Source organism: Prunus avium, chromosome 1 (assembly GCF_965620075.1).
Source record: "Prunus avium chromosome 1, drPruAviu1.hap1.1, whole genome shotgun sequence".
Lineage (NCBI taxonomy): Eukaryota > Viridiplantae > Streptophyta > Magnoliopsida > Rosales > Rosaceae > Prunus > Prunus avium.
The window spans coordinates 41,765,318-41,877,338 of record NC_142284.1 but is presented as its reverse complement, the minus strand read 5'-3'; the positions used below and the strand labels follow the sequence as shown (position 1 = coordinate 41,877,338).

Genomic DNA, 112,021 nt, shown 5'->3' with positions numbered 1-112,021 from the left:
ACTTTACATCCAAATTTTGTATATTTTTGCCCATTGCGCATCATGTTCATGCTTGAAAGAATTATTCATCTTACAAATGATATACACATTGGTCCGAATTGGGAAGAGTTTGATTTGGTCTAAGATTGATAAGGAACTTAACCAAAAGAGTATTATGAAGTTTGATTCATTTGAATGGAAATTTTGAAGACATATATCTTCAATGGTGATAGTGAAGACATATATGGATGTATGATTGAACTCGACCGGACGCCACTTTTAATTATGTACATAAATAGTTTATATTGTACGACTATTACAATGATGCCCATGCTTGTGCTTACCCAATTCCCCTATTCTCAATTTATTTCATGCCTTTTTCTACACCCATGAAACATCATCTTCCACGACTGAACAACACCAATAATTGAAATCATGTTTACACGACTAACATTACAAAAACTCCATAGTCGTATCATCAACTTTTAATTTGTTTTCTTTACCAATTTAACGGGAAATTAGAGTTGCATGTGTGTAAAAGTGCCTTTTTTTTTAAAAACCTCATGATAAATGTTTGTGTGAGACGTTTCTAGAGCTTAAAGTGATTATTGATTGATCTAGAATCACTCCCAAACGAGCCTTTAAAAAAATCAGCTTAAAGTTTTACCATAATTAATATACGAGTATAGCGCTTGCGATTTCCATAAACTATTTTTGAAATAAAGTTAATTCCCTTTTATACACCTTTGTTTGTCTTTCTTCTTCATTACCGATAAAAACAAATATTCATCTCCAATTATTCAATTTCCTTTCGAATATAGAAAGAGTGGAGACCTGCCCCACCCGAATTTTTATGGGTTTCACTAGTTTGGAAGCCATGGGCTACGTTGAAATATCTGGTCCAAAAAAAAAAAAAAACCATGGTCCATATCAAAAACATCTGACGTGGAAGATTTATGTCCTCCCATACCAAACACAATAATCATTCTATTATCTCTTAATAAAGTTATAAATCTTTATTTATGGACCAAATTATTACTCAAATTAAAATACCTTTCCCCATTACTTAATTAATCCAAAGACTGATATCCGAATCTCTTAGTTTATTCACACACAAAATTTTTAAAAAAAAAACTACTTGAGCCACAAGCAAGCACGTCAATTTCAACCCCACTTCCCAAATTACATGTTCATTGTCAAAGAGCTGGGATCGCCTGCTTCACGTTCCAGCGTTGCACCTCTTTTGAAGCATCGACAAGGCCAGGGCCCACATGCGTGTGTGAGATACCGTATGAACGCACGTGTACTCTTAGAAGGAAGAAGGTAGGGACGGGGGCCCCACAGTGTCATCTCACAAGATTTTATGTAGATAATAAATTAGGTAACGTGGGGTAATGGGATCGGTCGATGGTTACAATAACAAACATGAAAGCTTTGAAATCTTTTGAATCGTCCACTTGCGGGATTGTGGAACCCTTAATTGACTGGTTTGGTGGATCCCCAGATATATACAGTAATATTATCCTCTACCCTAAAAATATTAGGGGTCCCTTAACCCTGTGGGACTCACTGCTTTGAACAAATCTTGACCTACGTACATCAACCTAAATTTTCAGACAGATCGGACCATAATAAGTGGATTTCAATTTCAATCCAAAAGGTTTCGATCCATTTTTAGTATTTTCGAAATCTTCACATTCCAATTTCAATTCTTTTTTTTCTTCTTAGAATTTTCAGATTTCAGAACTTTTGGATGTCCTAATTTAGAAATTCTCGGATCGGAAACTTGCACCCTTACTTACAGCTCAAGTCCCATAAGTAAAAATTATTGAATGTACTAAGTTGAATTAGTAATTAGTAATCAGATGTGGAATTTAGCTTGAAAGCAAAGCACCTTAAATTATTTGGAAATTGTGAGAGAATCCGGTGGGAGAAAAACTTCTCTACCCGTTTTATTGTCTCTTTCTTCCTATCTCCTTCTTCATATTACTTATTTAAAAAGGAGAGAGATAAAAGGATGGGACAATACAATGAGAGTGGGGAAGTGGGGAAGTATTTCTTTGAGAGGTCAAACATCCAAAATTTGTAATGTCATCAATCGAGTGGTTGTGGTTTCCTCCTCAGCATACAGTGCAGACCAGTGAGGGGACCCTCACCATTCCCTGTTTTGCCTCCACCGGTTCTATGATTTGATTATTAATTTATTATAATTCTCAGAACAATTATTACCTTGTTAAAAATTATAATCATGCATTATGTATAATTAAAAACAAATTGCAAATATTTGCTTAGTTGGTGGTGTGTCGATAGGCTATAGGCTATAGGCTATAGGTTAGGAAATTAGGATGGGGTCCGAGCTACCATATCCGCGGCACAACTGGTGGAGTTGGGTCGCTCTTTACCCACCTAGTTAGCTTAGCTAGGCATACGATTTTATTTATAAATAGTTAAATATAGATATAAATCCTTCTTGCTAAAACGGACAAGAAATAAAAAGCAAGTTGGACCATTTGAAATTTCAAAATCACTTTCAAGAATGTGATTTCAATCTTAATCTGATTTTAATCTTTTATATTGCTGGATTTTTAGGAGGCTTGATAGTATAATGACGCAAAAATAGCATAAATTGTTTATCATATATCGTTGTCCTTGTGCCATCACCAAAGAAAATTCATCTTTTACGCACTGAATTGAACAATACGTATTAATTGCACTAATGTTATTTTCCACATTTCTTTAAATTGATTTGAACTCTAAATTCTTAATCTTGAATTGATGTTTGTCGGTACATAAACAGAAGGCACGGACTCAGGATTGAAAAATAACTATGGGTAACTTTTAGGCCAATTTTTCCGATCAGAAAGTTTCTATTGAAATTTCAAAAAAGTCTACTTTGTTTTGGGTTATATATATATATAGAGGTATGAGAGAATTTCAGAAAATTTGGATCGGATTTTGGACCTACCTAGACAGACATAATTTTTCTTAAACTTTAAAATTTGATATAGAAAGGAGCTGCAAATATGCCTTAAACCCACGATTATGAGGCATGACACAGAAAATTACTAAGTAGATCGCAGGTGTTCTAGATTTGTTTTTGTTGGATTGTAGTAGCTGTTGTAGATGAATGCGTGTGCACTGTGCCGCATTATCTTGCACCTAAAAGAAAGAAAAGAAACGAAAGTGACTGGCAAAAAGCCTAAAACATGGATCCTAGCTTCAATTGAAACTCCAGAATCACGTCGTTGGATAAAGTAACATCACATTCACAAGTCACCAAACCACCCCCACCACCAGCCATATACATTCATGAAATATAATTGTTTAAAGAAAACGTGAAGGAGCAAAAAAGCATTTGGAAATTATAATCGAGTGAAAGTTGAAAACAAACAAGATACCGCGTTCCTTGGATTAATTTTTTTTTTAATCTCCTCCTTTATCTGGGTCATTGTCATGAGTCATTAATCTGCTGCATGCATGTGATGTCGTATATAAATGATATGATATATGTATTGTACAGTTCCCAGAGTCTAATCTTCTTATTATATAAGGTGCCTATCAAAACGTTATGGATTAATGTATGCTTATCATGAATCTGCGTCCCATCAATCTGCGTCCCATATCCCTACTGCAATAATTAATTATTTTTATTAATGGAGGGTGGGTTAACACCGGAGGGGAGAAAAGAAGTTTGATGATTTGCAAATCATTGGTCTCAGGTTCAAACTCCCGTTACACATTCTTTGACAAAACAAAAAATATATATATATAACGCAAACTATCTAGGCTGCTCAGGCCGTACCAAACACTTGCGGTTCATGTTGGTCATCATTGATCAGCAGCGCCAATGGTGATTTGAGATTAGATATCCTTTTCATCCCACTCGCATTTTATTAATGAACCGAATTAGCTGCTCAAGATTTGGGAGTATTGCGAGGGGACCATTTGTTTTTATCTACTTTTGGTTTACCGTCGCTCTCAAGAAATATATTGACAAGTATTCCTAGTGTAAATTTGATGCTAAATTCTCTTCTAATCAGAAAGAAAAAAAAAAAAAAAGATGTAATCTACAATCGGCCGACACCGAGAAATTAGGGTTACAGCAAGTAAAGATTAGATAGAGTGCTCAATTATATAAGCAAAAGTGGGTCAAGGGAATTATACCAAGATTAACCAGAAGCATTGAACCTTGATGCATATAGCATCATAAGTTTCCGTTGTTAGTAAATTATAATGATTACACTCATAGTGGAGGCACAAATGCCATGATTCTAGCTTCAACAACCATTTTTTGTTCCCTCTGCGAAACCCTAACTGAAAGTGACACACAGACACATTTAGGCCAAAAGATATTCTTCTGCAGAATCTTAACTGCTCACAAAAAAATATGCATGTCGGGGGAGTGAAATTTATACCAAATCATAATATGTATATGCATGAATGAACCCAATGCTAGCTAGCTTTCATGCACAAATAATTGTTGGAGTGTACCTTTTTTTTATTTTAACTTTAGCTTTAGAATCATTTTTAATTAAGTGGGGTTGCTTTAAGATATTATATATATATAATATGCACTGCTCTCTCTCTCTCTCTCTCTCTCTTGCTAGCTATGAAATTCAAGGATGGACCACCTCGCAAAAGTTTAATTCAAAAGGGTTTCACACCTTTCACATATATATAAAGAGCCTAATCACATCATAAGCTTAACATATGATCCGGGAAAGATAAAAAACTTTTGTCATTAACTCTAACTTAATTACATTCTCTAATCAAGATAATAATCTCTATTTCTGCATGAGATCGATGGCTTGAAATATCGTACGTTCCAACAGGTAGCTAGCTAGGGCAAAACAAAGACAAGGATCCCTAGCTATTTCACACTCGTGAACTATCTATATATATAGGTAGGGCAAGTTCCCACTAGAATTCTGATCGTGCTTGGGATATCTTTAAGTCATGTCTATGAGTTTTCCCGTCCTCACCTTTTTATGCTTTAGTTTTTTCTGTGCGTAATTATAGTTGGAATGGGGTGGAGATGGACCAGATTACATCAGTTGCAGTTAACAATCGAATTATTAAAGTAGTGTGTTTAAAAGTGGTGTTGTTGGCCTAGGAACTCTAGGTCATAGGTGAGTTGTATATGCATGTGTCAATAAAGAAATCAAGAGAATGAGTTCCAGAACTACTTTTTTATAATAAAGGAATCATATTCCCTTTCGCATTTTTTCTATATTTATATTAATATTATCTCGCGGCCAATTTCAATCCACTTTTTTTAGTGGTATAAACATTTATCTTTACGAAATCTCATACAACTTCCAAGGGGATCTTTACAACAACTTTCGCAAAAATGGTAAGCTAATTATTAACTCCACCAAATTAAAACACTTGGTCTTGTTTGATAGAGAGGACTAAACTAGCAACGCGTCTACTTTTTATATGCATTCAAGACGTAATATGGATATGTTGTTTAGCTTGGAGGAAGAATTGGGACCATCTATAGGAGGTTGAATAATCATTATTCACTTGAAAATGGTGGGATTAGGAGGGATTATGAATAGTCCCCTTTCATCCTCCACGTTAGACAACAATATTCATATTATGCCTTGATTGCACATGAAATGTAGCCAACTTTGCTAGTCTAATCCTCCCTAACAAACGAGGCCTAAAGTTAAATGTTCGTCCCATAAAGTAGATTTTAATTTATAAACAAAAAGAGCTGCTTTAGAAAGGTAGAGGAGCATGGGAAAGAGAGAATACCTTTTAAATTTAACCACTAAAAAAAGGTATTCTCTTTTTTTCATACTCCTCTGCCTAAGACTAGGATATGTGGAATAATATTTTATATATGTGTGCTTGGGTTCGATTTCAAAAGCGATCGATTTGTTTCAAAGAATAGCACTTGATAGGGCCATTCTTTTTTAAAGTAAGTAGCTAATTAAGATTAACAGGAAAGAGAGCTCACTAAGTATGGGGTTTATTTGGTTAGGCTTACCTATATAGGTGAATGAATGTGTCAAGTTATTAACAACCGAGCTTAGTTAGGCTAATTACAATTGATTACTTTAGGGTAAGACAACAGGTTCAATCCTCCATATGTCTCTTGCGTACTCATGAATGGTACGGTCACTGCTGAACTTGTATGAACCAGCTGTGTTCAAGATCGACATCTTTGTCCATCTCTGCATCATTATATATCTCATATTAATTAATTATGAATGCAACACGAAAATCTTCAACAAGGAAAATGATAATAATAAAGGTGAATGCAACAAAAACACAAATATAAATAGTCACACCTTTTGGTCTCGATATGCTTCATCAACTTTGTCTTGGCACTCTAAATAACTAGGGAAGTCTTTGCCAACAAGAAAATAATCAGCACGGCCATAACCTTCATTTCCTTCCAAAGATCCCATAAGTTCGTCATAGTTGTAGGGACCAAAAACACCACTTCTCACATATGCCTTCACTTCTTCGAACCGAGGGTCAGCCACAAACTGCGCGCACACACACATATTATTCACACGAAAATATATATTTAAACATCAAACAACAAATCAAGAGCTCTAATCTGGTAGTATGTTAATTGAATGATACCTTTCCTTGAGCTCTTTCATTCCTTAGCCCGGCAATTTCATGAGCATGTGCACCAAAGAGGAAAAAGTTGTCCTCTCCAACCTCTTGCCTTATTTCAACATTAGCACCATCTAAAGTTCCAATTTGTATGCACCCGTTCATTGCAAACTTCATATTGCTGGTTCCACTCGCCTCCATTCCTGCAGTACTGAGACAGACAAAGTTTTGATGGCTCAATGATCTGCAAGCAATTGGACTACTGAAGCAATTCTTGAATGAAATGCTTTGAATTAGAAACCTGATATGCTGAGACAGCTCGCTACCAGGAATGAGCACTTCTGCGACGCTGACATTGTAGTCAGGAACAAATACAACCTATACTTGCAAGATCAAAGATAAATAATGCAGCAAAAGAATAATTAGTTCATCACTGAGAACATGATGGTGAAGCTGGTATTGTTTGTGAGCCAAAACGTACCTTCAAAAGGTCACCAATCTCTTGATCGTGGTTCACAGTGGCTCCTACATCTGTGATAAACTTCACGATCCTTTTGGCTTGGACATATGTAGCGAATGCCTTTCCTCCAAATATGCATACCCGTGGAACAAACTTTGCTTTTCTTTCATCAGGACTCATTTCCTTCATTTTTTTGTAGCGATAAACGATTCCTAGGATGTTTAATAGCTGCCGTTTATATTCGTGAATGCGCTTCACCTGAAATTGTGTAGATTTACTTTATCCTCTTCTTTCTAGAGCTTAATTACAACAAGAATATAATAAACTGAGATTTCTGTACAATATCAAAATGAGTTGTATGATGAGCAAAAGCAAGGCCAGGGCAATCCCATTGCTCAAAGAAATTGCTTCATCTTTGCCAACAAAACAGAGCAAATATTTGAGAGACAGAGAATGACCTGTACATCAAACATTGCATCAGGGTTGATTAGATAACCAGTTTTTTCCTTGAGGAAGGATGCAACCTTTATCTTGTTTCTCCTTTTTGCTTCCCTCCATTCAGATTGGAGATCTTCATTATCAGCAAACTGTTGAGAAAGATTCAAAAATAAAAATTCACTACAGAGAGTTTAATATAAGAAAAATCACATGACAAGCAGAAATATTCAAACAATTACAAGTCTGGATATGATGTTTTACCTTTCCAAGGGTCACCAAGATTTCAGTATCTTTTACCCAGTCTTCTGTTCCAGTCCACTTGGTTATAATTTTACTTAGATCTGGATTGCAGAATCGAATCCATCTTCTTGGTGTCACCCCATTTGTCTTGTTTTGAAATTTCTCAGGCCACAACTGCCAGAAGTAATGTATGTGAAAACAAGTGAAGAGAAAAGCATGCAATTAATAATAATAGGCTACCAGTAACACTTCAAGTTGTTGTAGGAATAGGATGGTTATGGTGAAACAAAGAACAAAAAGTAGCCGTTTGATGTTTATACCTTATAAAAATCGTTAAATACTTCATTCTTCACTATTTCACTATGAATCTCAGCGACCCCATTTACTGCGTGTCCACCAGCAACACATAGATTAGCCATTCGAACCATCTTTGGCAGTTTAGGATCTAGTTCAAATGTAACCTCCTTTTTCTTCTCGGTGTCCAGTCCTTCCGATTGAGCTTCTTCATCAGTAGCTTTAGCTTCTTTATCAACTTCCTCAATGTAATCAACCACAGAACTTTCTTCTGATTTACTCAGAATTTCAAGGACAGAGTCAGGTAACTCGATATTATCAAGAATTCTCATTTCTCTCAGTTTTTGTACCAAGTCGTCAAGATCCTCCGTGCCATACTCAGCAATAATGGTATGAATTAGCTGGCCAAGACGTCAGATATGTTACATTATGGTACAAAGTAAAGAATAAATCTTTTGTTCTATACAATAAAATATTGAGACTGATAAATATGCATGTATAGGTGCTTCAGCACATTTGCACTTGTCCAACAGTAAGAATACTTGATGAAGATATAGTTCTGATTAAAATTTGAAGTGTATGGCCTCAAATATTACCTCCTCGTCAATCAGTTTTATGATTTCAACATGTCGAGGAAGCAGTTCTTGTATAAGCTGCAAACTCCATTTCTCCAATGCCTCAGGTAGAACTGTATGGTTTGTGTATGCAACAGTTCTGGCATAATAGTTTTGAATTTAAAAATTATAAGTGAGTGCAATTCGTATAAGTAACAATGAGGATTCAATGCATTGTGCCTGTGTGTATATCAGATCACAAGGAATGCACCAACTTGAAGCTAAAGAGCTGATAAATTAATGCACATCTACTGAGAAAATACCAAGAAAGGAAGTACCTTCGAGTAATATCCCACGCTTCCTTCCAGCTCAAGCCCTTCGCATCCATCAATATTCTTATCAACTCCGGAATGCAGAGTGTTGGATGAGTGTCATTCATCTGCACAGCAACCTTTTCAGGGAACTCTTCCCATTTCACTGGCTCCCTTGATCTCCTTTCAAAACGTGCAATTATATCTTGGAGAGAAGCAGAACACAAAGTATACTGTTGCTTCAATCGAAGTGATTTTCCCTCCACAGATTCATCCCCAGGGTACAATATATAACAGATCTAATCAGGAAAAGGGATTAAATTAACCATTGTTAGTTGGTTATGGCAGTTCCTGAGCATACAAAATTAAAGCAACACAATGTAAAGCAAATTTGGAAGAAGAAGCTTAATGATTCTGATGAGCTCATCCAAACCTTCTCAGCATTCTTTATAGCTGCATACGCCTTGGCATGGTCACCAGTGTTGAAAGCATGTAAGTCAAATTCTTCTGGTGCAACTTTTGTGGACCATAGTCGAAGGTTTACGGTGGTTTTAGTTTTATATCCTGGTATGGGGACATCATAGGCAACGGCCGTGACATTTTCTCCTCCAATCCATTGCTTATTTCCATCTGGGCCCGAAACAACTTCGCCATAGAATTTCACAGGATAGCTAACATCATTTCTTGGAATTTCCCACGGATTTCCCATCTGATAAGAGATACTTTAATCAATTAACAGGTATCATATAAATCAATACCATGTGTGACCCTTTAAAAATCACTGAAGTACCCTTTAAAGAGCATAAGAACAAAGGAAAAGTAAGTTTCTTGCATAACAATGCAAAAGATGATCAAACCTCCAGCCAATTTTCAGCAACTTCCTCCTGCCCATCTTTTGTAATGTGCTGCTTAAACAAGCCATACTTGTACCTCAGCCCATATCCCCATGCAGGGTAATTTTGGGTGGCCAGGGAATCCAAAAAGCATGAAGCAAGTCTCCCCAGTCCCCCATTTCCAAGAGCAGCATCTGGTTCCTGTCAATCAAGATTTAACAACACTGAATTTAGAGATTTCCAAAGTAAAGGATAGTGTTAGATAAGTCTACTCAAAGGAAAGCGAAACGGAAGTTACAATGAACTAATGTAAAAGTGATCCGGTACCATACGATGAAATCATAACTCAATCAAATGGTCAGTGAATCTGACCTGCCTAGCTACATCCTCTAGATTGTGCCCTAGCTTTTTCAAAGCCTCCGCATAAGCCCCAGAAATCTCTAAATTACCAACTGCATTTAGCAATGCTCTACCCTGCAACAATTTAAAAACATAACAGATAATAATACCCTTACTCTTAGCAAGTAATATATACACCACAAGAAATTTTCAGCCTTTGGAAGGACAAAGAGAGAGACTCATGGCAAACCTGTAGGAACTCCATTGAGAGATAATATGCCTGCTTTACGTTCAGCTTCTCATAGTACTCATATGTTTCTTTCCAATTCATGATAAGCAAGTCTCGAACACTCTCTGCTGTGGCATAGAATGCCTTGGGAAGCCCAAAGGACTCAATAGAGAAAGAAGGTGTGAATTCTGCATGGTATTTGATAATCGATGCAATAGATGCCGAATCCAGAGGAAATGTAACCAAACTACCTGCAACACTTAAATGCAAAAATTCATAGAACCATATCAAATAACAGTTTCATGAATTTTATAAGTCCGAATTGGGACAAGACCTTTCACATTCAGAATGGGGGTGTCCAAGATTGAAAACACTATGTCCTCCATTAATTTCACTAGATTATGTTGGTGACTGACAAGACAACAAAATCCAGCAACACACGGGGCAGTGAAATTTTGAAACTGAATGAGACTATGAAGGGCCAGTTTGGCTTAGAATGATAAAAAGCAAAGTGAATTCCCACCTCAGCTGAGATAGGTGGCAAGTACTTCTATAATTGGCTTGGAAAGCATCAATCTTTCCCATTCACAGAATCACAGCTCTTTTCACTTTGTAAAGAAAAAACATTGAAAATTCCACCGAAAAAAGAAAAGAAAAGAAAAAGCACATCGCAAAATACCAAATTATAGCCAAAACTCTGAACAAAAGCAAACAAAACATTAGGGAGGAGGGTTGAGAAAACAAACAAACCTTCTTGGGTTTGGGTGGCAGCATCTTTCTGATCAGTAGCCGCACTCTTCACACAAAGCTGTCTCCTTGCTCGACTGGAACAAGAGGTACTGATAAAGAACCATCTTGAATTTCTTCTTATGGGGTTCGAGTATATGAAGCTTGAGATGAACTTGGAATGAGTAGCTAAATTTGAGTGTGCGGATGTCGCTGAGAATGGTAAAGTCGCCATTGCTGGGAGTTAGAAGCAGAGGAATGAGAAAATGAGTGACACAGAGAGTCTTGTGTTTTGTCTGCTTATCTTGTTTTGTTGGGCACATAGCTCTGCGTCTGCGCTGTTTCATCACAAACGTAAACTCGTTGTACCTCATGTTTCAAACGAGGGAAATATTTTGATTCGTCGCTTTCCCTCACTAATGAAACTTTTTTCCCGGTGGGTTTATCCATTTAATCAAGATTCCTTGAAAAGATTTGATTGATTACTTACTTTACCTCTATTGATTTTTTAATAGAAGATTTAACAAAATTTGACGGAGGTGGTACATAGCTAAATTCCCTTTATTCGGTGGTAAATATGCACACCTCCGGTAGTTCAGGTGGTATTTGTACAAATTCCCTATATATAAAAAATACTTCGTACCAATACCCGATTTAATCTCATCATTCAAATAGCAGCCAAAGAAATGGGAATACATCAAGATGATCATCAGCATGGTTTAATGCATTCTTTAAATTACCCTTTTCTAGAATTTTCTTAATTAATCCTTCCAATTCCAGGGAAGATTCTGGAATAAAAGAGTTTGGGGTTAAAAGAAAAAGATGAAAGGAAAAGGTCTGGGCCAACCACCTCCTCTTCCAACTCAAAATCAGACCCAAAAAAGACCATTTGGTATTGATTAGCCCAATAAGAAGCCTGCCATATCCCCATTCACCAAAGTGCCAGCTCGACATCTGGTCCTCCCACGTGGCATGCATATATGTGTATACAATAATCATCTATTTATCCATAAATATTAAATATATAATAAAAAAGGTGATTTGAAGAGGGTAAATCCCAACGGTCTGAAAGGACTCAAAGTTGGTCTTGGACTTGGAGGATGTTAGAGCCGTCCAGTTCTCTGCTTTTCCGCGGCGCCTTTCTCTGTTTTTTCTCATAGCCACAGACAGAGAAAATAAATACTTCTCAAAAGGAAACCCTTTGTTTCTCTCTATTTTCTAGATTATTCCTCTTCTCGTTTCAAGCACAAACCAAATCCCAAACCAAACAAGCGTTGGTTTGTGTATGAAACTCTGCCAATTTTCGATTTTTATCGGAATTTCTAGGTACATTCTGGGTCTTGATCATAACCCATGTCGTGTTTCTTAGTGGAAATGTTTGCGATATAATTCTTCACCTTTTCTTTTTTGTTCTTTAATTCGGTGGATTTGTAAAAGAAATTTGGAAATCCTAGTTGTGAATTTGTAATCCTGTTTTCTTTCTGGGTCAACTTTCTCAGCCTCCTACACACTCAGTGCCATGTTTGATCTTCCATTTCTAAATTTGTAATCTTTTTTATTTTTATTGAGAAAGAATAAATATGAATGCCCCTATTGATTGATTGGTATAGTTGCATTAAATATTTGTTGATTGCCATGTGGCACTTCTTCTCATTGTTGAACCTTGTCTGTGGTTGCAGGTACCATTTTTTTTAGTCTACACAGGGTTTCTACCAATTCCTTTGATTTAGTGACTTGGGAGTCAAAACTAAACACTTGACAACTTCGGTTTCTTGTCAAAATGTTTGGGTTTAAGAAATCACCTGCAAAGATTGCTAAGCAAAACTCTGTAGACCCGGGATTTGAAGCTCCTGCTGATTCAGAAACTGATAATAACACTCATAAGCCTGCGAGACGAACTTCTTCCGAACCGATGCTTGTAACCCCGGATTTTAGTAAAGAAAAGCCTGGTAAAAGAGGGTCTTCGCCTGCTTCCTACAAGAATGATTTTCGTGACTCAGGGGGGATAGAGAACCAGAGTGTGCAAGAGTTGGAGAAATATGCTGTGTACAAGGCTGAGGAGACTACACAGAGTGTCAACAACTGCCTCAGGATTGCTGAGAACATCAGAGAGGATGCTACAAAGACCCTTGACATGTTGCATGCGCAGGGTGAGCAAATTACAAGGACCCACATGGCGGCCGTCGATATAGATAAGGATTTGAGTCGGGTAAGCTCATTGTTGTGAGGATTTTGATTTATGAACTCTCTGGTTTTGTTCTTTTGCTCCCCTTTACCATTTTACCTAATGATGCATTTTCAAAACAGGGTGAGAAGCTTTTAAATAATCTTGGGGGTATGTTCGCAATGCCTTGGAAGGCAAAGAAGGGGAAGGATATTTCTGGGCCTGATTTTTCAGCAGGTTTGCTTCTGTTATAATAATCTACTTGCTCTGTATACTCAGAGCATCGTGAAACTTTTCATAAATAAATAAAAAAACAAGCATCGTGAAACTTATTGTATAATGTAATTCGGTTTTGATCTGGTGATCATGTTCAGCTTCTGCACCCAAAAAAAGTGACCCCCATCAGAGGGAAAAGTTGGGTTTAGCTCCTATACCCAAAGGAAGGTCGGCTCCTGCGACACCTCCTCCTGATGGATCAGGTGCCTTGCAGCAAGTTGAGGTAAGAGTCTTTGTGATTATGGTGATCAAGAATGTGGCTACATGTTCTCCAGATTTACTTATATGGGATTGGTTGTCAATACCAGTACGAGAAGGCAAAGCAAGATGATGCTCTTTCAGACCTGAGTAATATTTTGGGTGATTTGAAGGGTATGGCTGTGGACATGGGAAGTGAACTTGACAGGTCAATATCATTCTTCTACTCTCTGCACATTCTTCATGATTGCATCTATATCTCTACGTTGTTGTTAAGTAATATGTGGAAAATGCAGGCAAAACAAAACTATCGATCATCTCTCCGACGACGTGGATGAGCTTAACTCTCGAATGAAAGGTGCCAACCAACGTACACGCCGTCTGCTTGAGAAGTGAAGGTCTAGAGGCTTAGAATTCCAGGCTACAGAAAATTTTCCACAGAACTTTAGTTACTGTAACTATACAATTTTGTTTCCCTCTTGAATGTATATATTATTGGTTTTCCCCCATTTGGGATATATGCATGCAATAAAATGAGCCTCTTTGTTCAATTTTAATTTTTTTCCCTTTGCAGTTACCTTGTTGCTCATTGTTTCCCGATTTCACTATCTTCCCTGCAGAAATTTTAAGTATATCATGAAGGCACTATATACATTGGTAAAGACAGAGAGGAACCTATATATTAATTTGCATATAGCTCTAAATCACAAAACAAGTGTGAAGAAATCTGAATATTTACAACAGGCGTGTTAAAGGCATACCAATGCAATCTGGAGCTCACATATCCTCACTCTTCACAGGGGTCCAGTTATTTCCAGTGCCAGCCTTTTTCCTGGCATATGAAACGTAACCCCCAACATAGCCTACAAAAATCCCAAGCACCAACAGACTTGCTCCCTTCACAAACCAAGAGATTGTAGACTCCCCACTGTCCCCAATAACTCCAGGCTCACCAGCACCACCACTACTGCTATCAACAGCTTTGATACCAGCTCCATTAACGCCGAGAACTTGTCCGGACGCCAGAATCTCCAGTGTATCGTGCACTTTTCCGTCATGGTTGCCAACATAAGAAAGTGTAAGCTTCTGCTTTGTAGCAACCAACCTAGTGTACCCAAATTCACCACCGCGGTACAAAGACCGCTCAGGCTGTGGGTAGATCGGGTCAGTTAGGTGATCCGGTCTAGGCTCCCATATGGGCTGCCAGTCTTGTCCTGCCATCCCAATCACAACATGAACAGGCCCCACACTCCCGCAACTATAGTTATTCAACTGACAAAACCTCTCATATCTGTGTACATGTCCCCATAACGCCAGAGTCACATTGTTCTTCACAAACAAAGGTTCCAAGTGCTCCAGCATTTTCTCCCTCAAAGGAGCATCCCCTCTCTCATTGCTGGTTGTGTACATTGGCCTATGTCCCTGCACCACCACAAAAGGTGTCTTCCTCCTATCCACCCCCTCCAAATCACGCTTAATAAATTCAATTTGCTTGCTTCCTTGAACAAAATTGGTCTCGGTAGATATGTACACAAAATGGACAGAGCCAACATCGAACGAATAGTAAAGATTTCGAGTAGCCGGAGCACCAGTTCCGGTTGGTTCCGATGAGTTTCCGGGCATGTTGAACTTAAGACTATACGGCACCCCACATTCACCACCTCCATCTTTCCCATACATAGTTGCCCACTCTGGTTTCCATGGCTGCAAGGGCCAGTCATACTCGTGATTGCCAATGCAAACATGGTAAGGCAATTTGGACGCAAGAGGTTCAATTTGACTGAAAAATTGATCCCACAACCAAGAGTAGCCTCTTGCATAGCTTATGTCTCCAATATGGGACACAAAAGCCGGCTTGTCGCCGAGAGCTTCAATGTCTCGGAGGATCCATTTTACTGTGGATATGCTCTCGTCTTGGGTCCGAGAAAACGTCGCATAAGGCGTTGCAGTGCCCATATCGCCGAACATGAACGCCGTCGTTTCGTCTGAATCCCCGTTTCGTGACACGAAGCTGTGCGTTTTGCTCCAGCCTCCATTGTCACTCCCAACCTGAAAACATTAACATAACATAATCAGAATTTTAAAAAATTCGTTGTCAATTTGTTTAACAATTTAATCTAATTTTTGTACCTTGTAATAATATCTGAGGCCTTTTTTCAACCGGGTCATGACCGCACCGTGAATAAAACCGGGGTCTCTCCACCCGATACTAGCTTTAGCGGGAGAATCGCACATGTGCTCCCTCTCGTACCTCTCCACATGCGCCACTGCCGCGTCATCAAGCGAGTCGTCGCTCGGACCGTATCGAACCGTCCTCTCCCCGGCGTCTGACGTCAAGAACATGACCCGCATCTCGTCGTCTGCGTCGGTGTAGGACAGGTGGATCTGATCCGGGCCCCGATCCGATTCGAAGGTGAGTTCATCGTCCGACGTGGCGAGCAGGTGGGCGGTTCCCGGAAGAGGGTTGTGGTCTTGGTCGAGGTGGTTCGGGTCGACCTCGGCTTCGGTCCAGCGGAAGATCCGGAAGGAGTAGTTGGATCGGAGGTTGACTAAGGGGAGGGAAATGGAGCCCGAGCCGGATTTCCAGGTGGGGCTGGAGGAGAGGAACTTGTAGCCGATGAAGTTGTCGTGGTGGGAGGAAGGGGGTGAGTAGATGCCGAGCCAGTCGAGCTTGGAAGGTGAGTCGACGCCGGACCATTGGATGAGGACTGAGTGGCCGGATTTGGACAGAGTGGTTTTGGATAGAGAGACTGAAACATTTTGATGGGTTGGCGTGAAGAAGGCAAAGAGAAGGAGGAGGAAGATGAAGGGCGTTTGAGAAATGGTCATTGTGGGCGATGAGATGACAGTGATGATGAGCTATGGAATTGGATGGTATTTATGAAAATATATATTTATTCTTAGGCATATTCTTCTTTTATTTATTCCGAGATATTGTGGTTGTATGAGCCGAAGAAAGTGAAATTTCTGTCATCAGGATTTGTGAAGAAAAAGGGCTGGGCCACTTTGTGGGTTTCCAAGCTTGTCAAGGAAATGGGGAGGTTGAAACCCAATCAGAAATCTTTGAACGCCATCTCAGTGACATAAAAGTCCAGTCCAATTGGTCGAATTGTGGCCACTTTTCATTTGTCCATTCTTGGTTTGAATTTTCCTTCTACTTTTTTTGTTTTAAATGACATGATTGGATTGGATTGGATTGGATAGAGGAAGGAGACTACATAATTAAGCGAGTACATATATTTACGTGAGTCATGTGATTGCCGACTCTATTCATATGACGAATATAACCCCTAAAGAGGATTATAGAATAGAAGAAAGAGGAAGCCAAGCCAAGCCAACCGTGAATTAGTGACCACTCCGGTTTCTGGGCAATTTATAGTGTTTCATGTGTCTCTTGCGCCTTTGCATTAAAATTCTTTTATACTCTTCTTCACTCATTCTATCACCATCCATCATCAACCCTCTACCTCTCTTACTTACTCTCCCTTTCTTTCACAATCTCCATAGCATAGAAAGAAAAAACCCAACAAAAATTCAAAATGAAGAGATCTCTCTCTTCTTGTTCAACCTCTACTTTCGGTCTCCGGAGGCTTTCGGTCTTGGCCTTGGTGGTGGTCTTCCTTTCGCTTCTTCTCACATCTGCCGCCACACCCGTGATCTCTAGCCCAACCAATATTGTACCAAGAAACCCTAGCACTGACCAAGAAGACAAGTTGCTACACTACAAGGTCCAGGAGGCAAACCACCATCCTCTTCATCCTCAGCCGTGTGATCATCAGAGCTCAGTTTCGCAATCATCAAGTGCCCAGTTACGTTCTTTGTGCCTTCAACTCCACCAACACAAAATCTTCCACGCCTACCAACCCCAAACACCACCGCCTCCACCCGTCGCTCTAGATCACCACGATGAGATTGACCCAAGATACGGCGTCGAGAAGAGACTTGTCCCCTCCGGCCCCAACCCTCTTCACAATTGAAAAAATAAAGTCTCTATCCACATTATTTATACTTCTTTAGCATTTCTTGGTCTATCTTTCATTTCTTGAACACCCAAGAAGATATCAGAAGATGTCAAGGAGAGGTTGAAGATCGAAGGAGGAGCTAGGCTACTTGTTTAATCAGTATTAATTTTCTTTACTACTTGTTGTGTGTTAGCTACCTATTTCCATGCTTGTTTTTGAACTATCGGGCCATCGCTACCTTTTGCTTAGAGATTAGAGAGGGCAGACAAATTTTTGTGGAAGCGGCAAAAACAAGCATGGAAAATGGTCCAGAGTCCAGGGGTGGAGGAGATTACAGAAGAATTCAAAAGAAGTCCATGACTGCCATAATGTCAATTCAATCGCGGGGGGGGGGGCAACGGGTAACCCATTCTTTTTCGAGGTCAAAATGGACTTTTCAACCCGTGTAATACTAGCCAATATGTGGGCCCGCATTTAATATTTTCGTGTATAGTCAGGTAGAAACAGTTGAAGCGAAGGAAGCCTTGGTTTGGTTATTTTCTATTTCTGGGGATATCATCAGAGTATATGAATGAAATTTTATTTATTTCTAGTTTGGTTTGTTCTTCTTTTGTCCCTTTTAACTCATTCATGCATGACATGAATGTTCCCAAAATATACATCATCTTTCAACTTAATTTGCCAACTGCAGTTGTGAGGTGAACCCCGTGACACAACCTTGGTGGTTGTGGTGGGGAAACTTGAAATCGGGATTTCGAAAGAGATGTACTCTCAGATTAAGAGTCAGTAATTTTTTTTTTTAATTAAGAAAAACTGTTTTACTGTATTGGCAAGACAAGTTTGCTGGTTGGTTTGTGTCGATGACTGTATGTTGGTACGTACAAATATACCGTATCCCCAACCGGCAACATTGTATAACAAGGTATTGTATCGTTTTCAAAATATTATCAATCGTGATTAAGTCATAAATACTGTTTGGGATAAACATTATGGATCACATCTATCATAATGATGCACTTAGGGAATTCAGTGGGAAAGTATGACTTAAGTATACAACATGTAGGTCATGCCATTCATAAATTCAACATTCTCATCAATTTTTTGATTTAGGACAGGGAAGAGAGCACCAACGCAGTAAGAAGTTATCTTCCTCTCGAATCTTATTCTTATCGTATTTACACTTTCTTGATAACGAATAAAGATATTTTTTTACATGGCCAAACACGTGTATTTATTATTGCGAATTCATATCGGAGAATTGAAGTGTTACTTAATAATTTAAAAAATAATTCAACATCTCCATCTATTGTGAATTATTTTGAGTTTAATACTCACACTATGTTAATATAGACGTGCAGCGGCGGACCCAGAAATTTTGCAGCGGAGGTGCAATTTTTAAAAGCTAAGAGCTCAAAAAAAAAAACCAAAAAAAAAAAAAAAAAAAAAGAAACCTAAACATCCTTATCATTTAAACAATACTAATGTTATTCATAATTAATTTAAAAAATAACATTACAATTAACCTACAATTGTTGCCGACGAGGTTTCATATCATGAAAACATCGCATTATATTTGCATTACTAATACAAGAAAAAACATCATTCTCAATGTAAACAACCAAGCTATCACTCAACCATTGATTCCCCATTTTGTTATGCGGATTATTTGAAGGATGATTGGAACTAGGCGGATTATTTGAAGGATGATGTGAGCTAGGCGGATTATTTGAAGGATTATTTGAAGGATGATTGGAACTAGCCGGATTATTTGAAGGGGGGTTAGAGCTACCCGTATTATTTGAAGGAGGATTTGAACTACTCGGATTATTTGAAGGAGGATTTAAACTCTTTCTCTTAAAGTACCGTTCCATAACTGTACAATTAAAACAAAATAAGGGTTTGATGAATTTGGGTGATGTGAAATTGGTCTTTTATAAAGAAAATTCCCAATCACATTCAAATAAGGAATTCCCAAAACTCAATTGAATAAAGAGAACTCCCAATTAAAACCCAATTATTTAAGAAATTATAGTAGCCCAATTAAAACCCAATTATAGAAGGAATTATAGAAGCCTTAGAAAAGCCCACGAAATGGCCCAGCAGCTTCCCTATTTTTTCCTCTTTTTTTTAAAAAAAAACCCTGGTCCAAAACGACGTCGTTTTGGCCAGGTTAAAAAAAAAAAAAAGCTGCGTCATTTAAACAGCCTGATCCAAAACTACGTCGTTTTGGCCAGGCTTCATTAAAAAAAAACAAGGTCGCGCGCGCTGCGCGCAAGAACCAGCAACGCAGATGTTTACTAACTAATTACAGCTGTAAACAAACTAACTAACAGCTGTCACTACAGCTGTAACATGTGAACCACACGTGCCAACACTAACAAACTCTTAGCTAACTATTATTGTTATCATTCCCCCTCAAATCGAGCTCTAGGTTGCCCAGCCTCATGTTTGCACAATGGCTCAAGAAAACAGGACTATGTAGTCCTTTAGTAAAGACATCAGCTAGTTGTTCTTCAGTAGGAATATACTGGACAGTAAGATCATTCCTTTGCACCCTTTCGCGCATGAAATGAAAATCAATGTCGAGGTGCTTGATGCGTGAGTGATATATAGGATTAGAACTAAGAGCCAATGCAGACAAATTATCACATGAAATTGTAGAGTTGGTTTGCGCATTTCGTCGAACAGATTGTGTGCATATCTGGTCTGAAGCAGAGGTGCAACACCAGAGGCTGTAATGGATTTTTCCGGCGACCGGAGGTGCAGGTGCACCTCCTTGCGCCTGCACAGGTCCGCCACTGTAGACGTGTAGTAGAGGAAAAGTGCAAATGAAATTTGAGTTAGAAAATCTTACATTTTTCTAATGAAGATTATCACGAAGTTTTCCTTCTTTTTTTTTATTGGTCACCAAATTCACAAAACGCAGCGTACTGTGAACCGCGGGTAACTAAACGGGAAGCCGAAAAGAGGCCCCCACCAATCAGAACCAAGGAAAATAAAATAAAACAAAAACGAAGAAATAATAATAAAAATCCGGCTACCGACGGACGAAAGAAGAGAGAGTTCCCTTTCCGCGTTTGGCCAAACACTGAAGACTAAAGAAAAGATCGAAGGAGAAAACACCGTTCTTCAACTATTCAGAAATCAAAAATGAGTTTTGAGTGTTGAGTTTGAGATCTATTCAAATAATAAATAAATGTTACCCACTCAATCTAGTTGAAAGTCTGCGTCAAGTGTGTGAGAGATCAGAGAGATCTAGCTAGGATCTTCAATCCTTTTGGAGGTTTTGGCTTCCCAAAAACGAAAATGGCGCTTCGTTTTTCGTTAGCCGCATTTTCTCTGATCCTCCTTCTATCCTATCCTCTGCTTCTCAACGCCAAAACCCTCAAACGTGACAGTAAGTTCTCTCAGCTCCTTCATTCACTTCACTTGTATTTTCACTCTCTCTCTCTCTCTCTCTCTCTCTCTCTCTCTCTCTGCGTTTGGCTTGGAAATATGGAATTTTTGTGGGGATTTTGGGCAGTGAAAGCATTGAACGAGATCAAGGCTTCGCTGGGCTGGAGAGTTGTGTACGCTTGGGTCGGAGACGATCCGTGCGGAGACGGCGACCTTCCGCCGTGGTCCGGCGTCACTTGCTCAACTCAAGGCGATTATCGAGTCGTCACTGAGTTGTAAGCCATTTTCTTTTGCCTTATATCCGATTCGATGCGATTGCCCAGAGTTTTCAATTTTGCAGAAAAAAATGTATTAATGTTGTTTTTGTTTTGCTAATTTGCAGGGAGGTTTATGCAGTCTCAATTGTTGGGCCTTTTCCAACTGCTGTCACCAATCTCTTGGATCTCACTAGGCTGTAAGAACACCTCTTTAAATCTGCTGCTCTTTAATATCTCTTTAATTTGCAATTTGCTCACAATTAATACAAATTTATATTGTTTCAGTGCTCATTTACTCATTGACGTTTATAAACCTCAAATTTATAAGCTACACATTCATAATTAATAACCCCTCAGTTGTTTTTCAGTTTTGTCAAAACTCAAACTTCATATTTGTTTTCAAGAATCTGATGTATCTGTATGTGACTGTGTTCGTTCATGTCACAGGGATCTCCATAACAACAAGCTGACGGGCCCTATTCCCCCCCAAATTGGACGTTTGAAGCGTCTTAAAATGCTGTACAGCCTTTCTACTCCTCTTTTTATTTTAGATTAGTTTGTTTCCTGTTCAACTTATGGGCATAGTATTTGGTTTATGCGATAACATGCTTTTATATGCTAGCAGGTTGACCGTTAGAGATGGATTTGCCATCTTCTTCTTAATTCTAATAGAAGCTTTTGATTTTTTTTTAATTCTCAGTAATTTGAGATGGAATAAGTTACAAGATGTCATTCCTCCCGAAATTGGTGAACTGAAGAGTTTAAACCATTTGTGAGTGAACTTAGATTCTATCTTTCACAATGATTTGCATCTTTCTTTTCTGTGACTATTTCACCATGATTTATTTACTTATTCACTATTTTTATGAACTAATAATTCTGTAGGCATCTAAGCTTTAATAGTTTCAAAGGGGAAATTCCAAAGGAGCTTGCTAATCTTCCAGAGCTTCGCTATCTCTATCTGCAAGAAAATCGTCTTATTGGGCGGATTCCTGCAGAACTAGGAACTTTGCAAAATCTTCGGCACTTGTATGTTTACATAGTTCTTCGCATATTGTTAATGATAACGCATCTGTATCTGGTTACTGATGTGTGCCATTGTGATGCCATTTGTTCATAGGGACGTTGGTAATAATCATTTGGTGGGTACCATTAGGGAACTCATACGCATTGAGGGCTGCTTTCCAGCTTTGCGTAACCTGTAAGTTAATCCAAGCTGATGAATACATAATTACTTACACCTCTAGTATAAATGATATGATAAATTAAGTTGTTCTTTTTGCAACTGGGTTATGTAGTTACCTGAACAACAACTATCTTACGGGAGGAATTCCAGCACAGCTTGCAAACTTGACCAAGTTGGAAATCTTGTATGTCTCTCTCTCTGTTTCTCTATCCCTCTGTGTATGTGTTATAATTACATTTTTACCTGAGATAAAGTTTGTTGGGTTAATTCTTTTGTTGGCTACAGGTACCTATCTTACAACAAGATGTCTGGGATAGTTCCATTAGGACTTTCCCATATTCCGAGATTGACTTACTTGTGAGTTTCTTTTTATGAAATTTCTATTCTTTTTATTTGTGCTTGAATAGTTGGTGTTTAGGGGTACTTTCATTAAGGGTTTTGCCTCCTTTTTAATGGCAGTATTCAACTTGTAATCTAGACTCTTGCAATACCACTGAACTACATATCGTTATTACACTATTGTAAATAAAAAATTATGTAAAAAGCACCATTATAGCAAATCTTGGGCTAACTGAACAACCCTGACAAAGGTTTACCTACTACTGCATTAGATTGAGGAAGTAGATGTGTAAGTTCATTCATTTCTGGTTGTGAATTTTTATTTTTTTTAGACATGCATTATCTTTCGCTCTCAACCAAGAGTTTTCCTTTTTATTAATTCTGCAATCATCTTTTCGAATTGTCTAATATCTACTATACCTTGCATGTGGGCAAATTATCTTGGCACACTAGAAATTCTGACAGCATCCTACATAATTGTAGTTGCTGCCCTCGCTTCTCATGGAAAATTGACTAGGGATTTTCAAGATTTTTGATTCCTTTAGCTACATTGACATGCATTTCTTGTTGGCTTTATTGGCTTCTATTAGAGACTAACACACTTCCCCATTCATTGGTGAAATTGATATATCAGGATTCATATATCAGTTTGTTATCTTGAAACTCTTGTGCATATGAGTGTATTTGTGTGGAAAATTATTTTCACCAACATGCTTATGGTTCATTTTATCAATTTTAGGTATTTGGATCACAATCAATTTTCAGGGAGAATTCCCGATGCCTTCTATAAACACCCATTCTTGAAAGACATGTGAGTTTTTTTGCCTCTGGAACTCAGAAACTTTTAATTCCTGAAACTATGCAGCTAAATGTTTGATATCTCGGTTCTAGGTATATTGAAGGGAATGCATTCAGACCAGGTGTGAAACCGATAGGCATACACAAAGTTCTTGAGCTCACTGACACGGAATTTCTTGTTTAGTCAAGACATCAAGCAATTATTTATTTGTTACCAATTGTGTTTATGTACTGCCCAAACAAGGGCTCACGTAGTCTCTGAATGAAATGAAAAATCTGTGTCGATGAAGTTTTGATGTCATTAATGAGTTCCTATGTTGCTAACTGTCTGAGGAGTTGCTGAAATCGTAAATAGTAGTTTCAGAACTGATGGATGTCTTAGATCATAGTATATACCCAGTTCAACAGGGATACAATATCATGTGTTATCAGAGAAGCAAAATTTAACATTCCCTACCCATTCTTGGCGTTTCATTTTTATTTTCAGCGCTAATTTTGGTTTAGATTAGGTCTCTGTATTATCAGCTGCATGAAATACAAGGTTAGGAATTGGGCGGGCAATTAACCTTATTTAATTGATTCATGTCTTGTCAGCTAGAAACAAATATGGATAACTGCCTAAAAAATCCAACTGTTTGCTTATGGTCCCCAAAACTAATTGTATTTCTTCCATTTGCCGGTGTGTTTTCTACCCCGCAATGAATTCATGAACTGCTCTATTAACCTCAACCGAACTGCAACCTGGTGCTTTCTCTACTCCTCTGTTTCTCATCAAATGCCTCATTCTTCTGGCATCACCATGCTTCCCCCCGGCAGCATATAAATTTGAGAGCAAGACATAGACCCCACTGTGGCGTTCGAGCCGAAAGAGTTTCTCCGCAGCAACCTCAGCTAGTTGAGCTTGTCCCTGATTGCAACAAGCACTAAGAAACGCCCTCCAAGCCACTGCTTCTTCAGATGGTTTACTTGAACTGGGCATTCTTTGAATTATTTCCTTTGCTTCTTCAAAGAGACCGGCACGGCTTAGAAGGTCGACTATACATCCATAATGTTCGCTTTTCGGCTCAATGTTGTATATCCGACACATTTTATCAAACACCTTCATGCCTTCATGTGCCATGCCTGAATAACTACAAGCAGTAAACACAACAATGAAGGTGATATCATCTGGCCTAACCCCAGCAGCCTCCATCTCTCCAAACAGCTGAATTGCACCTTCTCCATCTCCATGCATTGCCATTCCTGCAATCATAGCATTCCAACAAACCGTGTCTCTCTTTGGCATCTGATAAAACAGTCCTCTAGCCAAATCCAATTTCCCACATTTAGCATACATGTCAATAAGACCAGTGCTCAAACGAACACTCAGCGGCAACCGAAGCCGATTCAAATACGAGTGAATCCAAATCCCAGTGTCCAGAGCTCCCAAATGAGCACATGCACATAGAACGCTGACCAAAATTGCCTCATCAGGCTCTATATCTGTAAGCTGCATCAGCCGGAACATATAAAGACCTTCCTTGAAACAATTATTCTGCACGTACCCAGAAATCATGGCACCCCATAGTCCTCTGTCTCTCACAGGAGCTTCATCAAAGAAGAGTCTTGCTGCGTCAAGATCACCCGCCTTTGAATGCCCAGAAATCATGACTGTCCATGAAACAGCACTTAGGCTAGGAATTTCATCAAATATGTGTCTTGCAGCTTTCATATCATCAAATGCACAGTACATGACAATCAGAGAGTTACCCACAAAGATATCAGATACGAAACCCAATTTCAAACTGCACCCATGAACCAATTCTCCAAGACAAGAGCTTTGCAGCCTAGCACAAGCCTTTAACACATAAGGGAGGGTATAATTATCTGGGTACATCCCATTTTGCAACATCTTGGTAAATACATTGATGGTTAGGATGAGATCATTTCTGAGCAATAAAGCTTTTAGCATGGTGTTGTAGATGCAAATGGTGGGTTGTGAGATGTGTCGGAAGAGTTTCCAAGCATGGGAGAGGCTTCCATGATTTGGGTCTGAGCAGAAGGCCAGGACCCTGCTCAAGGCAAAGCTGCTACTGCCAAGCCCACATGTGAATACTTGTGCATGAGCTTGCTGCAAGTGCTTCATGTTCTTGCACTTCTCTAACAGTTGCAGGCATCTACTGCTGCTGCTGCCATATGATGACATTGCCGTCCACCTCCAAAACCATCTGTCCGATTGATGGTAATAAACGTGGGAAAGAATTGTGGGTAGGTGAAGCAGTGCATCTTTTTCTTTGTTGGGATGGTTTCACCGAGTTACATTTAAAATATTTTCGTGGTAAAGGTAATAACAAGATTGCTTTCATAGCTCAGTTGGTTAGAGCACCCGTTTAGTAAGCGGGAGGTCTTGAGTTCGACTCTCAATGAAAGCATATCTGTATATTTTTTAACTTTTTAATTCCTTTCTTTGAACTTGGGCCCTCCATTTTGTATTTTAGGTGAGCCCAAAATAAAGGCCTCAATTCTAAATTACCTTAACATTTTTCCTTTTTTTTTTTTTCTAATCCAAAAATCCTTTTCATTTTGCCAGAATCCAAAAATCCTTTTCAAGATAACCTTTTTTATTCTAACCCAAAAGTCCAATTTAAAGATAAGAAGGGATTGGACGAGGTGGTGTTTAGTAAGCTTGAAACTCGACAAACACACTCACAGTAAAAAACCAACCAATAATATGTTTCTTACAAATACAACATTAGTCAATCAGTATAACCCTTAACCATGATCAATTGAACTTCATATCAATAGATGAGCAACAAAATTATTATTTCAAATTGGATAAATAGATAACACGACAAAAGATTCAAAGATTTGGTTTTTATCAACATTTGGAAACTACTTGATACTCCTCATTCCCTGCGAATTACAGTTTGAAACATAAGCAAAAATAATTCATCGAGAACACAAAAAGAAAAATTTGTGCACACATGTCACACTGCTATGAGTAGGAACTCCTACTTAAATGATAATGATAAGGAGAGAACATTTAAGTTTGACTGAATCAGTGGTATATACATCAACAAATACAAGAATTTGAAAGACGGCCAAATTACAGAGATTTTGTCGTTATCAATATCTGACTTTTATCCCCAAACAAACTCCACTTTTCTATATAAATGTCGTCTTTCTTTCACGGATTTCTGTATGTGGAAAAAGATGGCCAGACTCAGAGCACTTATATGCTGTTTCGTTGTATCTTGGTTTTCATTATCTTTAGCTGAATATGTTGAAGTCAGCGTTGAAGGGGTTACTTCAATAGCCAGCACAGATGATAATTTCATATGTGCAACTCTGGACTGGTGGCCAACTAACAAATGTGACTACAATCAGTGTCCATGGGGAAAGGCTGGCATCTTCAATCTGGTATGTATGTTTTGTTTTGCTTTCTCTGCTTACTCTTTCATCTTCTTTATTAAACAAATTGATGAGGAGCTGAATTTTCTTGGGAATTTGGGCCTATTTTTGCAGGATTTGGATAACAAGATCTTGAACAATGCTATCAAGGGTAAGTTTCTGAATAAAAAGTACTATTCGTTTACGGTCACATCACAGGGGGAGGGGGACTAAATTTGTTGATATAATTTTAGCTTTCAATCCAATGAGAATCAGAGTTGGAGGCTCATTGCAAGATCAGGTGAATTATGGTGTTGGATATGGAGTTAAATCATGTGAAGGTTTCAAAAAACAAGAGTCTGGTTTGTTCGGGTTCAGCGATGCTTGTCTTGACCAGAAAAGATGGGATGAGCTCAATGACTTCTTTAACAATACAAAGTAAGTACATATGCTGATCTTTTGTGTATACGAAGCTATGCAGGAACGAGGAAGCTCCATGGTTATTTGAACATTTGCTAGCAAACTCACACAATATTGATTGTAATAGAGCTAAAATCACATTTGGGTTGAATGCCCTCCATGGGAAGCAAGTGTCTCCCAAAGACAAAAGTCTCCGGATTGGTGACTGGAACCCGCAAAACTCTCGTGATCTCATGGAGTACACTATTGCGAAGGGATACCAGATTGATTCATATGAGCTTGGTAAATAAAATTACTTTTTATTTTGGCTTAGATATGTACTTATATATATAACTTGATTGTGTTACTCATTGAGTGCAAATGCTAACAGGAAATGAGCTAGCCGGGAGTGGGGTTGCTGCAAGGATAGAAAGTGATCAATATGCAAAAGACATCAAAAAGCTCAAAGAAGTTGTGACAGAATTGTACCCAGATGCCTCTAAACGACCAAAGATTATAGGCCCTGCTAGCTTTTATGACAAAAAATGGTATGAAAACTTCCTGCAGGCTACAGGACCCGGTGTCGTAGACGCGGTAACTCATCACCTCTACAATCTTGGTGCAGGTACTTAATCATGCCCACTTCTGGACCAGGATGTGTGTCTGTGATTTGATGTATATTTGATGAAAATATTGTGATTGCAGGTGTTGATCCCACCCTTATCGACAGGGTTCAAGACCCATTTTTCCTTTCAGAGATAGCTCAGACATTTTATGATCTGTCAAATACAATCAAGGAGTTTGGGCCATGGTCAGAAGCTTGGGTTGGGGAAGCAGGTGGAGCTTATAACAGTGGTAGCAAATATGTGTCACATACCTTTGCTAATGGCTTCTGGTCAGGACCTTTTCTCTAGCTTCAATAATTTAGAAAGACACACACAAACAAAACAAATGTGGATCTAACTTTGATTGAAATAGGTACTTGGACCAACTTGGCATGACATCAACCTACAACCATAAGGTTTACTGCAGACAAGCCTTGATTGGAGGGAACTATGCTCTTCTTAATACCACAACATTCATCCCTAATCCGGACTATTATGGGTTAGAATCTCTGCCTTAAATTTTTCTTAACTTAAAATGATCAACTAACTTATCTTGACATGTTCATTGGATTTTGCTAATTTTTTTTCTTCTGCTTTTCCACCAGTGCTCTTTTGTGGCATCGACTAATGGGAAATAGGGTGCTCTCCACCACGCACTTTGGCTCCCCTTATTTGCGTGCATATTCCCATTGCTCAAAGAATCAGGTAACTCAATGTTTCAGACCCCAGATTTCAATTAGCCTCTGCTTTTTTTAATACTTAAAAGGATCTTTAACATATATGACATTCACAACATATTTTGTTTCAGAAGGGTATCACTCTAGTTTTGATCAACATGTCCAACACGACCACCTTCGACGTTGCTGTCCTCCCCGACAACAATTTGTATCTGGGGCCAATACGGGTGAGAAAGCATGGTCGTATAGTTGGACAAGAAAGAGAAGAGTATCATTTGACACCAGAAGGTGGCAATATTCAAAGTGATGTGGTGCTGCTCAATGGAAATCCTTTGAAGCTCACAAATTCATTAGACATTCCTAAAATGGAACCAAAACTTGTGGATCCTACCTCTGCCATCAGTGTTGCAGCTGATTCAATTGTCTTTGTATCTATTAAAGACTTCTATGCCCCTGCTTGCGCTTAGTATAAACTTTTTGTTATATAATTCATTAGCTACCTTTTTTTTTGGTTCTTAGAATAAAATGTCTTTAGCTTTTGGTAGGGTTGTAATCTAAGTACTCTTTCGATATAGAAGATTAGCATTGTTATCTGTGATGTTGTGATCCCATATGCTTTGTTCTTTGGAAGCCAGAAAACTAAGAATCAAAGGAAAGAAGGAATGCTTTTCTTCACCAGAAAGGCCTTTTTTAAGATTCAAACCAGGCATTACGTGCATGCAAAGTATACTCAAGTTTTCTTGCCGCCTTGGCCCTAACTACAGCCTATTAACTAGCTCTCCTTCCCTCTAAGCTTAACCTTCAAATAAACACCAACTTCTTATGGGTGCCAAATCATTACTTGGAAAGAAGAAATTTGGGGGCCAGTTTCATCTGAAAGATGGAGCCTTTGCTTAAGCAAATAAGGTATTCCGACCCGTAACTTTGAAAATTGTTGATTTGTTTTAAACTTGTAATTATGATTATTAGTCATAACCAGAGGAGATCATCCATTTAAATATGACTAATCACTATTGTTAGGGTGAGATTTTCTGGTGTAAGACAAGAGAAGACTGAACATGATCGTAGAATACCGCCACAGAAAGCTCAAGCTTTCAAAGGTAATATTTGAAACCGTTTTCTCGGGAAAATATCACCCATTTTCAAGCCAAAATAATACAGATTTTCTGGTGTAGAAATAATTTTTCAGGATGATCAGATTGTGAACCGTTTAAGCTGTTTCTTGCAGAGAAAAGGAAACCCCAGAATTGGTTCCAGAGACAGCTGTCGGGAAAAATGAGTCAAGACTACGATTCTAACAAGGCAATAGAGCATGCGACCGCAGTGGCAGCAGCTGCATATGCCATTAAGTCAATTGAAGACTCAGCCATCTCTGATCAGAAAAAGACCAGCAATGAGCCGAAAACCTCTTTGGTGAGGATCAAGAGCAAAAAGGAAGAAAAAGCAATTTCGAAGCCGGAACCTGGAAGAGTTTCCAAACTATTCCCAGGTAAGATAATATGGTTAACATTCTTATGACAACTAAAACTGAGTTCCCAGTTTTTATTTGCAAACTGTAAGTTCATAACCAAGAAGATGGCCTGTATTAGGTGCAGGTTCAACTAAAAGTACTCCAGAACGAGAAGATCCAGATGGTACTGCCACAACCGGGAAAGTCCTCGGAAGGGCTCCGTCAATAAAAAAAACTCCAACTTTTGCTGATAAGCAGTTGAACAGCACTGACAGTATAAAACCCGAAACTGCAGCACCACAACCCCTTCATTCCCCGTCAATTAAAAACACTCCAACTGTTGCTGATAAACAGTTGAAGAAAGCTGACAATATAAAACCTGAGACTGCAGGCCCTTCAAATGAAACCCAGAGGCAGAGTGCAACAGAACCTGGAACAAGAAAAACACAAGCAGATATTTGGGAGAAGACTAAGCTTGCTAGGCTTAAAGAAAGGTAGCTACTCAGCATTGGCGAACATTTTACGTGATCTACATTCTTTATTATATTATGTTTAGAAACTCGAGCATACCTAAAATGGTTTCCTCCTAGAAATTCAAGATCATATGCTGTTCTATCTCTTATTATATATTGAATTTGAATGAACTACAGATTCTTGAGAGCTTCCAACTTGGAATTTAAGATCATTTTCTGTTCTTCCTCTAACATTCATGATTGTCAGGTATGAGAAACAAAACGCCACAATACTTTCCTGGGAGAGCAAGAAGAAGAAGAAAACCAGAAGCCTACTCAGTACAAAAGAGGTTTTGTTTCATTTCTTTATCAAATGTAATACTTTGATCATATGGACTAATAACCAACTTAAACTTATTGAACCTGCAGAGTGAAATAGAGAAAAAAAGAGTAAAAGCTCAACGAAAGTTCAACAGAGATATGGAACGTATTAAACAGATTGCAGAGGGAGCAAGGGCACAGGCAGAGGAGCGGTACAGAAATGAAGTCTTGAAGGTAAAAGAAAAGGCAAATGCAATCAGAAAAACAGGGAAAGCTCCTACATCATGTTTCTGCTTCTAAGTCGACCAATTATAGATACTCCGCTACTTTCAAGATTGTAAATATTTCTTTCAGATCCTGTATGAAACTCAGAGTGCAATCACAATAAGATGGCAGTTCCACCATGATTATTCATACCATATTAAAAGCACGTACAAATCAACTAATTAGATGGTACTAAGACCACAAATGAAGTTAAGAGTAAAAGACAGGGCCTTTGTCAAGAAACCAATCAGACATCCCACGCTTGAGCTGTTGAATGTAGAAGGTATCGCAGCATGCATCAAGCTGAAATTAGAAGGCAATAATACTGACTGTTCATTGTATAACGAATAAGGGCGAGCCTCGGAGCCTAGGCCTCCCAAAGGTTTACAGCAGTCAAATGACTTTCCCAAATCTATTCATGTATGTTGCACAGATTTCATGAAACAGATTAGACATGAAAATTAAATAGTTTTTTTCAGTCATTTTTGCCGGCCTTCAAGTAAGCGTGCAAGTAAAAATTCACTAACACAACTTCAAATACTTCCTCAAAAACAGTTGAGCAATAGGAAATCAGCCACTTCCAATAAACAATGGTAGTTACATTAATGACAATCATTCAAACTCAGACGCCAGACCTTACAAATTACCCAAGAAACATGCCTCATATACTCTTGAAACTTCCACTGTCATGCATACCACGTAATCCGAGAGTGCTCTGGATGCCGAAGACTCAAGTTAGCATAATGCGCTCTACTTCGATGAAAAAAAAATTGGATGACAACTGGAAGAGGTTCTAAAAAGGGTGACGAGCCAATAGTGCCTGGTCATGAGGTTATCTCCCTCACCAACCTCTCCAAAATAGGGTATGCAAAGTACAATAGGAAGAAAGAGGGGATTGCAAAAACCACTGTGAGTAACAAGTAGAGAGCCAAAATAATAGCACAGCCAGGTATTGCAAAAAAGACAATCAAAAGAAACACTATGACTAATGGGAACTTGGATGTAATGTGAATGAAACTTTCCAAAGACTTCTGCAGGGAGAAATGATTCCGCTCGACACGACTACCCCTATCATCGTGGTTATACCTCGACAGCGAAGGGCAACTAGAATGGGTCCTCCTCAGGTTACCGTTGCCAGTTTGATTTCCAATAGCTAAACTTGCTCTTGGAGAACCAATTTGTTGATTCTCCCCACTGAGTGCAGAACCGAACTTTACCCTTTCACCATTGAAGCTCTCAATCATCCAGAGAAGGAAGAAATTCTTGCGTGGAAACTTTAGATTCCCCTTATAAACCAGCCGCAAAGACAACAAATGGCACCACGGGCAAGCAATGAAAAATGGGATCTTAAACTTTTGAGAGGAGAATTTAAAGAGAGCCCATTGAAGCCCCAAGACACAATTTCTGCACAGGGTATGACCACACCATAAGACATGGGGTACATTCTCGACAATGTTAAAAGATTCCAGGCATATAGGGCATTCTAACCCCTCCTCTTGGCTTGAATTTGAGCAGACTTCATCGTCCGAGGAGTCCAAACAAACCCGGCTTGGCTCTGAGGAGCTTCTTTTAAGTCCAATGCTTGTGATGGCATTAGAAGCAAAACCCCACATCACACCAGACAAACAAGGGTGATACAAGAGAAGGGGTTAACTGCTAAAACTGTAGAAGGTGCAACACCAAATTGAATCTTCAAGAATTCTTCTAATGTATCCTGTCAACAACAAGCTAGTTCATAGAACGAAGTCTAGCATGAAAAATAAAAACATAAAAGATATTAAAAAAACAGAGTATAAATTGCAACAATTTCTTATATGAAATAATTTGCCATTATCTAATTCTAATATATTAAAACTTTTTTTTTTCTTCACAATGCAGCATTATTAGGCCAAAATTATCCCACCAAAACCAAATAAAACGTCAAATTGAATTCTGATAGAGTAGAGAAACAAACATTTACGCAGATACGACATAATGAGCTAGGAAACCAACTACCCAACAAAGAACTGAGTGAAATATGACTTGGGAGTACAACGGAAATTAAGAATTTTTATGAGGAAAAATTGCCCAACATTTCAATTTGGCATAGATTTTATGAAAGTAAATTCGAAATGATGAAGAAATAAGGGGTGAAACCAAACGTTACCTCAATTGCTTCAATCGAAAATTGAAATTCCACGGGATTTGGAAAGAAGAGAGAAAGAACCACGATGAATGATCAGCTCGCTTCCTCTGTCTCTCCGATTGCCGTAGCGTGTTTGTATCATGTAACTGAATCGCTGACAGGTAAAAAGAAAGAAACCAGAAACGATGTCGTGCGAATACCACGGTGTTAAAAAATTGCCCGGTGCCAGGTGGCGAAGCCCGTGCCACAAGGATTCTAGTTGGGTCTGGTTGGAAAAGAAAAATGTAGAGGTTAGGATTAGAATCATAAGAATAATTTGTATTTTCAGTAATATTTTATCACAGTGAGTTAATATTAATATTTCTTACTAGCCTCTCCGCACATGCTTCTGCGCCTACGAGATAATGGGTAGTTGTGTTCCATAAAAATAGGATCCATTAATTTTAATATTTTTTAAAATGAAAAAGTATGAAATTACCATATTATCCTCATTTAATTAATAATTTCAATTCTTAATGTTTGCATTAACTAAGGGCATTTTCTGGTATTTTGAATATTTTACTATTCTCTGCCTTTTGCTTTATATATATAGATAACTAAACTCTAAAAGATGACTCCAGACATGTGCTTAGCAAAGTTGGCTAAAGCGAATGTGTTCCCTACTTTACACCTAAGTTCGAATCTTCCTCCACTCCACATAATTTAGATTAGTTTAAGATAAAATATTGCTTCTATAAAAAAATAAAAAATAAAAAATTCTAAAAGATGACTATTAGACAATTAGAATTTTTTTTTTTAAAAGGTAACTCAATTTGTTACATCAGTAATTTTTTTTTTTTTTTGGGTTGGAGTTACACCAGTGAGTTAATGGAATTCATATTGGCTTATTGTAGAATCCATTTAGTTTCTTTGGTTACTAAATATATTGTTAGCCAATTTTTGACTTGGCTTATTCACATAATCACATCTCATCCTCTACAATTCCTTAGTTTTTAAAGTAATGTGTCATTTCTCCCTGAACTATGACTCTAATCGAACTTACCCCATGAACTACAAAATCTATCAATTCTATCAATTTAGCACCCGAATGAATTGAAATGGCCAATTTCACTCTTGCAATTAGATTTTAGATAATTTCATCCAATTTGTTAGTTAATTTTAGAGGTATATTTGTATTTTCGAATAAAATAAAAGCTAATACATAAAATCAAAAGAAAAAAAAATATTAAAAATATATATATATATATATATATATATATATATAAAATAAAAATATAAAAAACCTAGCCCCAGCCTCTTCTCCACAGCCTCATCCCACCATAACTAATAGTGCTTCCACCGGTTGCCCCAAGCCAGGGCAGGACAGGGCCTAAGCCCAGGTGACGAGTTCCAACGGGCTAAACTTGCCAAGGCAAGGTGCGGGTCCCACGAAACCAGGCCAGCACGCAGGCAAAACGAGCATGTGCTCTAGCTTGTGTTTGCTGACATCAGCAACAAAAAAAATTTAAAAAATTTATTTAAAAAAAACTAAAAATTTCAGAATTTTTAAAAAAATAAATACTTAGTAATATTCTTCACTTCCCACACCAAAACTCTATACAAATTCCTCTCCTCATATCTCATGTGAATAGTGTTGTCATGGCAATGGGTGGAAACACCACAAGCATTTTGCAAGGGCTGTCACTATTCACATGAATAGTAGCAGCCCTTGCCCTTGCCCTTACCCTTTGCCATGGCAAATGGGTGGAAGTGCTCTAAGACCTACGCATTTCTTTGGCTTCCTTTCCTATATTTTCCATGCAACCAAATCCCCAAATTTCTCGAACAAACACCAATTAATCATCCGCAAAATCGAAAGAAATTCGAGGAATGAAGAATGTACAGAACTTGTGGCTGAGGAGAAAGTTGGGGTTGATAATCATAGTCTTGGACTTCAAGTTCAATGAAAATTGCTGCAAGTTGGAACTTGAGTACAAATTCGAATTCATATTCAGGTTATTAGAGTTGGAGTTTCCTTTGGTGGAGTCTTGGTTGTCAGCGATGGCGTCGGCTTAGGTCTCACAGGTTATAAGAGAGGGAGATTCAGGGAAGGGGAGAGGCTTCTGATTGTGGTGTGTCAAGGAAGGAGAGAAGCTTGTGGCAAGGGTGGGTGTTAGGTGGGAGCGCTGGTGAGTTTTTTTTAATATTTCGGTTTCATTTTTATGTTTTTTCAAATGCTTTAAATAGTAAAAAAAAAATAAATAGTAACTCACGTGGATGACACGTGACTTTTTGGACGAAAAAGTGGATGAAATTTGAAAAATTTAACGGTATGGATGAAATTGGTGATATTTTTTAATTGACTAACTTTTTAGTTCAGAGAGTTAAGTTCGATTAGGGTCATAATTCAAGGAGCAAAATGGCTGAAAATCCTAGTTTTTAAGTAGGAACTTGAGTTGAGTGTTGTTGAATCATATTAAATTCAAAGTTTTGTGGGATACATATAGTAATTATATATATATATTCGACCAATAGACGATATGGGTGAGCTGCCCAACTATCAACAAAAATCCAACTGGATTGACAATAATGTTTGACTTTTTCAAATCCAAAACACAATTGGCCCGCTAGGAATGAGATATTGCATGATATGGGTAGGTTAGGAAGCTATGATACAATAGGGAAACGTGGATTATATTAGTTGGTCAAAGTAGTATACCCCGAATTCAAACCTCCTTGCTTACATTAGAGCATCTCCACCCACAAGGGCTAAGTCTAGGTCAAGGGCAAGCAAGGGCTGTCACTATTCACGTGAATAGTGTCAGTCTTGCCATTTGTGGTTCCACCCATAAGGGCTAAGTCTAGGGCAAGAAAGGAAAAAAATATTATGCAACAAAATATAAACAATTTAGAAAGTGAATAAAATTGTTATGTATTTATAGGGAAAGCATCTATAATTTTTTGGTATTTAAAAAAAAAATTGAAAGTTTTTTGGATTTTTTAAATATTTTTTTGCTTGCTGACATCAGCGTGACGTCAGCGCTGACATCACAAAACTCGGGCTGAAGCCCAAGCGAAACCTGCCCTTGGGCTTGCCCGAGCTGGTGGGACCCATGCGAAACTGGGCTGCAGGCTGCAGCGCTGGAGGGCCAAACCTTGCCCTGGGGGGCCTTTTGCCCGGTTTGGTGGGCTGCGCTGGAGATGCTCTTATGGTTTTAAATATTACTTTTGTAAAAATAAAATAAAAGAGAAATGGCAAATTAATCTACATTACAAATCCACGGTACATTATACATCGAACACATTACACAAGAAGGCGGGCCCAAGACTAAAAAGTCTAGGCCAGGCCAGCACAAACAAAAACTACACCAAAAATAGGAAAAACAAACAGAGGGCCTCTAAAACAGCAGAACAAGGCCCAAAACTTAAGTACAGAATTAAGGCCACATAACATAATTAGTGATTAATCATCACTTTTTCATAATCAACCCTTCAAGAAACCCTGAGCCACCTTAAAATAATCCCCAAATCCACCAGATCCGCCCTCATCCTCATCGTTTTTACTGGGTTTCTTCTTGGTCTCATGCTCACCGCTGCCCGAATCATGCTGCTTTTTTTCCTTTCCCGCAGTTTCACCACCGCTTCCTCCGCCGCTTCCGCCGCTGCCGTACTTGCGGAGCATATCCTCGGCCTTGCTGACGTAGCTGCCGAGGCCTTCTTTCTCATTGAGCCCGCCGTAGGAAGAGGCAGCGTCTAGGATGTTGCTCGCAGCCTCGCAGACCTTGGCCTTGTCCACCTTCTCGCCTTTCGCTACTCCGGCGATAATCTTGGCGCTGGACATCAGCTCGCTGGTCGATGGCTTCGCGCCTTTGGCTGGCTTCCCCCCCGCTGCATGTTTGTCCGGGTGGGCCCCGGTCACCGTCCCGGTGGGCGCTTTCCTCTCGCGATATTGATCCTCCTGATATTCTTCGTCCTCATAACCTTCGGCCGTCGATGGTTTCGCCGCAGCTGCATGCTTGTCGGAATGGCCATAGCCTCTGGCCCCAGCGGCCACTTTTTTCTCGCGGTATTGGTCCTGATCTTCCTCCTCATAATCTTCAGCAGAACCGTAAGCTGCGGATGGCTTTGCAGGTTTGGCTTTGGTCACATTGCTAGCTTTTCTCCCGCCATATTGATCCTCATCATCTTCAGCGGAAGCGTAAGCTGATGGTTTCGCAGCTTTGGGTTTGGTCCCAGTGGTGTGCTTTCTGTCGCGATACTGATCCTCCTGATCTCGCTCTTCATCTTCGTTTTCTTCAGCAGAAGCGTAAGCTGTGGAGGGTCTCGAAGAAGCTTTGGGTCTGGTCCCAGTGGCGGGCTTTCTCTCGCGATATTGATCCTGGTCTTGTTCTTCTTCTTCATAATCTTCAGCAGAAGTGTAAGCTGGTTTGGCAGCAGCTTTGTGTCTGGTCCCAGTGGTGGGTTTTCTCTCGCGATACTGATTCTGACCTTCATCTTCCTCATAATTCTCAGAAGTATAAGCTGAGCGCCGATCCATTTCTTAATTCAAAGAAAGATAGTGTAATTTGCCAAGATAATATGACTTGCTTGAATGGGTGAGTGGTGAATGAATATATACGAGTGTCGGTGGGTTTGTGACTTTTTTTTGTGTGATATACCCGTTATTCACGCGGCATCCACAACCAAAGCTTTTATTTTGGGTGATGTTAAGTTAATGGATGGTCTTCTTTTTCGTTGCTTTTTTTTTTTCTGTATAATCATAAATAGTAAAAGCAAGAAAGCACAAATATTAATGGGCTGATGGGTCCTCCTCAGCCTCGCCTCTCTCAGCGTCAGTTAGAGGGGGGACACGGGCAACCCTGTCGGCCACACGTTTCTTGTGGCTCTTGCTGCTCATCCTCTTCACCCTCTTAAAGATAAACATCACAGATATTTGTGAGTGGAGGTCATTGAGCAGCAACTGGAGACGACACGCCCCCTCTTCAACTTGATTTCCAACTGCTTGAAAGAGACTGAAAGGTGCAAAGGGCAGATGATTTGAATTTGAGTTGTCAATCTTGGGCCGCTTACTTGTGAATTGGGGTGCCCATTACCATACTTGTAATTTGTGGGCTTGTTTTTCTGGGCTTAGGGTGGTTGGGACAAAATGACAAAAAAGACCCTTGTTTCTCTCAATTTCAAGGGCACGAACGCCATTGCGTACCAAAGAGAGAGTAGAGAGTGTTGTCATTCCATGATGTGTATTGTTTTCATTGGCGAAAGGAGCCAAAGCTTTTTCTATCTAATATCTGTACATGACGACATTCTATGATGCCGATAAAATGACCACATTGTGACACATGAAGGTTTTAATTTACGCAAGACTCAACCCTTATATAATCAATAGCGACTTACAAGTAAGTAACACAAGCACCTTAGTGCTCCTTCTCAATCATTGCTAGTTAATTCCAGATCATATAACATATGGTTGCCCCAAAGGAGTGATGCCTGAGAACACAAGAGGCATTCAATAACTAATGCCTCTTGTGTTCTCAGGTCACCCCTTTGGGACACCTTGTTTACATGCAGCATGCATTTTGGAACTATTTCTTCAATCAACAAACCACTTCACATCTGGTTTTTTTATGATGAGAAGAAAAGTACCACTAAATCAAATTCAGTTCTTGTTACATTTATTTTTTTATGTATTTGTTTTTTAAGTTTCTTAGGTTATATGTACCGGCCAGATCAATCTCGGAGTGGCACACAAGCATATCACAATTCCACCGCACAGTGGGACTACCGTCCTATCACCAGTAAGTCACGACTTGTCCAGCACGAAAAAAACCGGGAAGAATTGAAATTCGCCAAAACCCTAACTCCGACCTTGTTTCGTACAGCTCGCCATGGACATGGAGATCGATCCTCCCAAGTCATCCGAGCAGCAACCCAAAGCCGAAGACTTGTTTAAAGCCGCTGAGGCTGGTGATGCTTCGGTGTTCAAATCGCTTTCTCAAAAGCAGCTTGCCGAAGCTTTGTCTCTCAGGAACGATGACGCCCGCTCCGTCCTCCACGTCGCCGTCTCTTCGAGTAACTCTGAGGTCCGTCTTCTTTCACATTCCTCCGTATCCCATTTGGTTGCCCAGAAACTTTAGGAAAATAATAGGAAATTTGCTGTCTTATGTTTTCTATTTGCTCTCAGTTTGAATTGAAAATAAAATTTGTGAAGTATCCTCAATTTGCTTCAATTTTAATGCTCTCTGCTTCAAAGTTGATGATTTTGTGGCTATCTGTGGAGGCAGGTGGTAAAGGTACTACTAGCTGCTGATGAATCAAAAAATGTGATAAACAGTGTGGATGAAGATGGATGGTCACCGCTTCATTCTGCGGCCAGCATTGGGAATTCTGGAATAGTTGAGCTGTTGCTAAGCAAAGGTAAAGGTGTCAGATTTCCTAGTTTCTGCTTTATGTCGTTTTTAGCACCTTTAATTGTTTTATCATGTCAAGTTTGGCTCTGTGTGTTTGGTTAGGCAATGTTAGGCTTTGTGAATGGTAAATTTAGACCAGTGGTTTAATTGGAATCTCAATGTTCTGATTTATTGTTCTTAACAGGAGCTGATGTTAATTTGAAAAATGGTGGGGGTCGCTCTGCCCTTCATTATGCTGCCAGCAAGGGATGGTTGGAGATTGCTCAAATTTTGATCTCACATGGGGCAAAGGTTAATCTGAAAGACAAGGTGTGTAACTTCAAACAATAGAGTTTTATCTGGGGAACTTTACTTTCAATGTATATCCATTTTCATGAGCACCATGTGTTGATGTCATGTTCACATGTTCTTTTAATTTCTTGTAATTGGTGAATTCTAATTATATGGTATGCATTGCGGTTAGGTTGGTTGCACCCCATTGCACCGTGCAGCTAGCACTGCGAAATCACAGTTGTGTGAACTTTTAATTGAGGAGGGCGCAGAGGTTGATGCTGTTGATAGATTGGGTCAGACTCCTATTATGAGTGCAGTGATTTGCTATAACCAAGAGGTAGGTTTGGGTGCTTCCTGAGAAAGAGATTCTTACAACTTTTGGCTCACACACATGGTTATTTGTGTTTGGTAGTTAAAGAATTACATTATTGATTGCACTTTTATTGCATTTTGGATATAAACAAGGCCTTGTTGAATCTACTTTCCTCATGCACGCTCGAATAAGCTAATTGGGATCGAGCATTTCTGGTTCTATTTATAGGAATGAAATAAATAGTTTGGGAGAGAGGTCTTAGTAAATGAATATTTGGTTTTAATTTATAGTATTTCATTTTTCTTTTCTTTAATTATTAACTTGATTGGAATATATGAGCTTTTTAGAGCCTGTTGAATGAGTGCTTAATCTGTCCACTAAAGCTGGATGGCTTGTGATATATGAGGCATGTTGCTGTGTTTAATTCTTCATCCAAACGCTTTTCATTCCTGTTTTCGTTATTACTTGACAAATAGGCACGTTGTGTATTTGTCTCTCTTTTTTGTATAAATTTATTTATTTATTCATTCAATATCCCTCTTTTTTGTATAAAAAATGTGAAATCTAAAACAATTGTCAACTTAATGATGAGGAAATTTGCAAAATATACAACATTCATGGACCCGTTTATATTATTTCTCCTTAGGTTTGAACCAATTTGTATTGTTTTCCCACCTTTTACTCAGAGACCTTGTGTTATTACCTTTTTCCCGCTGGGTAGATACTAACGGTGTATTTCTATGTTATCAATTTGGTTGCCAAGTTGACATGGGAAGAACTTTGTATTAACTTCTAGTCTAGTGTAGCAGCAGAAAGCATAATTCAAGGTTTTATCAAATCACTGTTAAATTAATTTATGTTGGTGACAGGTTTCTCTCCTTCTAGTAAGGCACGGAGCTGATGTTGATGTGGAAGACAAGGAAGGATACACAGTGCTTGGTCGAGCTTCAAAAGAATTCAGACCACTATTGATTGATGCTGCTAAGGCCATGCTCGAAGGATGATTCTTTTGCATTAAAACTGTAAAACTTATCTAAGGCAGAAGTTGCACTCGTGATGTTTAAATTGCCACCGTCAATGACCAATAGAAACAAAGAGAAAATAGGAGTTTTTCTTTTTACTTTTCAACCAAGGCTTTGTTGCGTTGCATGCAGACTGTCTTGAATTTTAGTTTCAGTGAATGTACCTCGAAGATGTCGTTGTTTGGCATTTTCTAATTTCGATTTAAAGCAAGTTCAGGCTCTATGTTTTAGCAATCACCGTAACTATGTTGAGCAGAAAACTCCCAATGATCTTGTTGTTGATGGACTTTAGACAAACACATAATGAATGTGTCAAACACTCACACATGCACATAGAAAATAACCAAGCACAAAGGACACAAGAATTTATAGAGGTTTAGCAATTTGCTTACATTCTCTTTGGTGATCTCCTTAAGAAATTTCACTAATGAAGATAGGTTACAACTTTGGTTTACCAATAAAAACCCCTTTAGAACACTATCCTCACAATCTGTTTCTCTCACATCCTTTGCTCAACACTTTGATGTACTCATGAACTCTCTTATATTTGGTTTTCTCTCTTAGAGCATGTCCAGCGCAATTCCCCCTCCAGCGCAGCAAATCCAGCCCGAGCAAGTCCTGGGACCCACCGAACTGAGCAAGCCTACAAGCAAATCCTGCTTAGGCTGCAACCTGACGGTAAAAAAATTTGACTTCCGCTCGCTGACGTCAGCGTTGACAGAACCCAACGGAAAAATGCCATGTGGTGCTTCCTAGGCGATGCGATGGTTTTTTTTCCAGAAATCCGACGACCCTTGTTTTTTTAGCCAAAAAAATTCAAATTTTTTTCCCTATAAATACCTATCAATTTTATTCACTTTCCACACCAAATCTTCATACAAACTCTTCTCCTTCCAATATTTTTTCCATTTCACTCACATTTTTCTACTAGTTTCCATTTGTATCAAAAAACGAATGGCCTCTTCTGTCGAAGCCGGAGGCGCTTGGACTATTGTGGAAGATATTGTGTTGTGTGAGTCTTGGGTGAAAGTTAGTCATTGCCCTATGTCAGGCAATGAGATGAAATTTTCTCATATGTGGAGAAAAATTCATGAAGAATTTGCTGATAGATCCGGTTCGACTCGGACGGAAATGGCCTTGCAATCCAGGTGGAAAATTTTGAATAAAGAGTTAGGGAAATAGAGAGATGCTTTGGCAAAAGCAAGGGACAACATTCGAAGTGGTCAAAATCTTACTGATGAGGTAAAATATTTATAATTCTCGTTTTATTCAAGTTAACGTAACTTTTTGTTTCTTGCATATTAAATTTATATTTTCTTGCATTTCTAATTTATTTATATTTTGTTGCATGCATTTGTAAATTGTTTATATTGTCTTACATATTTATTTTGTTGTTGCATAATCATTTTATTTCTTGCATTTCTAAATTGTTTATATTTTGTTGCATAATCAATTTTTTTCTTGCAATTCCAAATTGTGAAGAATTGTTCGAGATTCAAAATCCTTTGCACTACTTCGACGGTTGTGTTGAATGAGATGCCGCTCCACGATTCGCCAGCAACCGATTCGCCATTGGACTCCCCAATGGATCAAGACTCACCACTCCCACGTGTGTAGAGACCTGTTGGGAGAAAGGCCGCAAAGGCAAAGAAAGGGAGCACTTCAAACAATGAATGTGCACAATTTTTGGAGCAAATTGCTAAGAATAGTGCACTGAGACTTGGGAGAGACTTGAAAAGAGAAGAAGCGGACAAGGCACAACATGAAGCATTTGCAATTGAAAGGCAGCAAGCACAAGAACAAGACATGGAGGATCGAGAGATGAAAATCATGGCCATGGATACCACCCATATGTCTCCTGAAACAAAGTCCTATTGGAAGATGAAACGAAGGGATGTGATGAGAAGAAAACTTTTCCATGATGACGGACCTAGCAATATGGATTGGTTAAATGATCAAAACCATTTGGTTGGATTGAAAGATTTGCCATATGTATTATTGTTTCCCTTTTAGTCAATAAAGAAAGCATTAAATAATATGACTATTTATTAAAAATATTTGCACATGAAAACAAATTTTAATTAAAAACAAACCTTATTTTATTGCAAACAACACACAAAACAAAGCATCATTAAAAGCATAGTTAAAAACAAAGCATAATTCCAAACACACCACACACAAAATAAAGCAAACTTGAAAACAAAGCATTAATCTTGACTTCATCCATTGTGATTGCCTTTCATCTCCCACAAGTGCTCGATCAAGTCAACTTGACGCCTCTCGTGAACATCCGAAGATTGCATTTCCTGGTAACGATTAATCATGGGGTTGTTGGATCGACCATGCTGAAGTAACAGTTCGTGCTCCATGGTTGTCCATTTGGTCCCATCAGCCTTTCATAAATTCTTGTCAAGGCCTTGTTCATAGGATCCGGTTCGAACACCTCTGGAGCATCATAATCATACTCATCCTCCACAATCATGTTATGGAGGATGATGCAAGTCATCATAATGCTCCGTAGCACCTCCTCATCAAACATCCGAGCAGCACTCCTAACAATACCCCAACGAGCTTGCATGATACCGAAACACCTTTCCACGTCTTTCCTGTTACCTTCTTGAAAGGTAGCAAAGCTTTTTTAATTCTCGGATTGGGGATTCAGAATTGTTTTCACGAATGTCGTCCACTTAAGATAAATTCTGTCGGCAAGGTAGTACGCACCAGAGTATACGATATTGTTGATTTGGTACGTGATTTGGGGGGAATGACCTCGCAATATATCGTTGAAGACTGGGGATTGACCAAGCACATTGAGGTAATTCTGAGATCCGGCAACTCCGAAGAAGGCATGCCAAACCCAAGTGTCGAATGAAGCTACGGCCTCCAAAATTATACTTTTTTGGCATTTTCGATTCCCATAATCTTCTTGCCAAGCAGTTGGGCAATTCTTCCACTGCTAGTGCATGCAATTGATGCTTCCAATCATTCCTGGGAAACCTTGAGCCTCACCTTTTTGCAGAAGCCTTTGGAGGTCCTTAGGCGTAGGTTTGCGAAGGTACTCCCTCATGTAGAGATTTTCTATTGCATCACAGAATCTCACAAAGCACTCAAGGATAGTTGATTTTCCCATCCTTGCAATCTCATCCACCTGCTCTGCAGATGCCCCATAAGCAAGCATCCGCAAAGCAGCTGTAAGTTTTTGCTCCGGGAGAAGACCCAAAACTCCAATAGCATCATACTTCTGAATGAAGTATGTGTCATAATTACAAATATCATGCATATTTTTTGGAACAAATGTGGTTACATTCTATATCTCTCTCGAAACTTAGAAACAGGATATAACGAATTTAGGATAAAGTAATCTTCCAAGAGATTCTTACCCCGAGACTGCCTACGTCTATCCACATTCGGGGCACGACGACTGTGGTGTTGCCTTGGTCATTAAGCATACACACCGTTACAAGCATTTCTTCCTCTTCTTCATCGGCCTCCTGATCTTCCTCAGCATGTCTGCGTCGGATTTCTTCCTCTTCTCGCTCTTGCCTCTCCAACACCCTCCTCAAGTTTGACATTGAGAGTAGAATGTGTTTTGTAAAATCTCAGAAATGAAGGAATAGATAAGATATGGTGTGAGAGGTATGAGTTGATGGTGTAGTTTTATATAGGGATTCAGAAGATAGAGATGACACGTGGCGCAATTTTAGAGGGTGAAAATCTTATCTGAAATATGAGATTATAATTTTTTTTAAAAAAATATGAAAATCTTATCTGACATGGGACATGTGGCACAATTTTAGAGGCTGAAAATCTTATCAGAAATATGAGATTATATATATATTTATAAATATATGAAAATCTTATCTGACATGGGACACGCGGTGCAATTTTAGAGGCTGAAAATCTTATCTGAAATATGATATTATAATTTTTTTAAAATAAATATCCAAAAATTTTATCTGAAATAAGACATGTGGCAACTGAGAATCTCATCTGAAAATCGTTTCTGAAAATGATGGACACGTGGCAACCAAAAATCTTATCTGAAAATTTAATTCAAAAATTTTATCAGAAAATGTTATCTGAAATTTTAGGTGATAATTTTATAATAAATAGTGACACGTGGCAACCGAAAATATTATCTGAAAAGCTTATCAAAATTAATAGTTTAAAGTATAAAAAAATTCATACCAAAAAAAAAGGAAATAAAGTACAATGAATAGTACTTGGCTTTCTTGCATCAATTCCACTTTATAATGCTAGTGTAGATCAACCTTTGAACTTAGGAGGAAGCTTCCTCCAACTGCACATCCAACTTTCAACCACCTTACTTAGAGCCAAAGAGTAGGGGCACCATGAAACAAGTCAACAAAAGCTGCACACGGAGCTTTCAGCCACCCTACCTAAAGCCAAAGAGTAGGGGACCATGAAACAAGTCAACAAACTTCCATAAATGTCCTCCTAACTCTCCCAACAGATTGCCAACCTCTAGGGGCGGAGCTATTCATAAGCCTACGATGGCCTGGGCCCCCTACCATCTTATTACATCCTTGACTATATAGAGAGTATAGGCATAGATTGCACAAAAAAATCTCATAATTTTAAGCTTGTGGCCACTCAAACATCAAACTTTACCTCCGCTGCTGCTGTTTGTGCAAAAATTCTCACATGAGAATATTTGCTTATGGATTCTTTAACCTTTGATCTTCTTTCTCTCTTTTCCTCGGTTCCTGTAAAAAAGATTGGAGTAAATAGACCACACCCGAGGGGTGTTAGCCAAAGGCCCTCTGTTGCATTCCTAAAAGGACACAAATTAATGTGCAAACAACCAATTAAAAATACCCGCAAGTGCACGAATCTAATGAAGTATAGATTATGTAAGTACGGGGTCGATCCCACGAAGAACTTGTCGGTTTCCTATAAGTTCTAATTTGAGTACGTAAAGAACACTAATTTTACACAACACACAAACACAATACAAATTGGAAACTAAAAATGAAGTAAGGAAGATAAAAGAAATGAAACAACACAAGAAAACAAAGAAAAACACAAACAGCACTTTCTATCACCCGTTTATCACCATTTGGACAGATTCGTTTCTCTGTTTTTCAGTTTCGACCTCTGTCCAGTTTTTGACCTATAACTTTCCAACCGTTTATCTAAAATTCACGTTCTTTATACGGTTGGAATCAGCACAGAAAATGCAAGAACACAACGCGGACCAAAAGCCCAAAACAATTACGGAAACAAACAAAATTCAGTGACAAAGACACAAAACGTGTCAAACACGCAACTCACACACACATTGGGGGGGTTTTTTGATTTGGTTCAAGTGACCTATTTCTATTGCATGAAAGTAAATGGACTTTGAATTTAAATGTGAATGGCAGAGATGAATTATCAAAATGTGAAATTAAAATGTAACAAACACTAGGGTTTCGGAATCCACCCTAAACAATTCTACCCATGTTCATGGATACTCAAGTGATGAACTCTAAATGTATTGATGAAGATGTTCGCAATCAAGACCATGGGTCGTGGCTCAAGACGCATTGATTCTCTCTAATATACGTAAAGTGCATGGTTCGTGCTACAATACTTGTGCCCTCCTCATAACCGAACCTAGGTATGGTTCGTACTTCGATTCGATTGCAAGGAAAACCCATTAAGTTCAAAGAGAATATGAACATCACAAGAACCCTAATAGCATGGTGTTTATATTAGGTATTCAAGAAACCAATTCACATGGATGGTTCTTACTCCATCCATCTATTGCTTAGGAAAATATGAAGATACACATAATCCCAACAACCTCAAGAAGCATGCTTTCAAAGGTAATCAATCAAGGAAAACACACATCAAGGATAGATTAATTTGGTGAATTGGAATTCATCAATTGTTGTCAAGAAACCAATTCACATGATGCTCACTTAAACAAGTTCAATCATTTGTTGCTAATTAGAAATTGTGTTCTTGGTTATCTTACACAACTTCTCAACTTTAGCTACATGCATACAACCTAAGGTGATTAAGCAAAGGAAGCAAACACATATCATAAAATTCAATTAGTGAATGGGGTTCATCAACAACATCTAGAAATTCATACACTCAAGCATCAAAACAATAAGGTAATCATGTTTAGGGCTTCAACCTAAGCCCTAGCTATGGAGTTTAGTTGCTCATACTTATTCCAAATACAAACTCGAAATATAACTAGAAGGAGTTTACAGATTTGGAAATGATGAAAGCTTGAAGTCTTCAATGGTGGAAGTCTTCTCCTTTCTTCCTTGGCTGCACCTCCTTCTCCTTCCTTGCTCTTAGCTCCCCAAAAGCTGCTCTCAAGTTGTGTAGAATGTGGAATAGCCTGATTTCCCACGATCCAAAGGCTCCCAATATCAGATTGCAATTTTGACTTCTCCTCCCTCTCTCCTCCTTTCCAGCTTTTACCTTTTAATATAAAACTACCACCTTTGATAAAGCCTTAGCCCATTGTCCCCTTGCCATGATGGAGCTTTGACTTCACAAAGATGCCAAAAGCTCAGAAAATATCTATTTTACAAATGTAATTCCTTGTTACCAAGAGTTATGGTAACAAGAAGTTAAGATGACACAAGGGAGGTAAAAGCTGGCCAAATCCGGATTTCCAGAACTGTGGTAACATGATGGATTGGTTGGATAGGCAATACTTGTCCAATGGAGCTCAAATTTGGATATGTTGTAGTTAACATCCATTGGAACAAGTCTCATGAAGATCATGACCTCATCCGAGCACCAGAGCATGTTGATCCCAGGCCAAGAAGTTGACCTACGAAAATGAACAAAAACAGAATTTATAACTAATAATGCACTTTTAGCTCATTTTCATCCCAACCAAGGCAAAATCTAAGAAAACACAAAAAGGAAGTAAAAAGCTATAAAATGTCAAGAACTAACTCAAAATAGTGGGTGAATAACATGAAAAATCATGTGTAAAAATGAACCGAACAAACTTCCCAAACTTATCTTTTGCTAGTCCTCGAGCAAAACAGAAACTAAAACAAGACTCGAAACAAAACTTTTCGAACACTTTCCAAAGAGAGAGTGACTTATGCAAATGACTCAAAAATTTTCACAAGAAAAACTTAGTTTAGACATTAGTCACAAGGCGGCAAAGTTCAGAACACAACATGCTCAAGTGTAGTAGTGTGATGGCCAAATGAAACTCATTCTCCAATTTCAGTTTTCACACAACTTCAAAAAATCATACCAAGCACAAATGTAACTTCAAATCTCACCAAAGTTGTCCTCTCACAAATGAATCACTCGGGAGAGGGTTACAATGCATCACTCAATAATAGACATGAGAATAGAGTTAAACCATAAGGGACTTAACTCAAAATTAGCAAGCTGAAAAACATGCATGAATATGATCTCAAGAAGGATGCTAAACACTCAAAAGCTGAAAAATGTGTGCAAATCAACCACATGACATTTAGGATCAATTTAGGTCTTTATTATAGGTTGTAATGGGGCTAAGGGTGCAAGGTGAGTAAGAAATGAAGGATATGGATACAACAAAGTCCAAGGAACTCACAATGTAAGAGCATATAATCGTTGACTAAAAGACTTTGAAACATCACGCTTAAGATTTTCAATTTTTTTTTTTTTTTTTTTTTAGGGGTGATCAAATAGACCACAAAGCCTTGTACCTCCACTAATTATGATTCACACTCCTTCCTTCCATTCGAACAACCAAGAAACATGGAATTGGATTTGAAACCATTGCCACTTAACCACAACTTTTCTCTTTTCTTTCACCCTTTGAGTGAAGTACTCTTTTTTTTTTTTTTTTTTTTTTTTTTGAAATGTAATAACCCTTCCCAAACTTAGCATGAAAAACATATCTAAATTAAAGCTCATGAGTTCCTTAGAAAGGTATATTCTTGTTTTTCAGGCTAAGGCTAGAAGTAAAAATTGGTTACTTGAAAGAAAAGGCTTACATACATATAGGCTCAAGGTGGTTAACAATGGAAAATCATGCTTAAGCATGCATACGGTTAGCTTGAAAGGCACAAACGGTCCAAAGAGGGCCTCAATATCATTTCTCAAATGTCATGTAATCAAATTGCACAAGAATGAGTGACTTTTAAGTGCTCAACCAAATCAATGAATAATGAGATCAAACAACAACTCGGATGACAAGAAAATAAGAATATGTGTATAACACTCATGAATTGAAGCAAAAGGCTCAAAGCTCACATTATATGGTTATACAAGTCTAATTCATGCTTGATACAATTCTTTGGATCATGCAAATCCCTCAACTGGAGAATTATGAAACAAATGGCAAGTGCATAGAGGGTTTCAAACATATCATGCTAGAACGATGCCATTTAGTGAATAACAAATTATTATTATTATTAATTTTTTTTTTTTAGCATTTTCAATCAAGTCATGTAAACATTCATCACAATCTCATCGTATATGTCCGGAAAGTGACTTGAAAACAAAAAGACTCAAAACAGAAAAGAAAACAAAATAAAAGAAAGCAAGAGTTTAAGTGAAACGAAAAAGACTTGCTATCCCTTCCCAAACTTAAAAATAAACATTGTCCTCAATGTTAAAGAACTTAGGCATCAACAATGTTATAACAAGAAATAAAGGGAATAAAGCAAGTAAAAACAAGAACAAACAAGAAATACAACTACAACACGGCTGCAAAACAAAACGAAACAAAACAAAACAAAACCAAACTGAACCAAACAAAACAAAACAAAACAAGCAGAACAGTAAGCCCTAACAACAGTCCTACGCACGCAAAAATCCAACCCAAAGAAACGCACAAACCAAAATGAAAGCCCAACCCAAAGGAAAGCCCAAAAGCGAAGGAAGTATATAAAACAAAGAAACTGAGTCAGAAACACAAAGAGCGAGGACTCAGAAAAATAATAAAAAAAAGTGGGCCCTGATGTCTCGGCTCCTGTGAGTCACGGGATACAAAGTGAGAGACGTGCCGACAAGCAGAGGTCTCTCTCACGGTCCCAAGCCAGAATTATTGCCTTCATAGGAAGGCGTGACGACTTTCGTTTCTTGAAAGCGCTGAAAGGCGGAAATGCAATTAAAGGGGTTGGGGGACAGGTGAGGCGATAGAGGGGGATAGGCCGCAAGGGCCGCGCCAAACCAGAAGCGCAGTGGCTAGGGTTACGTAGAAACTAACTCTATAAAAGAAGAAGAGAAAGAGTTGGGGCAAAACACACAAAACTCAGAAACACACAAAAGAGAAAAGCAAGAACAAAAGAAAAGAAAGTTCAAATGGCCTCTTCCTACCCATTCTCGCTGGATCTCAACCTAGCTCAACCAACTCAGACTCAGGGCCAAGCAGTGGCACCAGTGTGGATGCCCTACTTTGCCTCAGCACGGGGGCACGTGACAGTGAATGACTCGATACTGCTGGACAACGATGTTGCCCTTGGAGTTGCTAGAAATCTAGTGACTCCCAAGGATATACGGGTGCTGGGATCAAGGGATGACAACCGGGTCGTGAGCGATGCTCTGGCACTAAGCGTGCAAAGCACAGCAACAGTCGCAAGTGTGGGTCATCGCCTAATTGCGAAGTCCCATGAGGTGGAGGTGCTAAGAGGTCAGTTGGCGGCAGAGCGAAGTATGGTTGAAGAGTGCCAGAGTATTATTAAAAGTTTAAAAACAGAAAGGGCAAGGATACTAGAGGTGAATCGACACCAGCTGGAGGCGTTGCGGGAAGAGAACAAAAATCTCTCAAAGATGGTAAGTGTTTACGCCCATGACATGAGAAAGCAGCTGGAGGACATAGACCGACCGGGAAAACGCAAGAAAACAGACCGCGAGAGTGGTTACGCTCAAGCTAAGAATGCAATCTTTGGGAGCTCGAGTGATGAGCCCCAAGAGGCTGTGCGTGAAGCCCCGGAAGTGGATAGCCAAAGGGCTAAACTCAAGGGTCCTATGGTCGAGACACCGAGCACTGGAAAAAAATGATTCTAGTGTATTATTGGTGTGCCTGTTTGTCTTTGCCTTTCGGTGAAATTTTTTTTTTTTTTTTTTCAATTTCTCGTTTTCGGAAATAAAAGAAAAGAAAGTTGCAAAAGACAAAGAAGAAAAACAAAACGCACTTCCCAAACTTGAATAAAGGGAATGCGACAAACTAAAAAGAAACAAAGCACACTTCCCCAACGGAAATAAAACAAAGACGACAAACTAAAAAGAAATCAAAACACAATGCACCAGAAAACAGGGAGGGAAAGAAAGTAAAGTGAAAGCAGAAATGCTTCCCTGTTTAACTTGACTCATCCGCAAATTGCTCCGGAAATACAAAGTGGTGTCGGCTCCCCTATGAGAATAAGTCTATTTAAACCACTTCTCGGTTGAAAGAATGAGCATCCTGCATTTCAACCTGCAAACTCAAGAAAAACCATCAAAAAGCCCAGACAGAAAAATCAATGGCATCCCCAGATATGCTTGTTGATGACCTTAACCTTGAGTTGTCGCTTGCACCACCAAATGCCCAGATACGGGCTCCTCCAAACCCTATCTTCCCAAACTCCTCATACCATCATGGCTCGGCCTCAAACTTCTCTGAGGTGGTGTCGCGAAGGGCAGTAATGCCGGAGGGCATGACTGTCAGCAGACTTACAGTTGCAGATCATCTGCATGTGGCGCAGAGGTCTGACCAGATGGCAGTGGACGAGTCCCACAATCTAACCGTGCTCAACGCGGTCTCGGCCACAAATTTGGGCATGCGCCTACTGGCGAGAACACGAGAGTGCGGGGCACTGAGTGAGGAGGTGGCGGCCCTGAAAGCTCTGGTGGCGGACCTGCAGAAGCGGCTCTACAGTGCCAGCCAGCATGTAGAGATGCTGCAAAAGAGGAATGAAGATCATGTAGAGCTGTTGCAGGTTCTACAAGCAAGAACAGACAGAGGCAATTAGCAGAAGCCTCAGGTGGTGCAAAATGCAACAATGAACATGTGATTGAGAAATTTATGTTTTTTTTTTTGTTTTTTTTTTGTTTTTCAAGTTTGTGTTTGGAATCACATGTATGGAATGAAATAAACATTTGAGCCAAAGTTCAGTGTGTGCAATCATGAAGCAATTTACTTCCCAAACTTAACAACAAAATAGAAACACAAACAAGTAAAGGAAAGTAAAAGTAAGAAAAACAAAGAGAAACAACAAGAAAATCGAAATTACCTTGGTTGGAGATTGAAATCCTAACTCAAAAGGAAAATAAATAAATAAAGTAAAATAAAAGTAAGTTTGAGTCTAGAGAAACTCCACTTTGAAGCGATTAGGACGACAACAAACTTCTTCTATTCACCTTGGGTTGCCTCCCAAGAAGCGCTAAGTTTAAAGTCTTTTGCCGGACTTCCAACATACTTGGGTCACTTGGGGGGTTTTGGCTCAATCGCCTCCTTGTGCCGAACATGAAGTTTCTTCAAATCCCTTTGCCATCTAATCAACCCATTTCGTATTCTTTTCTTTTTATGCACATGAGTAGGTTTCAAAAGCAATTTTAAGCGCTCTTCAATACGTGGATTAGATGGAGGAGGCACATATTTAGGGTCGGGTGGCCTTCTCATTTGAGTAGAAGGAGTGACATTGAACATATGATTGGTGCTTGGAACATGGATGTTCAGCTTGTCTTCCTTTAGTACTTCAAAAACAGAATATGGCATTAGATTAATTGAAGCACCGAAATCAATTAAAGGTTCCTCAAACAATTTATCACCAACTATACAAGGAATTGTGAAACTTCCTGGATCTTGCAAATTGGGAGGAAGCTTCCTTTGCAAAACAGCAGAAACCTCTTCCGTTAATGCAACAGTTTCGCATTCCTTGAGCTTGTTTGCATCCAAGGAAGGAATATTGACTTGCACTTGCTTGAAAGTTTCCAATATGTCCTTGGCATGTTGATTTTCCCTAGAACTCATCAACCTGTGAGGAAAAGGAGCATGTAAGATATCTTCATCAGTAGGTTCACGACTTACCTTCTCCTTTCTTGCCCTTCTTGCAAGTTCATGCTTTGGGATCCACTCAGGTGAAGATGCTGCTTGTTTATCTTCCCCCTTGTTGATTTCATCCTTTTCCTTAGGCTCAATCACTTGCTCAACCTGCATTTCATCAACATTGTGAATCAAATTTTTAGAACCATCAATTTCACCAATTACCTTACCAGTTCTCAAGGTAACTGCTTGAACATGCTCACGCCCATTTTGTATCACTGTTTGGCTAGACATTATCCTAGCTTCCCTTTGACTCAAAGATGTGACAATTTGCCCCACTTGATTTTCTAGATTGGCAATGGCCTTAACCATTTTCTGCATGTGGGTATCATTCCTCTGCATATGGGTGTCATTCCTCTGTATGATGAAACTATCTGTGTGTCTAACCATTGAAGCAACAATTTCTTCCAAAGTTGGTCCTTGAGGTGGTTGGTGAGATTGACTAAGTGGTGGTGGATTATAAAATTGGGGTTGACCATAAGGTGGACAAGTATTATGTTGGCCTTGATATGGTTGATATGACCCTTGTTGAAAATTTGGATTGTCGGTCCACCAGAAGTTTGAATTATTTCTCCACTCCGAATTGTATGTTTGTCGGAAATATTCATTCATAGGCAATTCATTATGAAATGAGCCAAAAACATTTGCTTCTTCCATCACAAATTTATTGGAGTATTCTTACATAGTAAGTTCCACAATTTCAGTTGCGGCTGCCATTGGAGATGGTGGAGGTGACTCCTCGGATGTTCCTGTAAGAAAAAGAAACAAAAACAAATCAAGATAAAATGAAACAACAATCAATAAACAAAAATAAAAATAAGTACTCTAAACATACTCAAACAAAACAAATAAGCAACCGTGCCAGTTCCCCGGCAACGGCGCCAAAAATTGTTGCATTCCTAAAAGGACACAAATTAATGTGCAAACAACCAATTAAAAATACCCGCAAGTGCACGAATCTAATGAAGTATAGATTATGTAAGTACGGGGTCGATCCCACGAAGAACTTGTCGGTTTCCTATAAGTTCTAATTTGAGTACGTAAAGAACACTAATTTTACACAACACACAAACACAATACAAATTGGAAACTAAAAATGAAGTAAGGAAGATAAAAGAAATGAAACAACACAAGAAAACAAAGAAAAACACAAACAGCACTTTCTATCACCCGTTTATCACCATTTGGACAGATTCGTTTCTCTGTTTTTCAGTTTCGACCTCTGTCCAGTTTTTGACCTATAACTTTCCAACCGTTTATCCAAAATTCACGTTCTTTATACGGTTGGAATCAGCACAGAAAATGCAAGAACACAACGCGGACCAAAAGCCCAAAACAATTACGGAAACAAACAAATTTCAGTGACAAAGACACAAAACGTGTCAAACACGCAACTCACACACACATTGGGGGGGTTTTTTGATTTGGTTCAAGTGACCTATTTCTATTGCATGAAAGTAAATGGACTTTGAATTTAAATGTGAATGGCAGAGATGAATTATCAAAATGTGAAATTAAAATGTAACAAACACTAGGGTTTCGGAATCCACCCTAAACAATTCTACCCATGTTCATGGATACTCAAGTGATGAACTCTAAATGTATTGATGAAGATGTTCGCAATCAAGACCATGGGTCGTGGCTCAAGACGCATTGATTCTCTCTAATATACGTAAAGTGCATGGTTCGTGCTACAATACTTGTGCCCTCCTCATAACCGAACCTAGGTATGGTTCGTACTTCGATTCGATTGCAAGGAAAACCCATTAAGTTCAAAGAGAATATGAACATCACAAGAACCCTAATAGCATGGTGTTTACATTAGGTATTCAAGAAACCAATTCACATGTATGGTTCTTACTCCATCCATCTATTGCTTAGGAAAACATGAAGATACACATAATCCCAACAACCTCAAGAAGCATGCTTTCAAAGGTAATCAATCAAGGAAAACACACATCAAGGATAGATTAATTTGGTGAATTGGAATTCATCAATTGTTGTCAAGAAACCAATTCACATGATGCTCACTTAAACAAGTTCAATCATTTGTTGCTAATTAGAAATTGTGTTCTTGGTTATCTTACACAACTTCTCAACTTTAGCTACATGCATACAACCTAAGGTGATTAAGCAAAGGAAGCAAACACATATCATAAAATTCAATTAGTGAATGGGGTTCATCAACAACATCTAGAAATTCATACACTCAAGCATCAAAACAATAAGGTAATCATGTTTAGGGCTTCAACCTAAGCCCTAGCTATGGAGTTTAGTTGCTCATACTTATTCCAAATACAAACTCGAAATATAACTAGAAGGAGTTTACAGATTTGGAAATGATGAAAGCTTGAAGTCTTCAATGGTGGAAGTCTTCTCCTTTCTTCCTTGGCTGCACCTCCTTCTCCTTCCTTGCTCTTAGCTCCCCAAAAGCTGCTCTCAAGTTGTGTAGAATGTGGAATAGCCTGATTTCCCACGATCCAAAGGCTCCCAATATCAGATTGCAATTTTGACTTCTCCTCCCTCTCTCCTCCTTTCCAGCTTTTACCTTTTAATATAAAACTACCACCTTTGATAAAGCCTTAGCCCATTGTCCCCTTGCCATGATGGAGCTTTGACTTCACAAAGATGCCAAAAGCTCAGAAAATATCTATTTTACAAATGTAATTCCTTGTTACCAAGAGTTATGGTAACAAGAAGTTAAGATGACACAAGGGAGGTAAAAGCTGGCCAAATCCGGATTTCCAGAACTGTGGTAACATGATGGATTGGTTGGATAGGCAATACTTGTCCAATGGAGCTCAAATTTGGATATGTTGTAGTTAACATCCATTGGAACAAGTCTCATGAAGATCATGACCTCATCCGAGCACCAGAGCATGTTGATCCCAGGCCAAGAAGTTGACCTACGAAAATGAACAAAAACAGAATTTATAACTAATAATGCACTTTTAGCTCATTTTCATCCCAACCAAGGCAAAATCTAAGAAAACACAAAAAGGAAGTAAAAAGCTATAAAATGTCAAGAACTAACTCAAAATAGTGGGTGAATAACATGAAAAATCATGTGTAAAAATGAACCGAACACCCTCCGATGCCTAAGTTAGGTTGAATGAATTTAGGAGAAATAATAGCTAAAAAAATGGTACAGAGATGTATTTATGGTGTGAATCGGGCAACCAGAGCCAAGTGTGGTGGCCGGAGCCGTGTATGTAAGAATATGGATAGATGAGAGAGATATGGTTGGCGGCGGTGGTGTTGCCAACGGTTAGGGAGAGAGAGAATGTAGAGTTTCAGGTATTTTTCTATGATTTTAGAAGTACCTTGAATGTTTGGTGTAGCCGTGTATTTATAAGCTCCTTGTGTGCTAGGATTTTGCAAACAATAAACTCTATTTGGAATGAGTTTATTCTTTCCCCAAATTGTAGAGATTGAGTCCATTAGGGATTTGATTAGGATCAAAGCTCCTAATTTGATGATGATGTCTCCAAATAAGAATAATATCTTAATTAGTGATATTATCTCTTTAAATAAAGATAATATCCCATAATAAAGATAATTGTTGGGGTCTTTTTTCATCGGAAAACTTGTCCAGGCTTGTTCATTCTTGGACCACCATAGAATGGTGAATTAGGCATTCGTTGCCCCTTTTTCTGAGTTAGTGAAAACTAGATGTCTGCCGCGCAAATCTCACGGCCTAGAGTTCCGGGCCGAGGGGATATGCGTTGACACGCGGCTTCTTGCTTTTGGGTGCGGTGCGGTTGTGCGCGGGCGTGCCAGCACGGTTTACCGTGCGTCGAGATGTTGATGAGCGTAGGATGGATAAGTGGTGCGCCTGTTTGAACTCGTCTTCTAATCAAACGATTGTAGCCGAGAGAGGAACTAGTCTCGGCTGTTAGGTTCACGGCCTGAACTACAAGGCCGTTGAGTGATGGTGTTGGTAGTGGGTTTTGGGCGGTGCTCCAGCGCGTTGCTCAGGGAGCGACGGTCGTATGATATATGGGGTGAGTGAACGAATAACAGGGATGGTGCTCCGACGCCTTGAAAATCAAGGGTCGTATGATATATTGATGAATGAATTTTCCTTACAGTCTAACACTACTCCTTGAAAGCAAGTAAAGATATTGAAAGTGCATTACAGGAAAAAATAAGTTGCTCCGTGAGAGGCTTTGGTTTGGTGTTTGAACCCTTTGAATGTAGCTTGAGCCTTGTATTTATAGGAAGAGTTCCTGGAGGAGTAATCGAGGCTGAAAATCTGCATGGTAGAGCCTGATTAGAGCAAGTGGGTAGTCCAATCGACATTTGGGATCGTGAAGTATGGTGGTGTGACCCCATAAATCCTGGTGAATCTCGGCCGCCGCCCCGATCATGAACTCTGCGCTTCTGGCCGTGGAGACGCATTTATGGCCTTGATAGCTGGTGACCTATTCTCTCAAGCTGCAAGGATTCTTGTGAGAATGTCTACGTCTAATCACTCTGTCTTCTGTCGCCAAAACCTGACTTCAGTCACTTCCCACCTTCCCTCATGCATTAAATGCTTATTTGTGGCCAGTGGGTTTGCTGCATTAAACAGGCACTACTTCATTAAATGAAGCATGGGTCCCTGCTATCACGTGATGATCTGACTTTAATATTTTTGGCCGCGATTTTGCTCGGCCTCGGCCTCGGCCCGCAATCGAGGCCGAGATGAACATGCCTTAGCGTTTTTCTTTTATCTTCAGGAAGGCAAAGCACCTTGGCGAAACGCTGCGTTTTAGCTTCTCGAGAAAGTACTAGGGTCGAGAAAAAGGGCTCCTTCGGCCAGTTCATGGCCGTGATTTATTAGGCACAAACACTAGACCCAAAGCATCCCGAAGGAGAAACAAGTCCTAGTGGAGTACTCTGTTGTTCTTCCAGGGGCTCCATATTTTGTGTTGACGTTTCCGGCAGCTCTGAAAATGGGTGAAGATGATTTGCTGATGTTGAACTGAGATTATATGAGCTTGGCATGAAAGCTTGGAGTGTGAAAGCTAAAGACCCACAAGTTTAGCACATGAGAATGCTTGTGCTTGGCTTGGTGTTTGATATGCTTTAGTTTGGGTGTTGAGAATTTGTTGTTTGAAGCTATGGCTATGGTGATTTAAGAGTTTCAAAAGAAGGAGAATAGAAGGAAAAGCTTGATGCTTGAAGGATATGGTGTTTATAGCTTGGTAGAGTATGAGGAGGAAGGAAAGGCTTGGAGTTATGCTTGGTGAGGCTTTATAGAGAAGATGATGGATTTCAAGGATAAGAAATTAGGAGACATGGTTGTAATGGCTGCTAGGAGTTTGCAACAGCTGAGAGAATTGGTCGATGGTCGCTGGGATGCTTGCAGCAACCAAAGGATGGAGGTTAATGGCTCAGGAATGACTATTATGGCTGCTAGAATGCTTGCAGCAGTTGAAGAAAGGTGCTCTGATGGTTGCTGGGGGTGCTTACAGCCACTCAGAGAAGTGGGTTCTCATGGTTGTTTAGAGGCTTGCAGTAACCCAGAGAAGTTGATTTTTGTCTGGGCAATGCCTAGTAATTTATAGAAGGTGAAGGCTCTCTTTGGTTTCCAATAGATAAAAGGAAGTGTTGAAACCATCCTATTTCCAATGGGTAAAAGGGAGCATTCAGACATTATTATTTAAAGCTAGGCATTGGAAAATGACTATTTCTTATGGGTGAAAGGATGGGTGAAAGGAAGTGTCAGAATTTGCTTGTTTCCAACGGGTAATTGAGAGTACTTGAAGAATATCTCATTTGCTCACCCACATTGGAGAACTCCATGTAATGTGCTTGGATTTTGGTGCTCTCAAGTAACTAGCTCAAAGTCTCCATTATCCATGAGCTTTCGTGGGTTTTGTGGACCTCCGTAACCTTCCACACCACAACCCCTCGTGCAAGCCCCATAAACCACATGACTTGGGTTCATGTGATTTGATAGATGATTGTCATAAGAAAAATGTATTAGCCTTGCATTGAGTTATTTGGCATGTGTTGCAGTAGCTTGGGCCTCTTATGATCAAGCTTAGTGACATATCGGAATTAAAGGAATAGATTTTTGGCATGACATGGATGCTATTAGAATTTGTATAAAAGCTTGCGTACATATTTATTTTGTCAAATTAATTCTTGAAAATATAATTGGAATTAATACATGACCAATTTATCCCTTATTTCGTACGTCATTGGGCTTTAAATGCTTTTGGGCTTGTCGTGACTTTTTGGGCCTCAACAATAATATCCCAATTTTTTGTGTCAATTATCTTACCAAAAAAAATGACTTAATTAATTTGACCTCAAAGATATTCTTCTTGTCCACGTGGTGTCTCATGATTGGAGGTTAAAATATTTGCTTCCACAACTGCCAACGTGGCACCTTCTACAATGCACCAGGTGCACTCATGCACCATTTGTCCTTTATGATGCTCCCAGATTTTTAAAAAAATTGGTTACCAGTTATACAAGTTATTGAGTTTCCACTTTTTGAAAATGCAATTGCATAAGGGTCATGCAATTATGCCATTCCTGTTTGGCAATTGGCATATGATTGGATAGTGATTTACAGTAGTTTGGATATGAGAATACCATAACATTGTAAGAGGATCCTAAAATTTATAAGTTACAAGATTTGGGTAGAGGTTTACAAATTTTTGAACCATGATTACAACATTAAGGTTCACCTAATCCATAATGTTGTAAATACTCATTTACAAGGATATGGATCCACATTACAAGGAATTGGTAACTCCGGATCATGAGGATGTAAATTGGGTCCTTATTCTAGTAAAATAAGGGTTTACAAGATTAAGGGCTGATTTTACAATTTTGGGATACGAGGGTACCAAAACATTGTAAAAAGAATCCCTAAACTCGTAACTTATAAGTTTTTGGTAACAATTTACAAGGTTTTGCTCATGGATTACAACGTTAGGGTTCACCAAATCCATAATGTTGTAAATCATATATTTACAAAAATATAGATCCATATTACAAAGGATTGGTAATAGTGGACATTAGGGATGTAAATTGGATCCTTATTCTAGTAACAATGGTTAAGGATGGATTTTACAATCTTATGGAACATAAATGTCCAAAATAGAGTAATACGAGACCTTAATATTGTAAATATTTGTGTTTACAAGTATAATGACCTAATTTACTTTCTTAAGGTCCCTAGGTACCTTAATATTGTACTAGATGTCTTTATCCTTTTAAATTACGATATTACAAGATTACGGATGGGTTTTACAATCTTCAGGAACATAACTATCCATAAAAGAGTAATACAAAACCTTAGTATTGTAAACACTCGAGTTTACAAGTATAAGGACCTAATTTACCTTCCGAATGTTCCCATTTACCCTAATATTGTACTACATGTCTTTATCTTTGTAAATTACGATATTACAAGATTAAGGATGCATTTTACAATCATATGGAACATAACTGTCCAAAACCGAGTAAAACAAGACCTTAATATAGTAAACGTTTGTGTTTACACGTATAAGGACTCAATTTACTTTCCTAATGTCCCTAGTTACCTTAATATTGTACTAGACGTCATTCTCTTTGTAAATTACGATATTACAAGATTAAGGATGAGTTTTACAATCTTCTGGAACATAACTATCCAAAATAGAGTAATACGAGACCTTAATATTGTAAACATTCATGTTTACAATACTAAGGACCCAATTTACCTTCCGAATGTTCCCCTTGACCCTAATATTGTACTACATGTCTTTATCTTTGTAAATTACGATATTACAAGATTAATGATGCATTTTACAATCATATGGAACATAACTGTCCAAAACCGAGTAAAACAAGACCTTAATATAGTAAACGTTTGTGTTTACACATATAAGGACTCAATTCACTTTCCTAATGTCCCTAGTTACCTTAATATTGTACTAGACGTCCTTCTCTTTGTAAATTACAATATTACAAGATTAAGGATGAGTTTTACAATCTCCTGGAACATAACTATCCAAAATAAAGTAATACGAGACCTTAATACATGTTTACAATACTAAGGACCCAATTTACCTTCCGAATGTTCCCATTTACCCTAATATTGTACTACATGTCTTTATCTTTGTAAATTACGATATTACAAGATTAAGGATGCATTTTACAATCATATGGAGCATAACTGTCCAAAACCGAGTAAAACAAGACCTTAATATAGTAAACGTTTGTGTTTACACGTATAAGGACTCAATTTACTTTCCTAATGTCCCTAGTTACCTTAATATTGTACTAGACGTCCTTCTCTTTGTAAATTACGATATTACAAGATTAAGGATGAGTTGTACTAGACGTCCTTCTCTTTATACGTTTATTGTGTTATTTAATTATAAATTAAATAGATGTTTACAAACTATTAACACAGGACAAAAATCGCATGTTTCTCACCAAAAAAAAATTATTAAATTTGGGGTTACAAAACTATTTCGAATGGGAAGTGAAATCCTGTGGAAAACGAAGTCAAACATTAAGAAAATAGGCATGCATGCATGTTTGCAATTTCAAACATACGGTTTGTCAATTGCATTATACTTGTCCAATTTCCTACACACTGTTTGTCAAATGCATTATGCTTGTTCAATTTCCAACTCACTATTTGTCAATTGAGTTATTTCATTTTCCTTCTAGGTGAGCCAATCTATCAGTGCCCTTTCCATCTTATGGTCACTTCCTTTCAAATTAACTCATTTAATCCATTCACATACAACAATAGACGATCATATTTGACATCATTATAGAATAAGTTTGTAGCATCAAACAAGTTACATAAGTTCAAATCTACCACAAAATATATAATCTCACTTATGAACGTATACCACAAAGACAAAATACTCATAATACAATTTATGTTTTCTTCCTTAGCCTTAGCCTCTTACTAATAGGACGTGGTTCTGGTTCCGGCAAAGAGGTCTTGCGTTTTTGTGGTGATGCTTTGCCTTTCCCTTTAATTGCAGCTGCTTTTTCTTTGGAATGCACCGCCCCTCCTTTAAATTTTGTTTTCACCACAGCTCATTTTCCCTTTGTGTTAGGGGGTGGTGACTTGGTTGTGGTCTCCTCCACTAATACCTCATCTTCCTCGTCATCCTGGTCATTTTCTGGGTCATTTTCGTTCTCGTCCCCGTTTTCCTCGACCTCCTCATCCTCCTCATCCTCCTTACCATCCTCGCAAGTGCACATTGTGAACAATAGCGCACATATTGAAAAATAGTAAAGGGTGCAAGTAAAGGATCTTGCCCACAAAGATTGGTTGTTAACGTTGTAAAATGGATCCATAAACATGTAAGTTACACAATTTAGGTAGTGATTTACAAGTTTTTGTACCACGATTACAATGTTAGGGTTCTATAATCTTTAGCATTGTAAATCCTTATTTTACAAGGATATGGATCCAAATTACAAAGAATAGGTAAGTCCGGACCATGAGGATGTAAATTGGGGTCCTTATTCTAGTAAAATTGGGGTCCTTCTCCAAAGTCTACATTTACCTTATCATTGTAAGAGGGATCATTTCAATTGTAAATCAGGATATTACAACGCTATGGATAAGGAAGAACCTCAAACCTGTAATCATGGTGCAAAAAATCATAAATGAGAACCCAAATCTTGTAATGTACGAGATTAAGGATCTCCGTTACGAGTTTTTGGAAAGCTTACGTCCAAAGCACTGTAATACGAGTCCTTAATGTTATAAACCATTGTATTTACAAGAATAAGTACCAATTTTACATCTCCAAGGTCCACAATTACCTTAACCATGTAATAGAGATCCATTCTATTGTAATTTATGACATTATAAGTTTATGGATACACTTTACAAGTTTATGGAACATGGAGGTCCAAAACATTTACTTCTCTAAGGTCCCCCCTTACATTAACATTATAAGAGAGATCATTTCTAATGTAAATTATAGTATTACAAGATTATGGATTATAAAGAACCTCAAAGTTGTAATTTATTTATTTATTCAGTATGCACTTACCATTAATTTTTTGACAACTGCTTTATGGTATGCAATTACCTTAGCCTGTTTGGCAATTGCATTACGATATGCAATTACCGTTGCCTGTTTGGCAATTGCATTACGGTATGCAATTACCGTCGCCTGTTTGGCAATTACATTACGGTATGCAATTACCATTGCCTATTTGACAATTGTATATATAGTATGTGAAATATGTTCAAATTTCTCCAAGGCCTTTGTACTTGGTTGTATAAAATGGGTCATTCAGGGTTGTAATCTTGGTGCAAAAATGCGTAAATTGGAACTCAAATCTTGTAATCCACGAGATTAATGATCCATTTTACATGTTTATGGAACGCTTATATCCAAAAATTTGTAGTTTATGAATGCACTTTATAAGTTTATGGAACGTTGACGTCCAAGTAATTGTAAAAAGGGTCTTTGATATTGTAAACCGTTGTGCTTACAAGAATAAGGACCACATTTACTTCTCCAATGTCCATCCTTACCTCAAAGAAACAAAAGTGTTAGTTCATAGAACACTAACTAATGCTTTGGTTTGTTTAGAAACAAACAAGAGCTTTTGTTTGATTTTTTTTTTTTTTTGAAGTGTCAAAATTATATTTTTCTATGCATACACTAATCTCAAAATACAACTTTATGGTACAATGCCCATTCACAATGCTAATGGGACGATTGTTTCAATTGGCACATAAACTATGATATAACAGTCAAATTTACTTTAAAAGCTTATTCTCAATGGTACTATATCCTCATCAAAGCCAACATAAACTTCATTCATGTAATTGAAAGTATTGTTCAATACATTCACTCTACAGAACCAATAATTATAAATCTAAAATCTTAAGTCATTATGTATATTTATATAATAAAAAATACAATTTCCAGATACAATGAAAATATTACAAATTCAAGTAGCCAAATAAATAGACTCCAAAATAGTATATTAGTCTTGTACTTGGCCTAATTCTTTACCAGAACCTGAAAAACAATCACAAAACTATCAATAAAATGAATGGAAACATAAAGCAATATGCTAATATGAAAACAATTAGAAATTCATCATTGTAAACAAAAAAAAAAGAACAAACCTGCAACATAATTAACTTGAATAGAAAGCAATATGCCAGTTTGGGGTAGAGATTTGTTCTTTTCTTTTTCCTTTTTTTACTTTTTGGATTGTATAACGATCATCAATCTTATAGGCTTTGAATATCAAACAAAAAAGTGCAACGAAAGCAGCCAAAAGCTGGGACCAGCTTCAACCATGTCTCCAATGCCATGTACAATGGCCTAGTGTTTGTCTTTACGTCCTCATTTTGTGATTCCAAACTTAACTATTCTTAGCACTATGCCAAGATTAGGCAAATAATACCACTTCCAATGTAGCATGATAGTTTTTAACATGCAGTTCATAATATATATATTCCTCATGCATTACTAAAATAAATAAATAAAATCCTCAACCATTCACCAAAATGAAAGACAGAGACAGAGATAAATTTGAAGGGAAAAAAAAAATTACCCTTATTAGATGCTGGGAAGGGTGGATGGCCCGCTAGTAGGAATACCTGCAAATCCAAAATCAAAATCAAAACAATACCTAACTGAAAAACATAATCAAAATCAATTTCAAATTAAGAAGCACAAGAAGAAGAGTGAGTCCCTTTCCCATGTAGAAGATATAGAAGTCGTGTAAATTAGGACTCTTCATATGTATGGTACCATTGATTGCAGTGAAGTTTCATGTTCAATGGGTTAGGAAGTCCTGTAAACATGAAAACATACAAGCCAAATAAAACAATAGTTATAGTTAACTACCCAAATAAGACTTTAGATGATGATAAAAAGAAACAAATAAATATCCAGTCTCGTGTACAAATTAGTGCCTCAACATTTTCAGGTTTGAGAGCACTACAACCTTATAACTTAAGCAATACCACCTTAAAACTTAAGTAAGAGTATATCAGCTAGCAAATGTAGCTTTGTATTGTAACCTGAATATCCATTGCTCTCATTTCCTTCTTTTAATGTATATATAACTAACCCTATCATGCATAGGCATTTGTTTACACTGACTCTTTTCTTCTCAACACTTGAAAGACTTAAAACAAGAGATGCTACAAGAAATCCCTTTTCTAACAGAATTGCTGGATGAACTGAATATAGAGGTGCACATCTCCCTTTTTAATAGAATACTTAGACTGTAAATCTAAGTCTACTTATCTAGCTTTTCGTTAGCTTGAATTGTATTTCACAAGGTATTTCGTTAGCTTGAATTGTATTTCACAAGGTATTTTTTTATCGAATAAAATATTATGAATTCTCCCCAATGTAAAAGCCAGTACCGAGTAGTTTCAGTTCATGCTAATGAAGATTACATTTTCAATACCAAGAGATTTGTTGAAGACTAAGCTAACTAATTCCAAAATACTGTAAGATGGTCTTGGATGATAAGTGGCTATTACAAATTTGAACTAATGAGAATCTAAAATCAACCCCTAGAGGGCTAGAGAGTTCAATGACTTCACACATTGCCAAATGTATATATATATATATATATATATATATATATATATATATATATATATATATATATATATATATATATATAATATGAGAATCATCTCACACATTCAAATTCATACATAAAAGAAGATAAATTCAAATTCATAAATTCACATCAATGATAACATTTTTGTTTTTTGTTTTTTGTTTTTGTGAATGCAGAGAAAAAGTTGGGAAAAAGAGGAGCACAGTTGTGATGGTGGACGGCTCACAAGTCGAAGAATTAGACGCATTAAGAGACAATGATCAATTGTTTATCTTTTGAAAATGAAAATGAAAATGATGTATGAATGATCACTAATCAGTTTCAGTCACTTTATCAATGAAATTCTATAGCGTAACTCATGTCAAAGATGAAGATTGGACAAAGAACTTACAACACCTACATTCTATGCTCTGTTGTTGAGCATCTCTAAAACTGCATAAGAAACTAAAGATATTACTCTACAATTCAGACTAAATTATCTCAAGCACAAAAATAATACATTATAAGAAGTCATGGATCTCAGGGGTTGTAATGGACACCAATTTGTTCCATTGTCGTGGAGGACAATAAATGTCTCAATCCTATCTCAAGTTCTAGATCATTATTTTAACATTAAGATCTCAAGTAAACAGAGTAAATAAAATTCCAAGTTATCAAACACAGAATACACACAGTTTACAAAACAGAAACCCGCAATATCTCTTCAAGGCTGAAATGGATGCTCCATCGTCTAGCATCTTCCTTCAAGAACCCAGTGCTTTTGGTTTGAACAATATGCAGTCTCAAGGCCATCAATTTAAAGTCCCATATCATTATCAAGAATGAACAACTCTCAAGCTTCCAACCCTCAAATTCAAATAATAAAAAAAGTAAGAAATTGGCAACGTATATCTGAGAGGGAGAAAGAGGAGAGGTGGGAGAGAGAACAATTCGAAAGAAAAAAAAACATAATTATAATTTCAAAAAATTACCAAATTCCTATATAAATCCAAAATATTACCAAAAAAAAATAAATAAGGACTTGCGATTCAATACCCAAATCATTAAACCCTAAATTAAAATAGGACATATAAATCATTTTGTTAGAAAGCCTAGACCAAAATTCAAAGTTGAAATACTCTATGCTATGATGCGAATCATCTAAATCGCACAGTTAGAAAGAGAGGGAGAAAATTAGAGTTCTTACCTGCCACAGAGAGGTTGAGAGAAAGCCATCCACAGAGATCCAGATGAGAGTGAGACAGAGAAATCATAACTATGAAAACCTAAAAAAACAAAACAAAGAAACCAGCGATGAAGCAGCAGCAACAAGGAAGATACCCAGACCAAAAACCCTAGAAAGGAGAACGAAATGAAGAAGGAGAAGAAGGAGCATGACCTACTTGAGAGGAGAGTAGATGTGGTCGCGGGCATCGTCTCGTCGTCACAGAAGGAGGAGAGGAGCTGATGTGGAAGGAATCGAACTCGAAGGGAAAGAAATGAAAAACCCAACCCTAAACTTGAAATGTCTCTTACTGAGAGAGCAAGTATTTTTGTATTTTTTATTTGGTTTTACCTGCAGCAACCAATTTAACCGGTAACCAACAATCAACGCTTTGGATTACCCCACATGCCCCATGTACTCATCCAATGGTCTATAATAAGTGGCGCATTAGTGCGCCAGGTGCACTGTAGAATTTTCCCTGCCAACGTCCCTATAGCTCATAAATGACTTGCATTTAAATGGAGAAGCAAAGCACATGGAAAAGAAGTCCTTGCTTTGCTTCAGACTTAACTTCTTTGCATATTTTAGATAAGCCAATTTTTCCCAACAAGCCACACCTCCCTCCCAAGATGACATCAGGCTCCGGTAGCCTCCTCCGAACCCCCGAAACTCATGTCGCTCTTTTCCCCAGCGCTGGCATGGGCCATTTGACACCTTTTCTACGACTTGCCGCATTATTGCTTGCCAGAAACCACTGCCCCCCACTGAAACTGACCCTCATCACCACCCACCCAACTGTGTCCCTAGCCGAGTCTTCTCTCATCTCTCGTTTCCTCTCAGCTTTCCCTGACCGAGTCACTCAAATGGACTTTCATCTTCTTCCTTTGGACCCTTCCACTGTCAACTCCACCGACCCATTTTGGCTCAAGTTCGAAGCCATTCGTCGCTCTGCTCACCTTCTCACTCCTCTGCTTTCCTCTCTGTCTCCACCTCCCTCTGCTCTCATCTACGACGTCAGTTTAATGGCCCCTGTTCTTCCCGTCATCCAAAGCCTCCCTTATCACCTCCCTGCTTACATTCTCTTCACCAGCTCAGCCAGAATGTTCTCTCTCTTTGCATCTTACCACAATTTGGTCGCATCCGCATTGACACCAGCTAACATCAACAACCCCACAATTCAATTTGGAGATGTTCTTGAAATCCCAGGAATTTTCCCGCCAATACCCAGATCGTCTGTGTCTCCATTGCTTCTTATCAGGAACAGTCTTTTTAGTAATATATTCTTAGAGGACGGTCCAAAGCTCAAAAATTTGAATGGGGTTTTGATCAATACGTTTGAAGGGCTAGAAGCAGAGGCATTGCATGCGCTTAACGGTGGAAAAGTAACTTTCAATGATGGGTTTGGGTTGCCCCCAGTTTTTCCCGTTGGGCCTTTTGTGCCCTGTGAGTTTGAGAAACTGCAGGGAGATGATGACCGCGACCAACTGAGAAACTGGCTTGATGATCAGCATGATGGGTCAGTGGTTTATGTGAGCTTCGGAAGCAGGACGGCCCTGTCAGGAGACCAAATCAGAGAGGTGGGTGATGGGCTGGTCAAAAGCGGGTTTAGGTTCTTGTGGGTGGTGAAGGAGAAGCTGGTCGACAGGGAAGAGGAAGAAGAAGAGGGCAATTTAGTAATTGGGCATGAAATTATGGAGAAACTGAAGGGCAGGGGGTTGGTAGTGAAAAGCTGGGTGGAGCAAGGAGAAATCTTGGGTCACAGAGCAGTGGGTGGTTTTGTGAGCCATTGTGGCTGGAACTCGGTGGTTGAGGCTGCATGGCATGGCGTTAGAGTTCTGGCTTGGCCACAGCACGGCGATCAAAAGATCAATGCAGAGGTGGTCGATAGGTGTGGGCTCGGGGTTTGGGCCAAAACTTGGCCTTGGGGCGGCGGCGAGAATGACAAGTTGGTGGTCAACGGAGAAGAGATTGGCGATAAGATCAAAGAACTGATGCAGAGTGAAGCTCTGAGAGTGCAAGCTGCAAGGATTGAGCAAGAGGCTAAGAAGACCGCTGGAGTTGGTGGGTGCCGTGAGAAAATGTTGAAGAGACTCATTGACGAGTGGAAGAAAAACTAATTATATGTAGAATCAATGTCGTGTTGTAGCTCTTCACCAAAAATGTTTTGGCAAAACTTTTCTCAGTTTGTTATGTCTGTTTTGGTAATAATAAAAGGAACCAAACTTTCTGAAGTTTCTGTGTGCTTTCATTTGGACCATTTCGCATGGATCACATGTTCTGTTACGTTATAGACCCACAAAGCATCAAAATATAATTGAGTTGAATAATTGTACCTGATTTTGGACAAAAACTTAGCTGTAACGGTTATCACTGTTTTGCTATCCGGTCAATAATGCCACATGAAAATGTTATCATGCGTGCCATAGCATTATTGAGTCGGGTGATGGCATAATATTGTTATCCCCTTTCATGGAAGTCTCTCCTGATTTTGGCAAGCTCTCTCTGTTTCTCCTCTGTCCCAAGTAATAAAAGCAAAACAGTCCTTAAAGATATCTGAGAGTTTTTGGACCATAATTGCATGGATGGCATGTGTTCAAGTGAAAGCAAATAAAACACCAGTTTCATACAAGCCGTTTTCTTGTTTTTGGGTTATGTCCTCAAACAAATTTACAAGTTATGCCCCCGAAAGTGTTAAGTAGCTGATAGTTTTTGTTTTTTTTTTGTGTGGCTGATATTAAGGGTAGATATTTATATGGCTCGTCCTTGTTATCCCTTGTTCGGCTCGGGCTGTGGCGGGCCAACAACAACCATGGTTTCCTCTTCTTCATTCTCAGCTCTCTCCCATCCTTCCTTTCAAATTCCATATATATGGAATTCTGAAAGGAAGGATCGGAGAGAGCTGAGAATGAGAAGAGGAAACCATGCTAGTTGTAGGCCCGCCACAGTCGTTGTTTCTTCTAGTTCTTGTCAAAGGTCTTCTCCTTCACCATCTCGCCGGGTTCTTCTTCATGGCTCTGTTTCTCTGGCTGCTTCAGCAGCCATTCTTCTCTGCTCAGGTCCAGGTATGTAGTTGAAAAGACCCAACAATTAATATGAGCTTTCTTCTTCTTCTTCTTCTTGCAAACTTTCAGATTTCATTAGATTATCATTTATATTTTAAGTAATTATGTGTTTAGAATAATGAAATTTTGTTGATGAGCAATTTGATGTTGCAGCTGAAGCCGGATTTCTATCAGGATCAACCGGGATGGAATCAATTCCTGGTCCTGAGTTGCCTCAAGTCGACTTTCTTAAGCGCTTCAATGGTTGGGTCCTCACTCACAGCTGATAACATTCATTTTTCAACTGGAGCACACTGAACAAGATTGATGAAAATGTTGTTTCATTCTTGCAGAAGAAAACCAGAAAAAGTATGCTGAGAATGATGCAAGATTCAAATCAACTCCATTGCTCAAGGGGCTACTAGAAAAATCCAAGCTGAACAAAGAAAGGTAATTTCTTGGCTGTCTGCTTAAGATCAAGCGCATATTGTTACCAAGTTTTGATACCATGTTAGACAACCATTTACGTTAAAAAATAAAGTTGTTAGGAAAGATTGTCAATATATATATATATATATATATATATCCTGTTTCTGCATGATTTTCATGAATCAGTTAGTTTCTAATGTTATATGAACTTGGAAATGTTCAGGAATAGTAAAGAAATTCAAGACAAGTACTGCATACGTGGGGCAGAGTGGGGAATTGGAGATTGCTCGGCAGAGGGAATGTCACCTGACGAGAAAGACAAGTTCATTGCTATGTTGAAGGAGAAGGCTGGTGTCAAGGATTGACTGAGAGACCCTGGTTTTGCTTTGTTTCAAGCTTAATTTCTTAGTCCTTAGATTTGTTTTTTCCATTTGAAGACCTTGATACGTGCCTTTGTAATATGAATACTTATACTGATCATGAGTTCTAGGAGCATACATTGTGACAATCAGTTCACAATTTGACAACTCAGTTTATCAAACCATGATATAGGAAAATCTTTTTATTTTTATTTTTTAATACAAGGATATTGGGGAAAGGAGAATCAAACCTATGACATCGAGAATAGAGGGGTGAATGCTCTTAAGCACTTGAACTACAATTCTATTACTAGAAAATCCTACTATTTGAGTGGGGGACTTGTTAAGACGTAATGAGGTGTAGCTGCACCTCCCCTAGCCAGAAAAGCTTCTACAGGCGCTACATTCTACCCCTTTGGTGAGGTTGGGTGGTGCACTCAACTTGTTTGACGAATTGACTCAACCAAAATCAAGGTTTACTGGGTTGGGCTGTTGCCAGCGCCAATTTCTTTTAAAACATCCTGGCTAAAATGACGTCGTTTTGGACTAGGATTTTTAAAAAAAAAATTTAGAAGGAAACTATATGTGGGCTTTAACAAGCTCTGATATGGGCTACTTAAAACATGATAAAAGGCTATTTAAAAAGGTCTTTTAACAAGCTTTTGTTCTTCTTTTTTTAAACAAATTAAATTTAAAAAAAAAAAGTAAACTCATACATTGCACAATTCCTTATTTAGAGCACTTCCAGCAATGAAACCCTTGCCATGACAAGGGGGGACTAGGGCAGCTACTATTCACATGAATAGTGGCTGCCCTTGCAAAAAGCATTGTGTGTTTCCAGCAGTTGCCATGGCAAATGGCAAATATTATTCATTTTTTTATTTTTTTCACATATTTTTTTACCTAAACAATTAATTTTGACAATATTTTCAGATAAGATTTTTGGGTTTGTACTTGTCAATATTTATTATAAAATTCATATCTCATAATCGGATAAAATTTTCGGTTTCAAATTTCAGAATTTTTATAGGTATTTATAGAAAAAAAAATTCAAAATTTTTGGGTTTTTTTTTTTTTTTTAATTTGATTTTTTTTCATTTTTTTATTGCACAAAAATTGGCTGTCGTTGGATTGAAGGAAAAATTCTGATCGAAGAGCCCAGAACGCGACACGTGGCTGAGAGCCGTTGGCGGCACTGTAGCGGCGCGTTCAAATTTTTTTTAACATTGGCGCGAAATTTGAACGCCAGGGCTGACGTCAGCACCAAAACTCTGGCTGGAGCTCGGGCCAACCCAGATTGCTGGGTCCCACCATCTGCCCGGGGCTTGTTTTGTTGCTGGAAACACCATTTTGGGCCTAAACACCCCCACCCAGCCCTCCCCTTGGTCCCCTTGCTGGAAATGCTCTTATGGGGGATTGGGAGGAGTTATCGTTATAAAGGATTAACACCAATTTTATTAAAGCCAATTTTGAGCAAACTTTTTTTTTAAGGAACAAACACCAATTGCACAACTCCAAAGTAAGTATGATGCTTTGTTTTTTTTTTTTCCTTCTTAAGCAAATGCCAATTTTATTTATTTATTTATTTTAAAATAATATATTTTTTATTTGGCTCTCTATGTTGTATTCATATGATTAGTAGCAAACTCGAGGAGGAAGAGATTGCGCGACGCATGAATCAAGGTACAATCCATTATGATTTGCTTATTTAATTAATTATTTGATATTAATTTTCATTAAATTAATTGATTAATTGATATTTATTTCTATATTAATTGATATATTATAGTCAATTAGTCATAATCATAGGCCTAAGACCCTTCTTGTTTCAATTATAAGGATATTTGGTTGTCATTTTTTTTTAATTATAAAACATTTAGACTTCCAAAATTGCAACTTCACTAAAAAAATTCCTAATTCCTCAAGTACTACTTTTATTCGTGTAACCATCATCACATTACACATGTCACACCCAGTGGCGGAGCCAGGATTGTTACTCCAAGGGGTCTTAGTGTAAAAGTTCGGATATTTTTTTAAAGATGAAAATAACACACTAAAAGATAATTTTCTATTACTTTTCTCTTGTTGTTCTATAATTCTACACATGAATTAATCAAACCAAACAGTCAATCAATTTTTTAAAAGAAACAAATTTTATTAAGACAAATAAATAAACAGAGGGATGACAAAAAGTCCATCACAAAATTAATCATAAACCCTAAATTCCAACAAATCAAATAATCATCTATAGTTATCCAATCCAATAAATCATGCACACACAAAATCATCAATATTCATCCAATCCAATAAATCATTATCCAATAAAAATATTAGGCATTATCATCAATTAGAGATTTAGAGTTTAAAAATTACTTGAATATGAGCTTTTCCACACCACCAGCTAGAATCACAAAGATCTCCACCTCCTAGAAACACAAAAAACCCCATTATATAATGACCCAAAAGATTAAATTCCTCAAAAATTAATAAAAGAATGTAGCACAGAGGTTTAAGTACACTAAGAACAATAAATTTATAAAATCAGAGATGGAGAGGGAAGAGAATGAAAACCTGGTGAAGTAAGTCAAGCCCACAAGCCAAATAAATGAGGCTCCAAACGCAGCTTTGAACCTTTGCAGCTATGTTGAGGGTTTGGGGGTGGGGGTGGGAGATTGAGTTGGGAACCTAGTGTAGAAAATATAGAATTTGGGGGTTTTATGAGTTAAGTATCGGGTGGGTTTGGGGGGAGTTGCTGGGCCAGGTTATTTTAAAAACTTCTTGGGTCAAAACGACGTCATTTTGCCCAGGAAGTTTTAAAAAAAAACAGAACAACACTTCTCTTCTTCTTCCTTACGCAGCTTATTTCTTCCTCAGGAGAAGCATCGAGCACCTGGTGTGCAGTTCCAAGGGGTCTCTCCCCCAGCTCCAAGGGACCCCTAAGCCAATTTCCATGGCTTCCAAGAGGTCGTGCGACCCCACTGACCGCACTGTGGCTCCGCCCCTGGTCACACCTGTAAATGAAAATATTATTGAAAATCTAAACAAAAAAAGTAACTGCAGGTTTACCATATTAATTAACAAAGTGCCAAAGGCAGAACCGGACAATTAAACTTATGATTTCTATGCATAGTGATGTGGATTTGCTACTTTTGCATCAAAATCGCACACCCGACCCAAGGAAACATTAAAAAATATATAAAGAATATACATGTCATGTCACACAAATTGGTTTTGAAAAAGAATTACCAAAGGATAATTAATCCGCCAAAATTTGTTTACTCAAGCCTAAACAAAGATTTAAGTTAATAATTTAATTCAACCAAAAGAAAATAATTATTTTCATTTTTAAATATAAGAATGGCGGGTCTGGAATTTTAGGAAAGATGAAGGGGTGCTTCCGATATTCCAAGTCAATGAAGACAAAAGACAAAAATACGAAATGAAAAGTCCAATAAAAGAATATAAAAATACTAGCTAATAATTTGTGTGTATCCTATAATCTATTCCTATTCCTGGGCAGAGCCCAAATGAAATGTCCTTTGCAAGCTCAGCGACCCCAGCAATAATAGCTGTCTCTCTCTCTTTCTTCTCGCAGGTACTTCCTCTCTTTCCCTTCCTCCACGAATTTTAGGATTTTCTTCCTCTTTTTATATTTTTTTCTTTGATTTTCATTTTCATTTGCTCCGAAAATTTCAGACTAGGGTTGGATATCCAGGCCCCTTGGTTCTATGTAATGGAGAATTGAATTCATTTAATTCTCCTACAGTTCCTCAACTACCAAACGAGAATTGCTAAGAAATTGAGCTGCTCTCAATTTGTTCCTGTGGTGCTGTAAGAGCTTGCTTGTGCAGAAAATTTGAATTTGGGTTTCTTAGCCAAGATAAAAGAAAGAAGGAAGAAAAGGAGATTATTTGGTTGAGATTACGCGCGGAATTGTAATTGGGAAACTTAGGTAAGGGTTTTCGTGGGTTATATGAAAGTTCATTTCTTGGATAAATTGTGTAGCTTTGTTGAAAATCATGATCTTATTTGTATAGAGATGTGATTGTCACATGGCTTATTTCAGGGGAATTCTGTGTGATTAGTTTGGGTTAGCATTGTAGATTCATGTGGCAGTTGAAGCTTGAATTTTGAAAGTTCTGGTGTATAGATAGTAGTGCTTTTCGCTACGGGACTGTGACTGTAATTCAGAGTCACAAAAATGTACCGGACTGTGGCCACAGCCACCACTGCAACCCGGGGTGGATCTCCAACTGATAGTGGGGATTGTGTTGTCAGTTTGGATCAAGTTCCTCGATGGAGCAATGCAGATCATCGTTCTTCCTTGGAATATGACAATGAAGATCCTTCGTTTTCAAATAAATATTTTCCTGACCCCTTAACTTCTCAATCTGGAGCGGAGAGCAGTAGCAGTTGGATAGTCTCAAGATTTCCCGTTGACCATGAAATTAATTCGAAGATATATCTGTGGAGAGGGAACCCATGGAATCTGGAAGTTGATGCTGTCGTGAATTCTACAAATGAGGTGAGCACTAGATTATGATGATAAATCCTTGACAGAACATTGTAAATGTGGATTATTGGGAATGAGAAACTTCATGATATTTAAACCTGGTTACATTGTCAATAGACATGGGGCTCACAAATTCTACTAGTCTGACATTCGTTTCAATTGGACAATTTACAGAACATGGATGAGGCACATTGCAGCCCTGGTTTGCATGCTGCAGCTGGACCTGGTCTTGCAGAAGAATGTGCAGCACTGGTGTGCTAGTTATTCATTGTTTTTTAGCCATTGCTGTACTGAATTATTTTGTGTTTACTTATTAGCGCTAGAATGTTGTCTTCAGACATACTGTCCTTGATATTTGAAATGCCATGTAAATACAGATTTATGTGTAAAATTGAAGATGTTGAATAGGATACTACAAACATTTTCAATGTCATAGGTTATGTATATTTTATGTGAACCATTAATTAAAGCTTTCTGGCTGGTGTTCTGTCGTAATTGATTAATATCAAGATTCAACTGATTTGATTTACCTTTGTTTGTTGGCAGGGTGGATGTAGAACAGGAATGGCAAAGGTTACTAAAGCATACGACCTCCCAGCTAGGTGGGTATATTAATGCTGTTTTCATATGGAAAGCTCAATGTGCATTCACGCTGCAGACAACATTCTTGCCTAAGTGAATAATGTTTCTTTCCTTGTGAATTTATCCAGGAGAGTTATCCATACTGTTGGTCCTAAGTATGCAGTGAAATACCATACTGCTGCAGAAAATGCTCTGAGCCACTGCTATCGTTCTTGCCTTGAACTTCTCATTGAAAATGGACTGCAAAGGTGCATTTTTCTTCTTAGTATTTTAATTTATTGTGCTTCTCTTTTCTTTCCCTTTTGTTCTGTTCCTTTTAAAGTGTGGAGCTTACTTTGCTTGGCCAACATAATTGTAGCATTGCAATGGGCTGTATATATACAGAGGCTAAGAACTACCCTCGGGAGCCAGCTGCCCATGTAGCAATAAGTGAGTTATTTTCTTACATGTTTCAGAATTGATACATACAATATGCATGCCTATTTGTATGAATGCTGGATCACTCAAATTTCTGTTCATGTATATGCATCCACGTTTTAATTGCTCTTGGATAATTATGTTTTCGGAAGATTGAATGTATTTCTTTCATCCTTTATTCTCCGCCTCATCTATGTGTGCTTATGTTCAGGGACTGTGCGGCGGTTTCTGGAGAAGCAGAAAGATAAAATCGCAGCTGTTGTTTTTTGCACCACCACATCAACTGATACAGAGATATACAAAAGGTTAATTAATATAGCTATTTATTTATGGAATACATGTGAATTGTGATACTTCAACCATGATTTACACTAATAAAATCAACTCTTAGTTTTACCGTCTCATTCCCCTTCACCTTTTTCCAATTTAGATTGCTTCCGCTTTACTTTCCCCGAGACAAACTTGAAGAGGAGGTTGCCATGTCGAAGCTTCCTGCAGATGTAGGTGATGAAAATGGTGAGACAATTATAGATGAGCGCAAAATCAGAATAAAGCCTTTGCCCAAGAAGAATATTCCAAAGCCTCCTAAGGCTCCAGTTGATCTTCCTGTGAGTGATGTCGGCTTGGTAAGAAGGTTAGTCAATGACTCAATTAGAAGTAGTTTACATTTTATAGCAAAACTTAGAGCAGTTTCTTTAGTAATACCAAAAGAAATGCTTACAAAATGCTCACTGTAGAAAGCTGTCAAAGAATTCCATGTACACATATCAATGTATTCATACATGTGCTGTGCAATTATGTTCTTTGTTGTTGTTGTTATCAAGCTTATGGTTCCTTTTGCTAGATATAACACTATCATTAGCTGTTTTGGTTTAAATCATTAACTGACATGCTGAAGGGCTGTTATATAGGAATTCATCATATTTGGATTCATTTCTGGATCCTGCTTTCATGTCCTTAATAAAAGATCCAGATCAGAGACGCAAGGAACAATGGGAGAAAACTGCTCAAGCACAAGGTGGATGGAATTGTGCTAAAATGCTTGGGTTTGGTGACCTTGGTGGACCTCCATTGTCTGCTGCAGAAGAATACTCACTTCATTCAAGATACCTTGCTAAAGCAAATTCTCTTCATCTTTCCGAAATTGCAGAAATGAAAATTGTGTAAGCTTTATAACTCTTTCATCTTTAACTCAGTGGCAGTTGTGGAGTCTTCAGCTTGTAATTTTCACTCCTGGACAGCTACTAATTTATAAAGTGCTTTGCATTCTAATTTTCCCTTGTTATTAGTAGCTCTTCTGTTATTTGTTTTCATATCTCATACACAAAGAACAGGAGGTGGTTTTGTGTTGTTAAAACAATACAAATGTTGATATGTTGCTACCTAATGGTGGTTGAATCTAAAAATGTTATGAACCCTTCTATGAGATTTATAAATTTTAATTATTATTATAATTTGTCTTGAAATCATGTGGAGCAGAAGGGAAGGGTGTTAATAAGTGTCTTGTGTTGCAGTTTATATTAAATTTAATGTCTATTTTTTCTATATATTTCAGTTACCGAGGTGGGGTTGACAGCGAGGGTCGTCCTGTAATGGTAGTTGTGGGGGCACATTTTCTTTTACGATGTCTTGATCTAGAACGATTTATACACTATGTTGTTAAGGTAGTACAACATTAAAATTTGTTTTAATCTGGATATATGATGGAGCTTTTGTATCTTTGGTAGTTATGGTTCTTGGTGCTCAGATATCTATCTTGTTTATTGATTTACAGGAATTTGAACCTATAATACAGAAGCCTTATACTATTGTATACTTCCATTCGGCAGCATCTTTACAGCTGTAAGTTCTTCATAGTTAAGTTTGCAAAGCTTGAAACAATTCTAAGGGTCATTCGCCCAAAAGAAAAAAAACATAAGGAAAAACAAATACTATACTAGTTATAAGCCTTTTTATTCTAATCTATACTTCCGCTCCATGTGAACTTGTCCGGTGGAGTTTAATTTCTAACTTTGAATACAAGTGAAGTGATAAAACTGTACCTGAAAAGCTTATATGTAAATATCTGTAACTAGTTCGGTTTCATTTCCTGCATGTATTGCAGTCAGCCAGACTTGGGGTGGATGAGAAGAGTACAACAAATACTTGGTCGTAAACACCAACGTAATCTGCATGTAGGTACCACTGAGTTTGCCCAAGTACTTCAGCAATTCTATATCTGCCATCATCTCTCTGATCTTTATCTTCTTTATATAGGCAATATATGTCCTTCACCCAACTTTTGGACTGAAGGCTGCAATATTTGCTCTGCAATTGTTTGTGGACAATTTGGTATGCCTAACTTTCTTTGTGATCATTATTCAATAAGACCACTTCATATCACTTAAAAAGCCTGCTTCAAGTGAATGTCATTCTAACTTTTGTTTCTAGGTCTGGAAGAAAGTGGTATATGTAGATAGATTACTGCAGCTCTTCAGATATGTTCCTCGTGAGCAGTTGACCATCCCTGACTTTGTTTTCCAGTTGAGTTTCTGTGTTCCTTCACCCACTTACCCCACTCCAATTTTTATAGCAACTTGGATTTAAAATTCCCAATTTCCCAGTATGCAATGATTGTAATAAAATGTAAACAGAGGTTTGATTCTGATGATTTTGGTGACCATAATCAATGCAGGCACGATTTAGAAGTCAATGGTGGGAAGGGTCTTATTGTGGACCCAAGAACAAAGTATGTGTATCATCGACCATAGCATCACACACACGGTTCCATCGGGCAGGCACTGAAGGAGATCCATGGCTTGTGATTTCTTGATTATATTTTATTTTCTTATATCTTATAGTTAGATGGGAGTTGATTTTGTCTCGTGTAGAAAAAAAGTTAAATTTTTTTTTAAACAGTTTTTTCCTTCTATTTTCTGAAGCAATGATCTGTTTGTATCTAAAGATGGAAAGTAATAAATATTAATATTCTTTCTTGTATTATCTTGGACAAGTCATCAATAAAATGTAAGTTGGTATGAGCTTTTTGTGAAAAACAATTTCAAGGAAGTTGCTTGTGCATTTTTGTAGCCTGCAAATCAACCAGTTACCATGCGATCTTTTGAACACGGTGCTCAGGCTTTCCTGTTTTCTGCCAACCTTCTTTTTCTTTTTCCCCAAAAAAACCTAAATTAAAAATTTCTCAAAGTGCCAGGACAGGGGGGAAAACTTATTACAAAGAAAAAGAAAAAAATAGTTGCTCAATTTCTCATAAACCATTTGTAAAATGAATTTCGAGTTTAAGCGATGAAAAACTCAGAAAAAAGTCGTACAATTAATATAAAATCTATTAATTAATTAAGCAAAAATAAATATAAAATTTACTATTGAGGAAAAAAAGTCTTCGGATATTTCTCCTCTTGGTTCTCTCCAAGTCTAGCGGTTATTTTCCAGAGAAACACAGTTCGTATCGTAATCCGCGACGCAGACGAAAGTGCGACTCAGCTTGAAACCGTTCCACACACTAATTTATACATTTTGGAAATTGTTTATATAAAATCTGGCAGACGAAGACGAACCCAACCAAGTTTGCTTCTTCTTTGCTTTCTGTGGCTACTCTCCGGTGAGCTATCCTCTTACATACTCTCATGTTCTTCATTGTTAATTCTATTTGACGGGAAAGACTCAAGCTAATCGATTTGGTTTGCTTTTAGAATTGCTCTGGTAATTTTAGAACCCAATTATTGAGGATTTAATGGGATAATTTACAGAAAGATAAGCTTTTGATAAGAGTCTTCAACTGGGTATATGTGATTATTTTCACTTCCGGTTTGAATACTTGGAAGTTGAATGTTGGACCAAAATGTGTTAGTTTGAGTAAAACTCATTTTGCAGTTGTGTTTGTTTCACATAGCCAGTAGTTTATTTCTTGGTGTTGCATGCTTGAAAGATTTGTTGTTAGAGATTTGGTTCAAGTATAACGTTTACAATTTTAATAGGACTTACTGAACATTGTAGATGCTGATATTTCTGAACACAAGTGTGGAAGAAGAAAGGTAGTATTTTGTAAAGAGTATCTAATTGCTCAGAAAGCAAAATGGTGCAAGGTCTGTCACTGAACACTCTAACTACGTCCCGTAATGGTGCCTTCTGTGGATCAATGCCTTCGTGGAGGAAGCATTTCAAACTAATGAGGAAAACCCAGCTAAGCTCTGTTATTGAAAGGCATGGTATCTGGCATCTGTGTCATCAAGGCTTAGTCTTAAGAGGTAACCCCAATATGTTAAAACAAAGGAACATGAGGGTGGAAGCTGGGTGGCTGTTTAAAAGGGGTGATCAAGGGTTGAATGCAAGCTCAGAGCAAAGCGAGACTGCTAATGAGGATATTTTGATATTCTTTTTCCAGCTGGACCTGGCAACTCGAGTTCAGGTTCGATGGGATTCCTTTCATAGTTTAAATTTTATATTAGGGTATGGCATTTCTCTCTATTTTGTTTGTCTAACAAGAATTTGCTTTTTTGGGGATGCGTTGGCAGTATGCTTTGAACACGGAACAGTATGATATTGCACAACAACTAAGAAACAAGCTGACTGAGGTTAGATCTTTCATCCTGATTTTAAGCGATATGCTAACCAGGTCTGGCATGGCTTGTTTTGAAATATCAATTTTTCTACTATAACTGTCTTTGAGCTCCAAAAACAAAAGGCAAAGAATACGAAGGAAGACCTTTTAGGCCTTAACAAAATCTTGAGAAACAGTCTCAATTTTTAATGCAGGTTTAGTGTTCCTAGCTTTCTATGAACCACACTGACGAAACTTCAGATTACTTTTAATAACATTACAAAAACCAGAAAGTTTTGTAAACATGATCTATGCTAGCTGATTTCTTGGCCTTTGAAAAGGATCGTTGGCATGTAATCTTTTGGGGTCTTGTGTTCCATACCAACATGTCTAAATGGAGAATGAAATGAACTCCAGCTAGCCTAATAAGCGTTCTTTTTGTAAGGTTGAAGCTGAGGTTATTAGGCAGCAAGAGGCAAAAAGGGGATCGTCTCCAAAGAGTGAAGCTCAAGATAAGGCTATAAGTATCATTCGGTTACGGTACGCAGCAATGTTTGCCATATTTTATCCAATTAAGGTTTTAATTCAGTGAGAAAGGTGCAATTTATATGTTTCTTCCTTCTACCTGTCTTTCGACCCTTCAATTCTTTTGGCATATGGGGTCAACTAAACATTAAAGTAGACTGCTTCTTTGTCTTTTCTTACAGCGCAGACTTGCAGAAGGCAATTGAGAGTGAGAATTATGCATTAGCAGCCAAGCTACGGGATGCAATATCTGAACTGGAGGCAGAATCACTGGCTGCATCCGCAAAAGCTTTGGCACATGAAAATGCAAATTATTCCTTTCGTTTGGGACAGAGAGTGAGGCATAAAATTTTTGGTATGTTAAGTAGTCTGTAAAAGGAATGCTTCTCAGTTGTAGACTTTGGGAGCATGTTTAGGTAGTTGAATTTTATGAATTTGAGCGATTGCTAGGCAATTCACTGCAAAAGCCTTGAAGAGTCTGTCTAAAAAGTAGCTGCTTGGAAGAATCATCGTGGAATAAGTACAACTGGATTTTATGTGTTTCTTCGTTTCTTTTCCTGCTTTCCAGCTTCTGTTACATAAATCTTATGTTATGTTACTTTTTCAGGCTACTGGGCAGTGGTTTGTGGAATGGATCCCGTGTGTTGTGAATCAAGTTCATGGATGGAAACTGCACAGGTTGAAAAGTTGCATCGGGGCTCTAATCAGCCATTTTATCAGGTTTGAAATCTGATCTATAGCCCTTCATGACTATGCACCTCCACATATGCCTCTGATATGATCTATTAAAATCAATTAGTATAACAACAATAACAACAGTAATGATATGGCAACAGTGATTTATAATATGCAATCTGAATGATTGCTTTTATCTCTATCCCCTTTTCTACCATATGACTGATTTGGGGGAGTGAGCAAACATTGCATGCGATATGATTTCCAATTATCTCTTCTTTATCTTTTGTCAGGTTTTGGTTGATGTACATGCGGACCCCAACCTTCTGGTGGCATATGGTAATACTCAGCTGTTTGACCCAATTCCTTCTCAGATTTAAGTTTCTTTTCCCATGTAATCAGCTTCTCTTTCTGCAGTTTCTGAGGAGAATCTATTAGCCCCTGACGAACCAGATGTGGTGAGTAGAAAACCCCCCCTTCTTTTGTTTTCTTTTCATTGTGAGCCTATTCTTTCCTCTTTTTGAGTTGGGTTGCTCTTTGAGTAACATGAGAAATTCCCCTGTTAATTTGGTCTGTTCTGTTGTTAACCTTGCAGGATCGATTTGATCATCCCTACATTTCCTTTTTATTCTATGGGATGGATGCCGCAGGGGATTTCATCCCGATCAAGCAATTGCGAGAGAAGTACAATAGACCCCGACATGAAATACCCTTTGATCCACTAGATGAAGGGCATGGAAGTGATGCTTAGATGCTTAGACAAATCCAAGCAACAGACCTTGTATAAGATACTGACCATCAATATATTTTTTTCATCTTTTTCCCCTTACATTGAGAATAGCTTCCCCACTCATTAGAATGTGGATAGATCATTAAACGTGCAGAAATCAACGGGGTCTGTATCTATATGTTTGTACCCTACTCACTCTGAAGCCTTAGAACATTACACTATTGATTACGATGTTGTGAAATTTCTTCTGCCCTGTTCGACTTTTTGTCGTCATTTGAAATTTTCACAAATTTATATTTACCCAAAACCAAAAGTAAAAAATGGAACATGTGCCATGCCGAGTGGACTTTAGGCCTACTATGTCCAAGTGGCCCAATATCTTGAGAAATCTTTTGCCGCGGCGTGTTAAAAGTCCTCCGTCACCCATTTGTAACAGACGCTCTCTCTCTCTCTCTCTCTCGAGATTCTTCGTATGCAGTCTTATATGTCCCATGTCACGTAGGCTTAGCCATGACCCTGTACATGCCCTTGTTCAGGTCCTGCACCATCTTAAGAACACTCACCCAACTCCATGCCCACCTCGTAATTTCAGGTCTCCACAGAGACCCACAAGCCTCTACCAAACTCATCGAATCTTATGCCCAAATGGGTTCCATCCAATCCTCAACCCGAGTTTTTGAAACCTTCCCAAAGCCAGATGCTTTCATGTGGGGTGTGCTTATGAAGTGCCTTGTGTGGAATCACTACTTTCAAGAAGCCATTTCACTCTATCACAAAATGTTGCACCATGTAACCAGCATGAACAGGTTTATATTCCCTTCCATTTTGAGAGCTTGTTCGGGATATGGTGATCTGGGTGTTGGAGGGAAGGTCCATGGGAGGATAATAAAATGTGGGTTTGACTCTGATGTGGTGATTGAGACCTCATTGCTTGGTTTGTATGGAGAACTGCGTTGCTTAGATAATGCTCGGAAGGTGTTTTACGCAATGCCAATGAGAGATGTGGTGTCGTGGAGTTCGATTATTTCGTGTTTAGTGGAGAATGGAGAGGCAAGTGAAGGGCTTGAGATGTTCCGTTGGATGGTCTCCGAAGGTGTTGAATCGGATTCAGTCACAATGCTTGGTGTAGCTGAGGCTTGTGGGGAGTTGGCATGGTTGAGAGTAGCAAGGTCAGTACATGGTCATGTTGTCAGAAGGGGAATTAAAAGTGATGGGGCTTTAGAAAACTCTCTAATTTCAATGTACAGTAAATGTGGTGACTTGCAGAGTGTGGAAAGGATTTTTCGTAGGGTTACTCATTGGCGCACTGCATCTTGGACTGCAATGATCTCCTCCTACAATCAAGCTGGTTATTTTTCAGAAGCACTAGACGCTTTTGTTGAGATGCAAGAGTCTAAAGTGGAACCCAATTCAGTAACCTTGATGAGTGTTCTGCGGTCTTGTATTAGGTTAGACTTGCACAAAGAAGGGAGGTCTGTTCATTGCTTTGCTATTAGAAACGTTCTAGACCCTGACCTTGATTTTTTAGGATCCGCATTATTCGAATTGTACTCTGAAATTGGGGGACTAAGCTATTGTCAGAAAGTTCTTAATACAATTGGAGAGAGAAATGTGGTGTCATGGAACACAATTATTTCAGGCTATTGCCAGAAAGGCTTGTTGAGAGAGGCATTGCTAATCTTTGTGCAGATGCAGACCCAAGGACTAATGCCAGATTCTTTCAGCATGTCAAGTGCTCTCTCAGCTTGTGGAAAGGTGGGTTTACTAGAACTCGGGCATCAGATACATGTTCATATAATCAAAAGAGGCTATTTGGATGAGTTTGTCTTGAATTCACTGATTGATATGTACTCAAAATGTGGGTTTGTAGATTCAGCATACATGATATTTGATAAGATTCAACACCTTGGTGTCATAACATGGAATTCAATGATTTCCGGATTTTCTCAAAATGGTGACCCTGTCATGGCGATTAGTCTTTTTGATAAAATGTTCTTGAACTGTCTCGAGATTAATGAAGTCGCCATTTTAAGTGTCATTCAAGCTTGCTCCGAATTAGGTTATCTAGAAAAGGGAAAATGGGTTCACCACAAGCTCATAACATATGGTTTGGGAAAAGATCTCTATATTGATACAGCTCTAACTGATATGTATGCCAAATGCGGAGACCTTCGGTCCGCTCAAGTAGTATTTGACATGATGGAAGAAAGAAGTGTTGTGTCATGGAGTGTCATGATTGCCGGGTACGGTATGCATGGCAAGATTAATGCTGCCATATCAATCTTTACCCAAATGCGGGATACAGGAATGCAACCAAATGAGATTACCTTCATGAACATTCTTTCAGCTTGCAGTCATGCAGGAGCTGTCGAGAAAGGAAGGTTCTATTTCAGATCAATGAGGGATTTCGGCATTGAGCCCAGCGCAGAACATTTTGCTTGTATAGTTGACCTTCTGAGTCGAGCTGGTGATCTCACCGGAGCATATGAAATCATAAAATCAATGCCATTCTCCGTAGATGCCAGCATATGGGGCGCCCTTCTTAATGGATGTAGAATCCACCAGAGGATGGACATGATTAAAAGCATTGAAACAGACCTTTTAGATATCAGCACAGATGACAGTGGATACTACACCTTATTTTCTAACATATATGCTGAAGGAGGGAACTGGGATGAATTTGGAAATGTGAGATTAATGATGAAAGGCATCGGTCTGAGGAAGGTCCCTGGATACAGTATAATTGAGCTGGATAGGCAAGTTTACAGATTTGGAGCTGGAGATACCCCTCATCCCCAAATGAAGGAGATTTACAGTTTTCTGGAGAATTTTCAGAGTCTCACTCGCGAACTAGGGATAACGTAGAATTTGGTATGTTCAAGTCTAGTATATTCTCTGTGGAATTATGTTCAGGTCCATTTCCAGAAACAACACTTTAATTTCCTAGAACACCTTGCTTGTGAGTGCTACTGGTTCATGGTATGTGTCTAAAATCCCAGGCAGATCACTATGAGAGATTTCAGCTAGTTGAATCCTTCTACGAAATTGAATGGGAACCACAGTTGCTGGGGGATCTTTGAGGTAGCTCTGGTTACTCCACTGGGGAAATCAGACAGGTCTTACGTACAGTTCATTATATTTTTGGAGCTCAACACCCACAAGGGTTGTAGTTTATTGTGGCACATGACAGCAGTAGTTACACAACATCGGATGGTCAATAAGCTGAACAAAAGAATGGTTTCAGTATATGTTCGCCTTTGGGTTCTATCTTTTGCTGCTTGCTTCTCCAATTCTATGGCACTCCACTTGATCAGGCAGCCAGCATGCCCAGGGGATGCTTCATTGTATTGTCATCGAATTTTATCCCAACCAGAGCTTCTAACTCCAAAGTACTTGAAGAAAAGACCTAGCTGAGGATTTTGTATATTAGCACGTTACATTATGTGGGAGGAGGCTCCCTAATAAGTTTGTATATTAGCATTGACATAACGCTTAAAAGACCTAGCTGATGATTTTGTTTGTTCAGCTCATTGCATGAACAATGTATTCTTTCTTTTCTTTAATGCAAATTTTCGGCCTTAAGAATGGCAAGTCCATTGCCTTCTCAGTGTTATATTTGCCTTTAGATCCATTTGCATATTAGCATGTTACATTATCAGGGAGGAGGCACCCTAATAACTTTGTATTAGATTGTCAAGTCAAGTTTTCTAGAATAACAAGCAAAACTGTAACCTGATTTTGGTTTTTTTGTTTGTTTTTGTTTTTGTTTTTTGGCCAAGGCTATACTTCTGGATTAAAAGAAACTATTATATAAACACTTGGTACATACATAGTATTCTTTTTCTTTTTTCTTTGGTGGTCAACTGGTACAGAGTATTCGCATATCCACATTTCATACCATAACCCCCTCAGATCCCAGGCTAATTCGGCTCACTCAACCTGCACGCCTTCTTGTACGTTGGCCTTCAAGTATTTGCTTCAACATTAGCATAAAGCTTCATGGCTTGATCTGGTAACCCAGTCTTGTTAAGTCATCTATAGCATACTCGTGAACGTTTCATCCAGAAAAACACCATGTTGAGGTTGCAGAGAAAGCACCTGCCTCTTAGGACTTCAAAAATTTTGTCCTTCGTCAAACCTTGGATGGAGCTCCCACGAATGAAATCGTAAGCATCCAAATCAAGAGGGAGCAGGGCACCGATGCAAATTGACTGTCAGCAAAGCTCGACTGCTTTTCTGTAGGCAACCCAAAATGGCCTTAACGGTGACATTTAGGTCTGAGCAGCATTTGTGCAACACCTCATTAGTCTTCACCACCTCCACACTGTAATGACATGCCTAATGTACCATATGATTAACCAACACATGCCACTTTAACAGGTGCAATATCATTTCTGATATCCATCTCCACTTGGCTATATGCAAGGGACTTGCTCAATCCTCTCTGCTTCATTAACTCTCTAACCTGATTAACCTGGCTCCATCTACCATCCGAAGCATACAGGTTAGACATTAGCACATAGTAGCAAGCCTCATCAGGATGCAACTCTAGCATTCTTCTTATCGCGGCTTCGCCAAGATCAAATCTTGAATAGAGTCCACATCCGTGGAGAAATGCCCCAAACAAACTAACATCTGGCTGAACTGGCATTCTCTCGATGAACTCCAAGGCCTCTTCAAGTTTGCCAGCACGAGCCAATAGATCGACCATACATGCATAATGCTTCATAGAGGGCTTGAAGTTATAGTCCTGGGACAGCGAATTAAAATACCTCCGCCCTTCTTCAACCATTCCTGTATGGCTGCAAGCTGATAACAATGTCGTGAAGATTACTTCGGTGGGCTCTAAATGCTTCTTCAACATATCACTAAAAAGTGCTAGGGAACCTCTGCTGTCACCCTGAACTCCATAACCACCAATCATTGCACTCCACGTGACTGTGTTCTTCACTCCCATTCCATCAAAAACTAGACGAGCAGATTCAGCATCCCCGCACTTGGCGTATAAGTTTAACAGTGCAGTGCCGCCATAGATATTTGAAGTTAGCAGGCCATCCTTTATCGAGTGAGCGTGAAGCGAAGAACCTACTGAAAGAAAACCAAGGGTAGTACATGCTGAAAGGACACTTGCCAATGTGAAAGCATCATGCGAGAAGGATTCTGATCTCATTTGATGAAACAGTTGGAGGGCTTCATATGCCGACCCATTTTGGGAATACCCAGAAATAATTGAATTCCAAGCAATGACATTCTTGTCCAAGATTGTTTCAAAGATGTTACGAGCATCACCAATCATATGACATTTTGCATACATGTCCACTAGAGCATTTCTGACAGTAGAGTCTTCCAACCCGAGTTTAATCCCAAGACCATGGATTGACCTTCCCAAATTCAAATTACCTGACTGTGCACAAGATGAAAGCACACTTGCAGTGGTGATAGAATTGGGCAAGAGACCAACCCATTTCTCATCCGTAAACAACTTCAAGGCCTCATCTGGGCACCCACTTTGAGTGTACCCAACAATCATTGCTGTCCATGATACAAGATCGATTGCAGGGAGCTCATCAAATATAGAACGAGCATCTCTGATGTTGCCACACTTGACATACATGTCGAGAAGAGATGTCACCAAGAAAGAGCTAGCTTCAATACCAGTTTTAATCAAATGTCCATGAATCCACTTTCCCTGATGTAAAGCTCTTAACTTTGTACACGCCGTAAGCACGCTCCCTAACGTGAATTGGTTCCCTTTAATCAACTCCTCTCTCATCCTATTGAACAAGACCAAGCCATCTTGGGGACAATCGTTTTGCACATACCCCACAATCATTGAAGTCCAGCAAACCACATTTCTATCAACAATTCCATCAAAGACCGCACGAGAACACTCAATCCATCTACACTTTGCGTACACATCCACCAAACCCGTCAACACAAAACTATCAGGACTGGCCACCTTAACAATCTGGCAATGCACCTTTCTCCCCTCATTGAAGTCCCGCAATTCACTACAAGCCTTCAGAACAATCGAGAAAACAACGTTGTCATGTTCTCTGACGCATATTCTCATACGGGTATAGAACCCCATAACCTCTGCATACAAGTTGTGCATAAAGTACCACCTCAGCATCACCTTCCACGAATAAAAATCCGGGCTTGGCATTTGATCGAACAACAACCGGGCACATTTGACGTACCCAAATGAACCGTATAAGCTAATCAGTTTAGTACGACAAAGAAGATCGTCGGAGAGGCCGTGTAGGACGAGCAAGCTATGGACTTTCTTGAGGGAATCGATGTTCCTGCACAAAACGAGGAGATTAAAGCATGGGTTTGAAAACACTGAGCGCGTGGAGGCTAGGGTTTCAGAAAGGTCAGGTGGTTCTGAAGATGGTAATTGATATATAGTATGGGTTGCAGACCGCCATTGAAGTAAACGCGTTCTGGGTATTTGCCCATGTACGGTAGAGATGACCTTCATCATCATCATCCTCATCACTTTGTTCTTCTATTTTTAATTTTCTCAGCAAATTTTTCAGTTTTTGAAAACCAGTTAATTTATGGCGGCGGAACGACCGCTCCTACGGTTCTTATTTGTTTTGGCGCGTCCTGGCGTTTTGTTACTACATATGGGCCTTGGGGAATTGCTCAGGCCCGTGCGTTTGAGCCAGTGCTGAAACTTGGGCCCGAATAATTTTTGAAACAACAAAGCCCAAGTATGAAAGGGAAAAATGAGAGAGATAAAGAGTCTTTTTTTTTTTTTTAATTTATCGACAAAGCCATATATACTAACGCACGGGGAAGGGGATCAAACTTTGGGTGCAAGAAGGAGGGCATATTACATTAGTCAATTAGCTTAACTCACGTTTATATAAATAGAGATTATAGTTTTTTTTTCTTTTTAAATGAATTATAAATAATAAGTGGGAAATAACAATTTGCGTGCAACACATTAAGAAAGAAAGAGATAGTTGACTGTCGAAACAAAGAATAGGAGTGGAATTTTAAAAATATGAATGAATCCCGTAACAATCTGCTGCATGAAAACGAAGTCCCAACATCCTTGTTTCATATATATAAATTATAATCATAATCATAGGCAGGAGGAGGACCATCACTAATTTAAGAGACAAAAATACAATAAAATAAAATAAAAATAAGAACTCCTAGGTTAGGAGGATAGACCATCGATCTTCAAAGGACGACCAAGTATTTATTTTAATTATTTCCAAACAAACTCGTTAATCATAAAACTGTTACTTAATTTTGGTGGACCGTAGACTAGAGTAGATGTCATCATAAGATTGTGAATATACTTAAATTTGGTTTTCCTTGACTTGAATGGTTTGGAAACTCTGTAATTAGTAAAGTAAGGAAAATACTTGTCTCCTTTTTTGAAAGTAGAAACTCTTATTTTCCTGTTAATCACAGTTTGATATGTGTCATGAGATTCTTCATTTTGTGTTGTGTTAAACTTTAATTTGCCAGCAAGTAAGAATACCTCCTTCCAGATAAGGAGGGATCAAATGAAGTTGGTTAATTACTTTATTCAACTTCAAGGATACAAACAAACAGAAAGGATCCTCATACCCAAACCCAATTATAGAAAATTAATATACATAAAGATAAGGTTCATTTCTTTTTGTAATTTAATTAGTCTTTTGAAAAGGATGATAATATAAATATGTGCAGGGGGAAGAGAGAGAGAGAGAGAGAGGAGAGTGGGGGTTGGTGTGGAATGTGATTGGTGGGAAGTTAGAAGGAAGAGTATCTTTTTTTATTATTTTTGTTTGTTTGTACGACACGTGGGCACATTAATTACAATGACACATTGAATAAATTCAGATTGAGATTGTGATTTGTAGGTAGAAAGGGAGGTAGGTAGTCGTTGTAGCACCAAATCAAAACTCACTCTCAGTCCACATACACCGACAGTCCCATCCATTCATTCATTCATTCAGGTTGGTTGCCAGATGCTCTGCTCATCTAATCATATCCGATTGCTGCCACGTGTAGTACAACCCTAAGATCTTCTCCTTCTCTCCCGTGAAGCATATGACGTGGAAATATTATACAATGACACTTATGTAGGACCCATGTAAAGACTTGAACTCTTATTTTTTCCATGAGTGTGAAATTATAAATAAATAAATAACCCAATTGGAGAATCAACTTTTTTTTTTAAATATGGTTAAGTCAAAATCCAAAGATATAAACCAAACAGGTTTCAAAAGTACAACATAAATATAAAAAAAAATGGTAAAAAGCTAAGCTGCAAATTGTATGCAATCGTTTTATTTCTTTTGGTTTCTTAATGCAGAGATTTTAACTTTCCATCAACTTTTGAGTAAAAAAAAAGATGATTAGGGAAGGTGGTTGGATAAAGTAATGGGTTTGGCAAGATTGCATAGAACACGGCAAATGCCAAAGACAGCTTCTTTTCTTTGCTGGCTTTCTTCCTTTTGTCTTTTAATTCTTTTGATTCTTTGGGTCCAGAATATTTATCATCACCTTTGTCAATGCAAGTAAAAAGAAGCTTATTGGTGGGGGCATGTTTGGCCATAAAACCATCCCAAATTTCTGCAAAAGGATAGACAATGAACCAAAAACCGCTTTTTTTGATTCACAAAGAAACAAGGCACATCATGTGGGTACGTGGAACCCTGTCTTACATTACATGCTTTCTTTCTCCTTATGTGGCAACAACTTCTTGATCCACCATCCATCCTGAACTCAGATACTGAACCATTTACGTGCATACTGCTGGCCATGAAGTTTTAAACAAAGCACGTTTGATCATTTTTTTAGCTCAAAAATAGAAATGAAAAGAATGTACAAGTAGATTTGGTTATAAAAACTCATTCTCTCACATGGCATCTTTAATTTGAGTTGGAGGGCTTTTATTTTTATTTTTATTTTCTGATTTGTACTGGGTTTGCTTGAGCTGTCTGTGCTGTTTGCACAGGACATGTCTACTGCAGCATGGATGTATGTTTGTACTTTTTCTTAGTATATTAGCCAATTCATCAACAAAAAACACACTCAGAGAGGGAGAGAGAGAGAGAGAGAGAGAGAGAGAGAGAGAGAGAGAGAGAGAGAATTTGGGGGATCAGATTAGATTCAGAAGCAGCATATTCACATATGAAATAATGATAAATTCACATCTGAATTCCCAGAAGACTGACAATGCATACGCAAATAGAAGAAACACTGGTATCTATCCGGGAATAAATCATGCAACATTATTTTTGAATAATACAAAGATGGCACCACCCAAAGATAGAAAATCAAGCCAACCCAGAATTTGGGCTAAGAAATGTACAGAGGGCAATCAATTCCCATGGCAACCTCAAACCCCCGAAGCCATAGAAACAACACCCCAATTTGCTCTATAGAACTCAATCAATAAGTTAAAGCCTCTTCACCATGTTTAGGTTAATGGAACTGATGGAGGATTGCCTGCCGGGCATCTTTGCCTACGGGGCCTTCTGGTAGTCTTACCCCAACCCGTCAGGCTCCTATCTTCCAGTCCCATTTCGGTATTATTAAGCTGCTGTACCAGCGGAGTGCAAGCTGGGCTAGTTGCCACGGGGGGAGAGGGACTCACCACTGCTCGTCGCCTGCCTCTACCACAACCGTTTCTTGTTGAGTTTCTCCTTGTCAGTCCCGAATGCCATGCATGACCTGTTGCCCGCATCAACCCTCCAAATGTCTGAAGATCTTCTGTTACCTCATGCCTTGACAAAGAAACAAGACCAGGAAGGATATCCCTTTGGAAGTCCCTCCGCTGCCTCCCTCTCCTTGACTGGCCTTTTCTGGGCTGATTTGCTGGTAATGTGTTTCCTGTTTCTTCCAGCTTTAAGTCTTCTGGAACCAGAGGCTTAGGCATGTAATCTTCTTCCTTGGTCTCTGTCAGTTTCAAAGTCATGGATTCAAAGTAATCGAACTCTTCTGATAAACATTCCTCATTATCTCCACCATCTTTCCCTCTCAAAACAGTGTCAAACTTGCTCTCAAGATCATTCCCACAAATAGAAGCAATCTCCACAAACCACAGAAGGGGGTCAGCTGAAGAAGCTTCTGGTGGATCACAAGATGATTCATTCATATGATTGTGAGGACCAGATGATGAGATGGAAACTATTGCCTCTGCTGCTACTCGCACAAGTTCATCTTGAGGAGGTTCAGCTGTGTGTTGTGGCAATGCTAAGGAGATTTCTTTCTGCTTTTCGGCAGATGTTTCTCCAGGAATAACATCATCATCAGTCTCCGGAACAATGGGGGCTTCCAAATCTATCTCTACTGTAATCTTCACACTGGTGCTTGGAACAGAAGGTTTCAAAGATACTTCATCATCGCTGATACACGAGTTCAAATCAATGTAATGTCTGAAACTGGCAACTTTTGTATCTCTTCCTTCTTCTACAACTACAATTTCTGCTACATTTTTTCTGGCCAACTCAGGAGCTGAAGGATCACAAGGCAAGTTGATATCCAGTTCTCTGTTTCTCCTGGTATTTTCCCCTCCTCTCTCAGATGGATGAGACATAGACACAGAAGGGGAGGTAAGGGAAGAGGACTCATTCTTAGAAATATGAGACTTCTCAAAAATGGGAAATCCAAGAAGTTTTCTCTTGCATGGGATGTCACCTAGTTCATTCCTTCTGGCCTCAACATCATTTCCAGATACAACAGATTTTATATCCTGAGCACAAATTTGATTCAAATCCTTTCCAACTTCAATTTTATTGGATGAATTATTCATAGAAGATTGAAAGAAACCCCGCTCGCCAGTCTTTGAAACTTTGCCCACGTTGGAAAACTCATTCTTAGAAGCAGGCTTAGCTCTTAGCCACGGAAAAGCTGCAAGATGGTCCTCATGCTTTTGTTCTCCCCCTATGATTTTAAGACCCTGCTGGAGTATTTCTTCATTAGATGAGCTGTTCGAAAGAACTACATTCAAGTTTACTTCCCTTCCAGACTTCACATCCAAGCAATTTGAACCCTTGGGGTGCGTTGTTGAACCATGACTCATCAACTGTTCAGGGCCTCCATTATGATTGTTGCTGCTGCTCTGATAGTCACAGCTGAGAGAAGGGAAGCGAACTGGCTCCTTAGACCCTGAAGAGGAACCATGGTGAAACCCATTTTGGTATGGCACTTCACTCCCAGAACCTTGGTTAGAACTAGAATGGTTGTTGAGATACCACCTATCTCCAAAAATCCCATTGCTCTGAACTGATGACTGGGAACTCTTACTCAAGGTAGCAGATGAGTTAAGACAAGGGTGAGTTTGAATTGATATTGACTTCTGGCTTAAGCTACTGCCTGGGTTTTCCCAAGATGAAACCGAGTGTGTCCAGGACTTGGCCAAATCAGAGGAAGGAAGAATGGGATATGGAGTGGGCATATGAGAAGCCGCGAAAATACTTGGATGCTTACTATTGGAAATTTCATGACTTCTTTCGGTATTCTCCACACCACAAACTGTCCTCTCTCTCCACAAATCCACCTTGCTTCTATCGGTCAGATAGAAAGTGGGTTCATGAACATTGTTAATAGAAACTTGCATTGGCTGGGATGATACAGGCAACCTCTCTGTCTGGAGACATTCGGAAACAGTTTCAAGGTTGCTTTTACTTTGCCCTGTAATACAATAGCAGATAGGTGAAGTTAACTTTTATAATGGAACAGATCTTTAACAAAAAATGCTGCATTCTCAATATAGACTTCTCAATTTATGGCCTATCCAAATGGCAACATAGCCCATAGCAGGCCTGCAGATTCACCAACTACATCCAAGGTCAATTATGAAAGAATGAGATGATCCCGCAGCTCAGAACACTGACATTTTAGTTGTTCAAGTTAATCCTTTGCTTCATCTCTTATATTTCTGATAAATTTTGTCGTTTTCTAATACATTCATATTTATAATTTTTAAACAAACTAGAATATACCAAAATTGCACATATCAATCTACAAAGCCTTCCAGTGAACGAATAGGGAATAGAAATTTAATCAATTACTAAAGCAAAAGAAAAGTAGGGTCAACGCAGATGTCACAAAGGACCAGCTTAAGTTTAATCAAATTTCATGCAGAAACAATACCTGCAAGAACATGGGAAAACCACCCTTTTCCACTTCCCTTGTTCTCCAATTGTGAGTTGTTCTGGACAACATTATCACTTACATAACGAGGGTCGAGTGATATATCCTTTGGCAAACCTAGAAGCTGCAACCTTGACTTAGCAGCCAGATCAGGACGTTGAATCTTTCCAAGACAAGAGTCATGGGCCAGATGATAATCATATGCTGAAGCATTGGTTTCTTCCAATTGAATAGGCTCATTCAAGTCTGCCAAACCATTTCGGCTCCTCGAACATGAATCAGATCTCAAAGCATCTCCTTTGCAATCTGTCTTCCCACCATTGCTGGAAAAGAGCTTTGTACCACCCTCAAGTGCTGTTTTACAACCTTTATTTGGCTGACAACTAGGCGTGCCAGAAACTTTCTCATCACTGAACTGCTCCCCTTCTTCGGAATCGATGTACGCATCAGCTGGAAGTTGAAGATCAAACATTTTTTTCCTCACTTTTGTGGGTCTTGACTCCATCACCTCAAGATCTTTAGAACTAATCCCATTTTGACTTGGAAACAAACCATTTTTGGGGATGTTTCCTTTTACGGCATTAGATTGAGAATGGATACCTTCAACACCTGGAATTGATGGGCCAGCATAAACATTGTTTACCAAAGGAAAGCTGGAACCATGCCATTTACGAGCATCTTCAGATGTAATTTGAGATACTAAGGGACTTGACGACAATGATGTCTCCATAGGTATCTGGTTTCTATGTGGTTCTTTCCTTTTGATATCATCCATCAAGTCCCTTTGAATTCTGTACAGCCGGTGAAGTTCAAACACCTGGAAGAAATGAAAGTCCATAAATGTTCAAGTGCCTACATATCGAGTAGAATAATAAATAAAGCAAACAAGGTTCCTGAGGGGTCAATCAGATTATACCAAATTAAGGTCCTCTAAATATAGAATTGAAAAAATATACAAAAAATGCTCAATTGATAAAATCACTAAGAATTTGTTAAAGGCTGAGAGATATTGACATGAATTGGATTATATTAAGGCATCTTGAAGATATATGACATTATACTCACAGAACAAATAAGAAACTTGACGAATACCTGATTCTTGAATATGGCCTCATGCTCAAGCATTGTCCGCTTGACTACATCCTTGTCATACCCTGGATAAGCATCAGCAGTGGCCCTTGGCAAGAAGCCATTGCAATACTGCCTGTTTGACAATGTTTTATCTCCATAATATACGGGCCAGCTACAATTGTTAGGATCCTCATTAAGATCCCTCACTGAGTAATACCCTGGCAAGTAGCTATTACACTGCATTTTTGTTCCCATTCCTGCAAAAGGAAACCAGTAAAGAAACATTCACGTGCCAAAATTAAGACATACCAAACAGGAAACTGCTGGACCATAGAAGGGCAACTAATATCAAGTACATGTAAAGGAAATGGATTACAGTTATATACAAGAAACAGAAATCCTCTGTGTAATATGACACACTAACCTAAATAAGTAAGATGCTTAGACTAGTTAAATGTTGCATAAGGAACATTTCAATAGATGGTTAATGTTTACTGGCTGCTAAAGTTATCATGCACTAAGAACACAAAGGTGAGGAGTTATCATATGCAAATCAGCACAAGAGTCAATTGTATAGCTTAATTTAGTTTCTCTGTGGCTAAATTGAGAACCTAAAGCTTCTTCAATCAAATTACATGGATTCCATGTTCTCCTAGAACTGTCAAAGCAGGAAAAGAATCCCTCAACGATCAGAATAATCCAAGTGATTGTTACACGAAAAGGCCACTAGGCATTCCCAACTATTGTATACTATAGTTGAAAACTTGACAGTGCCTGAAAATATGAAATTACCGGTTAAAAGCTACTATCCCAAGTCTGTTTTACAAATCATCTCACCAATATGGAAAATTTTGCATGCTTGAGAGCCTCAATAATTTTACTGGGCTTAAGCCGAAGAATTAAGTAAGCTATTATCTAAAATAGTTCTAAAGAGAAGCAAATTTAATGAATGCTCCTGGCTCCCTCGCATTCGAGTGACTTTGACTGCTATCTCGAACAAAATTCAACATACTACTGCTAAATGCGAAGGAATCCACATTTTTCATTGACTGGGGAAATCAACAACAACTTAAGGAACTGTGCCAAAATGGGACATGCACAGAGTTTCACATCCTCAAGTAGCAGACTTTATGGCTTACTTGGAGATGTAAACCAAACCACCCAATTGACAAAACACACGCAAGTGAACACTTAATTATGATTTCCAAATGAGAGAGTGTCATCTATGATCTAACTAGAAGCCATTGGGTTTAAAGGGTATGGATCCAACGAAGGTGGAATCATCCCATCAACAGAAACCTTCATGAATCAGCAGCAACAATAAAAACTCCCCTTCAATTTGAAGTCTAATGAATGTGAGCTTTGAGAAAACAAAAGAGGTCTTTATTTAATTCTTAATGAAGTAGAAATATCCTTAACTGATGCAATTCGAAGAAGACACAAGAAGGCCAAAAAAGGTGAAAATAAAATAAGCAATAAATAAGGATATGGTTTTACCATATCACCAATATAGAGCGAAATTTGAGGGTGGAAAGGCCAACTGACTGGAACTTTTAGAAATCTTATGATCGAGAATGAACTTTGCAATAAAAATTAATAAACAGATCTCGCCGGTTACAAACAAAACTAACAACAATTTGCAACTATGAAAACCCAGAACCTACAGTAACAAATTCTGAAATTTCCCATCACAATTTTTTAATAGCCAACAAGACCAATCAATACAGAAGAGAACCACAAAACTCTTTTTTTCAGTAGACAAGTTGCAATGAGGAAACAAATGCATAAACCCAAATATTAGAGCCATAAAAACCAACAATTTATCCAAACTTGATACTTAATTTGAATACCCAATTAATCAAATCACCAAGAAAAAACTATCTGAAAATCAATTTACCCAGAAAGCAGATGAGAATTTTACCTCAGACCCACATCCTATTATCACCTCTCCTCAAGCATCCGCTACAGATTTAATCATTCAGCAGAAGCTTTCACATCATGAAAATTCAGAGTCCGAGCAGGCTCACACTACGAAAAGAGCAAAGCAGCTAAAAACTATATTGTGTATCTAAAATTATACAAGAAACAACTAAGTGGGTGCTTTTGCAACACCATTCAAGAAGCTTAGATCGTCATCAGGTTGAAGAAAAGGAGGAGATTTCGATCTGCTGGGCCACTCTCTCTCTCTCTCTCTGTATCTCTCTCTAAGAAAGAAAAGCATAGAGCTTTAGAGAGAGAAAGAGTTTATTTTTTTAGAGAGAGATCCCAGATAAGAAATCTTCACACAAACAAACGACCTTCTAAGAACAGTGACATGAAATTTGTCAACATCCGGTCTCTTTTTATTCTCTGCTTTTTCTTCCCTTCTCTCTCTTATATTTATTTTTCCCAATAAGTACACAAATAATTTATTTATGTGTTTTTGAAGAAATGAAAAGAAATGGGCATTTCTAGATTCTCTCCACCCTCCTTGCTTTTGGTACAGATATTAAAAAATAATACTAAACAACTCTGGTAGACTGATATCCAGATATTTAAAGAAATAAATAAATTTAAATAAATTATTGCATTAATATAGGCAACGCCTGCATTACTGCAACAGCAGCGAAGCTTGACGATACAATCTTTCTGAGCCCTGGTTGTTAAAAAGACTCGTAATTTAGCACAAAGCACTCAAATTTTTCCAAATTAAGTAGTGTTTAATTGGTTAATACACACAGCAGACAAAACGTGGGTCCCCTGATACTGTGGCCAGGATGAGGTTTCTTGAGTTGAGAGGCTTGGGGGCAGGAAGGAAACAAATGCCCTTCTGGGTAGCTTATAATTACGGGAATGGGATTTGATTCTTCTGTTGGGTGTTGATTGGCTGATCCTCTGTTTCTGTAACAAGCGAGTCTATTTGTCATTTGCGACAACACTGCGAAACTGTACCTCGTTAGAAAAGAAAAGCAGATAATATTTATAGCCTCCACCACGTGGCTTATTTTCCGGGACATCTTAGATCACACGATGAATGCCAGGTCAATTAGAATGTTTAATCACTTTATTACCAGCAAATCATACTTTTTTAAGCACCTTAAAACCTCGTCCATTTCCACGTAATTATTTTACCAAACTACTTACTCTTTTAATTTAATAATAACTATCCACAAACTCTATTTATACACAATTTACCAAACTCTTTGAAATAACTACTCTATATTGAATTGAAACTCTTACCAAAACAAAATTGTCCCGTTGATTATGGTTGGTTATAATAAATCTTCACATATGATAAATTCAACAATTTGATCTCTAACTATATGTGAAAATAATTTACCAAAGGATCTTGACTTGCAAATCAAAAGTCTCATATTCGAACCTTCATTTCACCTTGATAATAATGTGCATGTGTGTGAGAAACCCTCCTCCGTCTGTAGTTTAGACTATCGCTTGTACTAAAATATATATATGAAAATAATTTTTTTATGTGTGAGAATATTAACTATTTATCGGTTCTTTTTTAAAATTATTTACAATCGATAGGATATTTACAGGATATTTTTACAACGAGTCAACACATTCCCAACAAAGCTATACCACCACAATGAGGCTAACTACAACTAACTAAATACCCAAACATGTGATTCGAATATGAAATATCTCTAACCAAGTGGACACAAATAGCACTAAACCAACTCAAAAACTATATCAGTTTTAAAAAACATAATTGTCCAAAATTCCCAAAAAAAAAAAAAAAAAAACCAGTAGAAAACAATTGATGCTTATTAAAATCATGGCCTCATTGCCCTAGACCCAGCTAATTAGATGGACCAGGAATCTTGACCAACGAAAAAAAACATATGATATGGGCAAAAAATGACAGAAAATATTGTAAATGGACAGGAAAATTGCAACTTAAAAAATATATATAGAAAGAAATGAATGTATATTTAGAAACGTCAATCAAACAAAAGCAGCAAGTCTCCGGGACCGCAAAACACAACCCAAAAAGGCATCAGTTGATAGTCTGGGCAAAGCAAACAATGCATCCCAATTTTGGACATAAACTAAACATGGTGCCCAACTCAAGTAACCCAGATATGGCGGTTCAGTTGTCCAAACAATGTTGCCTTGGCTTCCCATGATCTGCTCATCAATCATAAGTGTTTTTTTTTTACTGTTTTTTTAAAAAACTTTTTTACTAAACTCACATACCCTGCACAGATGCTAAGACTCGAACCTATGACCTAAATATAGTGCCCAACATATATATGTCTAATCATAATTGGTTGTGCATCTCTACCGAATGTCTCATGATTCAAGAAATTTGAATCTACGAATTCTTCCTCTTTGCCAGACATGAAAACTTTTTTTCTTCTTATTATACTCATTGAGTCAAACTTCTTTTCTCATTCTCTTGCTCACTACTCATTATTATACTTATTAAATACCTCAACGATTTTTCTCTCATCAAAGATTTGCTTCTTTTCTCTTATCCCTTGTTTTTGACTAATCCACCCACAAAAAATTCAACGAATTATCTTTGACAGATGAGATTAGACCCCATAACAATGTTTATTTATTTATTTATCTTTAACTTTATAGGGTAGATTGAATACTCGTATTTTCCAACTAATGTAAAAGTTATTATCGATACATGAAGTCTCGAACATACGTGGAGCGCATGTTAAGAAGTTAATTTGTAACTTAAGAAAGTAGAGACAAACTTCGCTAATCCGTCCAACCAACTATGTCCACATGTCATTAAGCACATCAAATAACTGGTTGCCAGCCAAGTAATTGTTTAATCATTCTAGATATTTTTCCATCTTTCCCCAACGTTAGACCTAAACTGTGGTCCTTTATTTCCCATGGTCACTTTCATGGAAAATGTGTGAGGCTTTCCAATCCAACTAGTGGAAGATTTGGCTAACTAGATGTGAAGGCCCCACTAGGGTTATTGTGCATGAGGTCCCACAAATTTTGATTGACTCATACCTTTTATTAATGTTTGATTTTTGGTCAAGTAATGCAATATTTTTCATTTCCACTTTTTGGGTAATATTGTGAGAGAGGCACCAAAGATAGAAATGTTGCAGAAAAAAGCCCTTTCTAATTTCATATAAGGGTGTTTGATTGTACCAGTTTGTTTGTTAGAGGACCAATTCAATCAGATCTGACCCTCATAAGTTGTAATGAATTCTTCAGAGCTACTCTTCACCACTTTCAGAAACAGTTGCATAAGCCAACTCAGTGTTTTAATTTATTCCTTTGAATGGAAACCCCACCCTAAATTAGTTTCAGCTAGAAGAAGAATTAAAGCAACATGGATTTTGCAGAAAAACTTATGTAAAACGGGAATAACATTATTTTGCTATCTCCAGCCAGTCACGCATGACATAGTGTGATTGGCCGGAGATAGTAAAATAGTGCTATCCCCGTTGCACAAATGTGTTTCTCTGGATTTTACCACAATTGATTTACTCTGTGACAATCTTTGCTAAAAAAAACTATATAAAAACGCAGTAAAAAGTTTCAAGTTTTACTGCCACAAACCCAACCCCACTACTTATTTGAGCCATATTATTGATGAAAAAAACAAACGTAATTATCAAATTTCTAGATTGAAAAGGGCAACCCCATCCGTGATTTGACTGAAGGAAATATGGAACAAGGTTCTAGTTTCAAAAAGTTACATTTGCAATTAAGGGGTATTATCTATGTATTTGACTAAGGATACTGTTTGGCTCTATCATGTATGTATATAAGGATATTACTTGCCTCGTTACATGTCACACGGTGATTTGTTCATAATGAAACATTTCTCCTTACATGTACAGACCAAAATGTATTCCTGCACATACTTTGCCCAAATTGCCGTGTAAATACAACAGGGTCCATAAAACTTTCCTTTTCCTTTCTTGGGAAAATCCTCCCAAATTGGAGCTTAATATAAACAAAATTTCAACAAAACGCCAAAATCGTTTTTCTTTTTCCAATCTTGTTAATTAAGACTAAAAACAAAAAGTTTCAACCACCACAGGCTTTTCTTTTTCCTCTTTCGGATAACAGAGCCCATGGAGCTCATTATGCATATATAGTCGGGCTTGGACTTTTCAAGAATTGCCCCAATTTGGTACTTGTTGCATGTGCTTGGAAACCGAAAAGGATCTGAAACAGAAACCCTAGCTTTGTGAAAGGCGTGCCTGCAGCAAGAATAGGATGGCCGAAATACCAAATAGACAAGTCAGTGGGGGGGTTATTATTTGGCAAAGTTATGGAATTTAGGGTTTGGGACTGCGAAAGAATCCTGATGGGAAATTGATTTCTAAAGCCAAAATGAAACAAGTGAACAAATTATTGCAATTTCGTGATATGAAGCATGCCACAAAGTTGTGAATTTGTCACAGAGGAAAAATAGGGTCCTGTCCAAATAGAACACAAAAGTAATCATAGATTACGATATGTGAGGAGGTCACCACCAACTTTGGTCATTCATAAAATGTTTAGTTCTTTTCTGGATCTATAATTCAATGGGCACATGTGATCTAGTTGCACATGGATTTTTATTTTTTTTATTTTTTATTTTCCAAAAGAGAAGTGTGAACCATGTGAATATATGAAATTCAAAGGATGTGAAAGTTTACTTTATTAGATGACTTTGAGTTAATATAGGCCTGAAAAAGACAATTTTTTTTTTATATACGATTAGTGAGAATAGAGATATATCTTCTTCTAATCTTAAGATAACTTATCTCGTAAGTAACTTGTAGCTCAAATAGTTAAGAGTTTTTAACTCATTGCATTTGAAGCCTTGTGTTCGATCGAATCCCATTTGTAAAAATTAAAAAATAAAGATTTCCTCTTTGTGCCAAATTGACAATAGTAAAATATCAAATATGCCCTCATACTTCTTAACAATTTAAAATACAAATATGTCTAGTGATGGCAACAATGCAATCATATATGACAAAAACTACTTTGAAACTTCCAATTTTGCCATTTTTAATTATATAAGGTCAATATTCCTCACATATTTGAAATATTACAATTTCATTTCGCTTGTAAAAGACTACAATTATAAAGGGGTACATCACCTTCTCTTTACCCCCCAAAAAAAAATAAATAAATAAAAATCTAAGTAAATGTATAAAAAGTCATTTGCAGTCATATACTTACGGGATTCTTAAGCAACCGAAAGCATACTTATCAGAGGGACAAAACTGAGATTCCAACATTGTCCGTACATGTCTTTCTCTTTCATGCGTCCGAAATCTTGCGGCGAAAATTCCATTAAATCTCATCAAACTTAAAAACTCTCTCTCTCCTCTCTCTCTCAAATCCCTATGTCGATCTGTGTCCACGATTCTTGGGCTTCTAAACGAATTGCCTCCGGAAAGAAAACCCCTCACTTTGAGAAACAATAACGGAAACGCCATTGTCATAATGGGTTGACTAAGATGCCCCTGATGGGTCCCCACATTGATGGCATCTCTCATCTCATCGGGGCCTCGTCTCATCTAATCTAATCTAATCGAGTCCCTCGCACTCCTCCGTAGTCTAGTGTGTCCCCCTCTCACAACTCCCAAGAATCTGATTATCTGAGACAGGAGAGAGCAAAGCATCTGCTTTCCACTAGCTTTTTCAAGAAAGTTAGTCAAAACTATGCCCCAGCATTTACCATAATTGTCCTTTTAAGGTAATTTTCACTTGCACAATAATTCTTTCTTTAAAAAAAAAAACATTAGAGAACAGAAGTTTGAACGAGCTGATCATTCACAAGTGAGCATTTGGCCCAACGTTAAAAAGTGAGCGATTTTGTAACAACAAATTACACGCACGCGAGCAATTGTCGTTAGCACAACTCTTTAAATTGCCTAAATATAGGTCTATAACATTAAACAACAACATATCTTTTTAAATGAGAATTTGGTCAATTTAAGGCATGTTTGGGAGTGATTAAGAAATGGCTAAAAGCGTTTCTAATAGCTCTCCAAGTGCTTCTAGGTCATAAAAGCACTTTATGAAGAAGCGTCTATTAAGGCACTCCAAGTTACTTTACATGAATGAAGCATTGAATTTCATATAAAAATTTCAATATTTTTATAATAAAAGCACTTATGAGCAGAAGTGTTTTCTAAAGAGATCCCAAACAAGCCTTTAGTCTCCAACTAGTTAGAGGAGATCCCATATTCAAATTCATAGACATTATTCGACACAAGGGAGATCCAAAAATTGGTGTGAGTTACTATGCTATAAAGAGATCTAAGAGGTCATGTCTGTCAATTGCATGACTTTGTTTATTAATTTAATATAAATAGTGAGAAAAGCTAATTGGTAGGGATAGGATTTTATTCCCTTGAATGGGTCAGTTAAGGTTGTATGGACAGCCACTGTTTTTAAGAGCAGGATATGATGTTGAAGTGTGTTGGCCTGGCCATCTAATCTAAACCACAAGTTCACAACTCATAAGTCATAATGTTAATTCAATTACACATTTACACTTGGGTTGGTTTGGGTTGGTATATTAATGCAAAATCATTGGCTAAGGCTTGGCGTTCTACTCACACTATATTTTCCAATCTCACCTAATTCCACAACGTTTCTTGGTTTGGAATTAGGGTTGTGGCCTACAAAGTCAATGGAGCTCTCAAGCCTCTAAATTATGTAATGGAAGGCTGAGACAGAGGTTGGGTAATTGGGTTTGGGCTAGCTAATTTCTTCCAAAGATTCTCTAATCCAGGCCCAAAATCGATATTATCCTCTTTAATATGAGAAAAGTATAAAAAAGTCACGCTAGAAGGAGGGCTCGAACCTCCGACCTTGTGGTTAACAGCCACACGCTCTAGCCAACTGAGCTATTCCAGCTGCTTGTTGTTACCCCTTTACCTTTCTTATTTAAACTGACGTTGTGACCCCACCCACCTTACTGTCTCTTTCTAACCATTTGTATGGGGGATCTGTTAAGCCCAATTGAAAGCTGCATGGGCTTTTATTTGTTTGTTTTCTTAGTTTTCTAAATGAAACTAGTCGCTCATTTTAAGCCTCAGGCTTGTGCCATGAGATCTCCGAGGAAATGAATTTACATTAACAATTAGAAGGGATTAGAATACTAAAATCTCGAATGTAAGATTAGGTTAGTTGGTCATAATAGTAAGCTCGCTCATTTGCATCTGAAATCGTATGCCCTTATCCATAAATTAGAGTAGTTTATAAATTTTTTAAATAGGATAAATAATATTACAAGATACTATTACAACAAGCCAATCTACTCACAACAATTTACAATGAGACAAAACACCAATGAACAAGACTATACCACCACCAACTAGGTATCGAACTTCTCACAAATATATATTGTTCTTGTCATTCATGTGAGTCGAACTTGAGACCTCATTTAATCAAGTGGAGACACATATCACTAAACCAAAGTCTAATTAGCAAGTAGTTTATACCATATATTGTATAAAAAGATTATTAAAACAAAAAACATTGAATATTTTTTTGGGTACACATTAAAAATTAGGATTTCAGGTTTTCCTAAATTTGGATAAAGAAAAAAAAAAAGGATTATAGGTGGACTCAAGCATGGCATTATGGTTATTGTCGGTGCCACCGTGTTCAATAAAAGATGCTATTTTTACTGATCCACAGGAGTGGCAGTAGCAAAAAAGCTGTATCGTAATTCGTAGTTAATCATACAGAAGGACGCTTTCGTAATTTCAGCGTCATAAATTGTACGTTTGGACTGTTACCCGTATCTCTCTCAACTGAGACTGAGAGATAGTCTGAATGACGGATGCATGGTCATTTTCTTATTGGCAAAAACAAAAAGGACCGAAACTGAAACCGATGTGTCACGGGACCCACGCCCGAATCTATTTTGGTCCAATCACTGCCCTCCGCGTCAGAGAAATCATCTGCGCGGCCTGCGCGGTCTCTCCATCTCTCTCATCCTCCTCCACGTCCGGCTGTTGGCGTTATGCCATATAGGGCCCACCGCATCGATCAAACATCTCACTATGTGCGTAGGCCGCCCGTGTGAGTACAGTCACTATGATGTAATTATGGAATGTAGAACACCTACTCTACAGTGAGGGCTGGTACACCAGAAGATCTTCACCAAGACTTCTAAGAGCAATTTTATTTTTGTTTTTTTTAATTTCTTTTGTAAGCTTTAAACCCCAAACTAGCTAAGCAAAGCTTTTTTGAAATTTTTTTCTTTGTCAAATTGTCCTGAAACATTTTTGAATTTTTTTCTTTTTTACTTTTTATTGTCTACCACTATTTTTTAGGATTGTTTAATATTGGAAGTTAATTTCTAGTGCAAGCGATAATATAAATGACAGGGGAGGATGATTTCTCGCACACACACTACCATAACTAGGGATAGACACAATCCGGATTGGTTTGGTTTTACTCTCAAACCACAGCTGAACCAATAAGAAAATAACAATCCTGTTTGATTTGGATTAGCCTAAAACCATAATGAAAACCGAACCAATCCAAACAACTTGTAATCGGTTTGGTTAGGATTGGTTCAGCTGGTTTGTGCCTAACACAAAACCATGCATTTTTCAACCTGCTCTTACATTATAATGCTAACATTTCGCCATTATATCATTCCATTCCATCAAAGGCTAACACAACAACATTCCATTTAATCAAAGGCTGTCCAATGTCCAGCATGCATCTAAGTTCACAATTTCCATCAAAACAAACATTCTAAAGTTCATAAGAAATGAATACAAGATGATAAAACTAAGAAATGAAAGGCTGCCCAAAATACAAGTTCATAATTTCCATTTAATCAAAAGTTGTCTAGTTTCCAGCATGCATATAAGTTCACAATTTCCATCAAAACAAACATTCTAAAGTTCATAAGAAATGAATACAAGATGATAAAACTAATAAATGAAAGGCTGCCCAAAATACAAGTTCATAATTTTCATTTAATTAAAGGTTGCCCAGTTTCCAGCATATCCCCATACTGCACATAAAAGCAGTTCCAATCAACACAAATTTTAGGATACAAGATGATCAAAATAAGAAATGAATAAGAAAATTACCATAAATGCAAGGTTGTGCATCAATAGAGAATAAATCAGTGAATATGTGCGATCTCCGCATTTCTATATAAAAAATATACATAATCATATATTTAGCTTTAGCACAATAATACTCACACGTTATAAGCAATTAATCGAGAAAAATATATATACTTGACTCAATGGTTTCATAAAACTCCATCTCCTCAATGGTGGGCTCAACTTTTAAAGATATTGAAGTGCAGTTCAACCAATTTTGTGTACAAATTAAAGCCTCAACCATAGCAGGACTCAAGGAACTACGAAATGAGTTAATTGTTCTCCCTCCAGTGCTAAAAGTAGATTCTTCAATCAACACAAATTTTAGGATACAAGATTATCAAAATAAGAAATGAATAAGAAAATTACCATAACTGCAAGGTTGTGCATTAAGAGAGAATCAATCAGTGAAAATGTGCACATGCGCATTAGCATTTAATCTCCGCATTTCTATATATATATAAAATATACATAATCATATATTTAGTTTTAGCACAATAATACTCACATGTTATAAGCAATTAATAGAGAAATATATATATACCTGACTCAATGGTTTCATAAAACTCTATCTCCTCAATGATGGGCTCAACTTTTAAAGATATTGAAGTGGACTTCAACCAATTTTGTGTACAAATTAAAGCCTCAACCATAGCAGGACTCGAGGAACTACGAAATGAGTTAATTGTTCTCCCTCCCGTGCTAAAAGTAGATTATGAGGCAACTGTAGAGACTGGAATTGCAAGCACATCTCTTGCAATGGCTGCTAAAACTGGATATTTAGAAGCATTCACCCTCCACCAATTTAAAATATCAAATTGTTCAATATCTTGTTCTGTAGCATCCGACAAATATCTATCTATCTCATAAGATAAAACCACTACCTCTTTATCTTCTTGTTTCTTTTTCCACTTTTTCCTTCATAGCCGTTTTCCTATCACCTCCAAAGCTTGAGGAGTTAGAACTATCAGTCACTATGTTGCTGCGAATACTTGAGGATGTAGTAGAACTACTAAAACTTTGAGTTGGATTACTAATGAGACCTGTCTCGTACATCCCATAAAGTTTAAACAAAAGATCTCTCACACCAGTTGTCTTCTTAGCAACATAAGCATCATTTTGCACATACAAATCAACAATATGCATTGATAAATTGCCCAATTTATACCTAGGATCACGAACAACAGCTATCAACAAGAATTGGTTCACACTATCAAGTGATCCCTAATACTTGTTATATTTCAATTTCATATTTTGAGCCATATTAGATAGAAGAGGATTGTCTACTACACTCGATTCTTCCAATTCACAATCAATTGCAAATAAGTCATGAAAAGTAGTATGGGTTGTGGCATGCAAAGTGGCACTACACCTCAAAGTGAAGTCATAAAAACTTTTTAAAAACTTGACAAAGACAACATCATTTGCCCAATCCTCCTCAACTAGAGGCGTATTCCCTCTACCAAAGTAGCTTTTAAAATGCCTATCCTCATCTTCCAACCTAGAAAAATCCTTTTTAAATTTCAAAGCAGCTTCTAGCATCATGTAGGTGGAATTCCACCCAGTTGGCACATCCAAGACAACCAAGCCTTTACACTCAATCTTATCCTTTTCAATGCAAGATTTAAAAGTTTCTAATCTTTGGGGGGAAGATCTTACATACATGGCAGCATCATGAATACTCTTAACAAAATTATGTAACTCTTTCAAACCATCGGTTACAATGAGGTTTACAATATGAGCATAACATCTCATATGTAAGTGGACACCATCTAACAACAAAGCTCCATTCGGCCAATCCTTCATCTTACTTTGCAAATAAGATACATCATTATCATTTGCAGATGCATTATCTAGGGTAATTGTGAGTACCCTCTCTATACCCCAATTAATCAAACACTTCTTAATAAGTCTGCCAATTGTCCTACCCTTGTGATTTTGAATTACACAGAAATTCAACACACGCTTATGCAACATCCAATCACCATCTAGGAAATGTGCAATGAGAACCATACAGTTTATATTTTGGACAGACGTCCATGTGTCAGTAGTAAGGTAGACTCTATATGCAGCTAACTTTGCTTTCAAAAGTTGTTTTTCATCATAGTAAAGTGCAAGCAAATCTCTAGCAACTGTTCTACGAGATGGCGGTATAAACCTAGGGCATGCAACACTACAAAGTGATGAAACCCTTCTCCATCTATGAAACTAAATGGCAACTCATCAATAATAACCATCCTAAGACTTGCTTTCCTAGATTCGTCCTTATTAAATCTCGTTGCCCAAAGAGCGGTAATACTTCCAAATTGGTCCTTAGCAAAAGTTAGGACCTTTTGGTTTGAACTAGGTACCCTATATGGGTATTTTTTTTTTGCATAAATTAGTAATATGAGTTCTCAAACTTGATGTCCCATAAGTTGCTGGATCAAATTTATAGTCAGTAGTTTTGCAATACTTTCATATAACCTTAATAGGTTCAGAAGGATTTCCAGTTTGATATTGTTCAAAGTGATTCCACACCTCACTTGGTTTCCTAGTCGGTTTTCTCTTTTTATGGGAAGGTAATGGTGGAAGTTGATCAGATGCACCAGTCTGAACTTGAGAGGTCACAACCGCTGGTGCAGATTCAGTCATAGGTGGTAGTTGATTAGAAGCAAAACCTTCCTCCACCCTTTGGTTTACCTCCATCTATATAACTAGACAAATTGGACATTAAAAAATTGCACCTTAATTAGACCAATTGCACCTCATCATGAACATTAAATAAATTAGAAGAACTCACCATCGTTGGCACTGAGTTAGCTTCATCCATTGTTGGTACTGAGTTAACTTCATCCATCGTTGGCACTGAGAGGAGCACGTTTGAATCAATGGAGGTTGAAGCTGGAGAATCAGATATTTGGCAAGCAGAGAGAAATATGATATTTGGCAAAAAAGAAAGAGTTGTAATCTAAATGCAACTTGATCTAATAAATTATCAAGATAGGATATAAAAAGAATTAAGACACCCACAACTCATGTAGACAACAAATAGAAAAGAAACTGAGTTTAGAAGGTGAAGCTTCAACATCGTAAAAAGTCCTAGCATTTATCTCTCATTCTCCCACCATAAACACCGCATAGCACACAAAGGGGCCAAATTCCAAACATCACTGTAAGAATGTCTTCTAAAACGATGATTCCAACAATAAAGCACATTACCCACAGACTGGACCACAGCCCTATCCAGTCAAGAGAAAAACGAAGCACCCCAAATTTTCAGCAACGTAGTAGTGTAAAGAAGTAAAGAAGATTATGCACTGTCTCGCCACTAGCTTTGCAGATTAATCAATATATGACATTTCCTCAAATTGGGTAAAATTTCATAAATACTTCAAATTAACTGCAGTTTTCCCCATAACAATGTTTTCTTGTTATAACTTATTTCATTCTTGAATTCTTTTAAGTATTCCCAATATCCCTCTAGTTCAAAGCTCTTTTTATGATACAACACATCATATACAATAATTTTCTGGTTAATTGCTAACTTTCAATTTTGAACTTCTCAATATAATATGATCATATATATAGATAAACCCACTACTAAAAGTTCATTCCAAGAATTTGAAATCAGAACATCCATCAAAAGAAAAATGTGTAGACAAGCAGAAATAAAATATTACAACATACACTTCTTCGGGTTCTCAAACATCAATGAACTGTGCGATGATGACGATGGTTGTGCGACGATGACGATGGAGGTGCAACGCCAACTAGATTTCTGCGATGTGAGAATGGGTTTGATTGAAGCAGTGGAGGTTGTGGTGGTTCAAATCAATGGTGGCTTCTCTAGGGTTGAAGTGGGTTGAGTGAGGCTGCGTGTTCACGAAAGAGGAGCCTCTGAGATGAGGTTTGAGTATGAAAATAGGTGGTTTCGAGTCTAATTCAGTGCGGCTGGTTGTACACTAACCCTTCTAATTAGCTACTCAACCATTAACATATGTAAATGAATATATATAAATATATAATTAATTAATATTTAAACGGTTTGATTCGGATTAACACAGTTTTTCAAAGCTTAAAACTGCAGCTAAACCAAACCACTCCGGTTTGGTTCGGATTTTAAAATTGTTGACTTTTTTAAAGTCAGATTGATGCCCACCCCTAACCATAACTCCATATGGGTTCGAACCTAATACCAGTAGTTTGCAAGTCAAGCCATTTTCCACTAGGCTAGACCCCATTAACCATTTTTCATACATGTTAAATTATTCTAAACAAGAGCTTAATATGTATGAAAAATAAAACAAGTGCTCAATTATTTATGGTATTTGAGTTTTTTTTTTGTCTGAGTTAGTTCTAACCATATCCTTTTTTCTTTTTTCCAACCTTACAAAATCCATTAATTTAGGCAATAATGTAGACTAACTTTGCATAATACATCTTTGACCTTGCATCCAGACCCACCAAAAAAACAAAACCTTGAATTTCAACCATTTGCCAATGCAATATATATATATATGGAAATAAATGATGATTAAGACAGTGACCATATGGTCCTCCATAACACATGCAAGAAATCCATATGCATTTGGTCTATAGGACTTGTTTTTGTAAAATATCAAACACACGTTTTGGCTGAATTACAAAGATAAGATAGGACTCCTCCTTTAAGAGTTTATCTTTATCACAGAGTTTGAAATACAAAACCATTCTGAACAAACTATCAAACTTTCAAACATACAACTCAATCATGATTTTGAATTCAAAGCTAAGGATAGCCTTGGACTAACAGTTTTTACGTCTCAATCAAAGTAATATTTTCTCACCCTAAACCACACATCAATTTTTTTTTTTAGGGTCAATAGTTGTTTTATTTTTTTAGTTTTAGTATTATGTACTTGCCTTAACTCTTTCGTATCTCCTCCCTTTTTTGTTGTTGTTGTAGTCAAGAAAAACAAAAATAGGAAAACTAGACATTA

At 38.0% G+C, this 112,021-nt stretch overlaps 16 protein-coding genes, 2 non-coding genes and 1 pseudogene across 28 annotated transcripts; 11 read left to right on the top strand and 8 right to left on the bottom strand.

Moving 5' to 3' along the window:
- Window positions 1–5,807: 5,807 nt before the first annotated feature.
- LOC110751420 (alpha-1,4 glucan phosphorylase L-2 isozyme, chloroplastic/amyloplastic) lies at window positions 5,808–11,346 on the bottom strand. The gene is made up of 15 exons (XM_021951893.2): window positions 11,004–11,346; window positions 10,275–10,504; window positions 10,058–10,159; window positions 9,710–9,886; window positions 9,286–9,561; window positions 8,880–9,151; window positions 8,584–8,701; window positions 8,014–8,388; window positions 7,715–7,867; window positions 7,474–7,602; window positions 7,037–7,273; window positions 6,857–6,933; window positions 6,580–6,766; window positions 6,279–6,479; window positions 5,808–6,161 (listed from the first exon to the last, which is right to left on the bottom strand). Exons 1-15 carry the CDS (start codon window positions 11,212–11,214, stop codon window positions 6,045–6,047), a joined length of 2,862 nt encoding a protein of 953 aa, XP_021807585.1. The 5' UTR covers window positions 11,215–11,346; the 3' UTR covers window positions 5,808–6,044.
- A 702-nt stretch (window positions 11,347–12,048) lies between these two features.
- On the top strand, window positions 12,049–14,045 carry SNAP30 (soluble N-ethylmaleimide-sensitive factor adaptor protein 30). 2 transcript variants are annotated; one of them, XM_021951758.2, is made up of 6 exons: window positions 12,052–12,305; window positions 12,659–13,188; window positions 13,287–13,380; window positions 13,518–13,642; window positions 13,728–13,825; window positions 13,914–14,045. In XM_021951758.2, the coding sequence occupies exons 2-6, from the start codon at window positions 12,760–12,762 to the stop codon at window positions 14,011–14,013; spliced, it is 846 nt and encodes a 281-aa protein (XP_021807450.1). In that variant the 5' UTR covers window positions 12,052–12,305; window positions 12,659–12,759; the 3' UTR covers window positions 14,014–14,045. The 2 variants fall into 2 exon arrangements, with proteins under 2 accessions (XP_088102599.1, XP_021807450.1); XM_088246473.1 differs by having other exon boundaries at window positions 12,049–12,305; window positions 13,728–13,955.
- Window positions 13,448–16,533, bottom strand: LOC110751313 (putative inactive purple acid phosphatase 2). Of its 3 annotated transcripts, none has more exons than XM_088246472.1 (3): window positions 15,748–16,533; window positions 14,379–15,666; window positions 13,448–14,038 (listed from the first exon to the last, which is right to left on the bottom strand). In XM_088246472.1, exons 1-2 carry the CDS (start codon window positions 16,444–16,446, stop codon window positions 14,395–14,397), a joined length of 1,971 nt encoding a protein of 656 aa, XP_088102598.1. In that variant the 5' UTR covers window positions 16,447–16,533; the 3' UTR covers window positions 13,448–14,038; window positions 14,379–14,394. The 3 variants fall into 3 exon arrangements, with proteins under 3 accessions (XP_088102598.1, XP_021807449.2, XP_088102597.1); XM_021951757.2 differs by lacking the exon at window positions 13,448–14,038 and adding an exon at window positions 14,091–14,231; XM_088246471.1 differs by lacking the exon at window positions 13,448–14,038 and having other exon boundaries at window positions 14,268–15,666; window positions 15,748–16,532.
- Window positions 16,534–20,608: 4,075 nt separating this feature from the next.
- LOC110751368 (uncharacterized) lies at window positions 20,609–23,856 on the top strand. Its single transcript, XM_021951819.2, has 11 exons — window positions 20,609–20,976; window positions 21,103–21,250; window positions 21,358–21,429; window positions 21,680–21,751; window positions 21,933–22,004; window positions 22,118–22,261; window positions 22,353–22,433; window positions 22,531–22,602; window positions 22,704–22,775; window positions 23,497–23,568; window positions 23,649–23,856. The coding sequence occupies exons 1-11, from the start codon at window positions 20,886–20,888 to the stop codon at window positions 23,737–23,739; spliced, it is 987 nt and encodes a 328-aa protein (XP_021807511.1). The 5' UTR covers window positions 20,609–20,885; the 3' UTR covers window positions 23,740–23,856.
- Window positions 23,857–24,104: 248 nt separating this feature from the next.
- On the bottom strand, window positions 24,105–25,780 carry LOC110751366 (pentatricopeptide repeat-containing protein At5g66520 pseudogene; annotated as a pseudogene).
- Window positions 25,781–25,892: 112 nt separating this feature from the next.
- On the top strand, window positions 25,893–25,966 carry TRNAT-AGU (transfer RNA threonine (anticodon AGU)). Its single transcript has one exon. It is a non-coding gene; the product is annotated as a tRNA-Thr (tRNA).
- A 689-nt stretch (window positions 25,967–26,655) lies between these two features.
- LOC110751373 (heparanase-like protein 2) lies at window positions 26,656–29,203 on the top strand. 2 transcript variants are annotated; one of them, XM_088246974.1, is made up of 9 exons: window positions 26,656–26,954; window positions 27,060–27,096; window positions 27,179–27,362; window positions 27,472–27,626; window positions 27,715–27,948; window positions 28,029–28,218; window positions 28,302–28,427; window positions 28,534–28,633; window positions 28,740–29,203. In XM_088246974.1, exons 1-9 carry the CDS (start codon window positions 26,736–26,738, stop codon window positions 29,070–29,072), a joined length of 1,578 nt encoding a protein of 525 aa, XP_088103100.1. In that variant the 5' UTR covers window positions 26,656–26,735; the 3' UTR covers window positions 29,073–29,203. The 2 variants fall into 2 exon arrangements, with proteins under 2 accessions (XP_088103100.1, XP_088103099.1); XM_088246973.1 differs by having other exon boundaries at window positions 26,660–26,954; window positions 28,737–29,203.
- A 150-nt stretch (window positions 29,204–29,353) lies between these two features.
- Window positions 29,354–31,232, top strand: LOC110751374 (uncharacterized). 2 transcript variants are annotated; one of them, XM_021951829.2, is made up of 6 exons: window positions 29,354–29,511; window positions 29,626–29,705; window positions 29,834–30,094; window positions 30,201–30,549; window positions 30,776–30,857; window positions 30,937–31,232. In XM_021951829.2, the coding sequence occupies exons 1-6, from the start codon at window positions 29,486–29,488 to the stop codon at window positions 31,126–31,128; spliced, it is 990 nt and encodes a 329-aa protein (XP_021807521.2). In that variant the 5' UTR covers window positions 29,354–29,485; the 3' UTR covers window positions 31,129–31,232. The 2 variants fall into 2 exon arrangements, with proteins under 2 accessions (XP_021807521.2, XP_021807520.2); XM_021951828.2 differs by having other exon boundaries at window positions 30,195–30,549.
- Window positions 31,233–31,647: 415 nt separating this feature from the next.
- On the bottom strand, window positions 31,648–33,510 carry LOC110751375 (RING/U-box superfamily protein). Of its 2 annotated transcripts, none has more exons than XM_021951830.1 (2): window positions 33,239–33,510; window positions 31,648–32,839 (listed from the first exon to the last, which is right to left on the bottom strand). In XM_021951830.1, exon 2 carries the CDS (start codon window positions 32,703–32,705, stop codon window positions 31,917–31,919), a length of 789 nt encoding a protein of 262 aa, XP_021807522.1. In that variant the 5' UTR covers window positions 32,706–32,839; window positions 33,239–33,510; the 3' UTR covers window positions 31,648–31,916. The 2 variants fall into 2 exon arrangements, with proteins under 2 accessions (XP_021807522.1, XP_021807523.1); XM_021951831.1 differs by having other exon boundaries at window positions 31,648–32,806.
- Window positions 33,511–36,449: 2,939 nt separating this feature from the next.
- Window positions 36,450–37,884, bottom strand: LOC110751439 (nodulin-related protein 1). Its single transcript, XM_021951911.2, has one exon. The coding sequence runs from the start codon at window positions 37,731–37,733 to the stop codon at window positions 36,681–36,683; it is 1,053 nt and encodes a 350-aa protein (XP_021807603.1). The 5' UTR covers window positions 37,734–37,884; the 3' UTR covers window positions 36,450–36,680.
- Window positions 37,885–38,027: 143 nt separating this feature from the next.
- Window positions 38,028–41,448, top strand: LOC110751440 (Ankyrin repeat family protein). 2 transcript variants are annotated; one of them, XM_021951913.2, is made up of 7 exons: window positions 38,028–38,592; window positions 38,905–38,991; window positions 39,076–39,276; window positions 39,478–39,610; window positions 39,788–39,912; window positions 40,067–40,213; window positions 41,059–41,448. In XM_021951913.2, the coding sequence occupies exons 1-7, from the start codon at window positions 38,536–38,538 to the stop codon at window positions 41,191–41,193; spliced, it is 885 nt and encodes a 294-aa protein (XP_021807605.1). In that variant the 5' UTR covers window positions 38,028–38,535; the 3' UTR covers window positions 41,194–41,448. The 2 variants fall into 2 exon arrangements, with proteins under 2 accessions (XP_021807605.1, XP_088102549.1); XM_088246423.1 differs by having other exon boundaries at window positions 38,897–38,991.
- Window positions 41,449–67,550: 26,102 nt separating this feature from the next.
- On the top strand, window positions 67,551–69,229 carry LOC110751271 (UDP-glycosyltransferase 708G1-like). Its single transcript, XM_021951709.2, has one exon. The coding sequence runs from the start codon at window positions 67,628–67,630 to the stop codon at window positions 69,113–69,115; it is 1,488 nt and encodes a 495-aa protein (XP_021807401.2). The 5' UTR covers window positions 67,551–67,627; the 3' UTR covers window positions 69,116–69,229.
- Window positions 69,230–69,711: 482 nt separating this feature from the next.
- Window positions 69,712–70,995, top strand: LOC110751389 (uncharacterized). Its single transcript, XM_021951849.2, has 4 exons — window positions 69,712–70,060; window positions 70,214–70,303; window positions 70,393–70,489; window positions 70,692–70,995. The coding sequence occupies exons 1-4, from the start codon at window positions 69,751–69,753 to the stop codon at window positions 70,831–70,833; spliced, it is 639 nt and encodes a 212-aa protein (XP_021807541.2). The 5' UTR covers window positions 69,712–69,750; the 3' UTR covers window positions 70,834–70,995.
- Window positions 70,996–74,281: 3,286 nt separating this feature from the next.
- On the top strand, window positions 74,282–79,321 carry LOC110751362 (appr-1-p processing enzyme family protein). Of its 3 annotated transcripts, none has more exons than XM_021951814.2 (16): window positions 74,282–74,422; window positions 74,524–74,779; window positions 74,894–75,352; window positions 75,515–75,592; window positions 75,887–75,942; window positions 76,051–76,170; window positions 76,281–76,351; window positions 76,551–76,644; window positions 76,770–76,973; window positions 77,251–77,502; window positions 77,895–78,003; window positions 78,114–78,181; window positions 78,444–78,513; window positions 78,596–78,670; window positions 78,779–78,861; window positions 79,014–79,321. In XM_021951814.2, the coding sequence occupies exons 3-16, from the start codon at window positions 75,029–75,031 to the stop codon at window positions 79,087–79,089; spliced, it is 1,680 nt and encodes a 559-aa protein (XP_021807506.1). In that variant the 5' UTR covers window positions 74,282–74,422; window positions 74,524–74,779; window positions 74,894–75,028; the 3' UTR covers window positions 79,090–79,321. The 3 variants fall into 3 exon arrangements, with proteins under 3 accessions (XP_021807506.1, XP_021807505.1, XP_088108892.1); XM_021951813.2 differs by having other exon boundaries at window positions 78,770–78,861; XM_088252766.1 differs by lacking the exon at window positions 74,282–74,422 and having other exon boundaries at window positions 74,432–74,779; window positions 78,770–78,861.
- Window positions 79,322–79,759: 438 nt separating this feature from the next.
- On the top strand, window positions 79,760–83,082 carry LOC110751435 (uvrB/uvrC motif-containing protein). Of its 2 annotated transcripts, none has more exons than XM_021951908.2 (9): window positions 79,760–79,940; window positions 80,336–80,747; window positions 80,854–80,913; window positions 81,325–81,419; window positions 81,587–81,759; window positions 82,012–82,124; window positions 82,373–82,418; window positions 82,497–82,537; window positions 82,675–83,082. In XM_021951908.2, the coding sequence occupies exons 2-9, from the start codon at window positions 80,415–80,417 to the stop codon at window positions 82,828–82,830; spliced, it is 1,017 nt and encodes a 338-aa protein (XP_021807600.1). In that variant the 5' UTR covers window positions 79,760–79,940; window positions 80,336–80,414; the 3' UTR covers window positions 82,831–83,082. The 2 variants fall into 2 exon arrangements, with proteins under 2 accessions (XP_021807600.1, XP_021807599.1); XM_021951907.2 differs by having other exon boundaries at window positions 80,317–80,747.
- Window positions 83,083–83,194: 112 nt separating this feature from the next.
- On the top strand, window positions 83,195–86,476 carry LOC110751282 (Tetratricopeptide repeat (TPR)-like superfamily protein). Its single transcript, XM_021951722.2, has one exon. The coding sequence runs from the start codon at window positions 83,320–83,322 to the stop codon at window positions 85,672–85,674; it is 2,355 nt and encodes a 784-aa protein (XP_021807414.2). The 5' UTR covers window positions 83,195–83,319; the 3' UTR covers window positions 85,675–86,476.
- Window positions 86,477–86,620: 144 nt separating this feature from the next.
- On the bottom strand, window positions 86,621–89,385 carry LOC110751283 (Pentatricopeptide repeat (PPR) superfamily protein). Its single transcript, XM_021951723.2, has one exon. It carries the CDS (start codon window positions 89,306–89,308, stop codon window positions 87,164–87,166), a length of 2,145 nt encoding a protein of 714 aa, XP_021807415.2. The 5' UTR covers window positions 89,309–89,385; the 3' UTR covers window positions 86,621–87,163.
- Window positions 89,386–91,926: 2,541 nt separating this feature from the next.
- On the bottom strand, window positions 91,927–98,498 carry LOC110751319 (T-box transcription factor, putative (DUF863)). Its single transcript, XM_021951762.2, has 4 exons — window positions 97,913–98,498; window positions 96,013–96,248; window positions 94,921–95,737; window positions 91,927–94,458 (listed from the first exon to the last, which is right to left on the bottom strand). The coding sequence occupies exons 2-4, from the start codon at window positions 96,244–96,246 to the stop codon at window positions 92,243–92,245; spliced, it is 3,267 nt and encodes a 1,088-aa protein (XP_021807454.2). The 5' UTR covers window positions 96,247–96,248; window positions 97,913–98,498; the 3' UTR covers window positions 91,927–92,242.
- Window positions 98,499–104,767: 6,269 nt separating this feature from the next.
- Window positions 104,768–104,841, bottom strand: TRNAN-GUU (transfer RNA asparagine (anticodon GUU)). Its single transcript has one exon. It is a non-coding gene; the product is annotated as a tRNA-Asn (tRNA).
- Window positions 104,842–112,021: the final 7,180 nt, after the last annotated feature.

Bases quoted from the DNA above. Each gene is read 5' to 3' on its own strand.
- LOC110751374 (XM_021951828.2), top strand. From the start codon at position 29,486: ATGGAGCCTTTGCTTAAGCAAATAAG. The intron at 30,095-30,194 runs GTAAGATAATAT...GGCCTGTATTAG, and splicing joins AGTTTCCAAACTATTCCCAG to GTGCAGGTTCAACTAAAAGT. The intron at 30,550-30,775 runs GTAGCTACTCAG...CATGATTGTCAG, and splicing joins CTTGCTAGGCTTAAAGAAAG to GTATGAGAAACAAAACGCCA.
- SNAP30 (XM_088246473.1), top strand. From the start codon at position 12,760: ATGTTTGGGTTTAAGAAATCACCTGCAAAGATTGCTAAGCAAAACTCT. The intron at 13,189-13,286 runs GTAAGCTCATTG...TTTTCAAAACAG, and splicing joins TAGATAAGGATTTGAGTCGG to GGTGAGAAGCTTTTAAATAA. The intron at 13,643-13,727 runs GTAAGAGTCTTT...TGTCAATACCAG, and splicing joins GTGCCTTGCAGCAAGTTGAG to TACGAGAAGGCAAAGCAAGA.
- LOC110751420 (XM_021951893.2), bottom strand. From the start codon at position 11,214: ATGGCGACTTTACCATTCTCAGCGACATCCGCACACTCAAATTTAGCT. The intron at 8,702-8,879 runs GTACTTCCTTTC...CTATTATGCCAG, and splicing joins GCGTGGGATATTACTCGAAG to AACTGTTGCATACACAAACC. The intron at 6,934-7,036 runs GTACGTTTTGGC...TTGCAAGTATAG, and splicing joins AGATTGGTGACCTTTTGAAG to GTTGTATTTGTTCCTGACTA.
- LOC110751271 (XM_021951709.2), top strand. From the start codon at position 67,628: ATGACATCAGGCTCCGGTAGCCTCCTCCGAACCCCCGAAACTCATGTC.
- LOC110751439 (XM_021951911.2), bottom strand. From the start codon at position 37,733: ATGGATCGGCGCTCAGCTTATACTTCTGAGAATTATGAGGAAGATGAA.
- LOC110751389 (XM_021951849.2), top strand. From the start codon at position 69,751: ATGGCTCGTCCTTGTTATCCCTTGTTCGGCTCGGGCTGTGGCGGGCCA. The intron at 70,061-70,213 runs GTATGTAGTTGA...TTGATGTTGCAG, and splicing joins TCTTCTCTGCTCAGGTCCAG to CTGAAGCCGGATTTCTATCA. The intron at 70,490-70,691 runs GTAATTTCTTGG...GGAAATGTTCAG, and splicing joins TCCAAGCTGAACAAAGAAAG to GAATAGTAAAGAAATTCAAG.
- LOC110751440 (XM_021951913.2), top strand. From the start codon at position 38,536: ATGAAGGTTTTAATTTACGCAAGACTCAACCCTTATATAATCAATAGC. The intron at 38,593-38,904 runs GTAAGTAACACA...TAAGTTTCTTAG, and splicing joins TAATCAATAGCGACTTACAA to GTTATATGTACCGGCCAGAT. The intron at 38,992-39,075 runs GTAAGTCACGAC...TGTTTCGTACAG, and splicing joins GGACTACCGTCCTATCACCA to CTCGCCATGGACATGGAGAT.
- LOC110751313 (XM_088246472.1), bottom strand. From the start codon at position 16,446: ATGACCATTTCTCAAACGCCCTTCATCTTCCTCCTCCTTCTCTTTGCC. The intron at 15,667-15,747 runs GTACAAAAATTA...TAATGTTTTCAG, and splicing joins GCCTCAGATATTATTACAAG to GTTGGGAGTGACAATGGAGG.
- LOC110751319 (XM_021951762.2), bottom strand. From the start codon at position 96,246: ATGGGAACAAAAATGCAGTGTAATAGCTACTTGCCAGGGTATTACTCA. The intron at 95,738-96,012 runs GTATTCGTCAAG...CATTTCTTCCAG, and splicing joins AGGCCATATTCAAGAATCAG to GTGTTTGAACTTCACCGGCT. The intron at 94,459-94,920 runs GTATTGTTTCTG...ATTGTATTACAG, and splicing joins GTTTTCCCATGTTCTTGCAG to GGCAAAGTAAAAGCAACCTT.
- LOC110751362 (XM_021951813.2), top strand. From the start codon at position 75,029: ATGTACCGGACTGTGGCCACAGCCACCACTGCAACCCGGGGTGGATCT. The intron at 75,353-75,514 runs GTGAGCACTAGA...GACAATTTACAG, and splicing joins TCGTGAATTCTACAAATGAG to AACATGGATGAGGCACATTG. The intron at 75,593-75,886 runs GTGTGCTAGTTA...GTTTGTTGGCAG, and splicing joins CAGAAGAATGTGCAGCACTG to GGTGGATGTAGAACAGGAAT.
- LOC110751282 (XM_021951722.2), top strand. From the start codon at position 83,320: ATGACCCTGTACATGCCCTTGTTCAGGTCCTGCACCATCTTAAGAACA.
- LOC110751373 (XM_088246973.1), top strand. From the start codon at position 26,736: ATGTGGAAAAAGATGGCCAGACTCAGAGCACTTATATGCTGTTTCGTT. The intron at 27,097-27,178 runs GTAAGTTTCTGA...ATATAATTTTAG, and splicing joins CTTGAACAATGCTATCAAGG to CTTTCAATCCAATGAGAATC. The intron at 28,428-28,533 runs GTTAGAATCTCT...CTTTTCCACCAG, and splicing joins CCTAATCCGGACTATTATGG to TGCTCTTTTGTGGCATCGAC.
- LOC110751435 (XM_021951908.2), top strand. From the start codon at position 80,415: ATGGTGCAAGGTCTGTCACTGAACACTCTAACTACGTCCCGTAATGGT. The intron at 81,420-81,586 runs GTACGCAGCAAT...CTTTTCTTACAG, and splicing joins ATAAGTATCATTCGGTTACG to CGCAGACTTGCAGAAGGCAA. The intron at 82,419-82,496 runs GTAATACTCAGC...CTCTTTCTGCAG, and splicing joins CAACCTTCTGGTGGCATATG to TTTCTGAGGAGAATCTATTA.
- LOC110751283 (XM_021951723.2), bottom strand. From the start codon at position 89,308: ATGAGGATGATGATGATGAAGGTCATCTCTACCGTACATGGGCAAATA.
- LOC110751368 (XM_021951819.2), top strand. From the start codon at position 20,886: ATGGCGCTTCGTTTTTCGTTAGCCGCATTTTCTCTGATCCTCCTTCTA. The intron at 22,262-22,352 runs GTATGTTTACAT...ATTTGTTCATAG, and splicing joins TTGCAAAATCTTCGGCACTT to GGACGTTGGTAATAATCATT. The intron at 22,603-22,703 runs GTATGTCTCTCT...TGTTGGCTACAG, and splicing joins TTGACCAAGTTGGAAATCTT to GTACCTATCTTACAACAAGA.
- LOC110751375 (XM_021951830.1), bottom strand. From the start codon at position 32,705: ATGTGGGGTTTTGCTTCTAATGCCATCACAAGCATTGGACTTAAAAGA.